The sequence below is a fragment of the Triticum aestivum genome, chromosome 1B (assembly GCF_018294505.1).
Source record: "Triticum aestivum cultivar Chinese Spring chromosome 1B, IWGSC CS RefSeq v2.1, whole genome shotgun sequence".
Lineage (NCBI taxonomy): Eukaryota > Viridiplantae > Streptophyta > Magnoliopsida > Poales > Poaceae > Triticum > Triticum aestivum.
The window spans coordinates 4,946,393-5,089,408 of record NC_057795.1 but is presented as its reverse complement, the minus strand read 5'-3'; the positions used below and the strand labels follow the sequence as shown (position 1 = coordinate 5,089,408).

The window sequence follows — 143,016 nt, the reverse complement described above, 5'->3', positions numbered from 1 at the left end:
TGCTACCAGCTGGACGAAAGGACATTAAGGACCTATTCTATTATGCGACCGCCATCCAAACCAGTTGAAGATAGCTCGTGCTATCATCTTCCATCAGTTGCACCCTGTAGCCAAATGCTCCCTGGAGCCCATAGGAGTGAGTAGCAACCACGTACGGATCCATGCCGTAACTCTGAAAATAACCTGCGAGAAGTTTAAAATAGAGTCATTTTACAGTGCATCCGGACGATACGGACCGTCCGTCGGAGCAAATTCGACGGTCCAGATCCGATGCAATACGCTGATGTCACGTGTATTATATCAGACCCCGAGGGGCATTTTCGGGAGAAAAAATATTTCAAACTGATCTGATTTTTCCTCCCAAATATTTCGAGGGTATTCTCTGTACAAATTTAGGGCTATTTTTGGTTCGATTTTTATCCCGTTCGCTAGGGTTTATTCCTCGCCGCCGCTAGGGTTTTAATCCTCGCCGGCAGGATCTAGCCGCTCGTCGCGGCCCCTCCCTCCCTCATCGCCGGCAGGATCTAGCCGCGCGTCGCGGCCCCTCCCTTTCTCGTCGCCGGCGGGATCTAGCCGCGTGCCGCGGCCCCTCCCTTCCTCCATCCCAATTCCCTCGCGATCTCGCACCACCTTTTCAACGAACACGAGAGAAGGCCCACTGCCCTCCCCGCGGCGGCCACCGGCGAAGAGTCGGTGCCATCCCACCTCCCAGTCCTCCATGCGGGTGCCTATAGCCACAAGGTTATAGGCAACCTCTTTCCCACACCCCAATTGGTTGTTTGCGTCCTCTAGATATCATTTCTCAGCCATGGCTGCAGCTTTGATCTGGCCATGCATCTCGTCCGATGGCAAGGTGGTTGGGTATGGATCATGTTCTGCGGGACTAGATGAAGCCGGCCGCCGGCCTCGACGGCCAGCCCCATTCGTCCAGCCCCGACTGCATGACCTACGAACGTTCAATCGTTGCGTTCAACATGTATTCTTTCAATTTGGCTGACAGGTGAGATTTGGAGATCAATGTAGATGATAAGCTATTAATTTTGGAATGTACTATAAACAATTCATAGCTTATGTTGCTCAATATTTATGATGCTTGCTTCTTCTTGTGCAATTGCTGGACTGGGATCAACAGACTTGGCATGTGCTTTATATGAAAAATTAGATTCACATGGGATATCCACCTTTTCAAGATTGTTGTTAATTATTATTATGATGTTTTAGCCTTGTTAAAGGGAGAGTAATGGTCCTCGCAAAAAGCAGAGAGAAAGGAATGAGCATTTGATTCTTCCGTATGTTGCATTTCATTCTTCCGTGTTTAGTTATGTCCAACATTTGTTACATGCACACACTTGACAAGGTTAGTACAAGTAGTAATTTTTCCTCTGTTTTGCAAGGCTATGACAGAACATGCTATGTGATTCCCTGAGGCAGGATGGATGTACCATGGCCACACCACTATGCTCCTGAAGGTGATCGCTTCAATTTAGCGTTGCAGCACCTGCATAGGCCCCCTATGGTACGTGCTTTACTCTTGTTATCGTATGCTCTATTTTTTGGCTTTGCGGCCTGCCTACGAGACATAGCTGGGATTGCGTGTTGAATCAGGCAGTATTTTTGACTTCTGTTGTGAGGCTATGCTCATGCTCGTACCTTTTTCTCTCGTATGAAAATAGACATATCATAATCCATTATTCTTCTAGGGTTTCCCCAAGCACCATTACTGTCACATGGTAGTAAAAAGCAAATATAGATTTCTACGAGATCTCGTAGAGACCAAATTTATTTCAAGCAAAATATAATAACCAATATTATTGAAGTTCTACAACTTGACTCATGTGCAATGGACTAAGAACACGGCTAGGAAACCTTCTTCGGGACTAAAACCCAACCACACCCTACTCTATCGCTTTATGGCCAAGTGTACACTCCACACTGCTGGACTAACTGCTTGCATCTTCGTCGTCTTCAACCACAGTTGCCTCCGATAGCCTAGCATGGTACTGCTTGAACCTATTCATGTATTTCATTTTGTTGTAGGGTGAATCGACAAGCACAACAGGTAGCTCTTTTCTGAATTTTTCGATGTAGGCCTGCATGCAAGGATATGTTAGTATCGTTCCATAAGTTTCAGAAAATGACATAATTTTAGGTGTTACTCTACGTACTTCGTCATATTGCTTCCTCAGTTTTAGTCCCGTAAATAATTCGATGTTCTTCAGCATGTACAGTGCACAACAAGAAGTGCAACATTTTATGTTGTTAGATCAGCATTTCAGATATTAACAATCTAAAACAAAAACAAAAGCTAATATTTTTTACTGACGTTTCATCGGATTTTGGCACATTAATGTTCCGTACTGGCCATTGCGTCACGTTAATGTCTTCCCATGCATTGTTTTCTATCCCATTGACTCACATCGTTGCTCTCAGATGTGCTTCCATCCCACGTACCTGCAAGCCCAATGGGATGAGAAGTTTCCTACGACTAATACTTACGTACGATGTCAAATCCTTTGTTATAATTAAATATGTTGAAATTCTCACCACGTTATGTACTTCTTTGGGTACCATACAGTGGAAAAATAAATCAAGAACCTGAATCTCCTTCCTTCTGGAGTTTACGACCACAAGTAACCAGTGGACGTTTTGGCTGTTCATAGGTAGGAAAACCTGGAGTGCACAAATAATTAGATCAACGTGTATTGTAATAAAAAAATCTGTTCAAAGTCAGGTTAAAATACCATATCATGTTTCAGGTAGCTGGTGCCTTGTGTTGTTCCAAGAATGCCTGCCAAAGCGTCCTCGTAGCACTCCTCTATCCTACCATCTCTTTCGAGCTTAGCGACGCCGACCACCCTCTCAATGTAAAACAGTTGGTTGTCCCTTGTGTCAATTGGGTCATCATGACGCATGAGCTGGATCGCAGCATCAATCACCTACAACAATAATCAAGTTAATTGTATTGTACAAAAATGAAACTTCATAAACTAATTTGTGAAATATTTTACTTCGTCACCCAACCATACGGCTTCTTCAGATCCATATTTTTGGGTGAGGCATTACAAATGCTTCGATAGCATGACAATGTCATCAACAAAGACCATTTGTTTTTCATGATTTGTACTATTGATCAGTGATGCCACGAAATCCTGTCGAACCACATCTAGCTGGTCCCTCTAGGTTTCAGTAACTTCTAACCTCTTTTTTAAGTTGCTAGAGTTGATTTTCCTCTTTTTATTGTTCATGTCCTTGGAATCATTTGTAGACTCTGATGGAGTCTTGTTTTTCCTTTTTTTTCTCAGTATCGTACGAAGCATACTCGTCATTCTTAAATAATTGCAATACCACATTTTTCTTTTCGCCCCCATGATTTGGTGGCGTCGATTCAAGCACACTTACTTCTTGCTGCTTTCGAAAGGATTCATCATGGCTGTCATCATCTGCGAAGATACGGAGCTCTTCAGGCTCTCGCGATCCCGTAGCCTTCATAGAGTGCTGCTTACTCCATCTGTTGAACGGAATCTGTCATACGAAATAAACCGCATGTTAGCCTTTAGCAGATTCTTGCTCAATTATAGGTAAAATGTGCATCACCTGAAAATCTTCAAGGCTTGTGGTGGCTTTGGAATGCATTTGCTTATCCAACCTAGGAGCACCCTGGATATCATCCACCTCTTTCAAAAGCTTATGAATACCATTGAGATCCTGTTTGAGTTTTCTTTCAGCTCTTTCTAATGCTTCATCTTGTACGTGGAAGATCACATGTTATTTCTGAAACGACAATGATTGTTTCATAATTAAGTTAACATGCGTACGTCAAACTCTTCATCAAGGTTTGTCATTGGGGGCTCCATGTCATCATTTTTTATTCCCTGCTTACAATGATACTTAGCAGTGACCTCCGTGGCATCATTTTGTTTCCCTTGTTCAGAAGCCTGCTCAGCATTCTCAACAGAGGCCTCCATTGGGTGTGAAGGTGCCCCGAGGTCAGAAAGATGTATGTCCTCCAGTCCTAGAAATATTCCGTTGCGTTTTGTCTTTAAAAATACATGTTAGTCTGGGGTGTTTTCATAGTAAATTAATTTAGAAAAAACCTTGTACACGTAAATTTCCAATTATATATACTAATCTCATAACTAGTAAGCTTGCACGTGCAATACACGTCTTAGCTAAAACTCCTTTTGAATATACATCTATTCTCAGTCAAAAACACTTTGTTTGTAGTTATATTTCTTCATGGCAGATGCTTGCACGTGCAACACTGTTATAAGCTTAGCAAGAGATTTTCTTGGTCCCCTCTTAAACATATGTGAACAAAATAAGCTACTAATCCCTTCTTAAGTCAGACCAATGCTCCCTTGATCAATAATAGGAGCAGTCCTGCACAACAACCTCAACGGAAATCTTACTACACCGGCTCTGGCAGTCATGAAGTTGATGGTAGATTCCGTGGGACTGTTGCGCATAGTACCAGGCCAAGCTGCTCACTCCAACCATGAAAGCGACAACCTGCAGCAAATATTGGATGGTCATTATGTGTTGCAAAGCAACTCGAGCACATATGTATTGGTTGGTTGAAGCTTCACGGCTGTAGTGGCGAAAAATAGACTTAATTGTTGCATAGAACAAGAAGGATCTAATGCTTCAATATCAAGCAAAATAGTGCACTATCCTCACCAGTATCGAGCAACATATTTTCTCTCACATTCTCGGTTGGTTTGAAAGGATGATTGGCTGAATACTCCTAAACCGGGGTTTGAAATATTCTACAAAGGTAGTTTTCAAGAATCTTGTAATGATGTGTGAAAACATCAGATTGTCAAAAATAATTACAGTAGACAATAAGTAGGCAGGGAACCATGCCATGATTTCTGATCTTCTGTATATACTTCCAATTTTGGACAAATGGTAGGCAATAATTACGTTCATTTTTTAAACCCATTTGTAAATCAAGGCAATACAATGTGGAATTCAAACTTTAGTCGTAACAGGTGAAGAATGATTACCAATATATCCACGTCTGAGGCCTATAATAAGAAACAATGAAACTGCCGCTAGGATGGTGAATGAGAAGTCAACATCCAACATGAATAGATAGACCCAGTAATGCGAACCAATGGCTTTGTTTTTTCACAAATGGATCCTTTTCCCTTAGTTCTTCTACCAAACAAACAACATTCCCCGGGATAACCACCATATGTCTGTATGATAACAACTTGCACCATCGACCTGGCATGGTTCTTAGTTGATTGCGTCTCTTCTTCTGCTCTCACAGGATACAAACCAGACAGTGTCATGTGTAATGCTCCAATAATGAGACAATCAAGATGCACAAACTTATATATAGACTCAATCTGCTTAGTGAAGACATCTTAACATGTGTTGACATTCACAAAAGTGTCAGTAATGCTTTCATAGATGACAAAAGCAGATTATACTATGCCAACAGAATTACTGGTACATATTTTTATTGAAGTACATATGTACATGTACATTCAGAAGTCTACCGGGTTTTATTCTTGTCAGAACACGCAGAAGATTTTAAAAGGTAAATAGACAAATACTAATCCAAGTAATATGAACATTGGGATGCTCTGGTTTATATATCCTTGCTCTGATTTCTTGTGCAATCTATTTTCCATGTAATACCAATCTGATATCTTGGTGATAACATGATCGAGTGAAAGAAAAAAATACAGAACAACATTGGGAAAATATATTGCTAATGAAAAACAATGTTCCTAGAAAAATATATTGCTTATATTAGAAACATGTTGTAGATAATGAATCTAACCTAGGAATATATAATATAATATAATAAATATCCTATATGCTTTTGTTTCTTCTATTTTGTTTACATATTTTCTCATTTATATTGAATAGGATTCTAAAATCATTTCTTAAAGTGGAAACGCGCAAAAAAGAGGACACCACTTATAGTTATAGACATTAAGGATATTATAGTATTAATTTAGCCTGACTCCACCCTCCTTAAAGTTTGACTAATTTGAATTACATAGGTGGTGGGGCATATTTATAACAAGTCATAAATAATACATCTGTATAAATGTTTTCTCTACATTCGCTCTATATTACAAGGCTAGCATCTTTTACTGTTGCACAGAATTGAAATCTAAAAGGAAGGTCACATTACCAAGAACTCAACTTCTGATAGATAAGCACTAAGTCTAGAGCCAGACAATATGCAAAAATGGGAACCATAATCTCAAAAATCTTTTACCACCCTCGTCCATGTCGATGAAAGATTAAATAACTACAGAAAATATAGATGGTACAAAATCTCGTACCATGACATCACAAGCTCAACGATGGTACAAACGAGCGACTAAACTGATGATAATTGTATACCATGCAGATTGTAGACTTTCGGAATTAACTCCACCAGCTGGTAACAAAACATAACATGTGTGTCCTAATTCCTAAATGGGCGTTGAAGTCCCACAATGATCATAGGACCAGTCCTCTTCTTATGGTTCTATCTACAGGGATCCCAGTGTGTTGGCAGAATCAACATGCATGTGGCCTCAAAACAGAAAGATAAATCATGCCAATATTTTGTATGGACAGGTTTGATAGCCATCAAAATGTACCCAATATGCATGACCTTTGGCCTGCGATCCAAACGCATCCAAACGCCTGAGCTCCCGCAGCTCCAAGCCGCCACGGCCCTCTAGGCTCGCGTCGGCGCCGCGCGCCGCCTCTCGCTGGACACCATCGCAACCGGAGGTTCACCGTCAAGGCTGCCACACCCCTGCCCTTCCTCCGCTTCCTTCCTGCTGTTCTTCTATATCTCCTCACCTTCGAAGCTCTCTCTCACTGAAACTGCAGTAGGCCATGGAGAAGCTCAGCCACTGCCCATCCGACTCGCCGGAGCGGCATGTCATACATACATCATTTAATGGCAACCGAGTCTGCATATAACCTTGCATGATTTACTACCTCAGCTATGCTCTATTATGATAGTTGTTTAGAGTGATTAAAACCCCAAGAGTATATGAAATGGGTATGACTGTACAAAATTTATAATAAGCTATACCCTGTTTCCGGAGTTGCAATCATTAGGTTGAGAAGGAACAAAACCAAATGAGATGCCTGCTGCATAATTTTCTAGCGGATAGCCAATCAGTATAGCATCTGCGTCTATGTTAGGATGTACAATCTGCAGTTTTATGCATGATTTGGACAATTAGCCTCACCAATTATGTTTTTTGTATCACTGAAGAGAAAAGAAGGCGAGACACAATGTTGAATGGATAGATAGTCATCCAGTATCAACCATCTAATAGGAATAATATGTGAAGATGGTACTAACATCCGGCATTCAACGCTGCTCCCATGTGATTGCAGAATGGGTAGGAAAAGACCATATCGAGTTTGTCCATCCGCTTCCTAGTGGGTGGCTTAGCGGCCGCCTTCCTCTTCCCCACAATTCAATTTCTCTTCTTCCTTGCAAAACCTACACAGAGCAGCGGTTAGAATCTACCAATCAAATGATGAGAAGATATTTAACACACTAATGGAGTTGCTAGCCGCGAAGAAGAGGACCATTGGGGCTATGACGGAGAAGAGGACCTGCAGGGCGGCGGCGGAGAAGAGGACCGACGGGCGGCATCCGAGAAGAGGAGGACTGGCGGGCGGCGGCGAAGAAGAGGACCGATGGGCGGCATCCGAGAAGAGGAGGACCGGCGAGCGGCGCCGAAGCAAAGGACCGGCGGTGGAGGGCGAGCGGAGCGGGAGCGGAGGACGACGAGGATGGGGGCGGCGGACGGTAGGCGCACGAGGCCCGGGGCACGGCGGCGCCTGCTTTCGTTGCAGTCGTTGTGCGCCTCGTCGGTGTCGCCCTTGTCCCCTGGCGAGCGGCAAACTGGAGGTCGTCCATCCCTGTCAGCCGGCATCGGTGGAGGGTGGTTCGGCGGGGCCGAGCGGCGGCTGCGCTTGGCAGCGAGAAGTGGCGGCGGGATCGAGCGGTGGGCGGCGGCGGTAGGCGCGGCGGCGGGACGGAGCAGGCGCGGCGGCTGGGCGGAGGGCAGGCGCGGTGGGCAGGCACAGAGCGTGAAGGGGCGGCGGCGGGGTCGAGCGGTTGGGGGAGAAGGGGCGTGCTGGATTGCGGGAGTGCGGGTGCATGCGGTTTTTCTTTTTGGGAGAGTTTCGTTAGCGATCGGGCTTAATTGTGTGGTTTGTTGCGTTAAACATCAAAGGATTAAGAGCCATTAGATCTCGTTGATGGACGGGTCTGATTGTTTGGTTCTCCGCCCTCTCTTCCTTTTATAGGGGTACACTACAAGAAATATGTCAAGTTATGACCTTCTGTTAGTAACCCTCGAAGAATTGGTCATAAAATTATGACCATTTTAGCCCAATTGGTCAAAAGCTGTTCAGGGGGCTTCAAACCCTAAACCATTGCGACCATTTTGGTCAGAAAGGTCGTAATTTCCTTACACGAAATGGTCACAAAGCAAACAGTGCTAGTCCGCTGCCTTATTTCTAGTTGTTAATGACCAATATAGATGGTCATAACCTTGTAGATTGTGGTGGGTTGTGATGACTAGGCGCCATCTCATCAGTTTTGCCTATGTGTCATGTTCATGTGGCAGTTTTTGCCCTAGGTTGTGAAGCAACCTATATTTCTATCATTCCCAAAATTCCCAAAAAAATCTCATAAATTCTTTGGGTCATATCTTCATCAAATATGTAAAAATCTTCCTTGCCTAGTTCAAAAATAATTCAAAAATATTCATTTTCCTATTCTGTTCAGAGTAACAGTTTGTGAAGGAAGTACCACTTTGGCATGTCCAAATAGTATCCATTTTCTACAGTGCTTTCCTATGACCAAATGACGATCCTCCTCCAAATGCCAGCTCAATCCATTCATTATTTTGAGCCGAGCTTCAACATTCGTATTTATGTCCAGTGTGGTGGTTTGCAAAGCAAGTACCACCTAGGCTCCTCCTTTTGAGCTGGAAATTTGTGAAGACGGTCTTCTTAGTAACTGATCATCCTCAGCCAAAACTCACGCCCATTAGCCATGTACATTTCCCGTACCGCTAATCAAACACTTGGCCGTTAATTCATGTTTGAGCATCGATCGGTCTCCTCGTGAGAATCTTATGTTGTGATTTTGTTCCTAGCACCTACTTGGGGAGTGCTCAACCCACTAGACATGCCTAGGCTGCTCAGAACACAAGGAAACGCCACGGTCACGCGGTGACCACGCGACGGGCATGCGAGTTTACGCGCTCTAGAGTTGGGGCCCTCGGCCACCGCCCAAACCTCGACGTATCACCACAAAACAATGTATTTATGATTAAATAGGTACTTATGTAACTAGAAATGATTTTTGGAAAAAATAAATAGCAAACTATGAGGCAGCTGCAGTTCAAATTTGACCCGCTTCCAACTGAATCGGCGGGAATTTGTCTTTTTCACCAGAGGTGGATCAAAACTTTTGACACCCAACCATTTTGTCAATTGTGCATTAAGTATGTCCTAATATTTTATAAAAATGATTTGGTACAATTTTGCAACAAATATATGGTAGGTCCTTCACAAAAAAACCTCATTTCGGGCACTCGAAAAATGGAAAATGAATTTTCCGTGCAAAGAAAATGAAAACTCCCTTTGGCAACATTGTTTGGAATTCCAAGATGCACCCTTGTGCACAATATGAGATCATTTGAACAAACTATGCCATGAATGTGACCATGAGATTGAGCGTTTGGGTTGAAATCCATGAATCTTCACACATGATAGCTCATTTATGAGAACAATTTTCTAAAATAATTTCTGTATTACAAGATTATTATTTTTCCTGGAAACTTGGTCACATATAATGACACAATGCGAAGGTTTTCCAATTTTTTGATTTTTTTGAATTTTTTATGTCGTTTGAAAATGCGGTCAAAACGGCGGGCTTGACCGTTCCTAGCTAGTGGTTGAATCTTGAAAAACTTTTGATGTTTCTCTGATTAAATAGATACTTATGTACCTAGAAATGATTTTTGGAAAAAATAAATAGCAAACTATGAGGCAGCTGCAGTTCAAATTTGACCCGCTTCTAGCTGAATCGGCGGGAATTTGTCTTTTTCACCAGAGGTGGATCAAAACTTTTGACACCCAACCATTTTGTCAATTGTGCATTAAATATGTCCTAATATTTTATAAAAATTATTTGGTACAATTTTGCAACAAATATATGGTAGGTCCTTCACAAAAATACCTCATTTCGGGCACTCAAAAAATGGAAAATGAATTTTCCGTGCAAAGAAAATGAAAACTCCCTTTGGCAACATTGTTTGGAATTCCAAGATGCACCCTTGTGCACAATGTGATATCATTTGAACAAACTATGCCATGAATGTGGCCATAAGATTGATCATTTGGCTTGAAAGCCATTGATCTCCACACATGATAGCTCGTTTCTGAGAACACTTTTTTAAAATAATTGTTGTATTACAAGTTTGTTATTTTTCCTGGGAACTTGGCCACATATGATGACACAATGCGAAGGTTTCCCAATTTTTTGATTTTTTTTTGAATTTTTTATGCCCGTTCCAAAATGCGGTCAAAACGGCGGGAATGACCGTTCCTAGCTAGTTGTTGAATCTTGGAATTTTCTTGGTGTTTCTCTGATTAAATAGATACTTATGTACCTAGAAATAATTTTTGGAAAAAATAAATAGCAAACTATGAGGCAGCTGCAGTTCAAATTTGACCCGCTTCTAGCTGAATCGGCGGGAATTTGTGTTTTTCACCAGAGGTGGATCAAAACTTTTGACACCCAACCATTTGGTCAATTGTGCATTAAATATGTCCTAGTATTTTAGAAAAATGATTTGGTCCAATTTTGCAACAATTGTTTGGTAGTTCCTTCACAAAAAAACCTCCTTTCGGGCACTCGAAAAATGAAAAATGGTTTTTTCGTCCAAAGAAAATGAAAACTTCCTTAGGCAACATTGATTGCCATTCCAATATGCACCCTTGTGCACAATATGAGATCATTTGAACAAACTATGCCACGAATGTGGCCATAAGTTTGATCATTTGCCTTGAAATCCATGAATCTTGAGAGATGATAGCTCATTTCTGAGAACACTTTTTAAAAATAATTGCCGTATTACAAGTTTGTTGTTTTTCCTGGGAACTTGGACACATATAATGACAAAATGCGAAGGTTTCCCAATTTTTTGATTTTTTTTGAATTTTTTATGCCCGTTTCAAAATGCGGCCAAAACGGCGGGAATGACCGTTCCTAGCTAGTTGTTGAATCTTGGAATTTTTTTGGTGTTTCTCTGATTAAATAGATACTTATGTACCTAGAAATGATTTTTGGAAAAAATAAATAGCAAACTATGAGGCAGCTGCAGTTCAAATTTGACCCGCTTCTAGCTGAATCGGCGGAAATTTGTCTTTTTCAGAGAGGTGGATCAAAACTTTTTTCACCCAACCATTTGGTCAATTGTGCATTAAATATGGCCTAGTATTTTATAAAAATGATTTGGTCCAATTTTGCAACAATTATTTGGTAGTTCCTTCACAAAAAAACCTCATTTGGGGCACTCGAAAAATGGAAAATGATTTTTTCGTCCAAGGAAAATGAAAACTTCCTTAGGCAACATTGTTTGGCATTCCAATATGCACCCTTGTGCACAATATGAGATCATTTGAACAAACTATGCCACGAATGTGGCCATAAGTTTGATCATTTGCCTTGAAATGAATCTTGAGAGATGATAGCTCATTTCTGAGAACACCTTTTTAAAATAATTGCCGTATTACAAGTTTGTTGTTTTTCCTGGGAACTTGGCCACATATAATGACACAATGCGAAGGTTTCCCAATTTTTTGATTTTTTTTGAATTTTTTATGCCCGTTTCCAAATGCGGCCAAAACGGCGGGAATGGCCGTTCCTAGCTAGTTGTTGAATCTTGGAATTTTTTTGGTGTTTCTCTGATTAAATAGATACTTATGTACCTAGAAATGATTTTTGGAAAAAATAAATAGAAAACTATGAGGCAGCTGCAGTTCAAATTTGACCCGCTTCCAACTGAATCGGCGGAAATTTGTCTTTTTCACGAGAGGTGGATCAAAACTTTTTTCACCCAACCATTGGGTCAATTGTGCATTAAATATGGCCTAGTATTTTATAAAAATGATTTGGTCCAATTTTGCAACAATTATTTGGTAGTTCCTTCACAAAAAACCTCATTTGGGGCACTCGAAAAATGGAAAATGATTTTTTGTCCAAAGAATGTAAAAAATCCCTTTGTCGATACTGTTTACTATTCCAAGATGTAAACTTTTGCAGAGTATAAAGAACTCATTTTGAACAAATATAAAGAATATAAAGAATATCATTTGAACAAATATTTGGTAGGTCTTTTACAAAAAAGAACTCATTTTGAGCACTAAAAAAGGAAAATGATTTTTTCATGACCTATTTAAAAGGTCATAAAGTCTTCAAATTGTTTGTTGCGTTCTGATTGGTCTATAGGCATATCACGCGGATCATGCATCCGACACCGTCGGATGCTCCGGGATCCAACGGCGGACCTCATCCCCTCACCCTCTCACCCACGTAGCCCTCTCACCCCCTCACCCACGCAGCCCCCACTCCCCACCATTCCAACCCTAGCCCCCACGCCCCCGCACCCGCACCCGCTCGCCAAACCCTAGCCGCCGCCACCGCCCCCGCACCATGGCCGTCAACGGCGAGGAGCCCGAATCCCCATGCCTCCCAAGCGCCCGAAACTCTAGCCCGCGGCGCAGCCATGGCGACCGAGCTCTGGATCCCATCGACTCCCCCCATCGCACCCCTCCTCTCTTCGCAGCCGCCGCCACCTCCTCCCTCGATCCAGTCCTCTCCCCAGCCTCCTTTCCCTGATCCAGTTCTCTCCCCACCGCTCCCACCCACCGCCGACCTTGTAGCCCTCCTCACCACCGTCGCCGACCTCGTCTCTCCCTCCCCTCACCATCTTTCCCTACCCTATACCCTAGATCGAGTCGAGCAGGTCGGCCGACGCGCTAGGGTTCCGTTTGGTCAGCTCCCCGCCGGCTCTCTGGTTGGACGCCTGCCCGATGATGGATCTCCCGCCGCTCTCCCACCAGGCGCTCTTTGCAGCCCTCCGATCCGCGGACACCGAGGCCGTGCGCCGCCTCCTGGCCGGCGCCGAGGAGTCCGCGCTCTATGTCCCGGCGGACGCCGAGGCCGTGCGCCTCCTCCTCCCGCTCTACGACCTCGAGGCCGCCAAGCTCCACTCCCGCCTCGACCTCGATGCCTTCCACGTCGCCGCCAAGCAAGGGCACACCGGTGAGCCCCTCTTCTCGCTCGATTAGTAGCTTCCGCTGGGTTTTTTAGAATGAGCCAAGTCCAGTGTGTTGCAGCAAGTTTAACCGATTCTCGTTGGGCTCAATTGCAGGGTTTGATGCTCCGAGGAACAGCATGGAGTTCGCCATGGAGGCGCCCCACACCTACGGCGTCTTCCAAGAGGACGTCCCGGTGAGTAGTACAATCCCCTTCCCTATTCTTTCTCTCTATCTGTCAAACTAATTCACTGCATCATTTTCTTCCCTGGCCCCTGTATGCATGCGTCTGGTAAATTATTTTGTTTCCAGAAAAAGGACCTGGAATTCCTTTTTTCTCCTTTCATTCCAGTCACATACTACTGTCCAATTTGACAGATGATATGCATTGTCCATCCGTCCTTGGCAGCTCTGCTGCTAGGTGTACTTGTACCTGACTGTTGTTGCCTGAGAAGACAGCATGAGACACCTATTAATAATGGTGTCAAACAAACAGTAGACCACCATCTACTGCTGCTGGGCACAATCAAGTTGCCCCTTAATTACCTGGCCATTCTCTGCATCATTGCTTACCATCCTTTGCCTACCAATAAGTAGGAGGCCATGTTGAGTTGCTGGCATTGTTCTTCAAACTAGATTAGCACTGCTGCTTTCCTCCGCCCCTCTTCTCCCTCGACGGTGTTCTCATCCGCCATAGCAGCTTACTGACACGGTCATTGGTTCTGTCTTTGTTTTGTTGGCAGCAGGGGAAGAAGGAGGAGGAGGAGTTTAGCATGGGGCCTCTCTCCATTCTCATGCTCAGCGTCGGCGTCTTCCCCGAAGGTGGCTATGGCGGGACCCTCGAGATCGTCGTCTTCCTGACCGGGACCCTTGGTTAGTGACAGCATTTGTTTTCCACGACATTCAGACTTTGCTATAGTTTACTGAAACTGTTGTGGTCTGAAGAACAGTTTACTGAAATTGTTCCAAGTCTGAAAAACAGTTGTCTGAATCTTTTGAAATCTGAAACTGTTAGTGTGAGGTGTCTGAAACTGTTCTAATCTTGTAGATAACCTGTGAACAAATTTACTTGTGTTGAATAACCTTGAACAAATTTAGGACTTTGGAGTTGTCTAAAACTGCTGTAGTCTTGTAGAAAAGTAAAAGTAGTTGGATGGAAATAGATTTCTTAGTCTGTGTAATAGATGGTCTGAAGCTAGTTGCAGATTTCTTTCCTTGATTCAGATAATTCAGTAAGTCCATTTCATAACATCTGCTGCTAGTAGAAATTATGGAAGCTAAAAAGCCAAATCAAGTTCAGTCATCTCATTTCACCTTTGCAAAGAAGATACTAATTTTCTAAACTGTGAATTTGATGTTAACGTCTTATATGTGCGTCTTATATGTCCATTTCATAACATGGTGCGTCTTATATGTGTGTTTGATGTTAACGTCGCTTGTGGTTTTGCAGGGTTCTGAGGCTGCAGCCTGGGCACCATCAGGGTATGCTGTTTCCCTGTCCTGTTTCTTCAGTGCTCAATAGTTGCTTGTGCGACTGCTACTAGTCTTTTATGTAATGCTAAACTAAAATGGGTCTAGTTATACTAATCATTCCATGAAACTTCAGTCTGATTTGCTGGTACTCTAATAGAATCATTGTTTGCTCATGCTCAGAATCATTGTTTGCTCATGCTCAGAAGGATTGTTTTACATATGTTACTTGTGATGTTCTGCTGGCTGAGATGTGCATGATCTGGGTGATGAAGAAAATCGTTCGGATTCCCACTGATTTTCATGATAATTACAACCAGATACTTCTGACGGATCATGCCATCTCTTGGACTACATATGTACTCCCTCCGTAAACTAATATAAGAGTGTTTAGAATACTAAACTAGTGATCTAAACACTCTTATATTAGTTTACAGAGGGAGTACTCCTTTATTATTGAGCAAATACTTTCCTTTGATTTTTTGCAAACCTCTTAGCAGTAATTTTTGTATCCTCTTTTTTGTGTTCTGCTGGCTGATGAGATGTGCATTACCTGGGTGATGAAGAAAATCGACGGGTCACACCATCTCCTGAAGTACATTTGCACATTTTTACTGCTTTAGACTGACTGTACATGCATTCCTTCATTGGTTATGAACCTTATTGCTCATTGTGTTCTGTTGGGTTGAACTGCATGATTCCGGGTGATGAAGAAAATCGTTCGGATTCCCACTGATATTTCATGATTAGTATAACTAGCTACTTCTGATGGATGATGGCATCTCCTGTATTACATTTGCACCACTTTATGACTGGACGTACATGCACTCCTTGTGTTGGTCGCAACCTTGTTGCTCTTTGTATTATATTGGGTCTTTTGCATGCTTCTGCGTGATGAAGAAAATCGTTCGGATTCCCACTGATACTTCATGATTATCACAACCAGCTACTTCTGACAGACCATGCCATTTTGTGCTCTTTAAGAGATTTTGCTCTGTTTTGGGTTTTAATTCATTCAATAGTTTGCTGGTGTTTATTTTCCTTTGAGCCTGTGATGTTATCAAAATATTTGCTACTCTTAATGGGTTTATCCCACTTGATGATCTTAACCACCAAGATCTCTGAGGCTCTTAGTTCTAGTCTAATGTTATCAGTACAGTACATCCGTTGTTGCCAGATTTTCCATGGACTCTGTTTGTTTACTCTGCTAGTGGTTCCAGCATAGCTCTAGAGTACATCTATTCACTCAGATTTATACATTGTTAAAATGGAGGCTTGGGAAGAACTATTTTATTTGTAGTAATAAGTCAGGAGTTGTTTGTTGCTTCAGTAGGGTGTCATACATTATAATCATCAGCTCATGTCGTCTGGGATCAAACATAGCTTTGAATTTACAAGAGTAAAGATTTATGTGAGAAGTACAAACCATGTTCACTTAGATTTCCTGCTAGTTGCATATCTGCACTTCATTGTACATACGTCGTGTTGGATCTTAGTCCAGAATCCAGATCCATAGTTTGTACTGCAACTAATGTGTCATGCGTTTTGTGGCAGCAACAGCAGCTAGCAAGAGCAATTCTCTTGCTGGTTTGCATTGAAGATATTGTATTCTGTTGCTATATCATTGTTTAATAAAACCACGGCATGATGCTCACATGAGATATCCACATGTTTCTGTGCTGTTTTGCTACAAGCTGTGTGTTGATTTAATAACAGGAGTTTCCTTGTCCTGGTCCTATACTGCATTTTGACTCCTATGTTTCTGTGCACGTGTGTTTAATTGATGTTGTTTCAACTTTGAACTTCTTCTGCATATACTGCAATTGAGATTTAAATTTGTGGTTGTTCCTCTTTTACAGATGCTCAAGTGTGAAGCCATGAAGTGTGAAGCCGTGAAGTATGAAGCAAGTGTGAAGCCATGAAGTGTGAAGCCGTCAAGTTCTACTTAGTGAAGAGTAGCATATTGTAGCATATATGTGTTGTAAAGATTGTAATAGATTTATTTAGTGGTATATTTGATGATTCTTTTTGATTATGTATGTGATCTGAAAACTTGTGAAATGGAAACTTGACCAATGGGTCCACTTATGAAAATAATCTGTCAATTTTGTACATTTCTGACATGTGGGACCAATTTGAGAGATGATCATGACAAGTGGGACCCATCTGACTAGTGGGACCAGCTTGAATATATAATGGCTGAAAATAGAAAAGCAATAAATAATAAAAGGCCACGGGCCAACAATAAAAAAGGCTACAATGTTGGGCTTGGCCCATGAAGCCGACCAGAATTAACAAGGAAAAAATAATAAAAGGCCGAATTAATGGGCTCGGCCCATGTAAAACGCTGAATTGGACCGGGCTGAATCTTGTGCCACATCAGATTGCCACGTTGGATGCCTACGTGGCCTGGGGAGGTTGCTAGTGACCAAAACGCCACAGTAGGAATATTTTGGTCGTAAACGTCTTTGACCATTCCAGAAGAAAGGTCGCTATAGTCAGTTTACGACGGCCAGCTTTTGACCTTCTGTTTTTGGTCACAAAAAGGTCATAAATGGAAATTTGTGACCTTTTAGTGACCAATAGTGGTGGTCATAAGTTGACATATTTCTTGTAGTGGTAGTAGATTCTAGGCTTACGTTCAATTCTTTGATGAGGTCCTCTGTGAGCTTGCCATTTGTATGGGTACGCCTAAGTTACTCATCCATTTTCTTTTCAAGGGTGCACATCCTATCAACTTGTTGTGCACCAGCTTCTCACATGAGGGAGGCAACTTCTTGCAAATCAGTCAATACATGTCCGACGAGTACCTTAATCTGAGACTTTGAAACAGTTAGAGTCATATAACTTCATACTAGTTGCAATGTTACAATATATATTGGGTGCCTGATGTAACTCATTTACTTGAGCGTCAGTCTTCGGTTTGGCCAGCGTACCATCTCGTGCTGGAATGAAAGGCCTCATCAGGTCCTCAACATACCGCAGTTTAGTGTCGTTAGTATGATTTAGAAAATATACATGTTACATAATCCAGGCAATGTGCTGACATTTTACCTCTCCAACTCCCAGATAATTATTTTGGATTATATTTTCAACCTTTTTTGCCTTCTCCTCGCTCCAGTTCTGGATCAGTGGCCTTAACCTTGATTCATACGAGATGCTAGAGTCCAATTGGTGCACTCTGAACTTCTCGTAGTACCATGTCTGCATGACAACAAAAGCAGTTTACAAATATGCTCATACATTATGTAATGTATGCTAGGTAAGTGATAATTGTACTACTACGAGTTACCTGCAGCAGTGGTAGATTCCCCTCCAGAATTGCCTCACCATTTACCAAATTCTTCACGCTATCCATAAGATAGTGAAGCATTAGCTGTCCAAGATTTATGCCCTTTATCGTCTCAATGTTTCTAACAATCCCAATATATTTGTTATCCACATACTCCTCTTTTGTTCGGCATACATATTTTCCTATGGTGTACAAGACAAATGGCCTGACAAAATTTGGTGTGTTGTCGCCTTTCATCTTGGCTAGCAATCCTTTGAAAGTTATTTTGGTGTCATTACGGTCTTTCAGTTTCTTCCACAACTCCATATTATCATCAAGATTTGAAGGGATGTGCTTCTTCCCATGGCAGGGCATGCCTGTTATATGCGCTACATCTTCTAGTGTGATCCTACATGGTCTCCCGTTGATGATAAAGGCATCCTGCTCTGCATCATATGAATTAGCGATGGCCATGCATAGTACACGTCTGATTTTGATGCTAGGTGTCTTGAGAAGTCTACCCAATCCTATCAACTGGATGTTCATCCTTTGCTGCGTGTTTAATCCCTTTATGAACTCCTCATATGGCAGCAAAGAAGCATCCTGGGTTCAATGGATGTGCAAGTGTGATTAGATTCAGCATGGTATACAATTTAAACACTCATACAGACGAATACAACTTATATATACCAACATAAAAATTGAGCTCTACGCTACTTCATGAGGTAATTTGTTTACAAGCAAGCTGAGTTCCATGAATGTGCAAATACTAGCATTATATTTAGCTTGGTTACGTTTGAACGGTCATATAAGGTAATCTCCATTGCAAGGCGCTTATCTGAAATAAAATCAAGATTCAAAAATAAAATATATCCAACCGTGGTCTCCTCAACTCTAGGCGCTAATCATGGTCAGTAGTATGGAACTAAAACATGGGCCATTGATGTCTTCCATAACTCGTGCGGAAGGAAAAAAGAAGGCAAGCACCCGCTGCACTAATTGGCATCGACAAGACCAAAAACTAAGATTTAGCCTCGAATTAATCAGTGAACTGCCAATCTGGTAGGAAACAAATCATAGCGCCCTCCTCTAACGCCCCCCAACTTAATTTGTTTAAAAACATGATGAGTTACATGAATATGCAAACGACGAGTGGGGTTGCAGCAAGAGATCATGGGATTAAGATCGTGGCACGAAAAATAGCAGCGGCTGCAGCAGGAGATCGTGGGGAGTTACCTGAAGATTCATGTTTGGCTCTGTCGTTCGGTCTTGCTGGATTCCTGGGTTGCTCCATTCTTCGGTCTTGCTGCTTTGGGCGGCGCAAAAGGACGAACTATGATCTATGAGATTTCGAAGGATCCCTATTTACAGGGATCGTAACAACCCGGGCATATATCCACGTATAGATTTCTTCGGTTGGGGAAATCAAGGGAGGGGACCCACCTGGTTGAATATTAGGAGGGAGTGGAGAGTTTAGCAAAGGTAAGTTATGGTGTAAAAAAAACTAAGGTAAGTTGTGTAACAACACTTAGGTCTCCTGAGAATCACGATCGTCAAAAAGATATAGTTCCCATTTCTTTGAAAATCAGCCAAAAGATCTGGACCGCTTTTATTATTGGTTATAAGTAAATCACTGGACCTCTTTTAGGATGAAAACTGGTGCTAAAGTCAACTAGGATTGAGTGTTCACACGTGAAGCTTTATCCTCTCTCTTGTGAAGCTATTTTATTGCCCATCCTTGCACATACCTTTTTTCCTCGTATATGTGAGACCAAATTTTGTTGATAATACTGAATAATGTCTGGTGCTACTCAAGATGGCACGACACCATGATTTTCGCTTCGGGAAGATTTCAATGAATAACTGAATTTCATTCATTTCAGCACTCACTGCAATATTTGCCTTTCGGCGAAAATGTTTCAGCCTCACTGAATTTCGGCCATATTTCAGCACTCGCTGAAATTTTTCTGGAACTTCTAACTAGCGATGTTAAAAAAATTCTGAAACTTCTAACTAGCGACGTAATTGTTCTGTATCTTGTCCAGACTCCGACGAAACTTAAATATAAATTTAAGAATTCAGTTAACCTTCCTAAACTTCAAATTTTCTGCTTGTAAAAAGCAAATATATGTTTCAGCGTCTCCCATGCATACCAAATTTATTTCAAGAGTAGTATTTGGAACCAGTACTGTGAAGTATTACAACTTGATTAATCCGCACTGGACTAAGAACATGGCTAGGAAACCTTCTTCGGGACTAAAACCAAACCACACCCTACTCTACCGCTTCATAACCAAATGTACACTCCATATCTAAGAATGGACCACTGCTGGACTAAATGCTTGCATCTTCATGATTTTCAATCGCAGCTGCATCCGATAGGCTAGCATTGTACGTCTTCAGCCTTCTCATGGACTTCAATTTGTTGTAGGGCAAATTAAGAAGGACAATAGGCAGCTCTCTTCTATAATTGTCGATGTATGCCTGCATGGGAGGATATGTTAGTATCGTTCCATATGTTTACAAAATTGACAGAATTTTAGGTGTTACTCTGCATACTTGGTCATAATGCAGTGTAAGATCTTCTCCCGTAAAGAATTCGATGTTCTTCAGCATGTAGAGTGCACAAGAAGAACTACAACAATTAATTCCGTAAGCAGCATTTCACGTATTAACAATGAAAAACATAATTAGAAGCTAATACTGTTGACTGACTTGTCATCTTGTCTTGGCACAGGCACATGCTTTACTATCCATTAGGTCACGTTAATGTCTTGCCATGCATGGCTTTGTGGTCCATTGATTCGCAGCGATGCTCTGAGATGTGCTTCTACCCCACATATCTGCCAAAGTCCATGGTACGAGAAGTTGCTCACGGTTCATGGCTAGGTATGATGCTAAATCCTATGTTATATTGAAAGACGTTTAAAATCTCACCACGTGAACCACTTGTGTGCGTTCTAGGTAGCCGAAAAGTGAATCAAGAATCTGAATCTCCCTCCTTCTGGGGTTTACGACCACAAGGAACCAGTGGGTGTTCGCCATGTTCGTAGGCAGAAAAACCTGGATAGCAAAGATGATTACATCAACATGCATAATAATTAGAAAAATAAATGTGTTTATGTCATGGTGAGATGGTACCAGATCATGTCTGAGGTAGTTGTCTCCTTTTGTTGTTCCATGACTGCCCGCCAAAGCGGCCTCGTGGCAGTTCTCTACCTTACCATCTCTTTCGAGCATAGCGACGCCGGCCACCCTTTCAATGTAAACCAGCTACCCATCCCTTATGTCATTAGGATTATCATGACACACGATCTGAATCACAGCATCAACCAACTAAAACAAAATTCAAGTTAATTGTGGCATTCAAAAAAAATTCAAGTTAATTGTATTGTGCAAAAGAAAATTTATAAACTAATTTGGGCAAATATCTTACTTCGTCACCTAACCATTTGTCATCTTTGCCTAAATCTGTCATGGTGAGGCATTGCAAATGCTTCTGTAGCAGAACAATGTCATCAATTACCACCAATTGTTTATCAAGATCTGAGGTGTTGATAATTTCGACCACATAACTCTGTCGAAACTTGTCAAGGTTGGTCTCCAGCGTCAAAGCACCTGTGTCTGTATCTTTTAAGTTGCTTGCACGGTTTTTCCTCTTTGTATTCTTTATGTCCTTGGAATCATTGGTAGACTCCGATGGAGTCCTGTTTGTCTTTCTCTTCTTATCACTATCATACAGAACAAAATCTTCATTGCACGATAATGAAGATGCCACTCTTTTCCGGCTGCTCGCATGAGTTGGTAGAATGGAATAAACTCCACTATCTTATCGTTGCTTTGCTAAAGAATCATCATAGTTATCCTCATCAACTGGGAAGACACGGGGCTCTTCCGGCTCCCTTATTCCCTTAGCCTTGGCAGACTGGTGGTTACTTTTGGTACCTGCCTCTCCACCCACCTCAATACTGATATCTTCATCATCTTGATTTCTTCTTTCTTCATCTTTTCACACATTCTCATTGTCCCTCAAATTCAGAGGATCCTGTGATTCGAAATGAAGCACTTGTTAGCTTGCAATCTGCGTGAAATAAAAAAACAAAACCAGTTAACTGTAAAATGTGCATAACCAGGAAAGCTTCAAGGCTTGTGGTGGCTTTGGAATGCTTTCGCGAATCCAGACTCGTAGCACCCTGCGATGCATCCACCTCTTTATAAAGCTGTGAAACATTCTTGAGACTCTCCTTGCAAGCTGCAGCAACAACTCTGTCTTCTTCATCCTGAACGTGGAAGATCATATGTTAACTACAAATCTGCGTTAACTTAAAACAAAATCAGTTAGATGTAAAATGTGTATCACCATAAGAGCTTCAAGGCTAATCTTGGCTTTTGAATGCTTTCGCGATTGCAAACTAGGAGCAGGCTGCAAATCTTCAGATACATTCTTCTTGGGGGCATCCATGTAATCTTTTTGTATTCCCTTAGCAGAAATGCCTTTGGCAATGACCTCTGTGTCATGTTTTTGTTTTTGCTGGTGAGTAGTATTCTCTCCTAGGACCTCCATTGGGACCGCAGGTACTCCCAGGTGTGATAGCTGTATGTCCTCGACTCCTGGGCGATCAGCATCAAATATTCCATAGCGGTGGTTCTTTAAAAATGTGTTAGTGTGGAGAGTATTGACAGTAAAATTATTTATAGAAACTCACAATGGTATACTTACACTGAATTCTGTGATGAGGTCGTCCTTGCGTCTGCCGTTCGCAAGGGTACGCCTAAGGCACTCGTCCATTTTTTTCGAGGGTGCACATCCTATCAAATTGTTGTGCACTGGCCTCCCGCACAATGGAGACAACTTCTTTCAAATCAGCCAATACACGGCCCATGAGTGCCTTATCCTGCAAATTACAAGCAGTTAGGAGCATATGACTTCGATTGTACTTGCAAAGTTACGATATATATTTGTGCGTGATGTTCATCATTTACCTGACCGTCATTCTTTGGTTTGACCGGCGTCCCAACTGGTGGCGGATTGAAAGGCCACAGCAGGTCATCGACATACTGCATATTAGTGTCGTTAGTATCATTGAAAACATATGGTACATAATCCAGGCACACAGTACTAACACTTTACCTCTCCAACCCCTATATATTTTTTGTTGATTATGTTGTCAACCTTTTGTGCCTTCTCGTCACTCCAGTTTTGGATCAGCGGCCTTAACCTTGATGCATACGAGATGGTAGAGTCCAATTGGTGCACCCTCTCCACTTCTCGTAGTACCACGTCTGCATTACAACAAAAACAGCTTAGACAATTTTCCATAAAATTAAATGTATGGTATGTTAATAATGATTGTATTACCTGCGGCAGTGGTAGGTTGCCCTCCAGATTTGCTCCACCATTTACAAATTTCCTGACGCTAGCCATAAGATGGTCAAGCATAAGCTGTTCAAAATTGGTGCTCTTTATTGTCTCAATGTTTCTAACAATCCCAAGGTATTTGTTGTCCACATATTGTTGTGTTGTCGGGCATACATATTTGCCTATGGTGTACAAGACAAATGGCCTGACAAAATTAGGTGTGTTGTCGCCTTTCATCTTGGCTAGCAATCCTTTCAAAGTTACTTTTGTGTCACTAGGGTCTTTCTGTTCCTTCCACAAATCCAAAGTATCGTTGTGATTTGAAAAGACGTGATTCTTCCCCATGCAGGGCAGGCCTGTTATATGCTCCACATCTTTTAGTGTGATCCTACATGGTCTCCCATTAATTATAAAGGCATCCTGCTCTGTATCATATGAATAAGCGATGGCCTGGCACAGTAGACGTCTCATTCTCATGCCAGGAGTCTCGAGAAGTTCACCTAGTCCAATCAACTTGATGTACGCCAGTTGCTGTGTGTTTAAATCTTTTATGAACTTCTCGTATTGCAGCAAAGAAGCAACCTGAGTTCCCTGAATGTACAAATAGTGTGATTAGATCTATATGGTATTCATTTGAACACACATTGAACCAACTAGATCTAATCTATGCCAATATCAAAATTGTGCTCTACAGTACTGCATCAAATCATAGAGCTTCTTGGCCATATAATGAACACCAGACATAGAAAAACAAGCTATCTCTGTCGGCAAATTGACTGATAATAGTATTGATTTTTAGTAGAAAGAGCAGACTTTGGTCTATGTACACTACTAAAGTTTCAGGCGTCACGCTTACGAAAATAATTGCATACATGATCAGAAGATCAATAGTTTATAGATAATCTCGAAAAAGGAATGTAGCAGTTCCATTGCAAGCATTCAAGAGCACATACTCCTTAGTTCCGATCAGATTAAAAAAGATCAATTAGTAAAGACCATGCAAAATTAAGGGGAATCACCAACAGTTTCAATCACTGGAGATTAAGAACTCATTTAGAAAGCCTATGCGAAAAAATTAGTAATTTCCAAATGTTAAGGCATATAAACAGAGACGATAACCCTGATTTTATTGCACATCTAAGTCCTATGTCATTGATTTTATGCTAAGATTGGTGCAAGCCTTTTTTGTCCTTTTTTCTTTTCTTTCTAGACACACCCATCTCCCTTCGGTAAAATAGGGTCAATTATGGGATTGCATGCAGACTTGGGAAGGAGGGAGTATGCATAATACAAGGATCACGATCGTTACTGGAGGATTCTCTCGATGGCGACCGGCTCCATTGCCGTTCGCTTTCATCTTTTGCTTTGCCAGCTTCTCCGACGTGTCATTCTCTTTCGTCTGCTTCTCTGACATGCCCTTCTCTTTCATCTCAGGATTCGCCGATGCAGGCTTCGAAGATGATAGCTCCGTCGGTTTCACCGACCTGGGAGCTACTTTGGGCGGCGTGGGGTGGTAATTCGGTGTAGTCATGGAAGGCTAGGTATGGGAGGCGTGGGGTGGGGAGGCGTGGGGTGGAGTATTTATAGGGGATTTGGGATGTCACGAAGAGGTAGTTTTAGATCACGTAATGTTTTTTTTGGGCGATGCTATTGCGTGCGCGCTCGCTCTGTCGAGCGATTTCCGACTAGACATGCTTTATTAGGTAACCACGTCCAAACAGGAATCCCTTTAAATTAGGAAGGAGAGAGATAACTGAAGAGATTTTACAGAGAATATCTTACCTGCCCATGTTGAGATCAGGGGGGCATAGAGATTAGAGGGGAGATCTCTTTAGGCCCACCTGAAAATCAGGGGGCAGAAAGATTAGAATCGTGGGGGGAGAGAGAGATTGGGATCGAGCGTTGCCAGGCTCGCTCGTCAAAGAGCGTTTCCGGTTGTTGTTTTTTAGCAAGTTTTTTTGAGACTTTTTTTATCAACTTAATCTCACCCGTAAAGCATTTGGGCTTCTTGTGCTTTCTTATACGGGACTATTACAATGGGATGAGCCCACTTTAAATGAGAACATGAGAAAGGAAAGCGAGGACTCTAAAAGAAATTGAGGAACATTTTTTTAAGTGTATATTTTGAAAAATTGAGAGCATTTTTAATTTGTGAACAAATGTTCAAATACAGGAAAGATTTTTTGAAAACTCAAAATAAATTTTAAAAGCACAGACATTCTTAGAATGTGCAAACAGTTTTTTTGAAGTGCAAACAAATTTGCCGAAGTTGTGAACATTTATGAAATTCCGAACAATTTGTGAAACAGTGAACATTTTTTGAATTTGTGAAAAAATAGAAAAGTGCAAAATGTTACAAATTACGAACAGTAATTTCAAACCGCGAACTGTTATGAAATTGCCTGAACATTTTCTATGTTTTTTTTTGTCTGTGTTGTTCATCATAAATAAAAAATATTTAGAAGGCCAAAAATAGCCCCCATGGGCCTGCAGACATTCCTGGTTGGGCCATGTGAGCGAGGCGGCGCTGCAGCCCACATCTTCGTCCGCTCCCATGCAAATTACAGAGACGAACGGAAAATCCTATTGGCCGCTCACTGCGGCAAATTGCCGGGAGCTCCTAGTCGGCATTTCCTATTTGGCGCCACAGGCGCCAGTTAACGTGCATTTTCGTTCACTAGTGCCTGTGGCATCCGTAATGGGCCGGCCCATCTAGGCGCCGGTTGACATTTTTAAAAATTTCAAAATTTTATTTTAGATTGATGAACTTTTTTGAAATTTGATGAACATATTTTTGAAAATGGATGAACTTTTTTTATTTATGAACTTTTTTATTTTTGAAAATGGATGAACTTATGGAGCAGTGGGCACACAGAGGCTACGACGGCGGAATGGACACGTACAACACCATCATAACCCATAGACGCGTACATACATCATGTCACAATGTTTTGAGATACGCAATGAATTCTTCACTTGAACTCTTCTATTGTAATCATCTTCTCAGGATCTTGATCCTCCATGACTTAACTCATGAGCTAGAGCAAGACAACCTTTGAGGCACCATGCAGTTTTCATTGTGTAACTTGCCATCTTCATATTGGAGGAAGAAGCTAGACATATTTTTTGGCAAAAATAAAAAGAAGCTAGGCATGACGACTGGGACCAACTTTGTGGTGGATGCTCAAGGAGAAGAGTGCGAGCCTCCAGTAGTGTGGTGTTTAGAAACTTCGTGGTTACCAACACCTCTCAAATGATGATCAGGTTTCTGATCAGGAAGTAGACATCGAGATAAATTTTCATCTCCTCATGTCTCGATTACCCAAGTAATTTACCCATTGGGCGGCATCACAACAAGCGATACCGTGGGAGAAAAAAATGTTAAAAAGTGTAGCGCTGGCGAGAAATCAACCTTGTAACGAGCTGCTGCTGATGAATGCGTGTACCTAGCCACCGGAGCTGGTTAGTGTTGTTGATTGTAAGTCAGCGCATACCTTATTGAACCAACCGGAGCCACATAACCGGACTGCTGCAGTATGGCAAACCGGAGTCAGTCGCTGTCGCAAATCAAACCATGCAAATGTAGCGAACCGGTATTAGTTACTGCGGTGGACATTTCTAAAACAAATTGAGGAACATTTTTCAAAAGTGTATTTTGCAAAATTGCTAATATTTTGAATTTGTGAACAAATGTTCAAAAACAAGAAACACTTTTTGAAAACTCAAAATAATTTTTTAAAGCACGGGCATTCTTTGAATGTGTGAACAATCTTTTTAGAAAATCGCAAACAAATATGTTGAAGTTGTGAGCATTTATGAAATTCTGAAGAAAAAAATTAAACAGTGAACTTTTTTTCAATTTGTGAAACAAAAATTGAAAAATGTTATGGAAGTCCGAGCAAAACAAATTCAACTGCGAAGATTTTTTAAAATTCCTGGATATTTTATATATTTGTCCCTATTGTTTTCTTACTTTTATTTTTTCTGTGTTTTTCATAAACAAAAAAGGTCTAGAAGGACAAAAATAGCGCCCGTCGGAAATTCAGAATAAAAGAGTGTGATTTTTTTGAATTTGTGAACAAATGTACAAAGACATGAAACATTTTTTGGAAACTCAAAATAAATTTTGAATGTGTGAACAATCTTTTTAAAAAAGCACAAACAAATTTGTTGAAGCTGTGAACATGTATGAAAGTCTAAACATTTTTTTGAGTATGTGAAACAAAAATTAAAAATTTATGAAATTACAAACATAAAAAATTCAACCGTGAACCTTTTTTAAATCCCTTGAATATTTTACATTTTCTCCATTGTTTTCTTATAGTTAGATTTTTTTTTTGAGAATTCTCGCCAGTCTTTATTTAAACCAACAAAAAAATTTGTGGGTACAAGGTTTGGGTCGTGAGGCATGCCCAGCCAGACATGACGACCAACCGAAAGACTACTAGAAAACATGGCGAGATCATGAGCCTCGAAATTAAAATTTCTACGTTCGAAAACAAAATTACAAGAAAGAAAAAAACTCTTCCGTTCTGATATTTCATGTAGAATCACTGCATGTGGTCCTCTGCTTCCGGCGTTGATGTCCGTGATCACTCCTTGGCAATCATTTGCAATACGTAGCCTGTGGATGTTGAGATCTTCTGCCAGGCACATTGCCTCTCTGCATGCATATACTTCCAGGAGCGAAGGATCCGTGATGCCACGAAACACAATAGCCGATGAACCAAGGTATTCTCCTGTGTGATCTCTACATATTGCAGCCGCCACACCTACATTACCATCACCAGAAACAGCACCGTCCGCATTGATCTTTGCAACCCCCTCCTCAGAAGGAAGCCATCGAGGAGCAACCGATGATTGTGAAACAATTATGCGCGCCTGTCTGGGCCGCTTAGGGATAGTTTGTAACTCCTGAAGAGAAGAGTTCACAAAAGCACTAGTTTGTTGCGGACTCTGAAAAGTGTTTTCATAGATCGCCTTTCGCGTTGCAAACCAAATGGCCCAAAGGGTCACCGCCATCTTAGTAAACTTGTCATGGTTCAAAATATCATAGAGATCAAACAGCCCATGCTTGGCACTTGACTGAACATTCTCCCTCATTCTGTCAACAATCTCCTCGTCTGATAACGCCCAAGTGCATCTAGCCATAGTGCAAGACACAAGAGCGTACTATATTTCTTGAGCAACTGTAGATTTTGGTTTTCTGTGTTTTTCATAAAGAAAAAAGAAGAAAGTATAGTTTTCCCCCTCAAATCTCTATAATTGGTTCAAATTCCCCCTCAAGTCCAAAACCGGATTAATCACCCCCTCAAATCTGTTATACCGGATCAATCAGGCCCCAAGGTGGTATTGGACATGATTTAAGGTGGTTTTGAGTTGTTGATGCTGACTGGACATATAAAAGTCAGCTGCGATGAGTCTCCCCCACCAATCGTCTTCCTCTCCGGCGGGGTCTGGCAGGTGAGCCCCAGGCCGCGTGACGCGGTGCCTGCGAGGTCGTCCATTTGCGGCCTCCAGTGGGTAGCAGAGCCGGCGGACGTGGCGCCAGTGCTCGCCGTGGTGCGCGAAGACGAGGCGAGGCCCTGGAGCGGCTCATGGAGAACCGGCGGTGCAACAGCCCGAGGAGATTGGAGGGGCGGTGATCATCTCATCGGGACCTGCGCTGCACGACGGCTGAGAAGTGCTCGAACAGGTCGGCGCCGGCACCATCCCGTCTGGGTCAAGCTCGAGGAGTTTGGTGGCCGCCTTGTCGTAGACTGTCTCCTGACACTTCTTGTCGGTCGTCCGGCCCACCTCATAATCTCCGATGACCGGCGGCCACAGTGGCAGTACTAACCTTGGACTACGAGGTCGGGGAGGAGATCACGAGCCGCGGTGCACGGACCCGCCTCTGCGTGCGTGCAGGAGTACAAGTGGTGCCCAAACGCCGGCAGCTTCCCGAGCGGGCGCACACCGCAGTCAAACGATCACATCGCGTTCCCGTCGGCAGCCCCGGGCAGTGCAGTACGAGTACCTCCCAGTCCGGGAGAAGCACGACCTCAGTCTCTAGCAGCAAAGATCGTGAATTTCGGCCGGCGGCTGGCATGGCGGACGCAGTAGTCCGTGGACGGCGAAGAGGCGGGTGTACAACTGACGTGGCGGGACGAGCTGCAGCACGCGGCCGCGACGAGCAGCCCCGCGGGGTCGAGGCGACTGAAGCAGAGGACCGCGGCGAGCGACATGGTGATGGCCACGGCCGGCAATGAGCACGCAAGGTGTCCCTGGCGTACAAGGCGCTTGAAAATGTCTTCGTCAAGAGAGTCAACTCGCGGCAAGGCGTGAACCGCGTGGCCTCGATGTGTAGTATGTACTACCGACGTGGCATGTAAGGAGAGAGAAAATAGGAGCAAAACCACCTTCAATTCTCTCCAAAACCACCTAGGGTGAGATTTATACGGTTTTGCAAAGCTTAGGGGGGGAAATAATCCGGTTTTGAAGTTCAGGGGGTTATTGATCCATTAGGAAGGACTAGCTGAGTGCCCGTGCGTTGCCACGGAATATAACTTTACACGTCTCTCACCATCGTTATTCGCCGCCAATGTTGACCCAGCCTTGCTAGTTGTTTCATTGTTATCGACGAACCCACGATAAGCCTTCTTGTGGTCCTAGTAAACCCTCAAAGCGCTCATCCCACAAAATAATATGACCTCTTTCTTACAAAGTACTACCAAACCATATACATGTGGCTCAAACTTGAATTCCAGATATAAATACTTATCGTCATGAGTGAAAAAAAAGGATGTCCATGTCTTAATCAAATCTCGTATAGCTTGAGGAACACTGGCCACCAAGTAAACCACTATGATTGTAATTCCAAAAGCTTTACTATTGATAAAACCATATGAAACAGCAAGCGCAGATGGCAAATGAGTCTATGGCTCCATGCTAACTACAAACATGTACTTACGTAATAGTATTCAAAATGAATCTCTGTTCATGCCAAAAGTAAAAAATAGAAAAGGCTCAACAATACTGGAATACATTTAGAAAAGGTCCTCTTGCCTTAAGAGTGATAGTAAGCAGAGGTGATGGAACATGATTCAACGACTTGCAAGACCATGTTGATGAACAATTTAAGTAACCGATCTTGTCCTGAGTGAATTATCCTCCTGCTGTTGTACGCCTGCTTCTCACCCACCAGGATGGTGATGCGTACACTCGGGCTCGCCATCGCACCACCTCTGCTAGCGAGGGCATCAAGCAATTTTCATTGCTAGGTCATTTCCATAGCCGCAAGTGGGTGAATTATAAATATTGTCCAACTCAAAGGATGCACCTCTGTACATTATCTACCTTGAATAATGCTTAATTTCACATAAGAGTCTCCCTATTAACCATTTACTCTTTCAGAAGGAGAGATAATCTTATGAGTAAATCAACATGCTACGACAAATTGGATGTGAACAAATTCCATATTATTCGAGCTTACTAAACAATATGAAGGATATAGGAATGTCGTCGAAGAACCAAATTTCTTGTCTCCCTACACAAAAATTCATGAGCAGCTTTACCGCTGTGTACGCCTGCTTCTCATCCACCGGGATGGTGATGTGTACACTCAGGCACACCGTCGCGACCACCTCTGCTGGCGAGGGCATCAAACCCTTTTCACTGCTAGGTCAAGGCCATAGCTGCAAGTGGGTGAATTGTAAATATTCTCCAATTCAAAAGGATGCACCTCCGTACATTCTCTACCCTGAATAATGCTTCATTTCAGAAAAAGATTCTCCCTTTCACCATTAGCTCATTAGGAAGGAGAGATAATCTTATAGTAAAGCAATATGCTAAGACAAAATAAATGTGATCGGGTTCGTTCAAACATATTAAACATTATGAAGTACATAGAAATGCCATCCACGATCAAACACATTTAATTGCACAATAAAACTAAAACTTTGTGGATGGAGACTCTGGCATGCATGTCAGTATGGAAACAATAACAAATAGGTGAACCTGGCGCACAATAACTTCGCCTGAGTGCTCATGGTGTGCATTATGTGATCCGGAACAATTTAGCAGAAAAATAAAGGTGGACCAATGTTTACGGAGTACCTTATGTAGTTACGTTACTAAACTGCAATATGATACATGTTGTGAGGCCGATCAGACCGGCGGGAGCAACAAAGGCGGACGGAGGAGTCAACAACCTCGATGGACACCAGCTGTGAGGACGATCATCCAGCTGGCGACGGCCGCCACGAACAGCCAAGCAATCCTTCATCTACACAATTAGCATGACCATGGAGCACAGATAATCACGAGCTACTCATGTAGAAAATGCACGGCCAGTATGGATGACTGCTTAATATGGTAACAGGTCAATATGAAACAATTTGAATCAAAATGAAACAATTTACTGATTTATAGGAAATTATCTGGACAAAATATTGGTAGAAAAGAATTGCACATAACTTTTAAGAAACAAAGTTCTAGGGACTGATAGTCCCCTGTAAAGCTATTGTAAGTAATCATGTAGTGAACCATAATAGTAAACTGGAGATGTTGGATATTAAGATCATACCTTCTAATCCAGCACAAGCCACTAATCACTGGAATCATCTATTACAGTCAATCTACCTATGACCATATTTATTGAAATTTCCTTCGACAGCCAAAGGAATTCTGTCACGGCAGATGCTGTCCTTATGGCCCCAATGCAAGTAAAGTAGCCGCGGTTTCATCAAGTCAGGATTCTAAACACAACTCAGTCACAAATCGCATGGAGCACAAACACGACCTGCTATATTTCTCTGATTTTCATCATCGCAGCAGTAAAAGATTTAAGTCTGATGCTTTCCCTATTTGCCCAAAGTAACTAATTCCTAAGATAACAAGCACAACACACTCACCAATCCCATGGACTAAAGAAACTGCAGACACTAATTTCCACACAAAAATCACAGGCAGTACTAAACCATTTACCTCTTTGGCCATCCCGATGTGTTCTTCCTTGGCCTCACCTCATCCCCACTTGGTGTCCCTCGGAGGAGGCTCTGCCCATGATGGTGGGGATCCTAGGCTGCTGGGTAGGTAGATGGTGCGAGTCGGGGCCTGCCAGCGAAGTCCCTCTCCATGTCATCCCTACCAACCTCCGTTTGACAGGGGCGCTGAACTGCATACATCGACAGTGGCCACATCTGCTTTTCCTGACGATCCGGATCCAGTGGAACGGGATCGACCAGCACCGCCGCTGCGCTCCTCCTCCCTCCCTCCCTTCCCCCCCCCTCTCTCTCTGCAGGCAAAAGGCCTCCAACACCGCCACTGCGCTCCTGCTCCTCCTCCCTCCCTCTGCCCTCTCTCTCTCTCTCTCTCTGCGGGCGAAAGGGCCCCAGCACCGGCGCTGCTCTCCTCTCTCTCTCTGTGTGTGTGTGGGTGGATCGCAAGGTGTCGTGCGTGGGTACGGGACGTCGAGCACAACCGGCGGCGGGAGAGAGATGGGATCGGGGGTGAGGGTTCGGGGAGAGCAACGTAATGTACTCGGGAGTCAGGGAGAGAGACGTGATCTGGGGCGAGGGGTGGGGAGAGTGGGACGTGGAACGTGTGTGCATCTGTGGCGATGTTTTTTTCTGTTCCGAGCGGGGACGGGAGGGCGTGGCGGTTTTTTTTCTGTTCCGAGCGAGGACGGGAGGAGGTCCATGGGCCGAATATCGGATGAGTTGCCGGCTTGCGGGCTGGATTTTGTGCGGGCGTGTGGGACACTGCGGGATGGCTGTCGTACGAGGCGGGGGATGGAACGAGGTGGTCGAACCATCACGACGTTCGATCCCCTTTAGTAGTAGAGATTTGAGGGGGAAAACTATACTTTCTTCAAGAAAAAAATGTCTAGAAGGCCCGTCGGGCCGCAGCACCGGTCCCTGGCTGGGCCATCTGAGCGTGGCGCCGCTGCAGCCCACATCTAAATGAAATTACAGAGACGAGCGAGAGACTAGCTAGCTAGGGTTTACACTCTGCTCTGCTCTCCTCTCCTCTCCTCCGTCGAGCGGCGGCGGCCGGTCGTGGTCAAGCCTCAAGGTACCACCGTTTTTCGATTCTCCTCTTCTCTCCTGAGAGACCCCCTCCCTCCCTCTTCGTTTGTTGCGGTGGTTCCCCGATTCCACATGTAGATGCGTTTTTTTTTTCTGATTCGATTTCTTGTTCTTGATAGATAGGGGAAACCAAACCCGGTAGTATCATCCCCATCCATAAACTTAGTTATTAGTTAATGCTGTAAACCCGGTAGTATCTTGTTCTTGATAGAGGTAGTAAGTAAGCTTTTTGCCTGTATCTTCTTCTTGAACAGATATTAGATTGAACCCAACTCATCGGCTGTGGCAGGCAAAATGATTGGTTTCCCTGCTTTCTTTCTTGCCCAAGCAAGAGCTGCAAGTACTAATTAATTTGCATATATGCTCTGGATTTCATGTTACTGTTAATTAGCATTTCTTTGCATTCAGATTCAGCACGTTTCTTTGCATATATACGTACATGTTACCGAATAAGTTGGTTCAGATTCAGCACGTTTCTTTGTATTCTCTTAGTTATTAGTTCATTATTCAGGCTCTGCTTGCTACTTAATTATGGTGGTACCTAATTTAATTTAATGATGTGGCCTGCCTGTAGTGTCATTTTTCTTTCTAATAACAATCTAGAGACAGGTAAGGTGCTACCTAGCTAGCTACTTTAATAAATCTCTATGCTTATAAAACAACACACAATTAAGTTTTGTGGCCCTGTGAACCCAACTCATCGGCTGTGGCTGGCAAAATGATTGATTTCCCTACTTTCTTTCTTGCCCAACCAAGACCTACACATACGTACTAACTAATTTGCATATATGCTCTGCTTTTCATGTTCGGATTCAGCAATTAGTAGTAATTCTGCTTGCCCTTATTCAGCCTATGCTACTTAATTATGGTTAATTTAACGATGTGGCCCACCTGTAGCATCATTTTTTCTTCCTAACAATCCAGAGACATATTAGGTGCTAGCTAGCTACTTCAATAAATCTCCATGCTTACGAACAACACACGATTAAGTTTTGGACAGAAAGTGCTCAAACTTCATCAGCAGTTGGAATTCTTCGTAATGAGTGTCTGTCGCCAGTGTTTCTCCATCTATCTTCACATGCATGCATTATCCTGATATTATATCATAGAAGTTTGAGTCCAGCTCTTTCGGTTGTTTTCTGAACCTTGATATATATTACCTGATGATTGGTACAGCTGAATTGAATTTGTTCCATGGAGGACCTACCGGAGGCTCTGCTGACAGAGATTCTCAAGAGGATCACCCGGACAAGTGATCTCAATTCTCTTTCCCTCGTGTCGAAGCAACTCTACAAGATAGAGGGGAATCAAAGGGGTGCTATCCGTGTTGGTTCCGGTCTTTGCACTGCTACAAAAGCACTGACATCATTGTGCGCCCGCTTCCCGAATTTGCGGAAAGTGGAAATCGATTACTCTGGTTGGATACCTGGACATGGAAAGCAGCTGGACAACAAAGGCCTTTCTGTGTTTTCATCTCACTGTTCCTCGCTGGTTGACCTCACCTTAAGCTTCTGCTCATGCATCGATGACTCTGGGCTTGGTTGCTTAGCGAATTGCAAGAAATTAGTGTCTCAGGCTGAACTCCACACCGCAAATAACTTTGATTGGGCTTTTTCTCGGTTGCAGTTGGTTGCACAAGTCTATCTGCTCTCCACCTTATTGGTTGCGAGAAAATTGACAGTGTAGAGTGGCTGGAATACCTTGGTAGGGATGGACCATTGGAAGAGCTTGTAGTGAAGAATTGCAAAGGAATCAATCATCATGACTTCCTAAAGTTTGGTTCAGGATGGATGAAGCTCCAGAAGTTTGAGTTTGAGGGCAAAAGAGGAAGATATGATAGTCTTACAGGTGATGTGGTCTATGACTCCTCGTACGATGCTCACAGCATGGATTTGTATGATTTCTGTTGTGAGAGTTTGAAGGATTTAAGGTTGGCGCGTATTAAAACTTGGCCGGAAATAGGACTTCGTGTTGTCCTAGGGAAATGTAAAGCATTGGAGACGCTTTGCCTTGAGTATGTTTGTGCCTAAATGACAATGACATGATTGCATTATCTCGGAGCTGCAACAATCTTAAAAGCATCTCACTTTGGCTCAACCTGCAGCTTTACTCTAGTGATGTCGGCTATTGTGAGACCAGGACGTCATTTACTGATAACAGCCTTTACGCTCTAGCCCTCAACTGCCGTATGCTTCAGACGGTAGACCTCAGCTTTACAGGATGTTCCCCTGACTGGCCATCAGAAATAGGATTCACACAAGAGGGTTTTCTGGCACTCATTCAGTCCTGCCCGATTCGTGTTCTTGTGCTAAATACCGCCAACTTCTTTGATGACGAGGGGATGAAGGGCCTCTCATCCTCACCACATCTGGAGACACTTCAGCTTATATTGTGTCACGCGGTAACTGATGCTGGGATGCGCTTCATTGCGCACACCCCAGGCTTGAGTAATCTCACACTTCAGTTGTGTCAATACATTACTGATGTTGGAGTGGCTGAACTGAGGCGTGCACATAAGTTAGAGTCTTTGGTCATTGAGTGTTGTGGTGAGGTCTCTCTGCAAGCTGCGCAGGGTGTCGCCAAGTCAGTTCACTACTCCAGCAACTATTCAGATGACCTTAGGAAGAGAATTGGCCTTGGCGGCTATTATTGAAGTGGTCTCCAAAATTTTCAGTATAAATTTGCTGCTGAAGACATTAAGTTGTTCCGTGTGCATCATTGGACAAGGTTGTGTGCATCATCCGACCTAGATTCACTTGTGTGGACTTTCTATTGCCTTCTACCTTTACTGTATAATTTTTCTGTATGACAGTCTAATGATGACCTTTGGATGGCATCTGGTGAATGAAACTTTAATACTGTAGTAGGCACCACTGGTGTATTACTGTCAACCGTAATTCTGGTTGCTTAATTTCTACTCTCTGTAACCGTTTTGAAACCGACATAAGTAGGCCCCAAGATTCCCTGTTTTTGCCGTGGAGGCACTATATGAGAGTTTGGTGTTACTTATTTGTATTATTTAAGCAAATGTCATGAACTATTTTTTCTCGCGGAAGTGATTTTGAAGACATATATATCTGCATGCTATGTTCGTGTGGCAATTTTTGTATGGATCGTTGTATTGATAATATTATGTCCAAGTTTTGATGGACACGTACAAAGGCGGCATGCTTGTTTTGATGATCTCAACTCTACTGGAGGATGTCTCAAAAGTATAGTGCTAGTTACTAGTATCATAAATGTGGATGTTTAGATTCCAAAATGACCTGAAGTTGTGGAACAACTGAAACTACTCAAGGTCTATAACATAACTGTGTGCTAATTACAGGTAGGTAGTAACATCATGTCTTTGCTCTGGACATCCAGCACAAAACAACATTTTGTTTTTACCTTTTTGAGGGGGTCACATCTCTTTATACCTATCATGTGTTTGCTTGGTACAAAGATTCATCTCTTTTTGAGGGGTTCTGATTTCTGAATCCTTTTATTTTAGTAACAAGACAGCACGTTGCATCAGTTCAGCTCGTAGGAAGAGCATTTGCCTTGTATTTGTAGCTCATCAAGATGCTACGTAATATGTGTTGTACTCCCTCTGTCCCATAATATAAGAACGTTTTTCAAACTGTTTTAGCTTAAAAAGTGTTCTTATATTATGGGACGGAGGGAGTACTTTATACTTGAGCTAAAATGAAACACGCGATTTTTACTGATTCCGTCAACCCACCTGAGGTTGCAACTTTTCTCCAGCTGTCTGTGTGACCATGATGCTGCTTGCTTCTAGATGCCTTGAATTCCACAAGAAGCAGCCAAACACACAAATTCCATCATGGCTAGCTTTATTGATTTAAAGAACAATTACATTCTTCACTAGTTGGCTAAGTAAAAAACCTAGAGGTTCATTGAGTACAAAAACTGAATTTTGCTAGCTCATGAGCTACAGAGTTTGCATCACTGTCTAAGGAATATTTCACAGGAGAATTAATCTGTCATTTTTTCCAAAGGAGAAAATAGAGGATAGATGGTGACACTGAAGAAGAAAATTTTGGCGTGTCGGATGTTAGACAGTACGCGGCCTGGTAGATGTATAGAAAGCGCTGGTAACCCACTTGAGTTTGTATTTTTCTTCAGTTTGTGTGGTCAAGATGCTGCTTGGCTGCACATGCTTTGAGTTCCAGAAGTTGCAGCCATGGCCTCATATTCCCTCGGACACATGACTTCCAGCAAGACTTTCGGTCCAGGATTTGTATTAAATAGAATTCAACAGTGAAACCTTTATTTCTACCACAGCTGGTGGATAGAATTGAAGCACGGAATTTTGCCGCAATTTGTAGTCGCGTTGCGCCACCAGTCATGAGTCGTTAACTCAAGTCCATTCAGTGCATGAGTTGCTGATGGAGAATTGGGAAATATATGAGCAGGCATGCGCCGTGGGTATTGCTTTCTAGGAATAAGTCCTGTGTCATTTTTTCATAGGAATGAGGACAGAAAATAGAGGAAGAGATGGCGACACACAAAATCACAACTAGCAAATTAGGTGCCAACTCAACAAAAAAAATCATCGAAAATCACCTCGGCTATTGCAATCACAGACATGCTAAGAACAGGACGTACAACCGTATCAAGAGCAGCTGCTTTTACCACTCGCCATCATTCCAAAACAATGGGAAGGGAAACGATGGCTGAGTCAAGGAACAGGTGGAAATACTGAAATAGAAGAAGCAAGAAGTTAACGTCTTGTCATCTTCTTCTTTTTCATACCAACGCACAAAGCACTTTGCTAGTACCAATAATGTGCACCGCCATGGTGATTTGTTCCACCGCGTATTTCAGAAAAATACGATCATAGACCCATGTTGTATTTCTTCAGAGATAAACTATGGAACACACACGGTTAATGGAAGGAAAGCGAAAATAGCATTGATGCGGATCAACTTAAGTGACTGTAGGTAAGAATCAACTGAACCGACAGTAGATAAGGTGGATGGGTCTGTTTTCCTATCCTGGACGATATAGAATCAACTTCAGTTAGAGTAGATAAGAATCCAAATACCCCGTAAAAGAAAAAAGATAAGAATACAAATAAAGCAAACTGAGCTGCATTATTATGGTTTTGTGTTCCATTTAGCAGAGTCTTGACCTGATTCTTGTGATTTTGTGATCCACATACAAATCGGAGCTAGCAGAAACGCAGAGGGCCCGAAGAAACTTGCTTCCCTTAGAGGCATCAACAACACAAGCATCGCAACTAACAGGGTACTCACCCATTCGGCTTTCGAGAGATCTGCTGTTGTGGCGAAATACCCATCTGCTCACAGGCCACACACTGTATTCATTTGGATTCCCAAGTTTCCTTTATTAGAAACACCAGTTTTCACTCTTCAGAGAGGTTCATTTACGTTGGGTAGTCCACATCTCTTCTACTACTATGATAATAAATACTACAGGAACCATTTCGACACCCTTCTGGTCCCGCACGCAAAAACCAGAAAAAACTCAGCGGCGAGAGAACCATAAGAAAATCATTGGCTGTTGTAAATAAATGGGCAGGAAGAAGCGCAGGTATGGCGGAAGCAGCTGGTTCAGGCTGCATTGCAAGGAACCAAAAAAGAAAACCCTAAACTCCATGGTAGTTCTGGTGATTTCGTCAATTTTGGCGTGAAAGGAACCGCAGGGTCTTCGACAAGACTTACACACCAATTCAAAGAGTCGTTGATCAATTAGAGCAGATGCAAAACACTTTGCTTGTCAAACTAAAACGATAAAGCATATCATAACAACTCAGTTAAGATCCCGGGGGGATACTGCGCCATTGGGACTTGGAATTAATGCAGCCATGAAGATCCCCAGACACCTAAAGATTTGTGATTAAATAGTTGGTTTTGTGGAGTATACATATTATATATATGATCTTTAACAGACCAAAGTGTCATTTTCAAAGTTATCAGCGAGCCATTGTGTTGGATGTTTACCGAAAGCACTAGTAGTAGAACCGAATCAACCCACTTGAGCTTCGACCTTTTCTTCAGTCAGTGTGCTCATGATGCTGCTTGGTTGTACATGCTTTGAATTCCACAGATTGCAGCCACTACCTCATTTTTTACTCAGACACATGGCTTCCAACAAGACTTAGAATCCACGATTGTATTAACCAAAACTGAACATAGAAACCTTTATCTTTTTATCATCAATGGAATTCCAGCATGAAATTTTCCCTGACAGTTAATCCTTTTTTTTCTATGTACGCAACTGAAAAGGGAAAAGGGAAAACGTTAGTACTGTAAGACAAGCTGCTTCTATTTCTTGATGGAATTGATACAATTGAAGCATTTACAAGTTGCATGGTAAGATAAACAAGAAATACTATGAAACCAATCAGAGGAGATACCATCAAATGAGAAGTCTGTGGCAATGTTTAACTCAAGTTCATCCACTGCATAAGTTGTAGCTGGAGGAGAATTGGTAGATATAAGTTGTAGCCTTCACCCTTCACTTGCTTAAAAAAAATAAGTCATGACTCGTGAGAAAGAAAAGGAGGAAGAGATGGCGAGACTGAAAAAAAAGGCAGCCCAACACTACCTACAAAGAGATAGCGACAGACACTGAAAAACAGTCATTCAGAAGCAGCTTCCACTCAGCTGCTATGCAGCTTCCACTCAACTCCTTTTCGAAAAGAAAAAGGCTTCCACTCAGCTGTTTTATGTTGAATGAGGACCTCATGAGAATGCACGACACACTGTTAAATACTCATCAACGGAGTTGCATTATGTATTGAATCATATCCCCCAACTAAACACATTACCGAAATTCCAGATGCAAAAACTAGGTAGCAAAATGAGACCTTTGTTGTACCTCTGCCTATCGCTGGTGCCGTGCCTTCTTCTCTTGGAAGAAGCACGTGCAACGCGCCATGGAGGGATCTTACTGAGGTCTCAACACATGGCCCTCCTCCACTGGAAAGCTACACTTGTGAGTCCACCGCTGCAGATGGGCTCCTGGCAGGAGAACACCAGCCCATGCAACTGGACGGGCATCATGTGCACGGCCATTCACCATGGCCGCCGCATGCCATGGATGGTGACCAACATCTCCCTGCCCGATGCTGGCATCCGTGGCCAGCTTGGTGAGCTCAACTTCTCAGCTCTTCCATTCCTCACATACATTGATCTTCAAAACAACAGTCTCCATGGTGCACTGCCCGCTAGTATCTGCTCCCTGTCAGCACTTTCGATACTTGACCTTACCTACAACCAGCTCACAGGAAAAAATCCCTATGAGATTGGTAACCTGCAAAGTCTCAGCTATCTTGGTCTCTCATTTAATAGACTCACAGGACATATCCCTGTGTCTCTGGGCAACCTAACAATGTTAAATGTACTTGTCATTCACCAAACCATGGTATCAGGTAGCATTCCTGAGGAGGTTGGAAGGCTTGTCAACCTACAAATTCTACAGCTAAGCAACAACACCTTAAGTGGTTTTATACCAAAAACCTTTGGAAATCTAACCCAACTAAGTGTTTTGCTCCTGTTTGGTAATCGACTTTCAGGGCCTATACCCCAAGAACTAGGCAAGCTAGTCCATTTGCAAGGTCTTTATCTTAATGCAAATGATTTTTCAGGTCCAATTCCAATCTCCATAACCAATGTCACTAAGCTGAACACACCTTTTCTCTTTGCAAATCAAATCACAGGTTCAATACCCCCAGAACTAGGCGACCTCAACATGCTAAACAAACTTGATCTCGATAGAAATGAAATAACAGGTTCAATACCACCAGATTAGGGAACCTCACTATGCTCAGTGAACTTTATCTCAATACAAATCAAATCACAGGCCCAATACCTTCAGAATTGGGCATCTTGCTGAATCTCCAGAGTTTAGACTTGTCCGGCAATCAAATTTCTGGCTCTATTCCTGGCGGCTTAGGAAATATAATCAAGCTAGTATTCCTCTCCCTCTCTGAAAATCGGATAACTGGTTCTATCCCCCAGGAAATTGGAAATCTGATAAACCTCCAGTATTTAATCTTGTCTCAAAATAAAATTTCGGGGTCAATACCAAAAACTTTTGGGAAGCTACAAAGCATCCAAGGCATGCTAATATTTGATAACAAATTATCAGGTTCTCTTCCTCAAGAATTTGGAGAACTCATCAGCGTCGTTGTACTTGAACTGTCTATCAACTCACTTTCAGGACCTTTACCAGCAAATATATGTTCAGGTGGCAGACTTCGATATTTCAATGTCCATTCTAATATGTTCAATGGCCCCAGTCCAAGTAGTTTAAAGACTTGTACAAGTTTGGTTCGACTTCTCCTTCAGGGGAACCAACTAATAGGCGATATATCTCAGCATTTTGGTGTGTACCCACAACTCATAAAGATGCACTTGGCATCGAATAGACTCTCGGGCCACATCTCACCAAATCTTGGTGCATGCACCCAACTAACAGTACTACATCTATCACAAAATATGATCAATGGTTCCATACCTCCAATCCTTTCTAAATTGTCCAACCTAGTAGAACTTAAACTTGATTCTAATAATCTTAGCGGTGAGATTCCACTAGAGATCTACACTTTGGCAAATCTATATAGCGTCAACTTATCATCAAACCAATTAACTGGATCCATACCTACACAGATAGAAAAGCTAAGCAATCTAGGAAACCTTGACATATCTGGGAACAGTCTAAATGGATTAATACCTGAGGAACTAGGGGCCTGCATGAACCTACGCTCCTTGAAGATCAACGGCAACCACTTTAGTGGGAGTTTGCCTGGTGCGATTGGAAATTTAGTAGGCCTGCAGACCATGTTAGATGTGAGCAACAATAACCTCAGTGGTGTCTTGCCGCAACAACTTGGAAAGTTGGAGATACTAGAATCTCTGAATTTGTCGCATAATCAGTTCAGTGGAAGCATCCCACCCTCCTTTGCAAGCATGGTGAGCCTGTCAACACTTGATGTGTCCTACAACGACTTAGAAGGACAAGTCCCAACAGCACGACTACTTCAAAATGCTTCAGAAAGTTGGTTTCTTCCCAATAAAGATTTGTGTGGTAACCTCTCTGGCCTGCCACCTTGTTATTCAACTCTAGTAGCTGGTCACCATAAACGGAAGACACTTGGTTTGCTTTTGCCAATTGTTCTTGTGGTGGGTTTCAGCATTGCTGCCACAACTATTGTCATAATAATGCTCAGTCACAACAGAAAACCACCAGAAACTGTTACTGCCGAAGCAAGGGACCTATTCTCAGTTTGGAATTTTGATGGAAGATTAGCATTTGACGATATTGTAAGGGCAACAGAAGACTTCGATGATAAGTATATCATTGGAACGGGAGGATATGGCCAAGTCTACAAGGCACAACTCCAAGACGGGCAGCTAGTTGCTGTAAAGAAGCTTTATCATACTGAAGAAGAGTTGGATGACGAAAGAAGGTTTCGCAGTGAAATGGAAATCTTATCACAGATCCGACAACGAAGTATTGTCAAAATGTATGGATTTTGCTCCCATCCAGCATATAAATTTCTTGTCTACGACTACATTCAGCAAGGAAGCCTCAACATGACATTGGTAAATGAGGAACTAGCAAAGGAACTGGATTGGCACAAGAGAATTGCTCTTGCAAATGATGTGGCTCAATATCTTATTTGCACCACGAATGCAGTCCACCTATAATCCATCGAGATATCACGAGCAACAACATCTTACTTGATACAACCTTCAAGGCTTTTGTCTCAGATTTCGGCACAGCAAGGATTCTTAAGCCTGATTCATCGAACTGGAGTGCACTTGCAGGAACGTATGGCTACATAGCTCCTGCTATGTACTGGTACTACTATAACCTTTCTTCTCACGTCAGAAGGACTCATCTGACGGAATTCTAATGTTTTTATTTTGTGCAGAATTGTCGTACACATATGTTGTGACAGAGAAATGTGACGTCTATAGCTTTGGAGTGGTTGTGCTAGAGCTAGTGATGGGGAAGCATCCAAGGGATCTATTAGATGGTACTTTGTCAAACGGAGAACAAGTCATACTGGTGAAAGATATTCTAGACCAACGACTGGCAACACCAACAACAGAAGAGAATAGGTTATCTCTGCTCATCAAGCTGGCCTTTTCTTGCTTGGAATCTTCTCCACAAGCAAGGCCAAGCATGCGGGAGGCATACCAAATGCTCATCAAGCGACCCTCCTCTAGTTCATGTTCCATGCCTTTCAGCGCACTTACGTTACAGCAAGTAAGGATGAGTTGATGACTCGTTGTATGTCTATGTATTTGCAGCCACTCTCCTGATAGACTAAAAGATCACCATCATGTGGCCGTGGTTTTTTCCCGCAAGGGTTTTACACGTAAAAATCGGTGTCCCGTGTTCTTGATATTTCTTTCTTTGCTCGCTTGCTGATTTCTAATAATGCACAAATATAATTTGTTTTGTGGGGTGCTTGTAAAATGTATGCAGTGTCTATGTTATATTTGTTTAGACATAATACCCACATACGACACGTTGTTTTGGCTGTTCTCTACATTCTACAAGGGTACTTGATATGGTGTATTAATATTTCTACATTTATCTACTAACTGGCGTGATATCAGCGGTCACGCTTTATTGTTCTCTAGGAATCAAGGTAAAATACATTGGACCAAGCAGGAAAAATCACAATGATCAAGTGGTCGATGTTTAAACAGGAAAAAAATGAATGCAAACACACAAAGCTAGGTGCGTAAAAAAGGAAAATTACCACAGTACTATGTAAAAGGACTTACAGAGGATTGTAGGGCAGGAGTATGAAGTTCTGGTCCTTGTGATAGAGCATTCTATCCAGGAGTATGTAGTCCTTGTCCCTAGGATGGAACAACAAATAATTAACTACTACACTTAAATTCAAGCATTAGTTGGCGAAATTGACATGGAACAAAGATACAACCTTCTTTTTCTTCATGTTGGAACTAATCTTGTTATTAGTGCTAGGATTAGATCATGTTTATTTTTGTCTGCATGGATGTGTTGGTTAGCAACGTGCATAGAGCTCTATAGAGTCTCGGCGACCAAGTTGCGTAGCAGATGTGTTGAAGAAAGGAGCGGATGCAGTTAGTTGTGGCCTGCACCGACCGCCCGAGCCCTTAGCCGTGATCTGTAGAAACTTGGAATAGACTCGAGCTTGTACGTGTGTTAGTTAGTTGAGCAATGAGCGGATCAAGCCGATAGGTGTGTCTTGACTCCACTGAATATATATAGACTATGTTCAAGATGCAACCAGTCTAATCTACACGGACACACAGCTGACCATGCACAGGCACCACTCGTAGCTACCAAAGTATGGAATCAATAGTAATAATTTGCACGATTTTGACTACTTGTAGATTACAAAGGGCATACCTGGCAATATTGGCGTTTTGGGTATTACATGGGAATCAACACGTAGGTGGGCTGGCAGACGTACAGAAAGCCCTTTAACTCACTTGTGCTTGGAATGTTTCTTCAGGTTGTGTGGTCATGGTGCTGCACAATTCAACACTGAAACCTTTGTTTTTACCACTTCTGGTGGCTAGAATTGCAGCACGGATTTTCCACAATTTATCGTTCCATTGCGTCACCATCATGGGTCCTTGGGCTACATATTTCGTTCCATGTACCAGCTGAAAAGCCAAAACGGAAACATTTCAGAGAATAGCTCAAGACAAGCTGCTCCAATTTCTTTATGGAATTCCCGGAACTGAAGCAGTTACAGGTTACATGATCAAATAAAACAAAGAAATATTATCGCACCAATCACAGAAGATATATCAAATAAACACTCTACTGCAATGTTAACTCAATTCCATTCAGTGCATAAGTTGTAGGCAGAGAAGAACTCAGAAAGATATGATCAGTAGGCGTACGCCGCGGGTATCCTTCTATCCCTGGCCCCTGCCTTAAATTTCTTTCCAAATAATTCCACAGCATGAGGAGAAAAAGAGGAAGAGATGGCGACGCCGAAGAAGAAAAACAGGCAGCCCAGCAGCATCTATAGATAGATGGTACAGTCACTGAAGAAGGAAAAACAAGCAACCCAGCAGAACCTAATAGCACCAATAAAGAGACAGTGACATACACTGAAGAACAGTCATCCAACAGCAACTTCCACTCAACTCAATAATGTGCTCCAACTGTGCACCACCATGATGGGACTTCTTCCACAATACTGTTGCCACCAGGAATATTGGCATGTTGGATGTCACACAGCCATCAATGTTGGATGTCGCACAGCAATCAACACGAACAGACTTCAGAAAGTGCTAGTAGTAGAAGTTTACCGAATCAACCCACTTGAGCTTGGAGCTTTCCTTCAGCTTGTGTGGTGAAGATGCTGTTGGAGTTGTGTCGAATATAGTGTACAAGGTAGGTTACAGTTGGACTTGTAGTTGTATTGTGTTTACATAGGATGTGGAGTCGTGTCCTAGTAGGACACTTGTATCCTAGGCCTCTCATATATAGCGGGGGTAAACACACGATGTAACCTATGCCAGCATAATAGCACAGGCGCGCAAGGGGGAGCCGGCGGCGTGTGCCGGCGCCCGGGTGGCCGGTGTGCGGTATTGCGACGGTGTCACGGGGAGGAGCGCCTGTAGTCAGGCCCCGGGATGTAGCATATCGGTGAACCTCGTTAACAAATCTCGGTGTCGTGCTCGTGTGATTGCTTGGTCCTCGGATGATCGACGGAGTGCCTCGAATTTATTCTAACAAGTGGTATCATGAGCTAGGTCGTTCGAAGGCTGTGGATCGTTGGTCTAGAGGATGAAGAAGCAATCGATGCCTAGGCGGTGGTGAGTTGCAGCAGTAGGTCGTGATCGGCGACTCGGCAAGATGCAGCGACGTGTCGCGCGCGGACAGGCAGGCAGCAGGTCAGGATGCTGGCTGCGAAGCGCAAGGCGCGTGGCGTCGGCCGCAGGAGGAGAAGCCGTACGAGTACGAGTGCAGGCAGGCAAGTCACAGGCCAAGCGGCCGCTGGTGCGCGTGTATGCGTGCGTACGGAGGCGTGCAAGACCAGGGTCGTGTACATCTAGGTACTGATTGAGATTTGTTTTGGACCAAAAGAGAGGACCGAGTCCTCATTGGCACGGGAAGAGGCAGATCGAATCAAAGGAAAGAATCCATCGTATATGCATCCATCGGAATTGGCAGAGGCGTTGGCAAAGCAATTACTAGCATTGGAAGTTATGCCTGTGAGCTAATACACGGTAAGTACAAGAAGGATTTTTTTTTGGTACGAATTTGCTACTGGTGCATCTTTTGTACTTGAGCACGTGTTGGAAGCTCGGTTTTTTTTCACAAGGTCAGCTGTACGAAGAATCATGATGTCATCGGACATCGAGTTTGAGGTGGAGAAGTTCGATTGGACTGAAAACCTTGGGTTATGGCAGACAATGGTGGAAGATTTGTTGGCACAACAGGAATGCTTGAGGGCGTTGCAGGAAGTCATGCCAGCTAATATGGAATTATGTGTGATGGATGGAAATTCGCGGAAGACGATTTGGGAGCCTCGAGCATGTCATGCAGTCGAATAAGGTCGGCTGGGTCAGACTTGGACAGTCTGACGGATCGACGTAAGTCGGTTGGTACAGAAGACGGTGGTGGGATCGGCGATGACGACATAGGAGCGTGATGCTGATGGTGACTGACTTCTGGGCGTGGAAACACGTGGCGCAGGCCCTGAGGGCTTGTGTGGCTTCGACAAGACTATGGCGCGGGGTTGATTCAAGACGGTGCACATGAGAGCTTGGAGTCGACGAGGCGCGGGGTGGCAAGTACAACCACCATGGAGTCATGTTGAAGGTGGAGCTGGATTGAGGGGCTACGGTGTAAGGATCCTGAGAATCGAAGCCTATTCAGCGGAAAAAAGCGAGTAACACGCAGTTCGGACTGGAGCCCAGTGGTCTGATGAAAGTGTGAAACTCGTCATCGGTCGGTGATGATCGGTGGTACTCTGCAGTGGGGGTTGAGTGGTGTGGTTTTGCGACCCTTAAGACTCGACCGGGACAGCGGAGGCTCGACGCGATAATAGCGGCGAGGCGTGCGGTATGCACGGGACATGGAGACAGGCCAGGGATCTGGTGGTCATACATGTGGTGAGACAACTGCGAATTTGACTCGGGATGACTACAAGCAACGGTGAAATTCCTTCATGTTTCAGATAGGCGGTTATGAAAGGAGCGGTGATGTTGAGTTCAGGTAACTCTTATGTGTAGCGCCCAGTATGTGAGTTGTTCACTTTCACGCAGGTCGGTGATCGGTGTCTGATGGCGTTGGACTGATACTCTGAAAGTTGGGAGCACAAACTAGAGTAACAAGGAACTTAATTTTGCTCAAGTGTTGACCGTGGTCAAGAGAAGAAGGAACTACAAGTTGCAGGTGGAGTCATATAGAGTCTTTGGAGGTAGCAGCGGTACTCATGGAATAAGCTCAAGTCCAATGTACATGGAAATTTGACGCATGTACAAATCCAGGGTGGTGGAGTATATTCGCCAAGGTGGAGTTTGTCCCACATCGGTTGTGGGGGGAGACATAACACGACTTATAAGGACGGGGGTGTCCCCTCCTAACAGGCTAGTCTTCTGGGGGGAGAGGGCCCAAGGCCTATCATAAGTCGGCGTTGCTCTCTGGTTGGGCCTGGTTGACGCATGTGGGTCGGAAACGCTGGTGATAGCGGACCCGGGATTGCGTAACAGATGCTGCTTGGCGGTACAGGCTTTGAATTCCACAAGTTGCGGCCACTGTCTCATTTTGCCACAGACATATGACTTCCAACAAGATTTGGGGTCCAGGATTCGTATTAACCAAAATTCAGCACTTAAGCCTTTATTTTTACCATCGAAAGGATTACAGCATGTAAATCTCCGACAGTTCATCATTGTGTTGCACCAATCACTGAGTCCTTGAGCTAAATCTTTTGTTCTATGTACCTGCTAAAAAGCTTTAAGGGAAACATTTTAATAGCTTAAGGCAAGTTGCTTCAATTTCTTTATGAAAGCATTTACATGTTACATGATCAAATGAACAGGAAATACTTTCAAACCAATCGCAGGAGATGCCATCAAATGAAAACTCTACTGCAATGTTAACCCAAATCCATTCAGTGCATAAGTTGTAGTTGGAGAACTGGGGAAGGTATGATCCTTAGGCGCAGTGGGTACCCTTCTATGCCTACCACCAATTCTTTTCATTTTCCCACAGGCATGACGAAAGATAGAGAGGAAGAAGTGTGCTTGCAGTGCAGGGTGAGGTGCACACCATCCTTCGTTCCTGCACAACAAGAGTCAGCCAGCACCACCTGCATCTCTCGTTTCACCTCAGGAAGGAGACGATGACGATAAAGAACTGTAGATACACCTCATCGCAGGAGATGCCTTTACATTTGCAGTGCTGCCTGAAACTAAACCACCAGGCTTAGAAATTTAGTGCTTGCTTTCGTTCCTACACAAGAGGAAGAAGTGTGCGCATTGCAGGGTGAGGTGCACTCGTTCCTACACAAACAGAGTCAGCCAGCACCACCTATGTCTCTCGTCTCAACCCAGCCAGGAGACCATGATGTTGAAGCACTGCAGATACTATATGCTGGTGTTTGCCATTGCAGTGCTACCTGAAACAACCCGGCTTGGGGATTCAATGCCTGAAACAACCACTCGAAGGAAATTTAGCAGCTAAACATAATAGTTGGATAATCAGAGACCTCTTTTACACGTCAAGTTTGGTTGACAGTTATGCAGGCAAGCAAACATTGGAAAATTTTAATCTGCTTTATGACAAGGTTCCATATGTGTATATACTTATACTCACTAGAGAATGACTGAATGAAAAAAAAACAAGTAATTTACTACTACCACACTGATGCCTTACTTTGTTTCAAGCATTGGTTGGCGAGATTGGCATGTACCATACAACCTTCTTTTTATTTTTATCAGAAAAATAGATACGCTTCTTATTCACCTCAAAACTCAACTCGGCTAGTGCAATCACAGACATGCTAAGAACATGTTGTACGGCCATATAGAGAACAGCTCCTTTCATCACTCGCTATCATTTTCAAACAAGCAATGGGAAGGCACTCGGGAAACGACGGCTGAGCCGAGGAGCAGGTGGAGAGAGGAAGCGAGAAGAAAGTTGATGCCTAGTTTTGGCATCTTTGGGGGTTTTTCGTAGCAAGGCACCAATAAGTGTGCTAGAACAAATCATTTTCTCCAACTGTGCACTGCCGGGGCGATTTGTTCCATGTTATTTCTTCAGAGATAACTGCAGGATAAACATACATAGCTAATATAAGGAAAGCAAAAATAGCATTGATGCAGATCATGGCTAAATTAATTCACATCAAACGGGTGTCTGAATCTATATTCATATCCTGGACGGTCGAGGCATAAAGCAACTGAAGTGACAGTAGTTAAGAATCCAAATAAGCAACTGAGCTGCATTACTGCGATTTTGGGTTCCATTTAGCAGCCTCTTGATCTGATTCTTGTGATTCTGTGTTTCATAACCCTCAGGTGTATTCTTTTCAAAGTTATCAAGGCGGTGTACTGAAGCAACCTTTGCATACATAACTGTAAATGTACTGCAGTTTTAACTGTTTACTACAGTTTCTGCTATGTTGTAGTGTGCAATAAAAAAAGTATGGAAGCAATAGTAATGCTTTGCACCCTTTTGATATCTCAGAAATTACAAAGGGCATACCTGGAAATATTGGCGTGTTGGATACTTGGATGTTGCAAGGCAACCAACACATATAGAAAGCACCAGTAACCCAGCTTGGACTTTTCTTTTTCTTGAGCTTGTGTGGTGAAGATGCTGCTTGGCTGTACAGGCTTTGAATCCTCAGGCTTTGACCGTGTTGTGCCACCAGTCACGAGTCCTGAGCTAAATCTTTTTGTTGTATGTACCAGCTGAAAAGTGAAAAGGGCAACATTTTAGAGAATAAATAAAGCGGGTACATGTTACACGATCAAATAGACAAAGAAATAATGTCAAACAAATCACAGGAGGTGCCATCGAATAAAAACTCTACAACAATGTAAAACTCAAGTCCATTCAGTGCATACCTTGTAGACGGGGCCGTGTGTAACCTTCTATCCATGTTTTCAATTGCTTTCTATGAATAATTCCTGTGTCATTTTTCCACAGGCATGAGGAAAGAAAAAAGAGGTCGAGACGGTGACAGTGAAGGGAAAAAAAACAGGCAGCCCAGCGGTAGCTGCCAGAGCAAAGAAAAAAGAGGCAGAGATGGAGACACTGAAGAATAGTCATCCAGAAGCATCTTCCACTCAACTGTTGTGTGTTGACCGACTAGGGACCTCATAACAATGGATGACACACTCTTGAATATTCACCAGCAGTTTGTCCACGGAATCACATCCCCTAACCAATACACAACAGGCAAACACTAGGCCGCAAAATGGGATCTTCCTCAACACCATTGTTGTACCTCTGCCTACTGCTCATGCCGTTCCTTCTTCTCTTGCAAGAAGCACATGCGGACTGCCGGGGCGACGTTACAAAGCCAATCCTCGTGTATTCTATATCGTGTTATTAGATGGCAGATCTTTCACTCTAGTGTAGACTCTGAAATTAACGTGCAGGTGAGGTGAAAACATGATATCATGTACTCTCTTGTAGTCTTGTGTGTGTGGAAAGGACGAAGACTTGAGCAGGATGCAAATTACAGGCCTGTACATCACCATTATTTGATTGGCCTGTGCACATGTACAGAACGCTCAACTGGCACTTGTGCTGCACAGCTAACGCGCACATGATAGAAGCACCAGCTTCGACTCAATTGGCTTGTCTGTTGACTAACTTAATTACGACCTCATAACAGTGGACAACATATGTTAATTATAAATAGGGCTGCTGTGCACTCACATCCCCCAACCAAACACAACATGGGAACACTAAGCAGCAAAATGCGAGCTTTGTTCTACCTCTGCTTCGTGCCGTGCCTTCTTCTCTTGCAAGAAGTGCATGCGGCACGTCATGGAGGGATCTCACTGAGCTCCCAACGCATGGCCCTTCTCCACTGGAAAGCTACACTTACAAACCCATCGTTGCAGATGAGCTCTTGGCAAAAAGACACCAGCCCCTGCAACTGGACGGGCATCGTGTGCACGGCTGTCCATCATGGCGGACGTGTGCCCTTGGTGGTCACCGACATCTCTCTGCCAGACACTGGCATCCATGGCCAGCTTGGTGAGCTCAACTTCTCAGCTCTTCCATTTCTCACATATATTGACCTCACCAACAACAGTCTCCATGGTGCGCTACCCGCTAGTATCAGCTCCCTGACAGCACTTTCAGTACTTGGCCTTCACCACAACCAGCTCATAGGGAAAATTCCTTATGAGATTGGTGGCATGCAAAGTCTAAGGTTGCTTGAGCTCTCATTTAACAAGCTCACAGGACATATCCCTGCATCTCTGGGTAACTTAACAATGTTAAATTATCTTGTCATTCACCAAAACATGGTGTCAGGTCCCATTCCAGAGGAGATTGGAAGGCTTGTCAGCCTACGACTTCTACAACTAAGCAACAACATCTTAAGAGGCATGATACCGAAAACCCTTGGAAATCTGACCAACCTAAATACTCTGTACCTATTTGGTAATCAATTTTCAGGGCCTATACCACAAGAACTAGGCAGGCTAGTCCATTTGCAAATTCTCCAGCTTGACTCAAATGATTTTTCAGGTCCAATTCCAATCTCCATAACCAATCTCACCAAGATGAACCAACTTTCTCTCTCTGAAAATCAAATCAATGGATCTATACCCCTAGAACTAGGCAGCCTCATTATGTTGAAAATACTTTTTCTCTACAGTAATCAGATAACAGGTTCAATACCTACAGAGCTAGGCAACCTCACTATGCTTAGTGAACTTTTTCTCTATAGAAATCAAATCACCGGTCCAATACCTTTAGAATTGGGCACCTTGCTGAATCTCCAAAATTTAGACTTGTCCTTCAACAAAATAACCGGTTCCATTCCCCAAGAGATTGGCAATCTAATTAACCTCGAATATTTAGACTTGTCTCAAAACCAAATTTCAGGATCCATACCAAAAACTTTTGGTAAGTTGCAAAGCATCCAAACAATACAAATATACGATAACAAGTTATCAGGTTCTCTTCCTCAAGAACTTGGAGATCTCACCAGCCTTGTTCGACTTGCGCTGTCTAACAACTCACTTTCGGGACATTTACCTGCAAATATATGTTTAGGCGGCAGACTTCAAAATCTCCATGCCTTTTCTAATATGTTAAGTGGCCCCATTCCAAGGAGTTTAAAGACATGTACGAGTTTGGTTCAAATTGACCTTGATTCGAACAAACTAACAGGAGATATATCTCAACATTTTGGTGCGTATCCACAACTCATATGGATGAGTGTGACGCCCGGGTAATTAAGCTACAGTGATCCTCTGCTAATGGTGCCACGTCACCTCGTTTATAGTTGCTAATCTCGAGTTAGTTCGAAACCGATTCAAATTCAAATTCAAAAATAGGCAAACAATAAAAGTTTTCAAATATTAAAACTAAAATGTTCGGAGTGAACCGAATAATGCATAGGTAATTATGGTGGAGAAACCACACCTTTATAAAATGTTTAAATAATCTAAAATGAATAAAACAGTAGCAAAACCGATATTTAAATGCTTTTATAAATAAATAAAATACTAAACTAAACTGTCTTGGGATAAAACCTTTTGTGGCAGTGGGTTTCATGGTATTACTAATTTAGGGATCATTTTAATATTAAGTAAAAAGTAAACTTAAAAGAAAAGAAAACACAAAAACAGAAAGGAAAACTAACAAAAAAAAGGAAAAGAACCCCCCCCCAGGCCAACTGGGCCTTGGCCCAACCAGCTGGCCACCAGGCCGACTAGGCCGGCCCGTCCCCACTCCCCCATAACCCCCTCCACACCTAGCCCAGCCGGCCCACCCCCGGCTATAACCCCCCCCCCACTACCAGAAACCCTAACCCCATTTCCCCACTCTCCCCACGATTCCTCCCCCCACGAAAATATCCCCCTCTCCCCCGACTAGATCGGGATCGAGGGAGGAGGACCTCGCCGCCGCCCGGAGCCACCCCTCCGTCGCTGCCGTCCTCCTCATCTCCGCCTCGGCCCCGCCGCCTCACCCCTGCGCCCGATGCAAGCCGGCGTCGGCGCCGCCCCTCCCGGACTCCTCGCCCCTCCTCTCCCTCACGCGGCGCCCAGGTGAAGCCGCGGCCTCGCCTCGTCGTCGACCCGACGCCATTTGCCGTCGCTGCCACCTCGCCCCCGTCGTCGATCTACCTCGTCGGACCGCCCCGAGCCCACTGCCCTAGTCCCTACTCCCCCACCGTGAGCTCCCCCCCTCTCCCTCGCGCTCACCTCGGCCGTCCCGACGCCCGCGCACGACCACCGCGCTCCGGCTGCGCACTGGGCTCGCCCGACCCGCGCCTGTTGCCCCCGACCACGTCGCCGTGCGTCCCCGCCACCGCAGCTTGCCGTCCCGGCCGCCTGGCCGGCGCCGTGGCCTCCGGCCCCGCCTTGCACCCCTCCGTGGCCTCGCCGTGGCCACGAACCACCACCGCATCCTGCTCCGGCCGGCGCCCCCTGGCCCCGTGCCCCGGCGGCCTCGTCCCGCCCTGCGGGCGAGTGCTCGCTCGGGTGCGCCCGCACCCGCTGGACCAAACTGCCAAGGCCATGACAGATGGGCCCCACGGCCCCACGCCCAGAACGGTTTAAAAAAAATAATAAAAAAAGTAAAATTAATTAAATAAAATTTATTAATAAAAATAAAAATGATTTAATAAAATTAATTATTAATCAATTAATTATCTAATGAATTAATTAAGTTAATTAATCCGGTTTAATTAATTTAGTTAACTAGTTAGGTTAATTAAATAGTAATTAAATTAACTAATCTATAATTAACCTAAACAGAGTATGACAGGTGGGTCCCATTGGACCCACGCGTCAGTTTGACCCAGTCAACCCCTGTTGACTACTGATGTCAGCATGACGTCATGCTGACGTCATAAATCCATTTTCCGAATTAATTAAATAATTAAATAAATTCCAGAAATTAATAAAATCTTTAGAAAATCATATCTTTTAATCCGTAACTCGGATTAAAATATTTTCAACATGAAAGTTGCTCAGAACGACGAGACGATTCCGGATACGCAACCCGTTCGTCCGCCACACCCCCCTAACCTATCGAACTCGCAACTTTCCCCCCCTCCGGCTCCTCTGCCCGAAAACACGGAACCCCGGGAATACTTCCCGGATGCTTCCCCCCCTTCACCGGTATCACCTCCTACCGCGTAGAACACGTCTAGCTCTGCCTGTTATCCTGTTATGCACTTGCTTGCTATGTATTTACTGTTTCTCCCCCCTCTTCTCTTCGGTAGACCCCGTGACGAGGCTGACGCCCCAGTTCGACTACGGAGTTGACGACCCCTCTCTCTTGCCAGAGCAACCAGGCAAGCCCCCCCCTTGATCACCAGATATCGCCTATTCTCCTCTATACTGCTTGCATTAGAGTAGTGTAGCATGTTACTGCTTTCGTTAATCCTATTCTGATGCATAGCCTGACATTGTCGCTACATCTGTTGATACCTTACCTGCAATCCTAAATGCTTAGTATAGGATGCTAGTGTTCCATCAGTGGCCCTACACTCTTGTCCGTCTGCCATGCTATACTACTGGGTTGTGATCACTTCGGGAGGTGATCACGGGCATATACTATATACTTTACACTGTTACATTACCTGTGATACTGTTCGGAGTTGGGGGCTGAAGGGGCAGGTGGCTCCATCCCGGTAGAGGTGGGCCTGGGTTCCCGACGGCCCCCGACTGTTACTTGGTGGCGGAGCGACAGGGCAGGTTGAGACCACCTAGGAGACAGGTGGGCCTGGCCCTGTTCGGCGTTCGCGGATATTTAACACGCTTAACGAGATCTTGGTATTTGATCTGAGTCGGCTACGAGCCTATACGCACTAACCATCTACGTGGGAGTAGTTATGGGTATCCCGACGTCGTGGTATCAGCCGAAGCACTTCGTGACGTCAGCGACGGAGCGGCGCGCGCCGGATTGGACTGCGTTAAGCCACTTCTTGTATGGAGGTGCTAGGTTCTGCTTCCGGCCGCCCTACGCAACGTGCAGGTGTGCTCAGGGCGATGGGCCCAGACCCCTGCGCGCTTAGGTTTAGACCGGCGTGCTGGCCTCTCTGTTTGCCTAGGTGGGGCTGCGACGTGTTGATCTTCCGAGGCCGGGCATGACCCAGGAAAGTGTGTCCGGCCAAATGGGATCGAGCGTGTTGGGCTATGTGGTGCACCCCTGCAGGGAAGTTAATCTATTCGAATAGCCGTGATCTTCGGTAACAGGACGACTTGGAGTTGTACCTTGACCTTATGACAACTAGAACCGGATACTTAATAAAACACACCCTTCCAAGTTCCACAGACAACCCGGTGATCGCTTTTCCACAGGGCAACGAGGGGAGGATCGCCGGGTAGGATTATGCTATGCGATGCTACTAGAGATGCTACTTGGAGATGCTATTTGGAGATGCTACTTGGAGGACTTCAGTCTACTCTCTTCTACATGCTGCAAGACGGAGGCTGCCAGAAGCGTAGTCTTCGATAGGACTAGTTATCCCCCTCTTATTCTGGCATTCTGCAGTTCAGTCCACTGATATGGCCTTCTTACACATATACCCATGCATATGTAGTTTAGTTCCTTGCTTGCGAGTACTTTGGATGAGTACTCACGGTTGCTTTCTCCCCCCTTTTTCCCCCTTTCCTTTCTTCTGGTTGTCGCAACCAGATGCTGGAGTCCAGGAGCCAGACGCCACCGTCGACGATGACCCCTACTACACCGGAGGTGCCTACTACTACGTGCAGCCCGCTGACGACGTCCAGGAGTAGTTAGGAGGATCCCAGGCAGGAGGCCTGCGCCTCTTTCGATCTGTATCCCAGTTTGTGCTAGCCTTCTTAAGGCAAACTTGTTTAACTTATGTCTGTACTCAGATATTGTTGCTTCCGCTGACTCGTCTATGATCGAGCACTTGTATTCGAGCCCTCGAGGCCCCTGGCTTGTATTATGATGCTTGTATGACTTATTTTATTTGTAGAGTTGTGTTGTGATATCTTCCCGTGAGTCCCTGATCTTGATCGTACACATTTGCGTGCATGATTAGTGTACGATTGAATCGGGGGCGTCACAAGTTGGTATCAGAGCCGACTGCCTGTAGGAATCCCCCTTCCAACTCCTTGGCCGAAGTCGAGTCTAGTCGTTGAAAAACTTTTACTAACATGGCTGTGTGGCCCATGGGCCCACGTCGCCATCGGGTGGTATTAGGATCTTTTATTCCTCGACCTTTACTCTGGGACTCTGAACTCTCTTCTATTCGGGTTAAACGAATTTTCTAAAATCTAACATTAGGTTCTCGAACCACTTCACCCGGAGAGCCCCTTATTACTGATGATCGTCTGCTGCACGTGAAGACCCTGAAGATACTTTCCGCTGTTAAGCCGAGAACTTGTGTTCATCGCGTTTGCAATTCCCCTTCCACCGTCAACCCTTATGGGTAACTACTTACAGTTGTTATTCTTATATCATCCCCAGTTGGTCTTGTTATTACAAGATACCCTGAAAAACTCGTCGTGGTTTCGATAATCCCTTGAGCTTACTGCCTTGCTGTTCCTTGTCACCTGAATACCCCTACGGTTAATTCTCGCACTTATCGAGTATCCGCTCATTCCCCAGTTGTTCATGTGTTTCACAAAAGTCTTCAAAATACTATTCGATCTTCCGAAAATCCTCTAGAGCCTTTGGCTCTTGAAATTCTTGCCTGCTTGCATTATGGTTAATCCCATAAGTCTCGTAGTCCTAATGACATTCCTTGTCATTATCATTTTGAGTCTGTTGACTCAATATGTTTGCGAATACACGCAGTCATCATTGATCCTTATAAATTACTTTTCCGGCTAAGCTGCCATTCTTTTAACTGGGACTGGTTCCCGACCAATCCAATTGTCATTGATTGTACCCTAAGGCTATTCAACTTATCCATCCCTACTCAGAGCATTGCTTCTGATCCTTTGTTTTGGAAATCGAAATTCCTTTATTATCTAAGCATCGAATCATTCCGATGTTCTATAATATGATGCCCGTGCATTCTTCTTCGTCTGGTTGAGTACCGATGCTCACGTCAGATCCCTTGTGGACCACCAGATCCTTTGTTGGATTTTATCTGACAACGCCCTTCATATTCAATAACCTTGTGAGCCTTTCCTCTGATACATAATGCCTTTGGTAAATTGTATCCTTTGCTTTCTCAACCATGCTCTGCCTTTGAGCTTGAGTTAATTACTTCTGAAGATTTGGTATATGATTCTAAGATGCCCCAATGGGTTGAACCTATGCCTTCCTTAATAGGTGTGAACTCGAAAGTTTTCACGAGTCGTACTCTTCTGGTATTTTGCCAGATAAAATTTCAAAACTACAACTTCATTGAGCGCGAGAAGTGAATGAAAGGTTGTGCATTGGAGAAGTGGGAGTCGACCTTGAACTTTGCGTTCATGCCCATGGACACGATGTACATCTTCTCATCGAAGTTTCTTTTAAAATCAATTATTCCCTTGGTATAAGTTCATCTTATATCTGAGATCTGGCCTTTTTGCAATCGTGGTTCTGACCATGTTCTCCTGTAAATACCTTTTCTCGGACAAGTTTAAGCACTTGTCTTCTACAAAGCAATACCCTATTCCAACCTCTACTTTGATCTATCGTCGAGTATTACCCCCCCTGGAATCTCGAGATTATCATGGAACTGCATAACTTCTTATGAGTTCTTCATCAAGTGCTACCTTCCCACTGATTCCAATTTTTCCACGGGCTCTGAGTTATTAGACACTCAAAGACACCGATAACTGAACCGAGTCCGCACTACGGTTCAACAACTCTCCAGTAAGCTTCTATAAGTACGAGTTTGTACCCGATCACGCCATTCCTAGCCTGTTTGGCTATATCATTATCTTGATGATTCCAAACTGTGCTACCTGATCCTTATTCTCGGAGCACCAATTTGCGACGATAGCTAAGCTTACGTCGATTTTCCTCGTCATACCCTTTCACCTTAAACAACCAGCTTGAGTTCGAGTTTGTGTCGTAACTGTGGTTCCAATAACCTCTTGCTTCATCATTCCTCTGACTTGATGTCGTCGCGGGTTGATTACATCTGCATGAAACCTCTCAACAAATGTGTCGTGATAATCATCAACCTTATGAGCTCTTCCAGGAATTCAATTGAATTCATGATGGGTAATACCATCCTTGCCCCTCGATGATTCCTGTTCTCATCGACCACTTTATTGCCTTCCGTTCAACACAACTTGTTCGTGTTTTGTGTAAACCTTGAGATCCCTGCTACCCAGCAGTTGATCTTCCTTACCTCGGAAGTATTACCATCTCTTTTTGTCAAGAATGTGGTGAGAATTTCACCACCTCTTGAGAATTCTTGACATAGAAATACTTCTCACCATCACCATTCTTTCTTGGTCCCCGTGTTAATTCCAACAAGTGAACGGTGTTGTTTGGATTCTTTCCTTCTAGCAACCCTATTGCTTTGAAGTGAATGGGCGATAGTTCATTCTAAGTCTTTCGATATTTGAATCACCATTCTAACATTGGCCGTGCAACCCAACCCATATTTCGGGTGCACCGTTCAACCAATGTTTAATTATGTATGTTTTCCTCGAGCATGTCCCATTATATCATTTGATCTAACAAATGTCATCCTCTTGTTCACATTATCGTGGAAATCCATCCATTTGGAATTCTCGATGAATTGCCGTTGAATTCACCAGACACCTCCTTGTCCTCTCCCTGGTTTAATGGTGAACTATTGCTTCAGAAACCCGCTCCCATAGTTCATTTCCCGAGAAGCTTGCAATGCCATTTCAACGATTTGTGTTGCACCTTTTCTTCTCGGACATCCTGAGTCTCAGGTATCCTGACACCAATCGGATCTGAATCTCGGTCAGATATGATGGTTGGGACAACTTTCCAAGAGTTATGACGTTGATCCTTTGATGACCCGGTAACATGATGTCATGCCTAGCACCCCCCCCCCCGGCTGGAGGACCTATCATTATAGATTCCTTTTCAGCAAGGTTATCCATTCATCCATGAGGAAATTGTAAGACTTATTCTACAAGTTATTCTTGATGGATCCTTCGTGTTTCCAAAGTCTGATCTTCACCTGAAGACCATGTCACTGCTATCTCGAAGCATGTCAATGGTACTCCGATTTTCAACAGGCACGTTTGAAGCACGATGCTATATTTTAATTATCAATTATCCTAACACCGTTGTATGAGTAATATCATGAGATTCCTCCCCCCCTTACCTAAATGGTTTTCTACTTTATATCCTGTCATGGATATCTTGCTCTGCTTGTCCTTGGGAAGGATATACCCTCGAAATATGTGTTTAAACATATTTTCCTTTCCATTGTTCTGTTTAATCTGATGATCATATTTCCTTCCATTTGTTTGTTTAAACCTTTTCTATGATCTATATGATATAAGCAGTAATAATCCACTGCTTGTGCAAACACCTCGATGTACAACTCTGTCAGTAAGACCTTGTTACCATTGATGATGACATTCCGGTAACCACCGATGGACGAGAACCTTGCCTATTGGTCCGCCTCGTTCGACGAGCAGGAAAATGGTTCTCTTCGTCCCTCGCCCTTGGTATCGATGTTGTTGCCGACATATCTGACAGGCTACCCTTTGACACACCTTACTATCATGACCGTGCAAAATGTCGGCCCCCTTCCTACTTTCAACCACATGGTGGGCCCATAACCCGCAGTTCCACAGGATCGAAACCTGACTCTCCTGTACCCCCCTGTTCCTAAAGTTATTCCTCGTGCGTGGCCTTGTATGTAGTTCACGGACCACCGTCCTAGTGATCTATTCTGGTAATAAACGCAATACTCAATCTCGTTGCTCTGGACCCCTTTCGCGTGTTGTTTCAGTCATCGAACGATTGCCTATCCATTTGAAACATCTCATGGTACCTCCGTACCTAACTCTTGATGTATTTTATATGTTCAACTCGAGAGATAATCTTATGTTCATTCATGGGTTATCCCCAGATTGTTTCCCTCATAAGCATTCTATCGTAGTCAAGCTGCCCCTTACCTATTCGTAATTACGTTGGAGTTCCCTAAGAAAAGGACGGTGACTTCATCATGACGACCTGAAGCAGAGGACCGAAGACATCAATGTAAGGGATCAACCTCTTCGAAAGGGAAGCCAAGACCGAGAAGACTCGTTAGGTTTTTTTTTCGCTACCAACACCTTCGCCCCTTACTCCAACGCTTAAATCTCGGGACGAGATTTCTTGTAGTGGAGGAGAATTGTGACGCCCGGGTAATTAAGCTACAGTGATCCTCTGCTAATGGTGCCACGTCACCTCGTTTATAGTTGCTAATCTCGAGTTAGTTCGAAACCGATTCAAATTCAAATTCAAAAATAGGCAAACAATAAAAGTTTTCAAATATTAAAACTAAAATGTTCAGAGTGAACCGAATAATGCATAGGTAATTATGGTGGAGAAACCACACCTTTATAAAATGTTTAAATAATCTAAAATGAATAAAACAGTAGCAAAACCGATATTTAAATGCTTTTATAAATAAATAAAATACTAAACTAAACTGTCTTGGGATAAAACCTTTTGTGGCAGTGGGTTTCATGGTATTACTAATTTAGGGATCATTTTAATATTAAGTAAAAAGTAAACTTAAAAGAAAAGAAAACACAAAAACAGAAAGGAAAACTAACAAAAAAAAAGGAAAAGAACCCCCCCCCAGGCCAACTGGGCCTTGGCCCAACCAGCTGGCCACCAGGCCGACTAGGCCGGCCCGTCCCCACTCCCCCATAACCCCCTCCACACCTAGCCCAGCCGGCCCACCCCCGGCTATAACCCCCCCCCCACTACCAGAAACCCTAACCCCATTTCCCCACTCTCCCCACGATTCCTCCCCCCCACGAAAATATCCCCCTCTCCCCCGACTAGATCGGGATCGAGGGAGGAGGACCTCGCCGCCGCCCGGAGCCACCCCTCCGTCGCTGCCGTCCTCCTCATCTCCGCCTCGGCCCCGCCGCCTCACCCCTGCGCCCGATGCAAGCCGGCGTCGGCGCCGCCCCTCCCGGACTCCTCGCCCCTCCTCTCCCTCACGCGGCGCCCAGGTGAAGCCGCGGCCTCGCCTCGTCGTCGACCCGACGCCATTTGCCGTCGCTGCCACCTCGCCCCCGTCGTCGATCTACCTCGTCGGACCGCCCCGAGCCCACTGCCCTAGTCCCTACTCCCCCACCGTGAGCTCCCCCCTCTCCCTCGCGCTCACCTCGGCCGTCCCGACGCCCGCGCACGACCACCGCGCTCCGGCTGCGCACTGGGCTCGCCCGACCCGCGCCTGTTGCCCCCGACCACGTCGCCGTGCGTCCCCGCCACCGCAGCTTGCCGTCCCGGCCGCCTGGCCGGCGCCGTGGCCTCCGGCCCCGCCTTGCGCCCCTCCGTGGCCTCGCCGTGGCCACGAACCACCACCGCATCCTGCTCCGGCCGGCGCCCCATGGCCCCGTGCCCCGGCGGCCTCGTCCCGCCCTGCGGGCGAGTGCTCGCTCGGGTGCGCCCGCACCCGCTGGACCAAACTGCCAAGGCCATGACAGATGGGCCCCACGGCCCCACGCCCAGAACGGTTTAAAAAAAGAGAGGGATTAAAAAATAAAATAAAAGTAAAATTAATTAAATAAATATAATTAATAAAATAAAATGATTTAATAAAATTAATTATTAATTAATTAATTATCTAATGAATTAATTAAGTTAATTAATCCGGTTTAATTAATTTAGTTAACTAGTTAGGTTAATTAAATAGTAATTAAATTAACTAATCTGTAATTAACCTAAACAGAGAATGACAGGTGGGTCCCACTGGACCCACATGTCAGTTTGACCAAGTCAACTCTATTGACTGCTGATGTCAGCATGACATCATGCTGATGTCATTAAATCCTGTTTTCGAATTAATTAAATAATTAAATTAAATTCCAGAAAATTAATAAAATCTTTGGAAAATCATATCTTTTAATCCGTAACTCGGATTAAATTATTTTCAACATGAAAGTTGCTCAAAACGACGAGACGATTTCGGATACGCAGTCCGTTCGTTCGCCACACACCCCTAACCTATCGAACTCGCAACTTTCCCCCTCCGGCTCCTCTGCCCGAAAACGCGAAACATCGGGAATACTTTCCCGGATGTTTTCCCCCTTCACCGGTACCACCTCATACCACGTTAGGGCACACGCTAGCACGCTCGTTGTCACGTCACGCATCGTCGTGTTTATGTTTGCATTGTATTCATTGTTTCTTCCCCCTCTTATCTCCGGTAGACTACGAGACTGACGTTGATGCCACCGAGTTCGACTACGTCACCGACGACCCCCTCCTTGTCTGAGCAACCAGGCAAGCCCCCCCCTTGATCACCAGATATCGCCTATTCTCCTCTATACTGCTTGCATTAGAGTAGTGTAGCATGTTACTGCTTTCGTTAATCCTATTCTGATGCATAGCCTGACATTGTCGCTACATTTGTTGATACCTTACCTGCAATCCTAAATGCTTAGTATAGGATGCTAGTTTATCATCATTGGCCCTACATTCTTGTTAGTCTGCCTTGCTATACTATCGGGCCGTGATCACTTGGGAGGTGATCACGGGTATATACTATACATACATACATACTATACAGATGGTGACTAAAGTCGGGTCAGCTCATTGAGTACCCGCAAGTGATTCTGACGAGGGGGCTGAAGGGGCAGGTGGCTCCATCCCGGTAGAGGTGGGCCTGGGTTCCCGACGGCCCCCGACTGTTACTTGGTGGCGGAGCGACAGGGCAGGTTGAGACCACCTAGGAGACAGGTGGGCCTGGCCCTGTTCGGCGTTCGCGGATATTTAACACGCTTAACGAGATCTTGGTATTTGATCTGAGTTGGCTACGAGCCTATACGCACTAACCATCTACGCGGGAGTAGTTATGGGTATCCCGACGTCGTGGTATCAGCCGAAGCACTTCGTGACGTCAGCGACTGAGCGGCGCGCGCCGGGTTGGACTGCGTTAACGCAACTTCCTTTGTAATGGAGGTTGCTAGGTCTGCTCACCGGCCGCGTACGCAACGTGCAGGTGTGCTCAGGGCGATGGGCCCAGACCCCTGCGCGCTTAGGTTTAGACCGGCATGCTGACCTCTCCGTTGAGCCTAGGTGGGGCTGCGACGTGTTGATCTTCCGAGGCCGGGCATGACCCAGGAAAGTGTGTCCGGCCAAATGGGATCGAGCGTGTTGGGCTATGTGGTGCACCCCTGCAGGGAAGTTAATCTATTCGAATAGCCGTGATCTTCGGTAACAGGACGACTTGGAGTTGTACCTTGACCTTATGACAACTAGAACCGGATACTTAATAAAACACACCCTTCCAAGTTCCACAGACAACCCGGTGATCGCTTTTCCACAGGGCAACGAGGGGAGGATCGCCGGGTAGGATTATGCTATGCGATGCTACTAGAGATGCTACTTGGAGATGCTATTTGGAGATGCTACTTGGAGATGCTACTTGGAGGACTTCAGTCTACTCTCTTCTACATGCTGCAAGACGGAGGCTGCCAGAAGCGTAGTCTTCGATAGGACTAGTTATCCCCCTCTTATTCTGGCATTCTGTAGTTCAGTCCACTGATATGGCCTTCTTACACATATACCCATGCATATGTAGTTTAGTTCCTTGCTTGCGAGTACTTTGGATGAGTACTCACGGTTGCTTTCTCCCCCCTTTTTCCCCCTTTCCTTTCTTCTGGTTGTCGCAACCAGATGCTGGAGTCCAGGAGCCAGACGCCACCGTCGACGATGACCCCTACTACACCGGAGGTGCCTACTACTACGTGCAGCCCGCTGACGACGTCCAGGAGTAGTTAGGAGGATCCCAGGCAGGAGGCCTGCGCCTCTTTCGATCTGTATCCCAGTTTGTGCTAGCCTTCTTAAGGCAAACTTGTTTAACTTATGTCTGTACTCAGATATTGTTGCTTCCGCTGACTCGTCTATGATCGAGCACTTGTATTCGAGCCCTCGAGGCCCCTGGCTTGTATTATGATGCTTGTATGACTTATTTTTATTCGTAGAGTTGTGTTGTGATATCTTCCCGTGAGTCCCTAATCTTGATCGTACACATTTGCGTGCATGATTAGTGTACGATTGAATCGGGGGCGTCACAATGAGCTTGTCATCAAATAGACTCACTGGGCAGATCTCAGCAAATCTATGTGCATGTAGTAAACTAGAAGTGTTACATCTAGCACAAAACATGATCACGGGTTCCATACCTCCGATCCTTTCCAAATTGTCCAATTTAGTAGAACTAACACTCAGTTCTAATCATCTCAACGGTGAGATTCCACCAGAAATCTGCACTTTGACTAATCTATATAAATTGAAATTGTCAACAAACCAATTATCTGGATCCCTACCTACACAGATAGAAAAGTTGGGCAATCTAGGATACCTTGATATATCTGGGAACAAACTGAGTGGATCAATACCTGAGGAACTAGGGGCATGCACGAAACTACAATCCATGAAGATCAACAACAACAACTTCAGTGGGAGTTTGCCTAGTGCAATTGGAAATTTAGCAGGCCTGCAGATCATGCTTGATGTGAGCATGAATGACCTCAGTGGTGTATTGCCACAACAACTTGGGAATTTGGAGATGCTAGAATTTCTGAATTTATCACATAATCAGTTCAACGGTAGCATTCCATCCTCCTTTGCAAGCATGGCAAGCCTTTCAACACTTGATTTGTCCTACAATGACTTGGAAGGGCCAGTCCCAATAGCACGACTACTTCAAAATGCTTCAGCAAGTTGGTTTCTTCCCAATAAAGGTCTGTGTGGTAACCTCTCAGGTCTGCCACCTTGTTATTCAACTCCAATAGTAGTTGGTCACCACAAATAGAAGATACTTAGTTTGCTTTTGCCAATTGTTCTCGTGGTGGGTTTCAGCATTTTGGCTGCAATTGTTGTCATAGCAATGCTTACTCGTAAGAAGAGAAAACCACAAGAAAGTGTTACCGCTGAAGCAAGGGACCTATTCTCCGTTTGGAATTTCGACGGAAGATTAGCATTTGATGATATTTTAAGGGCAACAGAAGACTTTGATGATAAGTACATCATTGGAACAGGGGGATACGACAAAGTCTACAAGGCACAACTCCAAGACGGGCAGCTGGTTGCTGTGAAGAAGCTTTATCAGACCGAAGAAGAGTTGGATGATGAAAGAAGATTTCGTAGTGAAATGGAAATCTTAACACAGATCCGACAACGAAGCATCGTCAAAATGTATGGATTCTGCTCCCATCCAACATATAAATTTCTCGTCTACGACTACATTCAGCAGGGAAGCCTCCACGGAATATTGGAAAATCAGGAGCTAGCAAAGGAATTTGATTGGAAGAAGAGAATTGCTCTTGCAACTGATGTGGCTCAAGCAATATCTTATTTGCACCACGAATGCAGTCCACCTATAATCCATCGAGATATCACAAGCAACAACATCTTACTTGATACATCCTTCAAGGCTTTTGTCTCGGATTTTGGCACGGCAAGGATTCTTAAACCCGATTCATCAAACTGGAGTGCACTAGCAGGAACATATGGCTACATAGCTCCTGGTATGTTCTAGCATAACCTTCTTCTCACCAGAAGCATTCATCTCAGTCATTTGTTCCTAATCCTAATGTTTTGATCAATGTTGTGCAGAACTGTCGTACACATCTGTTGTGACAGAGAAATGTGATGTCTATAGCTTTGGCGTGGTGGTGCTAGAGCTAGTGATAGGGAAGCATCCAAGGGATCTATTAGACGGTAGTTTGTCAAGCGGGAAACAAGCTATACTTGTGAAAGATATTCTGGACCAACGGTCGACAACACCAACAACAACAGAAGAGAAGAGCTTAGCTCTGCTCATCAAGCTGGCCTTCTCTTGCTTGGAATCTTCTCCACAAGCAAGGCCAACCATGCGGGCGGCATACCAAACGCTCATCCAGCAACCTTGTTCTAGTTCAAGTCCCGTGCCTTTCAGCGCACTTACATTACAGCAAGGGATGCATGTTGATGTATGATCCGAATTCTAGTGAGAAGCCAGGGTCTATCGTGGCGGAGGTCGATAAAATGTTTCCACTTTTGACTTGAGTCACTCATATTCCACCTATATATACCCCACGTATGCCAACATGGGATGAGTTGATGGTTTATTGTAAGTCTATGTATTTGTGGACACTCTCGTCATACAGTGAAAGATAACCGTCGTGTGCCTGTGGTTTTTCCGCAAGGGTTTTCCACATAAAAATTGGTGTCATGTGTTATTGATATTTCTCTTTTTGTTCGCTTGCCAGTTTCAAGAATGCATAAATATAATTTTATTGTGGGTTGCTTGTAAAATATATGTTGTTTATACTTATATTTGCTTGGACGTATTATCCACATGTGACCCTTCCTTTGGGTTGTTGTCTGCACAGGTGCTTGAAATGGTGTGCTAATATTTGTCTCTTTTTGTCTACTATTTCTCCCATGAACCTAATAAAAATGAAAAAAAAAGGCATCAAAAACTGGTGTGATATCATGTAGTCCCGTTTTATAGTTCTCTAGGAATCAAGATAAAAATACCTTGGACTAAGCAGGAACTATCACCATGATCAAGTGGTGAATGCATAAATGGGATCAAATGAATTAAACACATGGGGGTAGGTGCATAAAAAAGGAAAATTACCATAGTAGTGAGTAAAAAGAACTTACGGAGGTCTTTAGGGCTGAAGTATGAAGTCATTGTCCTTATGATGGAGCATTGTATCCAGGAGTATGTAGTCCTACTAAACTTAATTTCAAGCATTGGCTGGCGAGATTGATACGGAACAAAGATACAACCTTCTTTTCTTCACGCCTAATACAAACTTAACAAAGGACGAGATGAGATCATATGAAAAGCCCTGGATGACAGACAACACGAGAGCTAGAAATGCCCCATAATTTTTTTAATCAGAAAACTAAATATCAATTCAACTCAGCTAGTGCAATCAGACATTCTGGGATAACCTTTCTTATGGTGCGTTGTCAACGTTGCTGGGTGGCAGCGTGGACTGGCTCCTTGCCGGCGAGAGGGGAGAAGAAGACGTCGCTGCAGGTGTTGTGGGCACTTCGTCGAACATGTAGTGTGCAGGAACTAGTTCAAAGCGGGCCTCGAGGACACTGTCCGTGCCCCCTACATTCCGCGTGGCCTCGCGGCTTCCCTACCTTGCCGGATTCATCGGTCCGTGGTGCTCCCCACCGCCCCCACACTCTCAACCTTCCTACCCACCGGATCCATACGCCGGTGGTGCTCCACACCGAAGGGTGCTTCTGTATATTGCCTTAGGCTGCAGCTATTGGAGCTAACCATGAAGGAATCCATAATGGGCCGGTTACTGGCGCGGCCCATCAACAGATATACTTTTTCTTGTTAAATCTCAAAAATTATAAATTACCTGTGTAATGTGTTGGAATATTGGCCTACGCAGCAATCAACACGCCCTACATGGGCAGACGGTACAAAAGCGGACGGCCCACTTGAGCTTGGAAATTTTCTTCAGTTTGTGCGGCCAAGATGCTGCTTGATTCTACAGGCCTTGAATTCCACAAGATGCAGCCAAACACACGACTTCCACAAGACTTGCGGTCCTGGATTTGTGCTAACCAAAATTCGGCACAGTCGCCTTTATTTTTATTTTTACCATCGATATAATTCCAGCAAGGAATCTTTTGTTCTATGATGTAGCATCTGAAAAGCGAAAAGGGCAACATTAGTACTTTAGGGAATAGCTTTAGAGGAAATTTAGAGATAGCTTGGGAAGACAACGCTTGCTTTCCCGTGATTACTTCTTTAAGCTAGGTTATTAGGTGCCTGCCTACTTCTCTCTCTGCAAGAAATCTAGAAGCTAACACAGATTTGATAAGACGAGGTTGTCATCCTGTGCTTTCTTTCCGAGAAGTGGCCATTAACCTACACATTCCATCGAGATTCAACACATATAGTGTGATTGACATGCTAATAACAGGATGTACAATCACCGTACAGAGAGCAGCTCACATCATTCCAAACAAGTCTTCTTGTACCTTGCTGAGAACCTTCTCAGATGTTCGACGGAATATCGGAGGTTGACCAGTGGATTTGCACCCTTTTGATTACTCATAAATTACAAAGGGGCATACCTGGGAATATTGGCATGTCGGATGTTACACGGCAAAATCAACAGCGTACATGGGCCGGCAGACCTACCGAAAGCGCCAGTGACCCACTTGAGCTTGGATTTTTGCTTCAGCTTGTGTGGTCATGATGCTGCCTGGTTGTATAGGCTATGAATTCCACAGGACTTCCAACACAATATACTTGCATGGTTGTACAGCGCCACTCTGTCATTTTCCTCGTACACAGGATTTCCAACAAGACTTGGGGTCCAGCATTTAATTTATATTAACCACAATTCAGCACTGAAACCTTTAATTTTACCACCAGCACGGAATTTTCCCAAAATTTGGTGTTGTGTCGCGCCACCAGCCACGAGTCCTTGAGCTAAATCGTTTGTTCTATGTACCAGCTGAAAAGCGAAAAGGGAAATTAACATTGGTACCATGGAGAATAGCTTAACTGAAGCAGTTACAGATTACACGATCAAATAAACAAAGAGGATACTATCAAACCAACCACAGGAGATACAAAAAACTCTACTGCAGTGTTAACTCAAAGTCCATCAGCACATAAGTCGTAGACGGAGGAGATATGAGTAGGCATACGCTGCGTGTACCCTTCTATCCCTTCCTTCAATTGCTTTCTAGGAATAATTACTGTTTCATTCTTCCACTGGCACGAGCAAAGAAAAGAGGAATAGATGGCGACTCTCAAGAAGGAAAAACCGTCTGCCCAGCAGCAGCTGCCAAAGGGAAAGAAAAAGGGGCAGAGATGGCGACACACTGAAGAATAGTCATCCCGCAGCAGCTTCCACTCAACTGTTGTGTGTTGATTGATGACCTCACAACAACGGAAGACACACTAGTTAAATAATCATCAATAGTATGCACAGAATCATATCCCCCAAGCAAACAAAGCATGCAAACACTACGCAGCAAAATGCCATCATGCTCAACACCATTGTTGTACCTCTGCCTACTGCTGGTGCCGTGCCTTCTTCTCTTGGAAGAAGCACATGCGGTGCACCATGGAGGGATCTCTCTGAGGTCTCAACACATGGCCCTCCTCCACTGGAAAGCTACACTTGCGAGCCCACCACTGCAGATGAGCTCTTGGCAAGAAAACACAAGGCCCTGCAACTGGTCGGGCATCATGTGCACGGCTATCCGCCATGGCCGCCGCATGCCCTGGGTGGTAACCAACATATCCCTGCCGGGTGCTGGCATCCGTGGCCAGCTTGGTGAGCTCAACTTCTCGGCTCTTCCATTCCTCGCATATATTGACCTTCAAAACAACAGTCTCCACGGTGTACTGCCCGCTAGTATCAGCTCTCTATCATCACTATCTTATCTTGACCTTAGCTTCAACCATCTCAAAGGGCAAATTCCGTTTGAGTTTGGTAACCTGCAGAGTCTCATGCAGCTTGGTCTCTCATCTAACAAACTCACAGGACATATCCCTGCGTCTCTTGGTAACCTAACAATGTTAAATTATCTTGTCATTCACCAGAACATGGTATCAGGTCCCATTCCTAAGGAGATTGGAAACCTTGTCAACCTACAAGGCCTACAGCTAAGCAACAACCCCTTAACCGGCATGATACCAAAAACCCTTGGAAATCTGACCCAACTAAATGATTTGTACCTGTATGGTAATCAACTTTCAGGGCCTATACCCCAAGAGCTAGGCAGACTGGTCCATTTGCAAAGTCTTCAGCTTCAGTCAAATGATATTTCAGGTCCAATTCCAATCTCCATAACCAATCTCACTAAGATGAACACACTTTTTCTCTTTGAAAATCAAATCACAGGTTCAATACCCCCAGAAATAGGCAACCTCACTATGCTCAATGAACTTTCTCTCTATACAAATCAAATCACAGGCCCAATACCTTTTGAATTGGGCTATTTGCTGAACCTCCAAAATTTTGGGTTGTCCAACAACCAAATATCTGGCACTATTCCTGATAGCATAGGAAATAATACCAAGCTAGTAGTACTATCCCTAGATCAAAATCAGATAACCGGCTCCATCCCTAAAGGGATTGGCAATCTGCTGAACCTCAAATATTTAAACTTGTACCAGAACCAAATTTCGGGATCAATACCTAAAACTTTTGGGAAGCTGCAAAGCATCCAAGAACTGTACATCAACCATAACAAATTATCAGGTTCTCTTCCTCAAGAATTCGGAGACCTCATAAACCTTGTTGCACTTGGGCTGGCTAACAACTCACTTTCAGGACCTTTACCTACAAATATATGTTCAGGGGGCAGGCTTCAATATCTATATCTCTTTTCTAATATGTTCAATGGCCCCATTCCAAGGAGTTTAAAGACATGTACGAGTTTGGTTGAAATTAGCCTTCAGAGGAACCAACTCACAGGAGATATATCTCAGCACTTTGGTGTGTATCCACAACTCAAAAGGATGAGCTTTGCATCAAATAGATTCTATGGGCAGGTCCCACCAAATCTAGATGCATGTACCAAACTAACGATACTACGTCTAGCACAAAATATGATCACGGGTTCCATACCTCCAATCCTTTCTAAATTGTTGAACCTAGAAGAACTAAGTCTCAATTCTAATCGCCTCAGCGGTGAGATTCCACAAGAAATCTGTAGTTTTGCAAATTTATACAGACTGAACTTATCATCTAACCAATTATCTGGATCCATACCTACACACATAGAAAAGCTACGCAATCTAGCATACCTTGATATATCTGGAAACAGACTGAGCGGATCAGTACCTGAGGACCTAGGAGGCTGCATGAAACTACTTTCCTTGAAGATCAACAACAACAGCTTCAATGGGAGTTTGCCTGATGTGATTGGAAATTTAGCAAGTCTGCAGATCATGTTAGATGTAAGCAACAATAACCTCAGTGGCGCATTGCCGCAGCAACTTGGGAAGTTGGGGATGCTAGAATTTTGGAATTTATCCCATAATCAGTTCAGCAGCATCATTTTGTCCTCTTTTGCAAGCATGGTGAGCCTTTCAACACTCGATGTGTCCTACAACGACTTGGAAGGACCAATCCCAACAACACGGCTACTCCAAAATGTTTCAGCAAGTTGGTTTCTTCACAATAACGGTTTGTGTGGTAACCTATCTGGCCTGCCAACATGTTACTCAACTCCAGTAGCTGGTCACCATAAACGAAAGATAATTGGTTTGCTTTTGCCAATTGTTCTTGTGGTGCTTTTTGGAATTGTTGCTGCAGTTGTTGTCATAATAACGCTTAGTTGTAACAAGAGAAAACCACAAGAAAGTGTTACTGCTGAAGGAAGGGACCTATTCTCTGTTTGGAATTTTGATGGAAGATTAGCATTTGATGACATTGTAAGGGCAGCAGAAGACTTCGACGATAAGTACATCATTGGAACAGGGGGATACGGCAAAGTCTACAAGGCACAACTCCAAGACGGGCAGCTGGTTGCTGTTAAGAAGCTTCATCAGACCGAAGAAGAGTTGGATGATGAAAGAAGATTCCGTAGTGAAATGGAAATCTTAACGCAGATCCGACAACGAAGCATTGTCAAAATGTATGGATTTTGCTCCCATCCAGCATATAAATTTCTCATCTACGACTACATTCAGCAGGGAAGCCTCCATGGAATATTGGAAAATGAGGAGCTATCAAAGCAATTAGATTGGCAGAAGAGAATTGCCCTGACAACTGATGTGGCTCAAGCAATATCTTATTTGCACCACGAATGCAGTCCACCTATAATCCATCGAGATATCACAAGCAACAACATCTTACTTGATACATCCTTCAAGGCCTTTGTCTCGGATTTCGGCACGACAAGGATTCTTAAGCCCGATTCATCAAACTGGAGTGCACTAGCAGGAACGTATGGCTACATAGCTCCTGGTATGTACTAGAATAGCCTTGTTTCTCACATCAGAAGCATTCATCTCTATCCATTTATTCCCGATTCTAATATTGTCGACACTTTTGTGCAGAACTGTCATACACATCTGTTGCGATAGAGAAATGTGATGTTTATAGTTTTGGGGTGGTTGTGTTAGAGCTAGTGATGGGCAAGCATCCAAGGGATTTATTAGATGGTAGTCTTTCTAACGGCGAACAATCAATGATGGTGAAAGATATTCTGGACCAACGGCCAACAACACCAATATCAACTGAAGAGAATAGCTTAGCTCTGCTCATCAAGCTGGCCTTATCTTGTTTGGAATCTTCTCCCCAATCAAGGCCAACCATGCGGGAGGCATACCAAACACTCATCCAGCCATCTTCTGGTTCAACTACCATGCCTTTCAGTGCACTTACATTACAGCAAGGGATGCATGTTGACATAAGGTCTGGATCCTAGTGAGAAACCAGGGTCTACCGAAGGAGAGGCCGATTCAGATTTCTACTTTTTTTTTTACTTACGTCACTCATATATATACCACCTATATATACCCCTTGTATGCCATGCCATGCCACACAGGATGAGTTGACGACTCATTGCAAGTTTATGTATTTGTAGATTCTCCTGATGCAGCAAAAGATCACCGTTGTGTGCCCGTGGTTTTTCCCGCAAGGGTTTTCCACGTAAAAATGTGTGTCCAGTCCCATGTTCTTGATATTTCTCTGTTTATTTGCTTGCTGATTTCTAACAATGCATAAATATAATTTGGTTTGCGGGATGCTTATATTTGTTAAAGACTGTACTGTAGACATAGTATCCATATGTGGCACTTTCTTTCGGCTGGTGTCTGCAGGGTACTTAAAATGCGTCCTAATATTTGTCTCTTTTTATCTACTATTGCTCTCATAACCTAAAGATTGAAAAAAAACTGGCGCGGTACCATGTAGTCCTGCGTTGTTTATTCCATATATGGGAATCAAGATAAATTATCTTGGACCAAGCACGAACAATCACAATGCATACACGGAACCAAATGAATGTAAGCACATTGGAGATAGTGCATAATAAAAAAGAGAAGTACCGCAATATACCAAGTAAAAGGACTTACGGAGGGTTGTAGGGCAGGAGTATGTAGTCTTTTTCCTTATTATTATTGCTCCCATGAATCTGAAGGTGAAAAAATGGAATCCAAAACTGACACGTTATCATGTCATCCCACTTTATTGTTATCTGGGTATCAAAGTAAAATACTTTGTACCAAGCAGGAATGATCACAATGGTCAAGTGTTCGATGCGTAAACGGAACAAATGAATGTGAACACATGGATATAGGTGCATAAAACAAGAAAAGTACGACAGTACTAGGTAAAAGAGCTTACGGAGGATTGTAGGGCATGCATACATAGTCCTTCTCCTTAGGGATGGAGCATATGTGTTCCTTGTCCTTAGGATGGAGCAATAGGTAATTTACTACTACACTTAATTTCAAGGACTTGTAATGAGATTTTCATGGAATAAAGATAGAACCTTCTTTTTCTTCATGCCTAATACAAACTTAACGAAGGATGAGATGAGATGATAGGAAAAAGCCGTGACTGACAGCACAAGAGGCAGCAATGTCTCATAATTTCATTATCAGGAAATCAGATACCAATTCAACTCAACAGAGACATACTAGCAACAGGATGTACAACCATATAGAGAACACACCCTTTATCACTCACTATTATTCCAACACAATGGGAAAGAGACATTTCATCGTTCAATGAATTGCAGCGGTATATGATGCAAGATACAATGAATTTGTCCATGCATAAACAAAGTGCCGACCATTTACAACGAGATCAAACCTATAACATAGTTTTTTTGTTACTTTTCAGGTACAAATTGATGCGTGTGGCACTGTAGATAGTCCCAGTTCATCCTCCTGTGCCAACAGACAAAAGTAAGCACAGCAAATTAGTCTACTGGCTGACAAGTGTAGACATGTATGTGCCCCAGCAGAATAACAAGTATGAGATCGAGTAAATAAAAGTATGTTCCGTTTGAGATGTTCAACAGAGATTTCAAAGTTCAAGGTCAAATCCATTATACAACAGATGTTTGGCATGAAAATGGTTTTTATGTTCCCCCTTCTGTGTGTTTCTTTTACTAGTAAGATCAAGATAGGATAAGCTCAATTGTTCACACCAACAATGTACTCCCTCCGTTCGGAATTACTTGTCACAAAAATGGATGTATCTACAACTAAAATACATCTAGATACATCCATTTCCGTGACAAGTAATTCCGAACGGAGGGAGTAGATATGCAGCATGAAATTAAGACTGAACTTCATGATTTATGGGTTAAGAAATGCCTTTCAATTAGATCATGTGACAAGATAAAAGACACCAGCTTATAGCTTCAAGTACTCTGATTGCATGGGAAAATGACACGAGTCACCGATTTCTTCCTTGGGATATCATAGAAACTAGTCAGTCTCGCAATTGACATACCTGCTGCTGGTTTGCCGGGACTGCTGCATGACCACTTGGTGCAGCAGGATAGTTAAGCTCAGAATAAAGATCAGTCGCCTTGTGTGGTTGGAGGTACGATGGGACTGAGTTGATTCGAAGTCCATATCAGCTTCCAAAGCATCAAGCTCTGCATTTTTCAACCTAAAAACTGAGAACATCATACAGAGAACTGTCTTGTCTCTAAATTAACATGTGCGTGACACAAAACTAGCGAAGTTTTGCAAAAGTGCCAAAGAAATTTTCAGAAGAAATCTAAGACTGATATAAATTGGAGAGTTTGCTGGATCAGACTCGACTATGAAATTGAAATAGAAGTGGCAGCATGGGTCCATCCTCAGAATAAAGATCAGCTCTTTCTCGGATAACCTTTTAGTTTTAGATGGTGACTTTTCAACATCGATGGGTGGCTCCTTCCTGGGCATTTCATCGAACAGGTGCTGTGCGGGAACTTGTCTTTATGGCCCAGCTCGCCATCCTCCTCTGAATCCTCGTCCTGCCCCTGAAATCGGTGCAAAATCAGCAGCAGCCACCGAAGTCTCCTCATCCGTGTCCGTGGCGTCAATCAACATAAGTTGTAGGATCCATTAGATTGGGAGAGCACGAGGCAGCACCTACTAACAGACCTGAGGCACGGTGAGCAGTGTTAGTCGGGGGAGTTGGAGGTGGTGTGGCTACCCTCGATCAACGTAGAGCAGCGGGGAGAACGAGCACCGCCGAGAGGTCGGTCGGCGCGGCTTGGGCTTGGAGTTGGAGGCAGGCGACGGCGCCGATGGGGACGCGTCGGTGGCCGGAGCACGGAGGCCGGCGGTGGGACTAGAGTACCTGCCTGGAATGACATTGCTCACTCATGGGCCGCAATCCAATCAAGTGGTTTTTGTTCTGCTGGACCCAAAAAGAAAGCGCTCAAGTCGGCTGGAGTTTTTCTTTTCTTTTTTCTTTGTGTCCGTTCTTTTTTTCATTGTCAAATGCTCATAGTGTTTTTTTAATTCATCATGTGTTTTAGCAATTCATCATTTTCTTTCCTAAAAAAAAAGCAATCCATCCTTTTCTCAAAACTGTTTATCATGTACTCCCTCCGTTCCTAAATATTTGTCTTTCTAGAGATTTCATCAAGTGACTACATACAGAGCAAAATGAGTGAATCTACACTCTAAAATATGTCTATATACCTCCGTATGTGGTAGCCCATCTGAAATCTTAAAAAAATAAATATTTAGGAACGGAGAGAGTAGCATTTAAGAACTGGTTGCCATGTATCTAGAAATTGTTCATTCTATACAAAATACTCACAGTGTTTCTAAAAAAAGATTAACACGCTGACGTGGGCAGGCTGGTCAGGCGGATACCTCCTGCGCATAAATCTTGCCCGATTTGACAGCAGGTAAGCTAAAGGAAGATGTAGCACTCGGGATTTTTGTGATGTGCTTTCACTCTTAACAAAGTACTAAAAGCGGTCGCACGCTTTTGCCGCGCCGCTAGGGTTATACTTCCTTCGTTCGGAATTACTTGTCGAGGAAATGGATGTATCTAGATTGTATTAGATACATCCATTTCCTCGACAAGTAATTTCAAACGGAGGGAGTATCAATTAGCCGAGCTGTTAATCCTGTGTTTTCTATGTGTATTAAACAGATCACTCGATATAAAGAAGTAGCCGCGTTCACACATGTGAGCCGAAAAAACATAAGCAGCAGCTGGAGACCATCGGACAACGCCAATGCTACGACAAAGACGTCGCAGATGTGATCCACTCACTCAAAGACTATCCATGAATACAGGTACAACACGCCATGTCGAACATGGATAGCCAACACGATGTGGCGTACGTGTAGCATCACCCCCATGGTTGACAACAACAACTACTACTACTACTACAACTCAACAACAGGATGCTGCAAAAATGGTTCATGAGCATGACGTTGATGACGATGGAGACTCAACGGGGGCGCAAGCTACGGGGAGCAACACAGTGTGGCATCAACGCGGAGAAGTACGTAGTTTGGCAAGGAGCGGTGGGCACACAGTGAGGCTACGGCGATGGCGTGGCCGCATCGAGAAGCATTAACGTGCGCATCAAGAGCGCATCCTCGCGGTGTCCACGTCGGATCGCTAGAGACAAAAAAAAAGATCACTGGCAGAGCCAATTGGGCGAAGACTAAAATAACACCTCCCTCTGCTTTTTCTCACGAAGCAAACCCCAATCTCCATCTCTGCACGCAACTACTCCTCTGCCTCGCCGCTGCCGCCGCCATTGCCGCACCCCATCTCCATCCCATTGCAGCAACACACTGCGAGCCTACCTCGTCTCCCCTCCGCCGGTGCGGTACTAGCCGCCCCCACCGAGCCCTAGCAGCAGGAGGAGTTGTGAACATCGCAGATCAAGGGAGTGGTGGATGATTTAGGTCACGAGAGGTGAGGAGATTCGGGATGGGGGCGGTGGAAGGAGCAGGTCATCATGAGGGTGGCGGGGACCCGCTCGTCCCTCTTCCTCGGTCGATCGCGGCGTCTCCCGCCCGGGCTCATGCGCCCACGGTGGCAGCGGCTGCAGAGAAGGGCGAAGGGATCCCGCTCTCTCCTCTTGCGTGATGCGTCGCCTCTGCTCCTCCCATCCCTCGCTGCCATCTCCTGGCCTATGGCTTCCTCGGGGCGCCATCGACTCGATCTGTCATACCTAGGTCGCCGGCGCAGCGGCTGTCCATGGTCATGTCTGGAGGTCGTCTTGGGCACAGGGATGCAGTGTGGTTTGAGGATGAAGAATAACTGGTAAGGTCTTCTCACAATGTTTGGATAATTTTTTATTTCCAGTCCGTGCTCCTTATAACAATTATTTGTTCATCTTGTAGAAGTTCAAATATATACCTCAGGACAATCTGGTGGAACAAAAAAGAAATTTCATATTTATTCGAGACAAATAGAGATTACCTGGTAATGTATATGACAACCCCTTATTTTCTGTAAAATGTTAGCGCAAATGACCAATGTGGTGTGAATTCCACTACTGCAGATATCTTGTTGATGGCACTATTTTTTGTCACTATGAAAACATGGATTATTATCACACTATGGTTCCTACTAGTGGTTGGGGCGCACCCGTGGTGCGCCGCCTAAGAGGAAGTTGTGGCGGTGCCAGGTGGGATGCGCCCCTTTCACTGTCCTTTTCTATTCTTTGGGTTAGGCTTTGTTGGCCCAAAAGTAAGGAATCTAGATGTATCTAAATATCTGGATGTATGTCCTTTGCTAGACAAGCTATGCAAGGAGGCGGAGAGATTTATTCATCATTAGAGAGTAGTGCGCTAGTTTTTTATGGTGCGGACTTTGGCCCTATCAATCATCATGTGATGGTGCAACCTTGTAAACATAAGACAGTTTGCCTTCCTTCATGGTTAGCGTCATGGAAAATCTGTCCAGTTTGTGGCAATCATCGCCTGCTGCCAGTTGTTGTCATGATGCGAGCGATGTTGTGAATGCTCCTGCTTCTAAACTTAATTGACGGGCCATCCAGATCCGGGCCAATGCACTCGTGGAGGTACTCATCGGTGAAAATAATGGAGAAGTAGTGCAAATTGGAGAAAGATATGATTATGAAATTCAGCAGGATGTTATGTGATGTCAAACGGAAAGATCCAGATAGTCACCATCCACTTGTACGGTGTTGCAAATATGGAATGGTAGGTTCTTTTGCACTGATGAGGCGCTCTAGCTTGTCAATGTGTTGTTGATACAGCTTCACCTTGTCACCACAAATGAAGTAGTGGAGACGATGATCTGATTTTCGTTTCATGCCAAAGATTCTAGGTCCTTTAGGGCAAAAGCCGGAAGGAGAGGTTCGAGAGGCTCCTGGTTGTTGCGAGCGACTGCACGGCGTCACTGTACAGTGAAGTAGGTTTACCAGTTATTAGCGTAGAACGTATGCAGGGCATGTAGGTTGTTTGATGTGGGTTGCGTGCTCACCCTCGTTGTCACTATTGCAGATAACAACATCAACATGCTCTTGAGACGTGTCGATGAGCTCTGGCGACAGAAATGTCCTGGAAGGTTGCACCGCTAATCGGTAAACTTAAATTAACAAATTAGAAGCATATGCGATTCAGAAATACTCTAAGAACATGAGTGACCTTTTAGCATTTTCACCAGGCAGAGAACTTGCCTCAATGTCCTAGACAAGCTTGATATGCTTACTCGAGGGAAGCGTAGCTTGGTGTCATCGTATGCCACAACTCTTCAAAATTAACCATAGATATATACTGTTGTGTGTTTAAAAATATAATGTACATCCAAGGTTATATATCAAGGAAGGATCGCTAACAAACTCACAGACCCATGACAATTTAAAGAGAAAACACAATGTACTTACAACCTCTAAAGAGTTAGATTTGAATGCAGTAGTGCCACACACAAATAGAACTCGCAGAGGTCGGATATTTGCTTTGAATAAAGATGCGAGTTTCAGACAACATCATACACTGAATAGATTCATAATTACGTGACATTTGACTTGATATCTTTAATATCTCATCAGCTTGTTTCACCTGTTAGAATACATGAGAGGCAAAAACACAAACACATGGTGAACTAAAAAATTATTTTCGGCTCAAAAATGTAAATAACAAAAAAAAATGAGCTATAGCTAATTGAAGAATGACATCATATCTCTTAGGTTTAAACAAATTGAAGGATCTATATCCACTGATTTAAGATCAAAGGTAAACTTCAACATCATTCTTAATGACGTCTCCATTGCAAGCATTCATTATAGACATTTGTTGTCATGCAAACAAATATAGTCTGAATTCCACTTTTTTTGGTAATAATAATGGAAATACACAAATCTAATGACCAGAGAGCATGTAAGAAAACCGCAAAAGAAATATGTTCTTCTTGGGTAAGGAGAATATCATCTATGAATCGTGCTTCCCCTAGTTATGTTACTAAAAAGATGAAGTACACAAGCATATAAGAAAGCATGAGAACTATTCCTCCGTTCCAAAATAGATGACCCAACTTTATACTAACTTTAGTACAAAGTTGGGTCATCTATTTTGGAACGGAGGGAGTACATTCTAAACCAAGTAGGCACCCCAACTTGAAAAGATATTCTGATGTTTTTACATTGAAAACTTAATACACCTGGTGAAGACTAATTAGACTTTTTGCAAGGAATGGCATGGTGCAAATCAGTTCCTACCTCTTTATCGACCTTCTTGACATAATCTAAATGTTCCCTAAAAAGACAAAAGATAAAATGTTCTTAGGAACAAGCTAGCACATGATCTTGAAATAAAAATCCTTGCAAAAGGAGGGCAAAGCAAAACGAAATGCAGAGACAGATCAATTCTGTTTCAAATAAGCATTTCCGTTACAGGCATAATCAGAGGAAAAGAGGACAAAGAGTGGAGAGGATAAGATGATGTACATGAATGGCCTCACTATCCAGGTCGGCGTTGTCCGGTCAACCGCTGCAGAACCATCTTATCACCATCAATAATCAAACTACCAGATGCTTGCAAATGGAAAACTTCGCCCTACCACCCCTACTATTGTCAACTGCAGCTATCAGTGTTGTTCCATAGTGCGTCAGGCAAGCTGTGTATAAACTCCAATACAGAAATGGACGAGCACCGGCCTGATCCACCTTTCTGTCTGAACACAACTATTTTAGCAGCCACATATCTGATAGTTTTCTGAAGTAGTGCACGACAACTGCGGGAATTCAGAGAATGAACTCATTTCGTTGCAAAGTAGGAAGTAGCTCAACAGCAAACCCAACTGAATCCACATTCCCCAATAATAACCACTCCTATAAGAACACACTTATTCGAATGCCAAAAGCACAGTCAACATCTAGATGCAAAGCATCCAACCCAAGAAAAAGGCATCTCTTCACTAGCAATCCAAGCAGTGAGAACCATCTCAAACAACAGCACTATCCTGCTGGCAGCGGCGGTGGCGGCCCTACTGGTGGCGTATGGCGTCGGCACAGTCCAGGTGTACTGCGGCGCTTGTTGGGCTGTACTCGTGCATGAACTACATCAGCGGCAACGACACGGCACCCACCAAGTCCTGCTGCTCGCAGCACGGGTCTGTCATGCAGTCCCAGCCGCAGTGCCTCTGCAGCGCGCTCAGCGGTGCCTCCTCATCGCTCGGTGGCATGACCATTAACAAGAAGCGCACAATCGGTGGAATTCATGTCCCTTGTTTCTTGACGCGTAGCATAAACAATATCACAAATGGTGCAAGGAAAATATATGTGAACAAACATACACAATCCAAGAACAAGTAACAGAAGTCGCATGAAACAAAGTGCAAAGTGTACCTTAGTCGTAGAGCCGACTCGCTGAACAGATCAAACGACGAATCAAACTTGCAGATCAATTGATCTGCACAATTTCTGATAAAACAAATGAGACTGTAAGGCAACTAAGAGCAAACACATGATTAGAAGTTCAGAAACATTGAGATTCTTATCAGGTTTGTTATGATCATGTGATATTCATTATGAAGTTAGAGACTGTGTAATGAACCTGTTCTTACGGTCTACAGAATCTTTGAACTGTTTTACGTTGATACGTATGTACTTGTTTGTTCACCCCTATAACACCCTAACTGAAAAGCTGATGGATGGAAATGGAACGTGAAAACCCTTCCCAGAGTGGCAAGGAAAGTCCACCGGCGTGATGGATCCCTCTTTTGGGCCATTGTAGATTTGCAGTCGAGAAAAGGTGAAACATCTCTTCATCACACGGATCATGTCAGGTCAGAGGGTTTTGGATGCATGGAACCTAATTGGTAAGCAGGAAGGTTGCGGCGTGCAGGCATGCTCTGATGCTGAACTGACAGGGCACAATGGATCGCCAAATCGTGAGGATCAACAAAATTGGGCCACAATTGAAAGTTCAGCCAAAAACCTGAAATTCTGATCCTTACAAGCAGAGTTATTGCTCTGTTTCAAGTGACCACATGACACATGCGAGCAAAAGGAAAATTACTCACTCGTGTATAAGAGATCAAGAGGGGAGAAGAAAGATGGGGAACCATGGCTTACAGCAGGCCGAGGAAGAACTTGTAGTCTTTGCAGATGATATACAAGGAGATCCTGGACCTGTTTCATAAAACTTAAGTCATGGCGAAAATGGTGAAAAGAAAATCCCAACATGATCTTGCAAATGAGTTATTTCCCGGAGAGCTTGTTTTAGTTTTATGTTAATTATGTGCCTAGTATTACTATTTGTACAATAAAATTATGGGTCATAATTTGATCTTGTGCTCACAAGGGAAGATGAACTCAGTATATGATAAATTGATTGGCTATAAACATGATTATTTGATAAATACTGGTAGATGGCAACACAATGGATGCCATGAATGAATAATTAGGCGTGAAACATAGATAAATAAATATCAAAAGGAATTTCTGGACATGATTACTAAGCGTACCTTCTGACCAGATTGTTGGTGGTGGGATGGTCGAGACTGAAGAGCGTGATGGTGAGGTGCTCGGGGGAGATGAAGCTGCAGCCAATGTTCCTGGACAGTTCGACGGCCACCTCAAAGACGCACCTGCAGCTCCTGTCGAAGGGCATGTCTGTGTCGAGCCTGGACGCCTTCTGGGCGGCTGCGGCACTCCTCGCGCTCGGGCTCGACGGTGATCCTGGAGGAGAGGAACCCCCCATGGAGCGGTCCTCGGCGACGAGGCCGAGCAGCAGGTGGCGCGGCGCCACGTCGCCCTCCTCGAGCCCCTGTCCTCTTTCTGCGACAGCACCACCGTCTTGACGGCCCGCTTCGTGAAGCGCTCGAAGACGACCCTGTTGACCCCCCGGCGCGCGGGCCGAGAGGCCTCGCGCCGCGTCTCCTTCTTCTCACCTTCTCCGGCAGCCACTCCTCCACTCGCCGTCTCTCCATCTTCCCCACACTCACACCGCGCGGCCGGCCGACCCAGCAGAATCAGCGCCTCTCCTGCTGGAGACTCCATGCTCTGCTCGACCTCCTCCTGATGGTCGTGGATGGAGAGGACATGGACGTGCCGATCTTGGTCCGGTAACAAGCACAGCGCCTCTCCCCCGTGTGCTCCTGAGATGCAGATCGAAAGGCTCGAGGGAGGTGGAGCTCCGATGGCTAGGCGCGCGGTCGTGGCAGTGAGGGGAGGAGCAACGGGCAACGAGGTGCGGGTCGTAGCAAAGGGCGCGGAAGAGCGGCAGTGTGGCGTGAGCCGTGAGATTGGGGGATGCCGCCGGCGGAAGAGATGGAGGAGAGTAGAGGTCTCTTTCTTCTGGACGAAGGAAGCGACCAGTGGTGAGGGAGCACTCTTGATGCACACGTTAATGTGTTTAATTGGCGCCTATTGCTCGGAAGTGTGAGGTCGGACCTTTATATTTAAGTAACTCCTTAGTTTGCTTCTCTGGAAAAATAATAATTATTAGCATTATCAGACAGGGGAATAATACCTAATACTGAGGTACATGTAGCATTGGGCCAGTTTGAACATACATACCAATTTCTGTCTTGTCCAAGACAGGGGAATAAATACCTGTACTTTGCTTGGAAAAATAGAGTTTGAACATGCATACCAATTTCTGTCTTGTCCAAGACAGGGGAATAAATACCTGTACTTTGCTTGAAAAATAGAAACCGAGGTTTACTACCTTACTTAAACTGGTTTCCTATTCCATGTATAAACCTATAGTTTTACGACTCAACCACAGAACTCAAGTGCATGTAATCTTTCGGCAAATTTTTATGCCTGATGTATAGATTCTCTGTGTAGCAACGGTGCCACAGTTTCCATAGTACAATTAGCAAGCCTCACAATGTTCTATTTTGTGCTAGATTTCTGATTATTGACAGATATTTTTGTATACTGTCTGCCCAGATACTTGCGACGGGTTTCTTGATCATACTTTTTAGTCTTGGAAGAAGACAACAAGGTGATATTACGTATCTTATCTAGCTTTTCAGTATGTGATGGTGTGTTGTTTAGGGTGAAAAGTTGGCTTTCATAGTTCAGAACAAATAAAGCCTAGGAACATAATGGTCTTCAATGCCATTGGAATAGTTTTATTCTTACATTATTCATATTTGTTTGTACTCAGTGGTTTCAATTGTTGGAAAAAGGGGGGATGGATAGGGAAGAACAAAGGATGTCGTATACTCTCTTTGGATTTAAGGCTACCATTTTTTTGTTATTGAGTAGTGATACTACATAGAATCCTGTTTAATGCATTATAGTGTGTGTTCTTATGTGGTGTCTCCTTAATATAAAATGTATGTCATATTAGTATTGTGATGATCGTGAATTCTGGAAGAGAACTTGTCACCTGTACCTTTGGAATATTTACATGTCCAGCACTCATTTTATTATCTATTATATTAGGGGGCAGGCTATATATCCTTTAGATTTGTCGACCCATGAAATAATTAGCATAACCATCATTCTATCAGTGTAAATAGTATTGTGAGGTAGTTTAGTGGTCAACAAGGATTGTATAAGGATGGAAAACACACATTTAAGACAGTGTTCTTATTTTGTATTCTTCCTTAGCAAGCACTTCTTCTTGATCCTTCTCTGTTCTATTTCTCTCCCTTGTCATGATAATATCTTGAGTCATCTTTGCAAGAGCTGCTAGCAAAAAGTTGAACATCTTAACAGGCTCGTATACCCAAAGTGGAAACTTGTTCCAGTAAACAAGTTCTCTAAGTTGAATATCTATGCAGTTCTGATTCTGAATGAGCATTTCTGAATGTATTAATTAATCACTTCCGAATCCTTCACAAACACCACACTGTAATCCTTGAGGTCATGTTAACGTTACTTCTTCATACTGGATCTAAACTTTTGGCTTTAAACTTCAATAGATATTTATTCTTCATACATGCCCATCTCATTTTACGTGTACGGAGGCTAACCACTATTTTTGTACTCCCTCCGTTCGGAATTACTTGTCTCCGAAATGGATGTATCTAGAACTAAAATACATCTAGATACATCCATTTCTACGACAAGTAATTCCGAACGGAGGGAGTAATTCTGAATTGCAGGTCCATACTTGTGCTCTGTAAATGGTCATTCCATCAAAGTTAACATTATCGTGGTCATCATTGAGAAGCCGAACGGTACCACCAAAATATAAAGTGAAGAGACCCACTTACCCAGAACAAGGTAGATCATCATGCTGTCATACCATACATCAAATGGTATGCCGCAAATACAATCGCCAATCTTAGAAAACTCAACGAACGGTAAGGAGATTGGCTTGTATGGACTCACCATTCGCCCTCTCAGTACACAATCACCAATCTAAGTTGTTCGAATAAGAACTACTTCTTAGTTTCCATGTTCTGTTATAATGGTCCCTATTTTTTTTTTTTTCCAAATCTGCAGATTTTAATTATGAATCTAATTCAGATTTGTTCCATGTTTTTTTGCTTGCAGTAAAAATCTTACTAGAGGCAACTTGATATAGGAAACAAAGTGAACTACCAGTTTTCTGTTGAATAATCACTACTCTAGTTTTATTGTGATGTGTACCTAAATTTATTCTTAGAGAAAACTTGACATGCAGACTGCATGTTCTTATGTATTGTTTCAGTAACAATGATTGCATAGTAATTCAGTTATAACTATGTAACAGAAGATGGCAGGAACAATGGTACAAATTCAAGTATGTACATGCCAAAGTTGATAGGTTTAACTCTAGGCATTGCATTACTATGTCATGTTGTACTATTCTTTAAAGAATTTGTAGGGGGTACTAGAAAATATGACTCGATGAGGGATGCATTGATTTAAAAAAACGGCCTGAAAGTATTGAGTTTAGTAAAATATTGTATAGCCTTCTCCTAGAAGTTTGATACACTCTTCAAGAAAACAAACTTTTTTTAATCATTAATCTATAACTTTTCTCATATTTGAACAGTAGTGTTATTTGAGTTTGGTTACAAAAAGTGGCATGTTAAAAACTTAAAATAGGTGGCTTGATGCAACTTTTGCAAAGTTTGTCGAAAGAAACGCAATGACTGTGCATTTCATTCTCATATGTGTTCTTTTTACAGTCCAATGCATCCTTTGGAATGGGACTTGAGCAGGCATGGTTTCCCTCTACATCCAGCGTCCACATGGGCAAATCGACAGATCTCACTATGGTGGTGTATCATAAAGCTCCCCAAGCAATTCAATTGGATATTTTAGGGATCAATTCCGGGAAATCACATAGGTACCCTCAGTTTATCTCATTTTGCGGTTATTTGAATGACTATGTATTGTTGTATTGTCGTGCTCCGCGGGTTGGCGTTGGCCGCCAACAACGACGAGGCTGGCGGCTCGGGCGCGGGCGTCGTCAACCTTGATCGGTGTCCTGTTTTTTCTTTGGTTTTTAGTTGTTGTTATGATCAGTGCCCTGTTTTTTCTTTTATAAATTGCAATGAACGACCGAAGCTCGACGAAGATGTCCTAATCTCATTGTATTTGAGTGTCATTTATTTAGCTCTTCCAAAATTTATAGTGCGGCTTCTTGTAACATGCCATTTTCATGTGTTTATCAAGATTGTAAAAAAGCAACAGGAATGAGCGACTGCCAACTTGGCACCGCCCCAACTTCCTTTGAGGAGGCGCCACAAGGTGCCGCCCCAACCCCTAGTACAACACCATCGTCACCCATAGACGCGTACATACATCATATCACAATGTTTTGAGATACATAATGAATTCTTTACTTGAACTCTTCTCTTGTAATCATCTTCTTGGATCTTGATCCTCCATGATTAACTCACAAGCTTGGCGTGCTGGCGAGGAATTGACTTGGTAACGGGCCGTTGGTGAATGTGTGTTCCAGGCCATCGGAGCTGACTAGCGTTGTTGATTGTAAGGCGGTGCGTACCTTATTGTACCAACCGGAGCCACAGAACTGGGTTGTGTCACTATAATGAATCGGAATCAGTTAATGTAATGAATCAGAGCATGCCAATGTAGCGTTTCGGACTTAGTTACTATAGCGGACATTTTTAAAACAAATTGAGGAATTTTTTTGAAGTGTATATTTTGAAAAAAGTGCAACCATTTTTTGAATTTGTGAACAAATGTTCAAACACAGGAAACATTTTTTGGAAACTCAAAATATTTTTTGAAAACATGAACATTCTCTGAATGTGTGAACAATTTTTGTTTTTGAAAAGCGCAAACAAATTTGTTGAAGTTGTGAGCATTTATGAAATTCTGACAATTTTTGAAACCATGAACACTTTTTGGATTTTTGACAAAAGTGACAAATGGGAAATGTTATGAAATTCCAAACAAAAAATTCTATATTATTATTGTAGATTTGTTTTTCCTGTGTTTTTCATAAACAAAGAAGGTGTAGAAGGCCGAAAATAGCCCCCGTCGGCGCGCAGCACAAGGTTCCTGGGCTGGGCCATGTGAGCCCCCGTCGGCGCTGCAGCCCACATCTTCCTCCGCTCCGCTGGAAATTACTAGCTCTAGGGTTTACTACACTCTCCTCTCCTCTCCGGCGAGGTCGAGCGGCGGCGGCGGCGGCGGTCTATTCTCTATCTCCTCCGACCGAATCTACGGTCGTTCTCAAGGAAGGTACCGCCATTTCTTGCTTCTCCTCTCCTCTCCTCTCCTCTTCTCAAGGACTGATTCGCTTTCTTGTTCTTGATTGATAGGGGAAACCAAACCGGTAGTATCATCATCATCCATAAACTTAGTTAATTACTCCCCCTCACCTGTGAACTTTTTGCTAGGGTTGCACGGATATTAGAATGGCCCTGTGAACTCAACTCAACTCATCGGCTGTGGCTGGCAAAATGATTGATTTCCCTACCTTCTTTCTTGCCCAACCGAGAGCTGCAAGTAGTAATTTGCATATATGCTCTGGTTTTCATGTTCAGATTCAGCAATTGGTAGTAATTCTGCTTGCAGAATTGTTTGCGTCAATTCTAGCACATTATTAAGCCTCTGCTACGTAATCATGGCAGTAGCTAGTAACAAATATGCCTGGAGTGTCATTTTTTTCCTCCTAACAATCTAGACACAGATAAGGTGCTAGCTAGCTACTTTAATAAATCTTCATGCTTATGAACAACACACAATTAAAGTTTTGGACAGATACAGCAGAAAGTGCTCAAAGTTCGTTATTGTTGTAAAGCCATTCTCCTAGGTAGTACTAGTAGAAAGAAAGTAAGCTTTTTGCCTAGGGTTGCAGAAAATAGTATGAGTAGTATTTTCTACTTGAACAGATATTAGATTGGCCCTGTGAACTCATCGTCCGTGGCAGGCAAAATGATTGATTTCCTTGCTTTCTTTCTTGAACAACCAAAGAGCTACAAGTACTAGCAACTAATTTGCATATTTGCTCTGGTTTTTTTGTTATTAATTAGCCAGGTGCCTCCAAAGTCCAAGTAAGTTGGTTCGGATTCAGCACGTTTCTATGTATTCTCTTTCTTAGTTTATTATTATTCAGGCTCTGCTTGCTACTTTATTATGGTGGTAGCGCCATTTTTTCTTTCTAATAATCTAGACGCAGATAAGTTGCTAGCTAGCTACTTCAATGAATCTCCGTGCGTGCCTGGTTGGTTCAGATTCAGCACGTTTCTTTGCATTTTCTTTGCATTCTCTTAGTTAGATCATAAATAAAGTTAGTTAATGTTGTATAGCCATTCTCCTAGGTAGTACTAGTAGAAAGTAGTAAGCTTTTTGCCTATGGTTTCAGCAAATACTGAGTTGTATTTCTAGTCGAACAGATATTAGATTGGTTTTATCTATCAATAACTGCACCCTGTGAACTCAACTCATCGGCCGTGGCAAAATGATTGATTTCCCGACTTTCTTTCTTGCCCAAGCAAGAGCCACAAGCATTACTAGCTCATTTGCATATATGCTATGATTTTCATTTCATGTTATTAATTAGGTGCCTCCAAATAGGTTCTAAAAAAAAAGTTGGTTCGGATTCAGCCCGACATGACTGGATCGCATACACATGGTTCAGCCAGAACTGCTTTCTGTATATGATTCAGAATTAAAGTAAGCCCGACTGTCGGTATTCTTGAGGAATTGCTTGCATCAATTCTATCTCGTTTCTTTGTACTTATTCTCTTAGTTAGTTCATTACCAGGCTCTGCTTGCTACTTAATTATGGTGTCAGCTAGTTTAATTTAATGATGTAGCCTGCCTGTAGCGTCAATTTTTCTAACAATCTAGACACAGATAGGTGCCAGCTAGCTACTTTGATAAATCTCCATGCTTATGAACAAAACACAAGTTTTGGATGGATAAAATTGCTCAAAGTTCATCAGTATATTCTCCGTAATAAGTTTTTGTCGCCAGTGTGATCTCCATCTTCACATGCATTATTCTGATATATCATAATTTGAGTCCAGATCTTCGGATTTTTTCTGAACCTTGATATATATTACCTGATTGTCCAGCTGAATTTGGTCTGTTCGATGGAGGACCTACCAGAGGCTCTGGTGACAGAGATTGTCAAGAGGATCACCAGGACAAGTGATCTCAATTGTCTTTCCCTCGTGTCAAAGCAGCTCTACAAGATAGAGGGGAATCAAAGGGGTGCTATCCGTGTTGGTTCCGGTCTTTGCACTGCTACAGAAGCAGTGACATCATTGTGCGCCCGGTTCCCAAATCTGCAGAAAGTGGAAATCGATTACTCTGGTTGGATACCTGGACATGGAAAGCAGCTGGACAACAAAGGCCTTTCTGTGTTTTCATCTCACTGTTCCTCGCTGGTTGACCTCACCTTAAGCTTCTGCTCATGCATCGATGACTCTGGACTTGCTTGTTTAGCGAATTGCAAGAAATTGGTGTCTCTCAGGCTCAACTCCACACCACAAATAACTTCGATTGGGCTTTTCTCAGTTGCAGTTGGTTGCACAAGTCTATCTGCCCTCCACCTTATTGATTGCGAGGAAATCGACAATGTAGAGTGGCTGGAATACCTTGGTAGGGATGGACCATTGTACGCCCGCTTCCCAAATCTGCGGAAATTGGAAATTGATTACACTGGTTGGATTCCTGGACATGGAAAGCAGCTGGACAACAAAGGCCTTTCTGTGTTTTCATCTCACTGTTCCTTGCTGGTTGACCTCACCTTAAGCTTCTGTTCATGCATCGATGACTCTGGGCTTGCTTGTTTGGCTTATTGCAAAACATTGGTGTCTCTCAGGCTCAACTCCGCACCAAAAATAACGTCAGTTGGGCTTTTCTCGGTTGCAGTTGGCTGCACAAGTCTATCTGCTCTCCACCTTATTGGTTGCGAGAAAATTGACAGTGTAGAGTGGCTGGAATACCTTGGTAGGGATGGACCATTGGAAGAGCTTGTAGTGAAGAATTGCAAAGGAATCAATCATCATGACTTCCTAAAGTTTGGTTCAGGATGGATGAAGCTCCAGAAGTTTGAGTTTGAGGGCAAAAGAGGAAGATATGATAGTCTTACAGATGATGTGGTCTATGACTCCTCGTACGATGCTCACAGCATGGATTTGTATGATTTCTACTGTGAGAGTTTGAAGGATTTAAGGTTGGCACGTATTAAAACTTGGCCGGAAGTAGGACTTCGTGTTGTCCTAGGGAAATGTAAAGCATTGGAGAAGCTTTGCCTTGAGTATGTTTGTGCCTTAAATGACAATGACATGATTGCATTATCTCAGAGCTGCAGCAACCTTAAAAGCATCTCACTTTGGCTCAACCTGCAGCACTACTCTAGTGATGTCAGCTATTGTGAAACCAGGACATCATTTACTGATAACAGTCTTTACGCTCTAGCCCTAAACTGTCGTATGCTTCAGATGGTGGACCTCAGCTTTACAGGATGTGCTGCTGACTGGCCATCAGAAATAGGATTCACACAAGAGGGTTTTCTGGTGCTCATTCAGTCTTGCCCAATTCGTGTCCTCGTGCTCAACAACGCCAACTTCTTTGATGACGAGGGGATGAAGGCCCTCTCATCCTCACCTCATCTGGAGACACTCGAGCTTATATTGTGTCGTGCGGTAACTGATGTTGGGATGCGCTTCATTGCGCACACCCCATGCTTGAGTAATCTCACACTTCGGATGTGTCCTAACGTCACTGATGTGGGAGTGGCTGAACTGGAACATGCACAGAAGTTAGAGTCTTTGGTCGTCGAGTCTTGTGGTGAGGTCTCTCTGCAAGCTGCGCATTGTGTTGCCAAGTCAGTTCAGTACTCCAGCGAGTGTTCAAATGTCCTTATGAAGAAAATTGGTCTTGGCAGCTATTGATGAAGTGGTCTCCAAAAAATTTAGTATGGATTTGCTGCTGAAGCCATTAAGTTGTTTCCTATGCATCATTGCCTTCTACCTTTACTGTAGGATTTTTCTGTATGATAGTCTAATGATGATCGGCATCTAGTGGATGAAAGTTTAATAGTGGGCACCACTTGTGTATTACTATCAACCGTACGTAATTCTGGTTACTTTATTTCTACTCTCTGTAGCCGTTTCGTGACCGGCATAAGTAGGCCCCAAGATTTCCTGTATTTGCTGTGGAGGCACTATATGGCCGTTTGGTGTTATTTGTCTTATTTAAGCAAATGTCCTGGACCCCTTGTTTTATTGCACAAATGCCTGCTATGTTCGCGTGGCACTATGCGATTCATTGTAGTAATAATATTATGTCCAAGTTTCGCTGGACATGTACAAAGGCGACATGCTTGTTTTGTTGATATCGACTCCATCAGAAGATGCCTTTGATTGCTTCTCAAAAGAATGGTGTTATTTACTAGTAGCATAATTGTGGATGTTTAGATTCCAGAATGACCTGAAGTTGTGGAATAACTGAAGCTACAGGTATTGCTTTTCAACTGAACCTGAAGACCTATAACATAGTTGTGTGCTAATTACAGGTATGTAGTCACTCACAGCATGTCTTTGCTCTGGACGTCCAGCACTCAATAACATTGTGTTCTTACCTTTTTGAGGGGGTTTACCTATCAATAGAATATGAGCTGGTGAAGTGTATGAAAGTAGCAGAAATTAGGACACCATTTGAGCCATGAGATATCGAGATTCATGTGTTTGCTTGGTTCATCAGTCTAGTACAAAGATCCTGAAACTGTAAATCTTTATTTTAGTAACGAGACAGCTCGTTGCATCAGTTCAGCTCGTAGGAACAACATTTGCCTTGTATTTGTAGCACATCAAGATGCCAACTTTGCTGGTTATGTACTTTGTGTTGTACTACTCCTTCCGTCCGAAAATACTTGTCATCAAAATGGACAAAAAGGGATGTATCTAGAACTAAAATACATCTAGATACATTCCCTTTTATTCATTCTAATGACAAGTATTCCCTTTTATCTAGAATTTATCTGTCACTTTTAACACAGGAGAAAACAGAGGAATAGATGGCGACACTGAAGAAGAAAATTTTGGCGTGTCAGATGTTACACGGTACGCGGGTTGGTAGCGCCAGTAACCCACTAGAGTTTGTATTTTCTTCAGTTTCTGTGGTCAAGATGCTCCTTGGCTGCCATGGCCTCATATTCCCTCAGACACACGACTTCCAACAAGACTTACGGTCCAGGATTTGTATTAAACAGAATTCAACACTGAAACATTTATTTCTACCACAGCTGGTGGGTAGAATTCAAGCACGGAATTTTCCCACAATTTGTAGTTGTGTTGCGCCACCAGTCATGTGTCCTTGATCTAAATGTTTGATCCATGTACCAGCTGAAAAGCGAAAAGAGAAACATTTTTGAGGATAGCTTAAGACATATATACTGAAGCAGTTTTACATGATCAAATAAACAAGGAAATACTACCAAAAAATCACAGGGGATACCATCAAGGAAAAACCCTGCTGCAATGTTAACTCAAGTCCATTCAGTGCATGAGTTGTTGACGGAGGAGAATTGGGAAATATATGAGCAAACACAACATGCAAAGGCTAGGCAGAAATATGGGACCTTTGTTGTATCTCTGTCTGCTGCTCGTACCACTCGCCATTATACCAAAACAAATATTATTCTAGCTTGCTCAGTGCCTTCTCAGATTTTTGACGGAATATCAAAGGTCGACAAGTGGATTTAATCTGCACTCACTTGATTACTCATAAATTACAAAGGGGCATATCTGGGAATATTGGCGTGTTAGATGTTACAAGCAATCAACAATGTACACAGGCTGGCAGGCGTCGACCCACTTGAGCTTGGATTTTTGCTTCAGTTTGTGTGGTGAAGATTCTGTTTGCTGTACAGGCTATGAATTCCACATGACTTCCAACAGGACTTGTATGGTTGTACAGTGCCACACTTCCTCATTTTCCTCAGACACATCTTACAACATGACTTGGGGTCCAGCATTCGTATTAACCACAATTTAACACTCAAACCTTATTTTTACCACCAGGCACCATCACGGAATTTTCCCGCAATTTGTCCTTACGCTGCGCCACGAGTCCTTGAGCTAAATATTTTGTTCTATGTACCAGCTGAAACTTGAAAAGGGAAACATTTAGAGGATAGCTCAAGACAAGCTGCTCCAATTTATTTATGGAATTGCCATAACTGAAGCAGTGACAGGTTACATGATCAAATATAAACAAGGAAATATTGTCGAATAAATCAGAGGAGATAGCATCAAATAAAAACTCCACTGCGAGTGTTAACTCAAGCCCATTCTGCACATTAGAAAAAAGCGAGGCTGCGGCACTGAAGACAGAGGAGAATTGGGAAAGATCCTGTGTCATTTTCCTACAGGAATGAGAAAAGAAAATAGAGGAAGATGGCGACACTGAAGAGGGAAAATAGGGAGCCCAGCAACTGCTGCCAACAGGGTCTGCCAGTGCCAGCGTCCACACAAGAACTTGGAAATTCCAGTAGAGAGAGATGGCGACACTGAAGAATAGTCATCCAGCGGCAGCTTAAGACACTGAATACTTTATTTTTACCGTTGGTAGAATTCCAGCACTGAATATTTCCCACGTTGAATCGTTGCGTTGCACCACCAGTCACGGTTCTAAAAAGCGATTAAGGGAAACATTAGTACTGTACACAACAGCTTAAGACAAGCTGCTTCAATTTCTTTAGTGGAATTGCCATAACTGAAGTAGTTGCAAGTCACATGCATGTCTAAATAAACAAGAAATACTATCAAACCAGTGCGGAGGACTCGAATATTGCAGATAGAGCAACCGAGGGTCTTCTTCCCGGCAAGCCTCATTCGCAGGGCTCTTGATTTTATCTTTTAAGAGTTCGTCCAGACAATGTTGAGGTCTGAGACACCCTAAACGCCCAGACGAAGGGCAAGTTCTCTGTAGTGCCGAGGACGCAGGTTGAGCATGGCAAAAAAAAAGGGTTCAGATGTGAGGGGATTTGGTAATTCTCTGGACTTAAATCAAGAAGGGAGATGCAGAATTTTGGGCATCTACCAGGTTTAATTATTTTCATCACTGCTGCTCACACATCGGGACGAAGCAGCTCCATTGATGTGGCCGTGCTTATATTTTTCCTTTTTTGCCTCATTTCCAAACTTGTGCTTGCTTGATGTATGAACCCTGGTTTGTGCTTAATCTGTAAAGCCGAGAGAGAGCCTGTTTCGAGAGATTGGATAATTTGTGAAATAGGTGAAATAGGTCGGTTTTTCTGATTATTATTATTATCTAAATTATGGAAGCAATAGTAACAATTTCCACCCTTTTCTATATCTATATCTATATCTATATCTATACCTACTATTAAAAGGAGGTGATATTCTTGGTTTCGTCCCGCTTCATTTGGTCCCGCTTTAATCAATTTCACGTACGCTATTTGCTTTCGTTACTTGCCACCCGTTTTGGCCCAACAGAGGAAGCCCATCTGGCGGCGCACTGTGGCCCAGGTCCGGAGAGCTGGCAAACCTGCCAACCGGCCGCACACACTTTGTTCAATTGACCTAGCTAGAGATATGAGAGGATTTTTTTTTCTCCCGTTGCAACGCACGGGCCTTTTTGCTAGTGATTACTCATAAATTACAAAGGGCATACCTGAGAATATTGGTGTGTCGGATGTTACACGGCAACCAACACGTACGTGGGCCGGCAGACCTGCAGAAAGCGCCAGTGACCGACTTGAGCTTGGATTTTTGCTTCAGATTGTGTGGTCATGATACTGCTCGGTTGTACCGCCTTTGGATCCAATACAAGTTGCAGCCACAATTCAACAAGACTTGGGGTCCAGGATTTGTGTGAACCACAATTTAACACTGAAACCTTTATTTCACCACTACCGGTGAATAGAATTCCATCACCTAATTTGTCGTTGTGCTGCGCAACCAGCCACGAGTCCTTGAGCAAAATATTCTCTTCTTTTTTCGTTGCAATCAACATACATGGACCAACAGACGTACAGAAAGCGCTAGTAACCCACTTGAGCTAAGATTTTTACTTCAGCTTGTGTGGTGAAGATGCTGCTTGGTTGCACAGGCTTTAAGAACCTACAAGTTACAACCACTACCTCATTTCCCCTCGACACATGACTTCCATCAAGACTTGGGGTCCAGGATTTGTTTTAAACAAAATTCAGCACAGAAGCATTTGTTTTTACCATCGACATAATTCCAGCACGGAATTTCCCCTCAAATAATAGTTGTGTTGTGCTACCGGTCATGAGTCGTTGAGCTAAATCTTTTGCTCTATGTACTAGCTGAACAGCGAAAAGGGAAGCATTTTAGAAAATATAACACAAGCTGCTTCAGTTTCTTCATAATTGAAGCAGTTACCAAAGAAATACTGTCAAACAAATCACAGGAGAAACCATCAAATAAACAAAGAAATACTATCAAAAAATCACAGGAGATACCATCAAATGAAAACTCTAATGCATTATTGTTGTTAATTCAAGTCCATTGAGTGCATAAGTTGTCGACGGAGAATTGGGAAAGATATGCGTAGGCGTACGCCATAGGTATTGCTTTCTAAGAACAATTCATGTGTGTGTTCTCCACAGGAATGACGGAAGAAAATAGAGGAAGAGATGGCGACACTGAAGAAGGAAAATAGGCGGCCCAGTAGCAGCTGCCAAAAGGGTTTCCAAACAAGAGCTTGGAACTTCCAGCAAGGAGAGATGGCGACACTCAAGAATAGTCATCCACCAGCAGCTTCCACTCAACTGTTGTGTTCACTGAGGACCTCATAACACTATTTAAACATCAGTAGAGTTGCAATTTGTATTGAATCGCATCACCTAGCCAAACACATCATGCAAACACTAGGCAGCAAGCCATGTTGCTCAACACCTTTGTTCTACCTCTATTGCCTACTGCTAGTGTCATGCCTTCATCTCTTGGAAGAAGCACATGCGGCACGCCATGGAGGGATCTCACTGAGATCTCAACGCATGGCCCTCCTCCACTGGAAAGCTACACTTGTGAGTCCACCGCTGCAGATGAGCTCCTGGCAGGAAAACATCAGCCCGTGCAACTGGATGGGCATCATGTGCACGGCCATTCGCCATGGCCGCCGCATGCCTTGGGTGGTGACCAACATCTCCCTGCCGGATGCTGACATCGGTGGCCAGCTTGGTGAGCTCAACTTCTCGGCACTTCCATTCCTTACATATATTGGCCTTCGGAACAATAGTCTCCATGGTGTAGTACCAGCTAGTATCAGCTCCCTGTCAGCTCTTTCGGAACTTTATCTTCAAATCAACCAGCTCACAGGAAAAATTCCTTATGACATTGGTGCCCTGCAAAGTCTCAGGGTGCTTGGTCTCGCACATAACAAACTCACAGGGAAAATTCCTTATGAGATTGGTGCCCTGCAAAGTCTCAGATTGCTTGGTCTCTCATTTAACAGACTCACAGGACATATTCCGACATCTCTGGGTAACCTAACAATGTTAACTGCTCTTGACATTAGCCAAAACAAGGTATCAGGTCCTGTTCCTGAGGAGATTGGAAGGCTTGTCAGCCTACAATTTCTACAACTAAGCACCAACACATTAAGCGGCACAATACCAAAAACCCTTGGAAATTTGACCCAACTAAATACTTTGTTTCTCCATAGTAACCACCTTTCAGGAACTATACCCCAAGAACTAGGCAGGCTGGTCCATTTGCAAAAGCTTGCGCTTCATGTAAATGATTTTTCAGGTCCAATTCCAATCTCCATAACCAATCTTACTAAGATGAACACACTTATTCTCTCCGATAATCAAATCACAGGCCCAATACCTCCAGAACTAGGCAATCTCCCTATGCTAAACCAACTTATGCTCTACCAAAATCAAATCATAGGCTCAATACCCACAGAACTAGGCAACCTCACTATGCTCACTAACCTTGTTTTGTACCAAAACCAAATCACAGGCCCAATACCTTCAGAATTGGGCAAGCTGCTAAATCTCCAAGCATTAGAATTGTCAGTCAACCAAATATCTGGCTCTATTCCTGCCAGCTTAGGAAATATGACCAACCTAGTAGCACTATCCCTCTACCTAAATCAGATAAACGGTTCCATCCCCAAAGAGATTGGCAACCTGATGAAACTCAAAACTCTGTGGTTGCATCTAAACCAAATTTCAGGACCAATACCAAAAACTTTTGGGAAGCTGCAAAGAATCCATGATCTAAGAATCTTCACTAACAAATTATCAGGTTCTCTTCCTCAAGAGTTTGGAAACCTCACAAACCTTGTTAATCTCGTGATAACAAACAACTCACTTTCAGGACCTTTACCTGCAAATATTTGTTCAGGTGGAAAACTTCAAGATCTCCATGTTGCATTGAATATGTTCAATGGCCCCATTCCAAGGAGTTTAAAGACATGCGCGAGTTTGGTTACAATTGACATTCAGTCGAACCAACTAACAGGTGATATATCTCAGGATTTTGGTGCGTATCCAAATCTCACATGGATGAACCTGGCATCCAATAGAATCACTGGTCACATCTCACCAAATCTAGGAGCATCTACCCAGCTACAAGTACTAAAGCTAGCAGATAATATGATCATGGGTTCCATACCTAGTATCATTTCCAAATTGTCCAACCTAGTAGAACTAGGATTCGATTCTAATCATCTCAGTGGTGAGATTCCACCTGAAATCTTTAGTTTAGCAAATCTATATTACCTGAACTTATCATCGAACCAGTTATCTGGATCCATACCCACACATATAGAAAAGCTAAGCAGTCTAGGACTTCTTGATATATCTTGGAACAGACTGAGTGGATTAATACCTGAGGAACTAGGGGCCTGCATGAAACTATTGTCCCTAAAGATCAACAACAACAACTTCAGTGGGTGTTTGCCTGGTGCGATTGGAAATTTAGCAGGCCTGCAGATCCAGGTAGATGTGAGCAGCAATAACCTCAGTGGTGTGTTGCCACAACAACTTGGGAAGTTGGAGATGCTAGAATTTATGAATTTATCCCATAATCAGTTTGGTGGCAGCATTCCATCGTCCTTTGCAAGCATGGTGAGGCTTTCAACACTTGATGTGTCCTACAACAACTTGGAAGGACTGTTTGACTCCATTTTTTTCATCATGCAAGGCAAATATATATATTTAATAATTATCTGGTCTAGTCACGTTAATGCATATTCACTTGTACGGGTCAAATTGTTTATTGGATCAGCCAGTTTGCCAATAGAATAAATCATATGTGCATGCACGGACCCACTGATCAGCAGCTATCCCAACAATAACGTCTGGTGCGTATAACGTGAACGAAATCTTGTACGATGCCACCGGCTAGTTGGACGCGTATATATTTAAACGGGTACAAAGCAAGGTGTGTAGCGGCTGGAGATAAAGAAGCTAAATCAATTGGACTTGACTAGATCCACGAAGAGATAAGTATTGGCCAAGTGTTTGTTGTTTTTTTGGTTCAACAACACCGAGAGACTAGAGATAAGATATGGTTTGTTACTAAGTACTAACGGCAGCGGCGACGATGCTAATCTCTCGTACTTATCTTTTTATCTATTCGCATAGCTAGCCGGTGGAGACGATGCTATAAAAGGGCTGCTCCAGTGACTGCAAAGGAGGTTCAGCTCACTCACAACGCACGCACCATTTACACGCTCATCTCACCACCATTCAACACACAAACACACAAACACACACACACACACACACACACACACACACACACACACACTTCGTATCATCTCCATCCCAGCACTCACACATACACACATCTTCATTTCTCGTCTGGCACTTCCCTCCGTGTCCGGCGTCGATGGCACAGCCATATGGTGAGTAAATCATATGAAGGTTGCATATGATCACTTATTTCCTTTATTTATTTCTTGTCTTTGTTCATTTCATTTTTGCGGCATCTTGCGGCTCTACATGGCGATCCAATCGTCGCCGCGGATGTTCCATTGTTTGATCTAGGACGGCGTCCGGGGCTCTACATGGCGATCCAATCGTCGCCGCGGATGTTCCATTGCTTGATCTACAACAAAAATCGACGGCGTCCCGCGGCTCTACATGGCGATCTAATCGTCGCCGCGGGCATTTCATTGCTTGATCTATGAAAAGAATTCGGCGGCATCCCGCGGCTCTACATGGCGATCTAATCGTCGCCGCGGACGTTCTATGACCCAATCTACCGAAAAAAGTTTGCTAGCATCTAGAGGCTCTACATGGCGATTTAATCGTCGCCGCAAGTGCTTCGTGGTCCGGTACGAGAAAAAGAGGCCTTGCCTTCCGCGGCTCTATACGGCGATCTAATCGTCGCCGCGGATGTCTCAGTATCAGATCTGAAAATCAAAAGAAAGAAAAGTTTATAGCATCTCGCAGCTCTACATGGCGATCAAATCGTCACCGCGGACGCATCAAATTCATCAGCAAAATCTTCTGTAACATTACATTTGGGGTGGCATACAAAGTTAGGCCCTAGGGGACAGCAGCGCAGCCACACACATACTCAAAATCAGCATCATAAGTCATCACATGCGAAGCATCAGAGGTCACTAATAAAGTGAAGTAGATTGTATGATGTAAAGGGTGATGAGAATAATAAAGACACAACCATCTACTCCGGAATAAACAAGACGCCATTGACAAAATTTTGCAGAAGCATGTTTCTCAATCAAATGAGGGTTCATCTTCAAGTCCATGTTCAGAACACCCTTTTCCGCGACCGACGAGGCCGGAACTCACATACATTTCCTGACCGACGAGGCAGGATGCATGATGTTCGTGACCGACGAGGCCGAACTATCCATTTTATTTTCTTCTTGAGACTTGATCACATCTCATGCTTGATTGGTGCATGAATCCATAAATTTTTGGCATGGCGAGATTATTGTTTTGCTCAGAGTGTTTGCATATTCTTTTTGCCTTGGAGACAGAAGCCATGAGTTTGATAATGATGATGACCGTTTGAGGCAGCTTAATCGGAGGTCGTTCATAGATATGAATCTATGAATGTAATTAACTAGAGGTCCTTTCGAGGCCCTAGGAGTCGAGAATTATGCAATTGTCTTTTGTATGTCAGATGCTATACCAAAAGCATGTAAAATGAGATTTGTATATCCTTAGCAATAAAGATCTACAAATTTTCTCCGCATCATTCTGTGTGCTTGTTTTATTTTGTATTTGTATACACTCGTATACTGGCATGCCCGCACCTAAAACGCCAACGCGGATAGATTTAAAATTTATCTTGCGAAAACAAGGACCAGTCCCAACAACATGGCATCTCCGAAATGCTTCAACAAGTTGGTTTCTTCCCAATAAAGGTCTGTGTGGTAACCTCTCTAGCCTGACTCCTTGTTATTCAACTCTAGTACTTGGTCACCATAAACAGAAGACACTTGGTTTGCATTTGCCAATTGTTCTTGTGGTGAGTTTCACCATTGTTGCCGCAATTATTGTCTTAATTATTCTCAGTCGTAAAAAGAGAAAACCACAAGAAGGTGTAACTACTGAAGCAAGATACCTATTTTCTGTTTGGAATTTTGATGGAAGAATGGCATTTGATGATATTATAAGGGCAACAAAAGACTTCGACGACGAGTACATCATTGGAACAGGAGGATACGGCAAAGTATACAAATCACAACTTCAAAACGGGCAGCTAGTTGCTGTGAAGAAGCTTCATCAGACCGGGGAAGAGTTGGATGATGAAAGAAGATTTCGCAGAGAAATGGAAATCTTATCACAGATCCGACAACGAAGCATTGTCAAAATGTATGGATTCTGCTCCCATCCAGCATATAAATTTCTTGTCTATGACTACATTGAGCAAGGCAGCCTCCACAGGACATTGGAAAATGAGGAGCTAGCAAAGGAATTAGATTGGAAGAAGAGAATTGCTCTTGCAACTGATGTGGCTCAAGCACTATCTTATTTGCACCACGAATGTAGTCCACCTATAATCCATCGAGATATCACAAGCAACAACATCTTACTTGATACAACCTTCAAGGCTTTTGTCTCGGATTTTGGCACAGCAAGGATTCTTAAGCCAGATTCATCAAACTGGAGTGCACTTGCAGGAACATACGGCTACATAGCTCCAGGTACGTACTTGTATAACCTTTCTTCTTACATCAAGTATTCATCTCTTATCGACTTGTTCCAGATTCTAATGTTTTAATTTGTGCAGAACTCTCATACACATCTGTTGTGACGGAGAAATGTGATGTCTATAGCTTTGGTGTGGTTGTGCTAGAGCTATTGATGGGGAAGCATCCAATGGATCTATTAGACGGTAGTTTGTCGAGTGGGGAACAACATATACTGGTAAAAGATATTCTAGACCAACGGCCGACAACACCAACAACAGAACAGAATAGCTTACTTCTGCTCATCAAGCTGGCCTTTTCTTGCTTGGAATCTTCTCCACAAGCAAGGCCAACCATGCGGGAGGCATACCAAACACTCATCCAACAACCTTCTTCTAGTTCCTGCCCCGTGCCTTTCAGTGCACTTACATTGCAGCAAGGGAGTGATGCATGTTGATATATGATCTGAATTCTAGTGAGAAGCCAAGGTCTATCATTGCGGAAGACGATTTAGGTCTATGTTTTGCCTCGAGTCACTCATATACCATCTATACATGTTGAAGTCTGTAATCATCCCGTGTCATCTCGTAGGTTTTATTTCTAGCAAAAATAATAACCGGTCCATGCAGCGTGAGCCTGTTCACGACATGGCCGGATCAGTAGTTGCATGCTATTACGATCGCCTCGTGGGATGGCATGAGTACTGGCTGTAGCGACTTAGAACTTGAGGCATGGTCACGGGACGTGGGATGGCATGTCCGTGAAACTTGGTCATGGCGCAAGATTAGGATCTTTATGTTAGCTATTAAGTTGAGCTAATGAGCTGTTTAAATAAAGAGGAGAACAAAGCAGAAAAGCTGCAACGGTTTACGCAGCGGAAATATCCTGAGTGTCCACTGATTCTTCTCCCTTCCTATGCCTCGGGATGAGTTCATGACTCATTGTAAGTGGTCGATGCATAAACAAGAACAGTTAAATATAAACGCACGAAGCTAGGTGCATAAAAAAGGAAAATTACCATAGGACCAAGCAAAAGAACTTACACGGGGCTGTAGGGCAAGAGTATGAGGTCCTTATCCTTATGATGGAGCATTGCATCCAGGAGTATGTAGTCCTCGTCCTTCAGATGAAATAACAAATAATTTACTACTATACTAAATTTCAAACATTGATTGGTGAGATTGAAATGGAACAAAGATACAACATTATTTTTTCTTCATGCCTAATAAAAACTTAACAAAGGATGAGATGATATGATATGCAAAGTCTCAGGTGACAGACAACAGTGAGAGCTAAGCTACTGCACTCATAGACATGAAGAGTTTGGTATGACATATCCCATGATCTTTTTACAAGAAAAGTAGGTACTGATTCACCTAAAAATTCAACTCACCTAGCTAGTGTAATCACAGACATACTTTTTTTTGCGAGAAATTAGAGATACTAAGAACAAGATGTACAACCGTATAGAGAACAACTCCATTTACCATTGTTCATCAACTGGTAGTGATATACTATGAGGAAAAATACAATGAATTTGTCCATGCACAAACAAAGCTCCGACCATTTACATCAAGATCAAACCTACGCCGTAGCTTTTTTTGTTAGTTTCAGACACGAATTGACTAAGAGAAAAGGATACGAATTGACGTAAGCGGCACTGTAGGCAGTCCTAGTTCATCCTCCTGCACAAGCAGAGGAAAGCAAGCACAGCAAATTAGTATACTGGTTGAGACACAAGCATAGACATTCACTGAAACTGAAATGATGCAAAGTATGTGCTGTTGTATGATAGGACCGAGACAACGATAATTGTTCCAAAAGCTCAGTTTCAAATCCATCATATAGCACATGTTTGCATGTCCTCCCGTGAGTTGTTTTTGCTAATAATATCAAGCTAGGATAAGCTCAGTAGTTCACGCCAACAATATAGGTACTTGCCATGAAATTAAACCCGAAATACACAATTTATAGGTTAGGAAATACTTCCATAATGATCGCAGATATCTAGCCTGTCATTTAGATCATGTGACGAGATAAAGAAACCCTTTTACAACTTCACGCACAGTGATTGCATGGGAAATGACATGAACCATCATTTTTTTCTCAGGAAATCAACACCATAATCAACATCACAGAAACTAGTCAGTCTCGCAATTGGCATACCTAGCTACCTGCTGCCAGTTTGCCATGACTGCTGCATGACCACTTGGTGCAGCAGGTAAGTTAAGCTCAAAATCGAGATCCGTCTCCTTGTTTGGTTAGAGGTACGATGGGACTAAATTTTTGTGACATTTAAAAATGTTCACACGTTCAAAAAAAATATGTTAATGAAAAATTGGAAAACAAGTTTTTCCATGCTTAACATGTATCAAAAAAATGTTCGCATGTATATGCAAAATGTACAACGTGTATTGAAAAAAAACTTAAGTGTGTATTTATAAAATATTCATCATGTATTTAAAAAATTATCAAGGTGCATCATAAAAATGTTAAACATGGTAAAAAGATTCTGACATGTATTTGAAAAAATAAAATGAAAACTGAACGGAAAAGCAAAAGAACCATACAACACCCGCAAAGGAAAAATTAGTAAAAGACAAGAAAAAACTACATGGAACCTTCCAAAAACCGGTGGAAGGTTCCACGAACTGTTGTAGAAACTTCACAACACCGCACGTGTACACGTTAATTAGACCAGCTCGACCTACTGCTCATCTATGTATTTGGTATTGCAGTAGGCGAGATATTGGTCTGGCGCTGCTATCCATCGCTTTGAGCGAGCGCTAACGTACGAGTCCCTCACGGGTCACCCCTAAATAGGTCTGACCCGTCAGCGGGAGCAGGCACCTGCGAGCGAGCGCTGTGGCGCCAGCGAGCCAACGCGAGCAAGTGTTGGCCGTTTTCTTTTTGTCCAATAATCGCAATTTTTTAATGTTTGCAAATTCAAAATTCTGAACATTTTTGGAAACGAAAAATTCTTTAAGAAACTTTGAATATTTTTTAAAAAGTGAACTCTTTTCAAACACGAACAAATGTTGAAAACACAAAAAAATCGAAATTCTAAAAAAAATTCTTTTTAAAAATGCACACTTAGCAATAAATTATGTATTATGATGAACATTTGATTTATATAAAATGAACATTTTTAATATATGGTGAACAACTTTACAAAATACACACTGAAGAATTATTGAATATGCAATGAACATTTTATTTGTGTACGATGAACTTTTCTTAATAGTGAATAATTTTTAACTACATTGATCATTTTATGTTATGTGGTGAACAATATTTGAAAATCGCAAACAATTTTCGATGTCTCGAACAATTTTCTAGAAATGTGAAAACCTTTCAAAAACTTCTTGAAATTGTGATCAGAATTTGAAATTCTGAACATATTTTGGTAAAACAAAATATTATTTCAAAAACGTGAATTTTTTTCATAAAAACATGAACAATTTCAAAATTAAAATTTATTGAAAATTTTTAAATTAAAAAAATAAAAGAGAAGAAAAGAAAATTAAACATAAAAGGTAAAAAACCTGGAAGGAAAAATAGTAAAAAAAAACTATTATGTTGGTGTCATATATCTAAAAAGGAAAAAGTGAAAGAGGAGAGAGGAAAACGAAAAAAAAATAGAAGAAATAGAAACCTGGTAAAAAAACAAACAAAAAACACAGAGATGGAAAAACATCTTAAAGCTTCCCAAAACCGTTGGGAATGCTTCTGCTCAATGGACTGGCCGCTGGACGCGCCTGTAGGCGATTGACGTCGTAACACTCGCAACGAACGACATATATCATTTGTGATATAGCTCTCGTGCTTGGCGAAGGCAATTTCAGTCAACTGTGTGTGTGTGCCAGGCTTTTTGCGATATGGCGCCCATGACGGACCTCACAATTACGATGGGCTCAAGTAGTCCACACCACACAAAATGATGGCCCGGAAACGGCTCAAGGTCTAGACGGGATACCTGAAATGGCCCAAAGAAACATATGTAGGATGAGTAAAAAAGGCCTATTAAACGGGTCGGGTCGTGCCTTGTCAATGATTGCCTGGAAGCCCTTCACGCCAGGCATGGGCCCAAAGTTGTTACAACGGATCCTTAAAGTTTTTTTACAGCAAAAAGCATGCCCTTGTTTCTCATGCTAGAACTCCACGCATCACCCTGTTATCGACGCAATTCTCGAGGGATGTGCCGCTGTTTTGCCCTCCACACATGCATTTATAAGACCATAGGCCAAACTGTATGTTGTGCAGCTTCTTCCCTTGATTCCCCTGCAACTCATCTATCGTCGTCGACAGGGAAGCACATATCTAGAGTCACACGCGACCGTGATGGCAAGTAGGAGTGACGCAACTGTTGACCTCGAGGGTCGGAACGCCACAACAGAAGGTACCATGATTTGCCATTCTTCTTGCTCCGCTAGAACGGCCGCAAAGCCCAAAGTCCCTGGCAGCTAGTTAGTCTCCATGACACTTTCGACCACCTACAAGATATGGTCGCTCCAAGTTTTCTGCCTGACCGGCGTGTCCTCATGTGCCTCCATGTACTTTCTACATCTAAAGAAACACATGGAATTTTCCTTAATCACAAGTATTAGTAGATTAATATATTTTTAATAAACACAATTAAACTTCAAAATGGATAGATATGTTTTCACTGATGTTTGCCTCTAAAGTTGGAGATGTTCTATTCGCAATATATTAGCAAATCTTTGGAAGCATTTGGGCTTGGTGTTGTCGTTGTGAGATGTAAGGATCATCTTGGTGTCGTGGCCCTAGATTGTAGTCAATGAATGGCGAATGATAAAATTTGTGAGTCATTCCAACAAATGGGTATTGTCAACGGGGTACATATAGTATATTTTTGTAGCCAGGTCAGCCAATGATCCCATGTCTGTAGGTGTTGTAATATTAACATTAGCCCCCACAATTAACATGTAAACTCTCTTTAACTTAGCTGGTATATGGATTAAATGGAGGAAGCGTCAATCAAGTCCATTAAGAAATAAAATTTGATGAAAAATCTATCTATATTCATATCCAAACATTCATTAGACGTAAATCAGCTCCACACTTAAGGAACATTGACACAATGCCTATTTTTTCATATAAGAAAATATAGATCATGAGCATGTACGATGGTTGGTAAGATTGTTTTATCTTATGTCCCCCATGTAATCTAGAGAAGACACAAAAAATGATGTACAATGTATTACTCTTAGTCTTATCTCTAATAACAAGATATTCCTGATTATGTGGTGAGAGAAATATTGCTAAGAGATCATCTCTTAATGAAGAGAAGGCAAGCCTTTTCTTATGGTTTCTCTCTCCTCCACCTCTGCAATTATCCTATGTGGCACTTCTAAGATAAGACCATTGTATATGCCCTCATACATCCATTCTTTGGATGTAAATCAAGTCCATTTTTAATTATTATTGGCATAAATTGATCTATATTCATATAAAAAGATAGGCCATCAAGCAATCATTAATTGGATGTAAACCAAGTCCATATTTACTGAAAATTAATTAAACAATAGATTTATACCCAACTCTAGAAAGATAAGTTCACCGGATGACTACCCATCAAATGTTCAGTGCATGATCAGTACACTGCAATATAAACCTTTCTAAAGAAAGAACCTGGCTCAATTCTATTTAAGTTGTGTTCTATAAAGAAGATACAAGTACGTCAGGAATCACATAGTTACTATTTCGTTGAAAATAACACAATTACCTATGCAAATGGGAGGTGATTATGTTGTCATATCGGTCTTACTATGCTTTTTGTGTATAACTTTCCACCTCGCCTTTGTTGAATCGATAGGCGTAGATGTCAATCTCCAGACGAATGAGAAGGTAACCAATATTTTACTTTTAGATTTTGATATATACAACTTTATATCAATTGGTTTATGTATATTATCCCATTGTTGAATCTACTTGACCACTTAATCTTGATAATTACTATTGGTGTTTATCATTCATAACTACTTTATGTTACTTATATACCCAACTAAAATGTAGGACACACATGTGAAACGAATACTTATCTTTCAAAGACTCTGTACATCAATTATATATGCTAACTACTCATGAACTATTATTTCCCTCTACAGAACACCACTCTTTTAAGACCTAAACCTTTCCATTTTCCTTGGAGAGCTAATATCATGGATAAAGGAAGCGGCATTATTTCTCATGTACACACACTCTCCCCCCATTCTCTGTATATATATCTCTTTACCTTTTCATGTGTTAGATTTGGGATGTTTTGTTTAGTTCTTGGTGAGTGTTGATCACAAGAGGCAAAGTCAAAGTATTTTCAATATAAGCATCGCATATTTAAACCACGGAGAAAAATACTACATTCATTAATGATGTACCTATATCATAGTTGGTCAAGCTAAATTCTTGTCAATGGCCCAAGAGACAAGGTCGTACATAAATACCAAATAAAAGACATACACCTAAATGAACTAAGCTTGATGCCCTATATACTGCGAAAGCTATGATCATTACATACAAAGCATGCTACCAAAATAACGTGAACAACATATTCACAAAGGCATTTAAGACATACTCTATTGGAGACTTATACTAACATACCAACTTTATCGGCAATACGCTTCACACCTATCAGAGAGAGAATCAAATCTTGTTTCACCCCTGCCACAAGGAGGAGATAAGATGTGAGCCCATGCACCTAAGTAAGACTGTAGAAAATGCACATGAACTAAAGCATTGCATGCATCACCACAAAAGGTATAATTGTGTTGGAAAGACACCACACACCGTGGAGGAAGCTAAATCCAGTATGATATACTCAACAAGGCCTACGAAAACAAATCTAGACTAACTCCAAAATAGCATGAAAAATTCCCCATTGTAAATGTCTGGTAGGTGAACCTCATACGAAGGCCAAGAATGCACACCCTCACTTCTTTATTATGTCGTTCTTTATAGATTTTTATGGTTATTTACTAATTTGAGCTATAATTATCTATCACTAGTATGCAATGTGGCACACAGAGCCAGGACAATTCTACGGCCTTCGAGCTGACATGAGTATATGGGCTTCACCAAATCAAGAAACTTCTCAAGAATCTGGAGCATCCTTACAGATATATTGTCAAGATGGAGGAAACTACAACTTAATTCAAGTTGGAATTCATGTATAGACATATCACCCATTATGGTAAACTCAAATGCTTTTGAATAAAGTACAATTTGATAATCAAGTTTTGCTTGCAGATTTCCCCCTCTTTGTACCATAACAGAGATATTCGCTTCTTTACATATTGGACCGTAAGTATAACAATGTCATTTTAACAAGTTATATATTATTGTGGTTCCCATATAGTTTTCTGTATTTTATAGGAGTTAGAGGCATTATTGGACTAAGTAGAAGTCTCTTTACATCCACAATAATGCATGTTTTCTTTTTTTTTAATTGCTCAGAAGGACTTGAAATCAAAGGGGTGCTACAACTTGCAGTGCCCAGGATTTGTTTCTGCAAGTCGAGCTAATCTGGTGCCTGGACAAGCCATTGCTCCTCCATCAATTTATGGCGAACAAGACCACTACATTAGGCTTAGCCTCAACAAGGTGCACCATTTATCCCATTCTGGAGATTACTATATATATTAACAAAGATAGGAAAAATAGGTAGTGAATTTATACCCATGTCAGTACGTTAGGCTTACCTATTTTTCCTATTCACAAATGTGCTGCTATTTCTACAATAACTAGATGATACATGTGTGTTCCTGCAGCAACCTCATCGAATGAAACACGTAAACTAGATGCTATAAGAGCAACTACAAAAGAGAATAAGTTGGATTGTACTTAATAGACTATCAATTTTCTAACAAAAATGTGAAAAATGAACTACATAGGTATCCTCAGATTGTCCAACACATGATCCATTCACGACAACAAAAATTAAATGCAAAAACAGTAATTTATGAGGGGCATGCATGACTTGCTGGCATGCTAGGACTGCATGGATAGGAAAAACAAGCACATATGAAAAATATAACTTACGAGGAACATGCATGACTTGTTGATGTGGTATGGATGCACACATAGAAAGAAAAGTAAACTTATAACTAACATGTATGACTTGTTGATGTGGCATGGCTGCTTGAATAGGAAAAATAGGTAGTGGATTGCAATTATTTAATAATAGGGGATTAAAATTAACAAAGATAGATTTTATGAATATTAAAATTGTTAGGCATAAATTCACATGGTTACTGAGTACCATGCTTTGTATTTTATTAAGAAAATATGGAACACTGGAATCTTGGAAATTGTACGCCATCCAAGATTCTTGCTAATGACAACATGTTTTCTACTCTTGTGCATGAAATTTATTGTTCATGGATATCATCAATCCCTTGTTGACTACAAGATCCAAATTCCGGAGATTGGGTGGTGTACTGTCACGATTTACAAAAGCCATCATTCTTGGGACATTTTCCAAATAAGCTTTGCCCCGGAACACGACGTATACAAGCTTGAAAATCAATAAAAGAAAATGTCTAAAAATAGAATAAAAACTTTTCAAATACAGTAAAAAAATGTCATTTCAAACCAAAATGTGAAGGATTACTAACATGAATATATGATGTGGTAGCATGACATACATAGACTAATGCAAAAATAATTGTAAATGCAAGACTCGCTTATGTGGCAGATTTTGCATGGCTTAGTGGGAGAGAATACTTCAATGCATTGCTTAGTGGGATGTTGAGGTGGACACCTTACATGTTGAGAGAATTGGTATCAACTTCTTAGAAATGTAAGATATAGAGTAATTAGGGAAAAAGTTGCCAGTGCAGTATTTTCTTAATACTGTCAACATTTACTAATGGCGTGGTCGAAAAGTGTCATGTCAGTAGTATATTATTTACTAACCGCGAGTATGGTGGGCAACGCCACTAATTCGGAACGTATCTCTTGCATTTAGTTATCTGTGACGTTTGGGCGCGATGCCACTAACGTATCCTTCCGAAATACTCATATGGATGTACATGAGCATTATTTATTTATACATACAAGTGCATTTATGAGAATACATGTCCAGTTTTTCATAAGCACATACATTTATTTTATTTTGATACATGTGAACATTTCGCGTCACACATGAATATTTCTTTTTTGCATACAGGAACATTTAAAAAAAATTGCTAGACAATTTAATAAGTAGATGAAAATTTGTTTCAGTGGACATGGGCATATTTTACAATGCCTTACAATTTTACTCATTTACTGAAATGATGATATGAGCATTCTATATTTTTTATTACTTTTAGATTTTCCTGTGTTTATGAAGAAAAAAAATGTGTTTTTTAGGCATTAATGTGTTTTTTTAGTGGTAAAAAAGTGTAGAAGGCCCGCAGCTCATTCCGGGTGTGGAAAGCCCATGTGAGCCCACATCTTCCTCCGCTACGCTGGATTACAGAGACTAGGGTTTACACTCTGCTCTCTTCCTCCGAATCAAAGAAGTTAGCGGCGGCACTCTCATCCGCCTCTCCGGCGAGGTCGACCGGCGGCGGCGATGTCCTCCTCTCCCGGTGGGTCGTGCTCAAAGAAGGTACCGCCATTTTTCTCTTCTCCCCTCCTGAGAGACCCCTCCCTCCCTGTTCGTTGCGTTGGTTCCCCGACTTGACATGTACATGACCGCCGTTTTTCGATTCGCTTTCTTGTTCTTGAAAACCCGGTAGTATCATCCCCATCCATAAACTTAGTTAATCTTGTAAAGCCTTTCTCCTAGGTACTACTAGTAGAAAGTAAGCATTTTGCCTAGGGTTGCAGCAAATATTAGTATTATTTCTAGTTGATGAACAGATATTAGATTGGCCCTGTGAACTCATCGACTGTGGCTGGCAAAATGATTGATTTCCCTACTTTCTTTCTTCCTTGCCCAACCAAGAGCTGCAAGTACGTACTAACTAATTTGCATATATGCTCTGCTTTTCGTGTTCAGATTCAGCAATTAGTAGTAGTAATTCTTCTTGCAAAATTGCTTGCCTCAATTCCAGAACGTTTCTTTGTATTCTCTTACTTAGTTCATTGTTCAGGCTCTGCTTGCTTCTTAATTATGGTGGTAGCTAGTTTAATTTTATGATGTGGCACGCCTGTAGCGTCATTTTTTTTTTCCTAACAATCCAGACACATATAAGGTGCTATCTACTTTAATAAATCTCCCTGCGTGCCTGGTTGGACCTAAAGCTTGTTAATGTTGTAAAGCCATTCTCCTAGGTACTACTAGTAGAAAGTAAGCTTTTTTGCAACTGATCGAGTACTTGCCTAGGATTGCAGAAAATATCAGTATTTCTATTTTGAACAATTGGCGTTATCTATTAATAATAACTGCACCCTGTGAACTCATCGGCCGTGACAAAATGATGTCTCTGCTTTCTTTCTTGCCCAGGCAAGAGCTACAAGTACTAATTTCAATTTGCATGCTCTGCTTTTCATGTTACTGTTAATTAGATACGTGCCTCCAAATAAGTTGGTTCAGATTCAGCACATGGGTCTTCTTGCAGAATTGCTTGCATCAGATCTAGCTAGTTTCTTTGTATTCTCTTAGTTAGTTCATTATTCAGGCTCTGCTACTTTATGGTGGTATCTAGTTTAATTTAATGATGTGGCCCGCCTGTAGCGTCACCATTTCTTTCTAACAATCTGGACTCAGATAAGGTGCTAGCTATTTTAATAATTCTCCATGCTTGTGAAGAACAAACAGGTTTTGGACGGATACAGAAAATGCCCAAACTTCGTCAGCAATATATTCTTCGTAATGAGTGTCTGTCACCATTCTGATCTCCATCTATCTTCACATGCATTATTCCGATGTACCGTAAGTTTTAGTCCAGCTCTTTCCGTTGTTTTCTGAACCTTGATATGTGTTTACCTGATTGGTACAGCTGAATTGTTCGATGGAGGACCTACCGGAGGCTCTACTGACAGAGATTCTCAACAGGATCACCAGGACAGGTGATCTGAATTCTCTTTCCCTTGTGTCAAAGCAGCTCTACAAGATAGAGGGGAACCAAAGGGATGCTATCCGTGTTGGTTCCGGTCTTTGCACGGCTACAGAAGCACTGACATCATTCTGCGCCCGGTTCCCAAATCTGCGGAAAGTGGAAATCAATTACTCTGGTTGGATACCTGGACATGGAAATCAGTTGGACAACAAAGGCCTTTCTGTGTTTTCATCTCACTGTTCCTCGCTGATTGACCTCACCTTAAGCTTCTGCTCATGCATCGATGACTCTGGGCTTGCTTGTTTAGCTTATTGCAAGACATTGGTGTCTCTCAGGCTCAACTCCGCACCAAAAATAACGTCAGTTGGGCTTTTCTCGGTTGCAGTTGGCTGCACAAATCTTTCTGCTCTTCACCTTACTGATTGCGATGAAATCGACAATGTAGAGTGGATGGAATACCTTGGTAGGGATGGATCGCTGGAAGAGCTTGTAGTGAAGAATTGCAAAGGAATCAATCATCATGACTTCCTAAAGTTTGGTCCAGGATGGATGAAGCTCCGGAAGTTTGAGTTTGAGAGGAAAAGAGGAAGATATGATCTTCTTGATCCAGGTAATGTGGTCTATGACTCCTCGTACGATGCTCACAGCATGGATGTATACGATTTCTTCTGTGAGAGTTTGAAGGATTTAAGGTTGGCGCATATTGAAACTTGGCCAGAAGTAGGACTTCGTGTTGTCCTAGGGAAGCGTAAAGCATTGGAGAAGCTTTGCCTTCAGTATGTTCGTGCCCTAAATGACAATGACATGATTGCATTATCTCGGAGCTGCAGCAACCTTAAAAGCATCTCACTTTGGCTCAACCTGCAGCGCTACTCGAGTGATGTCAACTATTGTGAGACCAGGACGTCATTTACTGATAACAGCCTTTACGCTCTAGCCCTCAACTGTCGTATGCTTCAGATGATAGACCTCGGCTTTATAGGATGTGATGCTGACTGGCCATCAGAAATAGGATTCACACAAGAGGGTTTTCTGGTGCTCATCCAGTCCTGCCCAATTTGTGTTCTTGTACTCAACAACGCCAACTTCTTTGATGACGAGGGGATGAAGGCCCTCTCATCCTCGCCTCATCTGGAGACACTCGAGCTTATATTGTGTCATGCGGTAACTGATGCCAGGATGCGCTTCATTGCGCACACCCCATGCTTGAGTAATCTCACACTTCGGATGTGTCATAACATTACTGATGTTGGAGTGGCTGAACTGGAAGATGCACAGAAGTTAGAGTCTTTGGTCATCGAGTCTTGTGGTGAGGTCTCTCTGCAAGCTGCGCAGCGTGTTGCCAAGTCAGTTCAGTACTCCAGCGAGTGTTCAAATGCCCTTATGAAGAAAATTGGTCTTGGCGGCTATTGATGAATTGGTCTCCAAAAAAATTAGTATGAATTTGCTGCTGAAGCCATTAAGTTGTTCAGTGTGCATCATTGGACAAGGTTGTGCGTCATCCGACCTAGATTCACTTGTCTGGACTTTTTGTTGCCCTCTACCTTTATGACAATGATTTTCCTTTATGATGAATTCCGGATGGCAACTAATTAATGAAACTTTAATAGTAGGCACCACTTGTGTATTATTATCAACCGTAATTCTGGTTGCTTAATTTCTACCCTCTGTAGCCGTTTCGAAACCGGCATAAGTAGGCCACAAGATTCCCTGTTTCTCCTGCGGAGGCACTATATGACCTTTTGGTGTTATTTGTATTATTTAAGCAATTGTCTTGAACCCTCTTTTTATTGTGTAAGTGATTTTGAAGACATATATCTGCCTGCTATGTTCGCGTGCCAATTTTGGTATGGATGGATGTAGTAATAAGTCAAGTTTTGATGTTTGTTTTGTTGATATTGACTCCATCGGAAGATGTCTTTGATTGCTTCTCAAAAGAATAGTGCTAGTTGCTACTCCCTCTGTAAACTAATGTAAGACGTTTTTGTAGTTGAATTGAACTTCAAAAACGTCTTGTATTAGTGTACAGAGGTAGTAGCATAATTGTGGATGTTTAGATTCCAAAATGACGTGAAGTTGAGGAACAACTGAGACTTGAGCGACTACTGAAGGCATATAACATAGACGTCACATCATGTCTTTGCTCTGGACATCCAGTACCCAACAACATTTTCTTCTTACCTTTTTGAGGGGGTCACATCTCTTTTTGCCTGTCAAGAGTATATATGAAGAGTGCATGAAAATAGCAGGAATTAAGACACCATTTGAGGGATTCACGTGTTTGCTTGGTACAAAGATCCTGAAATTGTAAAACAGCTCAAAGGGTTCTGATTTTCAGAATCCTTTTTATTTTAGTAATAAGACAGCTTGTTGCATCAGTTCTGCTTGCTTCTAGATGCCTTGAATTCCACAAGATGCATCCAAACACACAAATTCCATCATGGCTAGCTTTATTGAATTAAAGAATAATTACATCCCTGGAGGTTCATTAGTCCAACTATCGTCACACTTGATATAAAAACTGGATTTCGCTAGCTCATGAGCTATAGAGTTTGCATCATTGTCTAGGAAAATTTTCACAGGAGAAAATTAATCTGTCATTTTTTCCACAGGAGAAAATAGAGGATATATGGCGACACTGAAGAAGAAATTTTTGGCATGTCGGACGTTACACGGCAACCAACACATACGCGTGCTGGTAGACGTACAGAAAACCCACTTGAGTTTGTATTTTCTTCAGTTTGTGTGGTCAAGATGTTGCTTGGCTGCATAGGCTTTGAGTCCAGAAGTTGCAGCATGGCCAGACGACTTCCAACAAGACTTATGGTCCAGGATTTGTATTAAACAGAGTTCAACAATGAAACCTTTATTTCTACCACAGCCGGTGCCCTGAAACATTTCTTCAGATTGTGTGGCCAAGATGCTGCTGCTTGCTTCTGCAGGCCTTGAATTCTGCACGATGCAGCCAAACGCACGACTTCCAACAAGACTTGCGGTCCTGGATTTGCGCCAACCAAAATTCTGCACAGAAACCTTTTATCCTTGCCATCGACAGAATTTCCAGCACGGAATTTTTCACACAATGATATTTTGTACTACTACTATGTAGCATCTGAAAAGCGAAAAGGGGAACATTGATACTGCAGAGAATATCTTAAGGCAAAACGTACTTTCAAAACGTAATGTCAGCTAGGTTAGGTGCCTGCCAACTTCTCTCTTCAGGAAATTTAGCAGCAAACATACCAATCTGAACAATTGTCGAAGTTCAGAGAACAGCTCCCTTTATCCCTTTCTAATAGAGAAGGAGATAAGAGAAGTGGATTTATACCAGCTCTGAGTTCAGAGTTCAGAAACCATTTCTAACAAGTTGAGAGTTCAGAGAACAACTTCCAACATAAGACAACCATGTACATCTCTACTATTAAAGCAGAATCGAATGTCGTGATGGTTCGACCTCATTTTCTCCCCCCTCGAGAGATCCTGCACCGAGAAAATCGCTAGGAAAACCATGTGCTGCTTGGTTTGTTTGGAACAACATCTGTTCGTCCCGGGGGTCATATCTTCAATCTTTGGTCGTTGGTTCAATTGAGTTGATTATGTACATGGATAAATACTTTGGTAGTGTACAGTACAAAACTATGTGGTTATCCACCCTGACCGTGAATCTATCCTAATCGTGTTAGTCTGAATTGTTAGTAGACCAGTTGGAGGATTAGTTGTCCGGCTGCGCAAAGGAGACCATCAATTGCTACAAACAAAAAACATTCGGCAAGAGGTAAGGTATACAGTCACGCATATTTTCCTTCACATACACCCGATCTCTTTGGCAGCCCGCCAGCACTGGAGACCAATCAGGCGATGTACAAGGAATATAACCACATCATCAAGTGATGTACAAGGAATACGACCACATAATCAGGCGAAGTACAAGGAATACGGCTACGTAATCAAGAGATGAACCTTTAAATGCTCATAATACAGAGAAAAAGGTTGGACCTTCATCTGGTTGGTGTTCCAGTTTCACGTAATCACGAGGTGCACCTTTTAATGCTCTATTTCTTCTGTAGCACGTGTTTCTCGTGTGATTATTCTTCTGTTGCACGTGTTTTTCTTGTGATTATAGCACGAGTTTTATCTCAATAGTGTCATATTGTGCAGGTGCCAGTTCAATTAATTAGTGTGATGTGCTAGCTATCGTCTCTTGGGATATTTTTGGTCTCAAAGCAACGCCATTCATTAGTCATTACCTTAGAGGGCATGCTGCCGAAGGCGATGACGACAACATGTAGCGGCGATCCAGGTGACCACATGGTTAAATTCTTGAGTTAACCCTCAGAACACCTATCTAGATTAAAAAAATCACGTGATAACGTACTATCTTAGTTTTTTTTCTGTGGGTGCGGAGAAACAAACATGGTGATTGCTGTGGATGGAAAAAGACATCGGAGTTTGTGAACGAGTTTTCAAAATTTGAAGGAAAGAGAAATTAGTTTAATGCATGGTAGGAAGCTTCAATCTATGTTTGTAAATAAACAAGCTAAGTATGCACTTAGATAAAAAAGACAAGGAAGAATAACTTTGTCTTATTATTAGTGGGGTATATGAGAAATAAGATGCGTGTCAAGAAAAAAATAAAACCAATAGAGGAGGAAAAATGAAACAAAACAATAGGACTAGAGCGATATTGTTATCTAATCCCGTAACAACGTACGGGCATTCAACTAGTACTCATAAGAGAGCGGATACCAATTCAACCTCGAAAGTCCATCATAATTCAACTCAGCTAGTGAGGATGTACAACTAACTACCGTATGGCGAGCAGCTCCCATTATCACTCACCATTATTCCAAAACAAGTCTTCTTCTACCTTGCTCAGTGCCTTCTCAGATTTTCGACGGAATATCAGAGGTCGACAAGTGGATTTAATTTGCACTCATTTGATTACTCATAAATTATGAAGGGGCATGCCTGGGAATATCGCCGTGTTAGATGCTACAAGCAATCGACAACGTACGTGGGCCGGCAGGCGTCGACCAAGTTGAGCTTGGATTTTTGCTTCAGTTTTGTGTGGTGAAGATACTGCTTGCTGTACAAGCTTTGAATTCCACATGACTTCCAACAAGACTTGTATGGTTGTACAGTGCCATTTCATCGTTTTCCTCGGACAAATGACTTCCAACAAGACTTGAGGTCCAGCATTTGCATTAACCACAATTTGTCCTTACGCTGTGCCACCAGCCACGAGTCCTTGAGCTAAATATTTTGTTCTACATACTGAAAAGGGAAACATTTAGAGGATAGCTCAAGACAAACTGCTCCAATTTATTTACGGAATTGCCATAACTGAAGCAGTAACAGGTTACATGATCAAATATAAACAAGGAAATACCATCGAACCAATCACAGGAGATACCCTCAAATAAAAACTCCACTGCAAGTGTTAACTCAAGCCCACTCTGCACATTAGGAGAAAGCGAGGCTGCGGCACTGAAGACAGAGGAGAATCTGGAAAGATCTTGTGTCATTTTTCTGCATGGATGAGAAAAGAAAATAAAGGAAGCGATGGCGACACTTAAGAAGGAAAACAGGCAGCCCAGCAACAGCTGCCAAAGGGATGTGCTAGCGTCCAAACAAGAGCTTGGAACTTCCAGTAGAGAGAGATGGCGACACTGAAGAATAGTCATCCCTCTCCCCTCTCGCAACCGCGTCACCCCGGACACATGAGCTTAGATTTTTTCTTTCTTCAGCTTGTGTGGTGAAGATGCTGCTCGGTTGTACTGCCTCATATTCCCTCGGACACAGGACTTGGGGTCAAGGATTTTGTTAACCACAATTCAACATTAAAACCTTTATTTGCCACCACCAATGGTGAAATTTCAACACAATTTGTCGTCACCAGTCGTGAGTCCTTGAGCTAAATATTTTGTTCTATGTACATAACTGAACATAGCTTAAGACATTTTGTTATATGAAAAGCGAAAAGGGAAACAATAGCATTTACAAATTACGTGATCAAATAAACAGGGAAATACTGAAAGCATATGCATATGCCATGATTGCTCTTGTGGCCTGCTGATGCATAAGATTTTGTTTAGTAGACATACAGATGTATGTGCAGAAGCAGAGTGAGGCATCTCTCGTCTCAACCCAGCCAGGAGATGGTGACGGTGGCAAAGCACTGTGTAGATACGATTGCAATGCTTGGGAATACAACGCTTGATCTCTCCCTGTAGCTTGACATAATACTCTGAACAACCATCGAGTGTTACACAAGAAGTTTGGTCAACAGGCAAATGTTCCATATGTGTATATACTCATAAGAGATTCACATGGAACAACAAATGTTGTACTCATAAGAGTTTCAAGCATTGGTTAGTGAGGACGGGATGAGATGATACAGTATGAAAAGCCCCAGGTACAGCCGACAGGAATCCCTCTTTCAGAAAAAGTAGATACCGACACTCCTCTAAATTGAACAGGTCATTTTATCACTCGCCATCGTTCCAAAATAAAAAATGTGAACAGTATAGACAATAGTGCCTTTCCTGCTATGTTGTATTGTACTTCCCTATGCACTGCTATGACCTACCAAACTCCTCACAAAAACAGTAATAATTTGCACACTTTTGATTACTGGGAAATTACAAAGGGCACACCTGGGAATACTGGCATGTCGGCAATCAACACGCACGCGGGACAGTAACCCACTAGAGCTTGGATTTTTCTCTTCAGCTTGTGTGGTCATGATCCTGCTCAGTTGTACCGGCTTTGAATTCAACACAAATTGCAGCTACCGCCTCATATTCCCTTGGACACAGAATATTCAACAAGACTTGGGGCCCAGGATTTGTATCCACCACAATTCAACACTAAAACCTTTTGTTTTCACCACCGCCTGTGAAATGATTTCCAGCACGTAATTTGTCGTTGCCTTGCGCCACCAGTCACGAGTCCTCGAGCCAAATATTCTGTTCTAATTTGTCGTTGCAATCAACACGTATATGGGCTGGCAGACGTACAGAAAACACTAGTAACCCACTTGAGCTTAGATTTTTGCATCAGCTTGTGTGGTGAAGATGCTGCATGGTTGTACAGACCTTGAAATTCCACAGGTTACAGTCACTACCTCCATTTCCCTCAGACACATGACTTCAAACAAGACTTGGGGTCCAGGATTTGTATTAAACAAAATTCAGTAGAGAAACTTTTAATTTTAACATCGACAAAATTGCAGCATGGAATTTCCCCACAAATAATTGTTTTGTTGCGCAACCAGTCACGAGTCCTTGAGCTAAATCTCTTGTTCTATGTACCAGGGGAACAGCACAAAGGGAAACATTTTAGAAACTGCTTTACACAAGCTGCTTAAATTTCTTCATAATTGAAGCAGTTACCAAAGAAAAACTATCAAACAAATCACAGGAGATACTATCAAATAAAAATTCTACCGCAATGTTAACTCAAGTCCATTCAGCGCGCGAGTTTTTTACATAGGAGAATTGGAAAAGATATGAGTAGGCCTATGCTGTGGGTAATGCTTTCTAGGAATAATTCATGTCTCATTTTCCCCCGAGAATGAGGAAAGAAAATAGAGGCAGAGATGGCGACACTGAAGATGCAAAACAGGCAGCCCTGCAGCAGCTGCCAAAGGAATGTGATAGCGTCCGAACAAGACCTTGGAATAGTCATCCAGGGAACTGGTGTGAGTTCACTGAGGACCTCATAACACTATTTAAATATCAGTAGAGTTGCAGTGTATAGTGAATCCCACCACCAGCCAACACAACTTGCAAATACTAGGCATTAAAATGGAAACCTTGTTCTACATGTGCCTGCTGCAGGTGTTGTGCCTTCTTCTCTTGCAAGAAGCACAGGCGGCGCGCCATGGTGGGATCTCATTGAGGTCTCAACACATGGCCCTCCTCCACTGGAAAGCTACAATTCCAAGTCCACCGCTGCAGATGAGCTCTTGGAAGGAAAACACCAGCCCCTGCAACTGGACGGGCATCATGTGCACGGCTGTTCACCATGGACACCGCATGCCCTGGGTGGTGACCAACATCTCCCTGCCAGATGCTGGCATCCGTGCCCAGCTTGGTGAGCTCAACTTCTCGGCTCTTCCATTCCTCACACATATTGATCTCCATAACAACAGTCTCCAGGGTGAACTACCCACTAGTATCAGTTCCCCGTCAGCACTTTCAGGACTTGACCTTACCTACAACCAGCTCACAGGGAAAATTCCTTATGAGATTGGTAGCCTGCAAAGTCTCAAGGTGCTTAGCCTCTCATTTAACAAATTCACAGGACATATCCCCGTGTCTCTGGGTAACCTAACAATATTAACCGATCTTGTCATCCACCAAAACATGCTATCAGGTCCTATTCCTGAGGAGATTGGAAGGCTTGTTAACCTAGAACTTCTACAGCTAAGCAACAACACCTTAAGAGGCACAATACCAAAATTCTTTGGAAATCTTACCCAATTGAATATTTTGAACCTGTTTGGTAATCAACTTTCAGGGCCTATACCCCAAGAGCTAGGCATGCTAGTCCATCTGCAAAGTTTTGATCTTAGTTCAAATGATTTTTCAGGTTCAATTCCGATCTCCATAACCAATCTCACTAAAATGAACCGACTTTTTATCTTTGAAAATCAAATCACAGGTCCAATACCCCCAGAGCTAGGCAACCTTGCTATGCTAAACGAACTTGCTCTCTACACAAATCAAATAACAGGTTCAGTACCCCCAGAACTAGGGAACCTCACTATGCTCAATGTACTTGTTCTCTATGAAAATCAAATCACAGGCCCAATACCTTTAGAATTGGGCTACTTGCTGAATCTCCAAAATTTAGAATTGGATAACAACCAAATATATGGCTCTATTCCTGGCACCTTAGGAAATAAAACCAAGCTAGTACAACTTACCATCTCTACAAATCAGATAAGCGGGTCCATCCCCCAGGAAATTGGCAATCTGATGAACCTCGAATATTTAGACTTGTCTCAGAACCAAATTTCAGGATCAATACCAAAAACTTTTGGGAACTTGCAAAGCATCCAAGGAATACGTATCTTTGATAACAAATTATCAGGTTCTCTTCCTAAAGAATTTGGAAATCTCATCAGCCTTGTTGAACTTTCGTTGTCTAGCAACTCACTTTCAGGACCTTTACCCACAAATATATGTTCAGGTGGCAAACTTCAATATCTCCGTGTCTTTTCTAATATGTTCAATGGATTTATTCCAAGCAGTTTAAAGACATGTACGAGTTTGGTTCGACTTCGCCTTGAGTCGAACCAACTAACAGGAGATCTGTCTCAGCATTTTGGTGTCTATCCACAACTTGTACAGATGCGGTTAGCATCGAATAGACTGTCTGGGCAGATCTCACCAAATCTAGGTGCATGTACCCAGCTAACGGTACTAAATCTAGCACAAAATAAGATCACAGGTTCCATACCTCCAATCCTTTCTAAATTGTCCAACCTAGAAGAACTAACACTCGATTCTAATCATCTGAGTGGTGAGATTTCACCAGAAATCTGCACTTTAGCAAACCTATCTAGCCTGAACTTGTCATCAAACCAATTATCTGGATCCATACCTACACACATAAAAAAGCTACGCAATCTTGCATACCTTGATATATCTGGGAACAGACTGAGTGGATTGATACCTGAGGAACTAGGGGCGTGCACAAAACTGCTATCCTTGAAGATCAACAACAACAACTTCAGTGGAAGTTTGCCCGGTGCCATTGGAAACTTAGCAGGCTTGCAGATCATGTTAGATGTGAGCAACAATAGCCTCGGTGGTGTGTTGCCGCAGCAACTTGGAAAGTTGCAAATGCTAGAATTTCTGAATTTATCACATAATCAGTTCAGTGGCAGTATTCCATCCTCCTTTGCAAGCATGGTGAGCCTTTCAACACTCGATGTATCCTACAACGACTTGGAAGGACCGGTCCCAACAACACGCCTACTCCAAAATGCTTCAGCAAGTTGCTTTCTTTCCAATAAAGGTCTGTGTGGTAACATCTCTGGCCTGCCACCTTGTAATTCAACCGCAGTAGCTGCTCACCAAAAAGGGAAGATACTTGGTTTGTTTTTGCCACTTATTCTTGTGCTTGGTTTTGGAACTGTTGTTGCGGCTGCTGTCATAATAATACTTACTCATAAGAAGAGAAAACCACAAGAAAGTATTACTGCTCAAGCAAGGGACCTATTCTCGGTTTGGAATTTTGATGGAAGATTGGCATTTGACGATATTGTAAGGGCAACGGAAGACTTCAATGATAAGTACATCATTGGAAGAGGAGGGTATGGCAAAGTCTACAAGGCACAACTTCAAGACGGGCAGCTAGTTGCTGTGAAGAAGCTTCATCAGACCGAAGAGGAGTTGGATGACGAAAGAAGATTTTGCAGTGAAATGGAAATCTTATCACAAATCAGACAACGAAGCATTGTCAAAATGTATGGATTCTGCTCCCATCCAACATATAAATTTCTTGTCTACGACTACATTCAGCAGGGCAGCCTCCACATGACATTGGAAAATCAAGAGCTAGCAAAGGAATTAGATTGGAAGAAGGGAATTGCTCTTGCAACTGATGTAGCTCAAGCAATATCTTATTTGCACCACGAATGCAGTCCGCCTATAATCCATCGAGATATCACGAGCAACAACATCTTACTTGATACAACCTTCAAGGCTTTTGTCTCGGATTTCGGCACGGCAAGGGTTCTTAGGCCTGATTCATCAAACTGGAGTGCACTAGCAGGAACGTATGGCTACATAGCTCCTGGTATGTGCTAGTAAACCTTTCTTATCACACCAGAAGCATTCGCCTCGATCCATTTGTTCCTAATTCTAATGTTTTGATTTGGTGCAGAGCTATTATACACATCTGTTGTGACAGAGAAATGTGACGTCTATAGCTTTGGCGTGGTTGTGTTGGAGCTAGTCATGGGGAAGCATCCAATGGATCTATTGGACGGTAGTTTACCAAGCGAGGAACAAACTATATTGGTGAATGATATTCTGGACCAACGGCCGACAACACCAACAACAATGGAAGAGAATAGCTTAGCTCTGCTCATCAAGCTGGCCTTCTCTTGCTTGGAATCTTCTCCACAAGCAAGGCCAACCATGCGGGAGGCATACCACACACTCATCCAGCGACCCTCTTCTAATCCATATCCCGTGCCTTTCAGCGCACTTGCATTATGGCAAGTAATGAATGCGTGCTGATATATGATCCGAGTTCTAGTGAGAAGCCAGTGTCTATTGTAGCGGAGGCCGCTTTAGGTTTTGGTTTTGCCTCGAGTCATTCATATGCCAACTATATATGTTGAAGTCTGTAATCCTATCATGTCATGTCGTAGGTTTTATTTCTAGCAAAAATAATGACCAATCCATGCAGCGTGAGCCTGTTCACGACATGGCTGGATCAGTAGCTGCATGCTGTTACGGCCATAGCAGCTTAGAACTGAGGCATGGTCAAGGAACGTGGGATGGCACGTCCATGAAGCTTGGCATGGCGCAAGATTAGTATCTTTCTGTTAGTTAGTTAGTTGAGCGCGAAAATTTTAGGTAAACCTCTTAAGAAGTTGGAGGGCCTAGTATACGGCGATTTCTCTTTTGCTGGGCCCAGCACTAAAAAACCCACTTTTTTACGATTATGTTTAGATAAAGAGGAGAACAAAGCAGAAAAACTACAAAGTTTTACGCAGCGCAAATATCCTAAGTGTTCACTGATTCTTCTCCCACCCGTTTCCTCCAACCATTGGCAGAACCAGCGGGTGTGCCGTGGCACACCCAGAAATTCTGAGATTTTTTTTATATACATATAAATCACACCATCATTGACTAATTCTTTGACTATTGAGCCCACTGCCCAGGCCCACCTCATCCTCTCGGGCTCCACTGTGAGCGAGCGAGACGAGAGGCAGAGCCGCATCGCGCTCAGCCGCCGCCGCTCCCTGCTCGCGCTCCACCCCGCCGCTCCACACTCGCGCTCGGCCGCCGCCGCTTCCCGCTCGCGCTCGGCCGCCGCCGCTCGGCTCTCGCGCTTGGAGGCCGCCCCTGGAGACCTGGAGTTTGTTGACACCAGATTTTGGCATGGTCAAAAACGTAATTAAAAAGGTCTTAAATGGAAAAATGATCAAAGCCATATCGTCAAAAGGAGAAATTTTGATATTTGGGCCATAGCCATCCGATCTCATCTCTAAGGCCTAAGTTGTATTCGAAGTATTGAGATTTTGTGTTCAGAACAGTATTTGGCTGATCACGCCCCCAAGATGGCCTTTGATGGAAAAAGTTACAACTGCAAAGTTCTTCGTCTCGTCGAAACGGACGATTTTGATATAAGAATCGTCCTCATCCGAGTTCGTATGCAAAAGTTATAGCCAAAACTGTGCGCTGCAGCACTGTATGGCTGGATCATCCGGACCGGGGTCCAGATCATCCGGCCGAGGGCCGAAAAATTGACCAAAACAATAGAAGCTAAAAGTTGAAGCCGGATGATCTGGATCAACTCCCGGATGATCCGGGTAAAGGCCGAACAATCCGGGCAATCGTCCGGATGTCCGGACACGTTTTTCTGCTGCAGACTTTAGAAAACGGCCCGAAACACCCTCAAGATGGCCTCGGATGAAAAAGTGTTCAACATGAAAGTTGTGTGTATCGTCGAGACGGTTGATTTGGATATAAAAAACGTCCAAATCCGTGGTCGTATGAGGATTCTAGAGCCAAAACAGTGAGCTGCTGTCAAAAAACTGGGCTAGGCCGGATCATCCGGGCCTTGAGCCGGACATCCGGGCCGGGGGTCGTGAATAGTCCGTGTTTTATTAGGTTTTGATGATTTGGACGGCTAGGCAAGTCCTTTTCTTGTACGGGAAGTCCACCCACCTTTTATATAGACAAGAGGTGACGGCCGATTGAACAACAACACACAATCGATCAAATCTATCTACACTTTTACCTTTACTTTTCCTTCTCCCTTGTTCTTCTTCTTCCTCGTTCTTCGTTCGTTCTTCTTCATTGCAGGGCGGCGAACCTCGAGGCCCTAGGGGCGATCAGGTCGACCTAGGGCAGCCCATAGCCGCCGCGCGCCCAGACGGGGTCCCTCCCGGGCGTGTGGGGTTTCGGGTCTACAAAAGCGCCCGCCGGATTGTCTTGCGTACCGCGCTTCCGGCGGGTCTCCTTCGACGTGAGCTGCGGTGCATCACCCCCGGTGTCGACGGTACACGGTGACGTGTTCGTGTGCGAACACACTTTTTGGCGACTCCGCTGGGGACGAAGCTTTGAACGGTCTCCGGCCCGTTCTTGCTACGAAGAGATCGTCATCTAGGGTTTGCAATCTACAAAGGTAACATGAATACCCAATTCACTTATGTAGATGCAAATAATGCATATGTTGTTGCTAGATCGTCTAATGAGCATATTGTATCGGCTAGCCCTAGTTTTATCAATCATGCATCTAATTATGTGCAACAGCCGATTCAGAATAATCTTCATGCTTCAACTTCATATAATTTTAGCAACATGCAACATATGTATCCGAACTCCCATGCATCGGCAACCCCACAAATCTATATGCCGATGAACAACATGATGAGTTCGGTTAATCATGTTGATACACCCCATGTAGGAACTTCCAATAGTATGCAACAAAGTGTTTCAACTTTTTATTCATCGGCAAATAACTTGCAGTATGTTAATCCAAACGTGCCGGTGGATAGGGGAATTGGTCATGCTACTACTAGTTATTCGGCCAATTACCCTCAAACATCATATGCTACACCTCATGCTATGAATTTTTCGGCACCATACGCAATTGTAGATATTCGTGATTCGGCTCCGCACCTTCATGCTCATGGCCGAATAAGTGAGAATTCTACCAGAGCGCATGTGTCTTTACCTAGTAATGTAGCATATCATGTTGCCCCTGCACAATTACAAAATTTCGGCAACACACCATTGCCGAAAGCGTCTCAAAGTATTGGGGGGCAATCCGATGAAGATTGGGCTGAAATTGGTCGAAAAAAGCTTAAAGATAGACTAGCTGCAATGTTTGCTGAATTTAGACAAGAACAAGCAACCTTGCGAATCAAAGAAAGAAAGAGTGGTGATTCGGATAACAAAGTTAATTCGGTTATTAAAAAAGCCGAATCAAATAGTATGTGTACCGAATCTATCAAAGAAAAAAAGAATGCCAAGGCATTGGAGAGTCATTCAAAAATGGAACAAAGTATTATTCAAGTGATACAACCATCATGCTCTCCCAACGTAATTGAAGAGGTATGTCTAGCAAGTGACTTGCCTATCTTCCGATTTGGTCGCAACTTTATTGTCGATGCTTCTATAAGAAAAATTCTCATAAGTAATTTTGAAAGACCAATGAAGAAGGGTAATTTACTTGTTAGCAACAAAATTGTTATAGACTATATCGGTCAACCCATTGCACCATTTATAAAGACCGATAATGACTTATTGTTGTGGCCAAAGCTTTCCCCGTTGCTTTATCTAAAGTTCATATCTAGTTGGGTAGCTTTGCTTATTTCTTACTTGGCTTGCACTTTGTCTCAATTGAGACATGTGTGTTCTAAATATTTTCGAATCAGAAGTTTAAAGTCAAGGTTAATTTCTTTTGAGAAATCCGATGCTAATATAATATCTTATCCAAAGACACCGGAGATAGAGTGGAAAACACAATGTATAGCCGAATGGGAAGATTCCAAATCTGAACCATTCGTTTGCTTATCTTCAAAGCCGTTCACACAGCAAGATCGGCTAGAAAGCAAGAAGTTTACCTTCAATTCAAGCATGTGTGACCAAATATTTGATTTTTTGCTGAAAAATAATTACATAAGAATTCTTGATCACCATGTCAAGCCATCAATTCAAGGACGAATGTATTGTAGGTTGCATCATTCGTTCAAACATAATTTTGAGGATTGCAATATGTTTCGTCAAATAGTTAAATCGGCCATTGATAAAGGACGGTTGAAATTTGTTGAGACACCAAGAGATGACCAGTCTATTCCGATTGGTCTAGATGGCAGAAAGTTTTTGCATCGGCTGCTTCAAGCCGATCCATTTAAAGAGGAGGTAAAAACTGCAGGTGATGGGGTCAAGCTTTCAAGTAAAAAAGTTGTTGAAGAGCATAATGAACATAATTTTGAGGGCGAGAATTCCATCGAAGATAAAATGGAGACGCCAAGGACTGGGGGGCAACAAGCAAATTCAATGATTGGTGCAAGCACAACCAAAGGAAACAAAGGCCGAAATAAGCGCAAGTATAAGAGATCAAAAATCACCTTTCCTGAACTACTGGATAAATATCAAAAGAAGAGTGAAGAGAAAAATACTTATCGGCCAAATCATGAAAGAAACCAAGATCACCCCCAAGGCGCAAATATGAGGATCGGTATTGGCAAAGTGCGAATTTTAATGCAACATATTCATATCCTTATTTTGGGCCGCCAATGCCAATGCCGTGGATGCCTCCCTATGCTCATATAGATACATATTCATCATGGGACAGGTATGATACAAGGGCACATTCTCCATCTTATTCTAGACCATCTCACCAATACTATGCAGCTCCAAGAAGATCAGCATTTGAACAATCACATGCTAAAGACCGTTTCGATCATAAGGAATCGGTCCAGTGCTCAAGGAATAGAAAGAAGGTGGTCAAGCAAGTTTACCGCGTTAAAAGAGATGGTCGTAAGAGTGCTACTTCAGATTTGATCTCAAAAGAAAAAGAGCCAACTAAAATGTTGACATTGGCTACTAAAGGCAATGAGATGAAGCAATCAATTGTTGAGAGTCAATCAAGTGCCAAATCTGAAGGGAGGAAGTTGAGAGTGCCCAAGATAAAACAAGAATTGCCATTACTTCAAAGAAAATCGCAGCCGGGGTGCCCACTCGGCTTACCGTATTGGCAAAAGAAGAAAGTACAAAAGCTTAGTGCACAAGAACTTGAAAAGATGAACATGGCATGGGTTCCCAAAGGAAGTACTAAAAACAAGAATAATATGTAATATTCCGTTGCAATAAGTGCGACAAAGATGAAGAAAGAGAAGAGTGCAAGCTTCGAACAACCAAGTCGAGGGTTTGCACATCAGAATCTTCGGTTCAAACAACATTCATATTCTTCAACTATGTCATTAATGCATATGCCATGGAATTCATCCTCAGGTATGACTGGTTACCCTCCGTGGACTTATTTTGACCCATGGATGCAATATAATTTCTTACATCATGAAAGGGTATTACCATATCATTATATGTTCGATTAGCTTCATTTTTGTTGCTAATCTAAATGGCCGATATATACTTATCGTCCAAAGCACGTACAAAACGGCCGATGGAGTGTTGACATCGTGCTTAGAACAAACTTCGTGCAAGTTATTTTTCGGCACACAAGTTTACCGAAAAACATGGGGGCATGTGTTGACACCAGATTTTGGCATGGTCAAAAACGTAATTAAAAAGGTCTTAAATGGAAAAATGATCAAAGCCATATCTTCAAAAGGAGAAATTTTGATTTTTGGGCCATAGCCATCCGATCTCATCTCTAAGGCCGAAGTTGTATTCGAAGTATTGAGATTTTGTGTTCAGAACAGTATTCGGCTGATTACGCCCCAAAATGGCCTTTGATGGAAAAAGTTACAACTGCAAAGTTCTTCGTCTCATCGAAACGGACGATTTTGATATAAGAATCGTCCTCATCCGAGTTCGTATGCAAAAGTTATAGCCAAAACTGTGTGCTGCAGCACTGTATGGCCGGATCATCCGGACCAGGGTCCAGATCATCCGGCCGAGGGCCGAAAAATTGACCAAAACAACAGAAGCTAAAAGTTGAAGCCGGATGATCTGGATCAACTCCCGGATAATCCGGGTAAAGGCCGAACAATCCGGGCAATCGTCCGGATGTCCGGACACGTTTTTCTGCTGCAGACTTTAGAAAACGGCCCGAAATACCCTCAAGATGGCCTCGGATGAAAAAGTGTTCAACATGAAAGTTGTGCGTCTCGTCGAGACGGTTGATTTGGATATAAAAAACGTCCAAATCCGTGGTCGTATGAGGATTCTAGAGCCAAAACAGTGAGCTGCTGTCAAAAAACTGGGCTAGGCCGGATCATCCGGGCCTTGAGCCGGACATCCGGGCCGGGGGTCGTGAATAGTCCGTGTTTTATTAGGTTTTGATGATTTGGACGGCTAGGCAAGTCCTTTTCTTGTACGGGAAGTCCACCCGCCTTTTATATAGACAAGAGGTGACGGCCGATTGAACAACAACACACAATCGATCAAATCTATCTACACTTTTACCTTTACTTTTCCTTCTCCCTTGTTCTTCTTCTTCCTCGTTCTTCGTTCGTTCTTCTTCATTGCAGGGCGGCGAACCTCGAGGCCCTAGGGGCGATCAGGTCGACCTAGGGCAGCCCATAGCCGCCGCGCGCCCAGACGGGGTCCCTCCCGGGCGTGTGGGGTTTCGGGTCTACAAAAGCGCCTGCCGGATTGTCTTGCGTACCGCGCTTCCGACGGGTCTTCTTCGACGTGAGCTGCGGTGCATCACCCCCGGTGTCGACGGTACACGATGACGTGTTCGTGTGCGAACAGAGTTCCTTCCCGTCGCGGCCATCGCCCGTCCCGCCTCCCCTGCCGAGGCGCCGTCGGCGTCGAGCCGACCTGGACCAGACGGTCGCCGCTCCGTTATCCGGAGGATCTGATCCCATCTCCCGATGGCCGACGCCCGTTCTCCTCCGGTGATCCGTTCCTGCCCGTTCCGGTGCTCTCCACCCCGGTCGTGGGTTAGTGGGTGTGTTTTTGACCAGATGCTAGATCCCATTTGTTATACTGCAGCTTTGCCTCTGTAGTGTTGTTTCTAAATTTGTACAAAATATAGTTAGGCTGTTAGCAGAAGTGCAGAACATCAGTAGGGTGTGTTTTCTTAGTAATTGTTGTTTTGTGAACAAAAAAAGCTCCAGAGGACTAGGGATGTGCCATTTTTTGTTCTAGTCTTACTGTCTTGCTGACATTATGTTCTAAATATAGAACCGAAGATGAAAAGGAATGGTGACATCAAGTCTTTTTTCGGAATTATGAGGCAAAATCAAGAAAGGTTGCAGCCGAAGAGCAACCGGAACCTGATATTGGTCCACCTTCAGTCCTTTTGGATGCAAAGATTGACATTGATGTTGATCCACCTCCTGTCCATTCCGATGCAGAGATTGACATTGATATTGATCCACCTCCAGTCCATTCCGATGCAGAGATTGACATTGATATTGATGATGAAGCACCACGGCAACCATCACCCCAACATCCACATGCAAGGTCATATAATATTCAAAGGCTTCCACCTGATCCAGGGGAAAGGATTCCTATTTCGGAGTACAATGTTGATGATCAAGATGAAGTTCGGAGACGGTACATTGCAAAGAATGCAGTCCAACCATATGCACACAACTTTGAAGTCAAGAAAATGTATGGTAAAAATCGACACTTCAACTTTGTTTGGTTTGAGAACTATAAATGGCTAGAATATAGTGTCAAATATGAGGCTACATTTTGCTTTGTGTGTTATTTGTTCAAAGGCAAATCGAATGGGGGGGGCTAAGGGTGATGCCTTTGTTAAAGATGGTTGGAAAAATTGGTATAGGCCTGATGCATTAGACAAACATGTGGGTGGTATTAACAGCATTCACAACAAAGCTCAAGAGAAGTACAATTTATTTGTGGCACCCCAACCATCAATTGATAACATTATGGTGAGGGTGTGTAAAGAGGATTTACGTATGTACAAGGCTAGGCTGACTTATTCACTTAGATGCTTGAGGTTTCTTTTGAACCAAGGATTGGCATTTCGTGGACATGATGAGAGTGAAGAATCTAGCAATAGGGGGAACTTTCTTGAACTTCTTAAATGGCTTTCGGAAAATGACGAAGAAGTTAATAAACATGTATTGAACAATGCTCCTAGGAATTGCATCTTGACTAGTCCAAAGATACAAAATCAAATAATTGAATGTTGTGCGGCGCAAACAACTAAAAGAATTATTGAAGATATTGGTGATGACCACTATGCAATCCTAGCTGATGAGTCTAGTGATGCATCTCATAAAGAACAACTTGCTCTCTGCATACGATTTGTTGACAAATCAGGAAGAGGATGTGAGAGGTTCCTTGGAGTTGTTCATGTTGCCAATACAACTTCATTGTCACTTAATGTCAGCAAGGGTAATGTGTCTATGCGTTTATACCTCGGGATGTCACGTAAAAATTAGTGGCCCATGTTCTTGATATTTCTCTATTTGTTTAGTTCCTGATTTCTAACAAGGCATAAATATAATTTGTTTTGCCGGTTGCTTGTAAAATGTAATTTGTCTATGTGTATATTTGTCATTTTCTTTCGGTTGTTGTCTGCAAGGGTACTTGGAATGGTGTAAAAATATTTGTCTCTTTTTATCTACTTCTGCTCCCATGAACCTGAAGATGAATTTGGAGTCCAAAACTAACGTGGTATCAGGCGGTCACAATGATCAGGTTAAAATACCTTGGACCAAGCAGGGACGATCACAATGATCAAGTGGGCGATGCGTAAACAGGAACAAATAATGTTAGCACGCAGAGCTAGGTGCATACAAAAAGGAAAATTACCACAGTACTAAGTAAAAGAACTTAGAGAGGGTTGTAGGGCATAAAAAGGGTAAATTACCACTGTACTAAATATGAAGTTTTGATCGGTTGATGCATAAGCATAAACAAATGAAGGTAAACTTATGGATCTAGGTGCATAAAAAGGGAAAATTACCACTGTACTAAGTAAAAGGACTTACAGAGGATTGTACTCCTTTTCCTTGGAGTCCTTGTCCTTAGGATGGAACAACAAATAATTTACTACTACAATTAATTTCAAGCATTGGTTGGTGAGATTGACATGGAACAAAGATACAACCTTCTTTCTTCTTCATGCCTAATAAAAACTTAAGAAAGGATGAGATGAGATGATATGAAAAGCCCCAGGTGACAGACAACAGTGAGAACTAAGCTAGTGCAATCATAGACATGAAGAGTCTGGTATGAAAATATCCCATAATCTTTTTAATAGAAAATTAGGTATGATTCACCTCAAAATTCAACTCACCTAGTTGAATCACAGACATACTAAGAACAAGATGTACAACCGTATAGAGAACAGCTCCATTTACCATTGCTCAACGACTGGCAGTGAAATATGAGGAAAAATACAACGAATTTTCCCATGCACAAACGAAGCACCGACCATTTACATCAAGATCAAACCTACACCATAGCTTTTTTTTGTTAGTTTCAGATACGAATTGACGTGTGTGGCACTGCAGGCAGTCCTAGTTCATCCTCCTGCACAAGCAGAGGAAAGCAAGCACAACAAATTAGTCTACTGGTTGAGACACAAGCATAGACGTTCACTGAAACTGAAATGAAGCAGAGTATGTGTTGTGGTATGATAGGACCGAGACAACGGTAATTGTTCCAAAAGCTCAGGGTCAAATCCATCATATAGAACATGTTTGGCATTAAAGTGGTTTGCATGTCCTCCCATGAGTTGATTTTGCTAATAATATCAAGCTAGGATAAGCTCACTTGTTCACACCAACAATATAGGTACTTGTCATGAAATTAAACCTGAAATACACAATTTATAGGTTAGGAAATACTTCCATATATAATGATCACAGGTATCTAGCCTGTCATTTAGATCATGTGACGAGATAAAGAAACCCTTTTACAACTTCACGCACAGTGATTGCATGGGAAATGACATGAACCATTGATTTCTTTCTCATGAAATCAACACCATAATCAACATCACAGAAACTAGTCAGTCTCGCAATTGGCATACTAGCTACCTGCTGCCAATTTGCCATGGCTGCTAGCCGCATGACAACTTGGTGCAGCAGGTAACTTAAGCTCAAAATCAAGATATGTTTCCTTATTTGGTTAGAGGTACGATGGGACTGAATTTGATTTGAAGTCCATCAGCTTCCAAAGCATCGAGCTCTTCATTTTTCAACATACAAAATGAGCGCAGCAAACAAAGAACTGTCTTGTATGTACATTAATAAATAGTGCAGGGATTATGACAAAGTGCCAAAGAAACGTTTTAGGTAAAATCATGGACCTAAGAACTGATAAAAACAGAGAGTTTGCCGGATTGAATTCAACTACAGAATTTAAATTGATGGGTGGTTCCTGGCTGGTTACCATTGTAAGGGAAACTATTTGATTCAGTAACTTTAAGGTGATAATACCTGGTGTTTGAGTCATCTATGAATAGCCAACTACAAATAAGTTCCTCCTCATCAATGTCATCTGGGACATAGTAGCTTCTACCAAGAGTTCCTTGTATTTCACTACTTACATCCATAACATCCATCGTCTCTGTTAAACATATTTGACGCATACACGTGACAGAGGAGATCTTTAGAGATAGTTCAGGAGGTAGTTTAGCCGGCATATCTATTCTGTTGTAACCAAGTCTATCTCCTCCTTTCTTCCTCATCAAGTTGTATCTCCAATTCTCTCTTATCTTCTCAACCAACTTATGTATGCGCCTCAGGGTTATTGCGCCCCTGCTATATAACACGTAGCACGTCGCCCGAGCTAGGGTAAGACGTTTCCGCCTAACGCACATGATAATCAGAGCCTTCCTACTTCCCATCTAGACTCTCTACGATTCCACCCATGCCTAGCTATGTCTTCATCCTCCGGCGCCTTCCAGCCTAGTCTCAATGGCGAGGTCACCGAGAAGCTCTCCCACACGAACTACGTGCTATGGCACACGCAGATCACGCCACAGCTGCGTGGTGCCGGTGTCTTCGGCTACGTCGACGGCACCTCGCCGGAGCCGGCCAAGCTCCTCTCCGCCATGGACAAGGACGGCAAGGAGACCTTCGAGCCCAACCCTCTCCACCACATCTGGATCCGAGAGGACCAGCGGGTTCTTGGCTACCTGTTGGCCAACCTCTCCAAAGAGGTGCTCATCACGGTCACCACGGCACAGACACTCTGGACGACCTTGGCGGGCATATACTCGTCGCAGTCGCTGAGCCGCGTCAACAACATCCGCACCTCCCTCATCAATGCGCAGAAGGGCAACCAGTCTGTTGCCTCCTACTTCGCCTCCATGCACGGCCTCGCTGATGAGCTGGCTGCGGCCGGCAAGCTGATCCAAGATGACGAACTCATCTCCTACATCCTTCATGGGCTGGATCAGGACTATCAGCCCCTGGTCTTGGCCCTCGACGTCACTCCAGCCTCCCTCGACGAGCTCTTCGCCATGCTCAGCATCTTCGACCAATGCATGGCGCAGTTCCATGGCGGCGGCGGCAGCTTCAAGTCCTCTGCAAACGTTGCATCCCGCGGCCGCGGCGGCAGTTCTGGCCGGCGTGGTTCTTCCCATGGCAAGGGGAGGACAGGAGGAGGCAGGCACAGCAGTGGTGGCGCGGGTGTTCTGGCAACAGGGGGCGTCGTGGTGGTGACTCTGGCCGGGCTCGTCCAGATACCCCGTGTTGCCAGATCTGTGGCAAGCCCGGGCACACGGCCAAGGACTGCTGGTACCGTTACGAGGAGGACGACGATGACTCCCAAGATGAGGACAAGATCGCCGCAGCTGCTGATGGCTCCTATGGGGTCGATACAAATTGGTATGTTGCCAGCGGCGCCACCAACCATATTACCAGTGAACTTGAGAAGGTCACAATGAAGGAAAAGTACCACGGCAACGATTAGATCCACACTACAAGTGGAGAAGGTATAAGGATACGTCACGTTGGTCATTCAATATTTAGTACCCCGCGACGTAAAATTTATCTTAAGAAAATTTTGCATGTCCCTAGTGCCAACAAGAATCTTCTTTCTGTTCATAGAATTGCCATTGTAATCATGTCTTCCTCGAATTTCATCCTTACTTCTTTTTTATCAAGGATCAGGCAACGAAGAACTCTATCAAGGTAGATGTCTTCGAGGGCTTTACCCGTTGATTCCGGAGCGTAGAAGATTCAATAAAGAAGTCCATGGTGTTTTCAAACTTTCATCAACACGATGGCATGATCGATTAGGACATGCTTCTTTTTCTTTAGTTGAGAGATTGCTTAGGAAAAATAAGCTCCCGTATGTTGGTGAGCATCATCTTGATACAATTTGTGATTCATGTCAATGAGCTAAAAGTCATCAGTTACCTTATCCTATATCCACTAGTGTCTCCACAAAACCATTGTAATTAATCTTTTCTGATGTTTGGGGTCCTGCCCCTAGTTCTGTTGGTAGACACACCTACTATGTGAGTTTCATCGATGACTACGGTAAATGCTCGTGGATTTATCTTCTTAAAGAAAGATCTGATGTTTTTCAAGTTTTTCAAAAATTTCAAGCTCTTGTTGAACGCAAGTTTGACTGCAAGATTATTGATGTCCAATCCGATTGGGGAGGGTAATAGAGAAGTTAAACTCGTTCTTCCAAACCCTTGGCATCTCGCACCATGTGTCATGCCCTCACGCTCACCAACAAAACGGCTCTGCCGAACGGAAGCACCTTCACATTGTTGAAGTTGGGCTTGCCCTCCTCGCAGGAGCTTCTATGCCTCTCAAATTTTGGGACGAAGCTTTTCTCACTGCCGTTCACATTATTAATATGCTTCCTAGCCGTGTTATAAACAATGAAACTCCGGTTGAAAGACTTCTTCACACCAACCAGACTACAAGTCTCTTCGTGTGTTTGGATGTGCATGCTGGCCCAATCTTCGTCCATATAATCCTCACAAACTCATGTTCCGTTCTACACAATGCGTGTTCATTGGTTATAGTGCTCAACACAAAGGTGTAAAATGCCTATGTCTCCACCGGCCATGTCTATATCTCTAGGGATGTCGTTTTCGATGAAACAAAATTTCCCTTCGCCGTGTCTATATCTCTAGAGGTGGCGCACAACAGTGCCCACCAACGGGAGACAGCCAAGGGGTGTAGAGGCATGCCGACGGGGCTAGGCCGGTTGGCGGCGCGTGGAGGAGGAATGAGGGCAGGAAGAAGATAAATAATACATGATATGTTTCCGGTCATTGGATGAAGATCTAGTGGTCCTCGTGGAAAATGATTACGCAGAAGGTTTTCTCATGTGACTTGGTAATAGGCAGCCCCATAGTCACCACTATATAAAATGTGTTCGAGCATCTCAGATGTTCTCATGTACTAGCCTACAAAAACATCTTATATTTAGGTACGGAGGGGGAATACCTATCTAATTAATTAAGAGATTACCTTGGTGTTTCTACACATACGAACGATTACGGAGGGCTGAGGGGGTCTACACAGGTCCACCCTAATAATAGGGGAGGGATTTTTCATAGGATATGTAGAAAGTCTTGGTAGGTATTTTTACTCCTAATATTTTGTTTCTTCCTTTGGTCTGCAGTACATGAATGAGTTCGGTGGTAAGTACTGTGAAATTTTGTTTGAGCAGTTTGTTAAACACAAGTTGTAGCGTGGCAGGAGGATTGCATTACTTGCGCATATGTGTTAGGTAGTTAGGAAGGAGGTTTATCTTAACTAGAGTCCTTATCTCTACCTCTTTCTTTCTTCTCAAGATTGTAATCTAGACTGCTGTATGCGCTATCCAGGGAGGTGTGCCCCTGGCCTATATAACACGCAACAGCGCCCCCACGATGGGTAAGACGCTTTCGCCTATTCGCACATGGTATACAGAGCCTCCTCTTCCAAACCCTAGCTTCTCCATAGTCCCAAGCCATGTCTTCCTCCAGCGCCGCCCCAAGCAATCTCGGTCAGGTCACGGAGAAGCTCTCCCGGACGAACTACGTCCTGTGGCGAACTCAAGTTATGCCGCAGCTAAGGGGAGCTGGGCTCTTCGGCTACGTCGACGGAACAATGCCGGAACCCACCCGCCTCCTCGTCACCAAGGACAAGGACGACAAGGAGTCGTCGACGCTCAACCCTCTCCATCCCATCTGGGTGAGGGAAGATCAACAAGTGCTTGGCTACCTCCTCAACAACCTCTCCAAGGAAGTGTTGATCGCGGTGACCACGGTCACCATCGTGCACGCCCTCTGGGTGGCGCTTGCAGGCATGTTTTCTTCTCAATCTTTGAGCCGTGTAAACAATATTCGCACTGCCTTGATCAATGCATGGAAGGGCACCCAATCAGTTGTTGCATACTACGCTCATATGCGTGGCCTTGCGGATGAACTCGCCGCGGCCGGCAAGCCCATCCAGGACGATGAGCTCATCTCCTACCTGCTGCATGGGCTGGACATGGACTACCAGCCTCTCGTCTCCGCCCTCGATGCCCGTGTCACGCCGGTCTCCATCGACGAGCTGTACTCCATGCTGAGCAACTTTGATCAGCGTGTGATGCGGAGCATCCTACGGTCATCACCATGTCAAGAGTCCGTTTGGCAAGTGACACGTGCAACCTCTACTTCACATACACAAAGGTGAATCTTCTCCTTTACACGTGCTCACTTGACCCCTTCGAGGATGGTATACTACTTGACACTTCTCCCGTGTGCATGCATAGGTATTGTCGGAGCTTCACGGATGTCAAGGAGGAGTGCAAGCGCCAAGGAACAACTACACCATCCGCGAGGGAAGCATGGAAGAGAAGACAAAAGAAGAAGGAGCTGCGGAGTCTACAGCGACCGGACGACCGGAAGCCACCGGACGTCCGACACACCTACAGCGCCCGGACGACCGGACTACACCGGACGTCCGACACCTGGAGCTCCAGCCAGCCCAAGAGACCTGTCAACGAAAGCTACAGCGGCCGGACGACCGACGAACGCCGGACGTCCGACAAGTCCCAGCGCACGGACCACCGACACCGATCGGACGACCGGTGCTACGGCGACAGAGAAGAATTTACGGAAGTCCGAAGTCTTCTGGACGTCCGATGCCTGTGTGCGCAGCCGCGGGCCTTTGGCCTTGTATCCCTCTTCCACTTACCCCTTCGTGGCTTAGACTATAAATAGACCACCTCCACCTCCTTTTTAAGGTTAGCAATTATGATAGCTCATTCTTAGGTGAGCTTTTCTCCTACCTCTACTCTTGAGAGAGAGAGACTACCACTCCCATGGAGTTCAAGACCTCCATGTGAGAAGATCCTGCGGGATATCATCAAGACCCCCTTGTGGGAAGATCCATCTAGGATATCATCAAGACCTCCTCTTGGAGATCAACCTTACGTTGTATCTTTCCCTTTGTTGTTCATGTACCTTGTGGATCTTGTGTGTTTGATTGTCTAGTGGATGTGTGATTAGACTAGTTCTTGAGTGTTTCCCCTTGTGTTTTCTCTCCGTTCTTCCCCGCGTCCATCGTGTTCTTCGAGGGATCCCACTCCAAACGTGAAAGATCGGCCTACACCGGGTTAGCCCCGTATCAGCGTGTGGCACAGTTTCACAACACCGGCGGTGGCTTCAAGTCTTCGGCCAACGCCGCCACTCGCGAGCGCGGCGGGTACTCCTCGCGCTCTCGCGGTCCTCCCCGATACAAGGGCAAGCAAGGTGGTGGCAGCTCCAGCAACTCCTCTCGCGGCGGACATCCCAACTTCGTCAACAACAGGGGCCATCGCGGCGGGGGTGGCAGTGGTGGCGGCTCGGGCAGATCACGTCCTGATGTCGTACGTTGCCAGATTTGCGGCAAGCTGGGCCACACGGCCAAGGACTGCTGGTATCGTTTCGATGAAAACGATGCCTCCTCTGATGAAGATGACAAGGTAGCTGCCGCCGCTGATGGGTCATATGGTGTTGATACTAATTGGTATATTGACAGTGGTGCTACCAACCACCTCATGGGAGAACTTGAGAAGGTGACTCTTCGTGAGAAATATCATGGCAAAGACCAAATTCACACGGCAAGTGGTGCAGGTATGAGGATAAGTCACATAGGTCATTCGGTTATACATACCCCTTCTCCCAAGATTCATCTTAGAAATTTTTTGCATGTTCCTAGTGCCAACAAAAATCTTCTCTCCGTTCATCGCATTACCATTGATAATCATGTATTCATTGAATTCCATCCTTTCTTCTTTTTGATCAAGGATCAGGCCACGAGGAAAGTTCTCTATCGAGGTAGATGTGTTCGAGGGCTTTACCCGTTGATTCCAGAGTTTAGAAGATCAAATAAACAAGCTTGTGGTGCTATCAAGCTTTCGTCCACACGATGGCATGATCGTTTAGGACATGCATCTTTTTCTTTGGTTGAACGTTTGCTTAGAAAAAATAAGCTCACGTTTGTTGGTGAGCACAATATTGAAACTATTTGTGATTCTTGCCAACGAGCAAAATGTCATCAATTACCTTACCCTATATCTACTAGTGTTTCCACTCAACCGTTGCAATTGATATTCTCTGATGTTTGGGGTCCTGCTCCCACCTCGGTTGGTCGACACACATACTATGTTAGCTTTATTGATGACTATAGCAAATTTTCTTGGATTTACCTTCTCAAGAAAAGATCCGATGTTTTTCAAGTGTTCAAAAATTTTCAAGCACTTGTAGAACGCAAGTTTGACAGCAAAATTATTGTTGTCCAATCCGACTAGGGGGGGAGTATGAGAAGCTCAACTCCTTCTTTCAAACCCTCGGCATATCTCATCATGTGTCATGCCCTCACGCTCACCAACAAAACGGATCGGACGAACGCAAACATAGGCACATAGTTGAGGTTGGTCTAGCTCTTCTTGCCGGCGCTTCTATGCCCCTTAAATTTTGGGACGAAGCTTTTCTCACGGCCGTTCACATTATCAACATGCTTCCTTGTCGAGTTATCAACAATGACACACCCACGAGCGACTTCTTCATGTCAAACTCGACTACACATCACTTCGTGTTTTTGGGTGTGCCTATTGGCCTAATCTTCGACCCTACAATTCTCGCAAGCTCATGTTTCACTCAAAACAGTGTGTTTTTCTCGAATATAGCTCTCAACACAAGGGGGTAAAATGTCTAGATGTCTCTACTAGTCGAGTTTACATATCCCATGATGTTGTATTCGATGAAACCAAGTTTCCCTTCGCTGATTTACACCCAAATGCCGGCGCTTTACTTCGGAAAGAAATTCTTCTTTTGCCTCCAAATCTAACCGGCTTTGCTAATGGGGAGTCTAATTCTGATGACACTACTGTGACTAACCCTCTCACCACGTTGCATGAGTTGTGTGATACAGGAAGCTACGCTGAAGAAAACGGAGTCGAAAATAATGAAGAAAATCGCCCAACAGGGCCATATTTCATGTGCCAGGACTTGGGGAGCAAATCTCCCTCGGGATTGGGGCCTGCAGGCGTGGTAGACCTGCCAGCGGGATCCGCTCCGGGATCGCCGCCCGCAGCTCGGTCAGGCGGATCTCCCTCAGATTCCGTGCCCGAGCCCTCCGCTTCTCCCCCTGCGCCCGACCGCGCACCAGTAGGCGGCCCCGCCTGCGCCGCACGGCAGCCAGCGGTTGGAGGCGCCGGCCCGCACTCGCCAGGGCCCACGAGCGGTCGTTTTCCGGCTCAGCCTGTCTGCTACAAGCGGCGGGATCTGCGTCGGCCAACTGGCTCGGGCCCAACGGGCCCCACACCTGGCGCACGCGGGGGACCAGCGTCATCATTGCTGCGGGACGAACCCTGTCTGGCCGGATCTTCTGTGGCGCGTGTGTCTTCGCCCCCTGACGCTGCCTCGCCTCCACGCACAGAAGATCCGGCCTCTGTTTCTGGTGCGGCTGCGGTGGATCCCACCGAATCCACTTCGGGATCAGCATCTGCAACACCCACGGGATCTTCTGCGCTGGAGCCAACCACGTCACGACGTACTCGTCTCCAACAGGGGGTAATACATCCAGTAAATTACAAACGCATGACAAAATTTGGCATGATCTGCTCTACAGGTGAACGGTGAACCGTATTCACTTGAGGAAGCTCTTGGTGATGAAAATTGGAAACAAGCAATGAAAGAAGAGTACATGGCCTTAAAGAGGAACAACACATGGCACTTGGTTCCTCCACGGCAAGGTAAAAACCTTATTGACTGCAAGTGGGTTTTTAGGATTAAGAGAAAATATGATGGCACTATTGATCGTTACAAAGCAAGACTTGTAGCAAAAGGTTTTAAACAACGATATGGCATAGACTATGAGTATACGTTTACTCCAGTTGTAAAAGCTGCCACTATCCGTCTTGTGTTATCCATTGCTGTTTCTAGGGGATGGAGCCTTAGACAACTAGACGTTCAGAACGCGTTTTTGCATGGTGTTCTGGAAGAGTAAGTGTACATGAAACAACCTCCTGGGTTTGAAAACAAGAATGCACCTTCTCATGTATGTAAACTTGACAAAGCCTTATATGGATTGAAGCTGGCTCCTCGAGCATGGTACTCACGGTTGAGTCACAAAATGCAAGCACTTGGTTTCATACCTTCAAAGTCGGATACCTCTTTGTTCATTTACAACAAATGCAACACTCATATATTTGTTCTCATCTATGTTGATGGTATTATTGTCACAAGTTCATCTGATGAGGCTATCACAGGCTTATTGAAGGATCTAAGTGCAGAATTTGCTCTCAAGGACCTTGGAGACTTACATTATTTCCTAGGGATAGAAGTGAAGAAACATGATAATGGTCTTCACCTCTCTCAGGAAAAGTATGCAACAGATCTGGTAAAAAAAGGCTGGTTTGCAAGGGTGTAAACCCTCACCGACTCCACTATCAAGCATAGAAAAATTATCCCTTACAGAAGGGCAGCTTTTGGGTCAAGATGACAGCACAAGATACAGGAGTCTGGTAGGTGCGCTTCAATATTTGACACTTACACGGCCTGATATCTATTTTGTTGTTAATAAGGTCTGTCAGTTTCTTCATGCACCCACCACAGTTCACTGGACTGCTGCAAAGCGTATAGTTCGATCTGTCAAGAATACTCTCAATATTGGTTTGAATTTCAGTAAGTCATCATCTACACTTTTGAGTGCTTTCTCAGATTCTGACTGGGCAGGCTGCCTGGATGACAGGCGGTCCACTGGTGGCTTTGCAGTATTTTTTGGTCCCAATTTAATTTCATGGAGTGCAAGAAAGCAGGCAACTGTTTCTCGATCCAGTACTGAGGCAGAATATAAAGCATTGGCAAATGCAACAGCTGAGATCATATGGATGCAATCACTTCTGAAGGAACTTGGTGTAAAAAGTACTCAAGTTCCATGTTTATGGTGTGATAATCTGGGTGCCACATACCTATCTGCCA

General features: G+C 43.3%; 6 protein-coding genes, 2 long non-coding RNA genes, 1 other non-coding gene and 6 pseudogenes across 10 annotated transcripts; 12 read left to right on the top strand and 3 right to left on the bottom strand.

The window, feature by feature from the left end:
- The first annotated feature begins 15,050 nt into the window (after positions 1-15,050).
- LOC123151171 (uncharacterized) lies at positions 15,051-15,125 on the top strand (annotated as a pseudogene).
- Positions 15,126-15,488: 363 nt separating this feature from the next.
- LOC123151186 (uncharacterized) lies at positions 15,489-15,564 on the top strand (annotated as a pseudogene).
- A 111-nt stretch (positions 15,565-15,675) lies between these two features.
- On the top strand, positions 15,676-15,751 carry LOC123151179 (uncharacterized; annotated as a pseudogene).
- An 85-nt stretch (positions 15,752-15,836) lies between these two features.
- On the top strand, positions 15,837-15,919 carry LOC123150814 (small nucleolar RNA SNORD24). The gene has a single exon (XR_006475364.1). It is a non-coding gene; the product is annotated as a small nucleolar RNA SNORD24 (small nucleolar RNA).
- Positions 15,920-33,334: 17,415 nt separating this feature from the next.
- LOC123102910 (F-box/LRR-repeat protein 14-like) lies at positions 33,335-36,588 on the top strand (annotated as a pseudogene).
- Positions 36,589-37,466: 878 nt separating this feature from the next.
- LOC123102905 (uncharacterized) lies at positions 37,467-40,275 on the bottom strand. The gene is made up of 3 exons (XR_006449469.1): positions 39,873-40,275; positions 38,057-39,733; positions 37,467-37,941 (listed from the first exon to the last, which is right to left on the bottom strand). It is a non-coding gene; the product is annotated as an uncharacterized lncRNA (long non-coding RNA).
- Positions 40,276-40,297: 22 nt separating this feature from the next.
- LOC123102899 (probable leucine-rich repeat receptor-like protein kinase At1g35710) lies at positions 40,298-43,902 on the top strand (annotated as a pseudogene).
- A 7,019-nt stretch (positions 43,903-50,921) lies between these two features.
- LOC123083492 (probable leucine-rich repeat receptor-like protein kinase At1g35710) lies at positions 50,922-66,756 on the top strand (annotated as a pseudogene).
- Positions 66,757-69,794: 3,038 nt separating this feature from the next.
- On the top strand, positions 69,795-73,365 carry LOC123083480 (probable leucine-rich repeat receptor-like protein kinase At1g35710). The gene is made up of 5 exons (XM_044505518.1): positions 69,795-70,506; positions 70,594-71,262; positions 71,551-72,296; positions 72,465-72,738; positions 72,831-73,365. The coding sequence occupies exons 1-5, from the start codon at positions 69,795-69,797 to the stop codon at positions 73,199-73,201; spliced, it is 2,772 nt and encodes a 923-aa protein (XP_044361453.1). The 3' UTR covers positions 73,202-73,365.
- A 1,102-nt stretch (positions 73,366-74,467) lies between these two features.
- On the bottom strand, positions 74,468-76,096 carry LOC123102894 (uncharacterized). Its single transcript, XR_006449462.1, has 4 exons — positions 75,885-76,096; positions 75,628-75,760; positions 75,241-75,388; positions 74,468-74,669 (listed from the first exon to the last, which is right to left on the bottom strand). It is a non-coding gene; the product is annotated as an uncharacterized lncRNA (long non-coding RNA).
- Positions 76,097-80,341: 4,245 nt separating this feature from the next.
- Positions 80,342-83,535, bottom strand: LOC123102884 (chaperone protein ClpD1, chloroplastic-like). Its single transcript, XM_044524345.1, has 2 exons — positions 82,696-83,535; positions 80,342-82,360 (listed from the first exon to the last, which is right to left on the bottom strand). Exons 1-2 carry the CDS (start codon positions 82,929-82,931, stop codon positions 82,300-82,302), a joined length of 297 nt encoding a protein of 98 aa, XP_044380280.1. The 5' UTR covers positions 82,932-83,535; the 3' UTR covers positions 80,342-82,299.
- A 4,153-nt stretch (positions 83,536-87,688) lies between these two features.
- LOC123102854 (F-box/LRR-repeat protein 14) lies at positions 87,689-91,946 on the top strand. Of its 2 annotated transcripts, XM_044524308.1 has the most exons (3): positions 87,692-87,835; positions 89,174-89,272; positions 89,677-91,946. In XM_044524308.1, the coding sequence occupies exon 3, from the start codon at positions 89,695-89,697 to the stop codon at positions 91,501-91,503; it is 1,809 nt and encodes a 602-aa protein (XP_044380243.1). In that variant the 5' UTR covers positions 87,692-87,835; positions 89,174-89,272; positions 89,677-89,694; the 3' UTR covers positions 91,504-91,946. The 2 variants fall into 2 exon arrangements, with proteins under 2 accessions (XP_044380232.1, XP_044380243.1); XM_044524297.1 differs by lacking the exon at positions 89,174-89,272 and having other exon boundaries at positions 87,689-87,835.
- A 15,533-nt stretch (positions 91,947-107,479) lies between these two features.
- LOC123102873 (uncharacterized) lies at positions 107,480-110,260 on the top strand. The gene is made up of 6 exons (XM_044524336.1): positions 107,480-107,593; positions 107,854-107,937; positions 108,748-108,909; positions 108,989-109,042; positions 109,196-109,340; positions 110,148-110,260. Exons 1-6 carry the CDS (start codon positions 107,480-107,482, stop codon positions 110,258-110,260), a joined length of 672 nt encoding a protein of 223 aa, XP_044380271.1.
- A 916-nt stretch (positions 110,261-111,176) lies between these two features.
- On the top strand, positions 111,177-114,515 carry LOC123102858 (F-box/LRR-repeat protein 14). Its single transcript, XM_044524320.1, has 2 exons — positions 111,177-111,335; positions 112,672-114,515. Exons 1-2 carry the CDS (start codon positions 111,300-111,302, stop codon positions 114,142-114,144), a joined length of 1,509 nt encoding a protein of 502 aa, XP_044380255.1. The 5' UTR covers positions 111,177-111,299; the 3' UTR covers positions 114,145-114,515.
- Positions 114,516-120,557: 6,042 nt separating this feature from the next.
- On the top strand, positions 120,558-124,115 carry LOC123102851 (probable leucine-rich repeat receptor-like protein kinase At1g35710). The gene is made up of 6 exons (XM_044524286.1): positions 120,558-121,239; positions 121,327-121,591; positions 121,664-122,069; positions 122,361-123,101; positions 123,270-123,543; positions 123,631-124,115. Exons 1-6 carry the CDS (start codon positions 120,558-120,560, stop codon positions 123,987-123,989), a joined length of 2,727 nt encoding a protein of 908 aa, XP_044380221.1. The 3' UTR covers positions 123,990-124,115.
- Positions 124,116-143,016: the final 18,901 nt, after the last annotated feature.

Excerpts from the sequence above, each read along its gene's own strand:
- LOC123083480 (XM_044505518.1), top strand. The coding sequence starts at position 69,795 with ATGCCATCATGCTCAACACCATTGTTGTACCTCTGCCTACTGCTGGTG. Across the intron at positions 71,263-71,550 it reads AGATATATCTCAGCACTTTG|AAAAGCTACGCAATCTAGCA; the intron begins GTGTGTATCCAC and ends CTACACACATAG. Across the intron at positions 72,739-72,830 it reads GTATGGCTACATAGCTCCTG|AACTGTCATACACATCTGTT; the intron begins GTATGTACTAGA and ends ACTTTTGTGCAG.
- LOC123102884 (XM_044524345.1), bottom strand. The coding sequence starts at position 82,931 with ATGGGGGGTTCCTCTCCTCCAGGATCACCGTCGAGCCCGAGCGCGAGG. Across the intron at positions 82,361-82,695 it reads ACCAACAATCTGGTCAGAAG|GTCCAGGATCTCCTTGTATA; the intron begins GTACGCTTAGTA and ends TTTATGAAACAG.
- LOC123102854 (XM_044524297.1), top strand. The coding sequence starts at position 89,695 with ATGGAGGACCTACCAGAGGCTCTGGTGACAGAGATTGTCAAGAGGATC.
- LOC123102873 (XM_044524336.1), top strand. The coding sequence starts at position 107,480 with ATGGGAGGTGATTATGTTGTCATATCGGTCTTACTATGCTTTTTGTGT. Across the intron at positions 109,043-109,195 it reads GCTTCTTTACATATTGGACC|AAGGACTTGAAATCAAAGGG; the intron begins GTAAGTATAACA and ends TTAATTGCTCAG. Across the intron at positions 109,341-110,147 it reads CATTAGGCTTAGCCTCAACA|AAGATCCAAATTCCGGAGAT; the intron begins AGGTGCACCATT and ends CTTGTTGACTAC.
- LOC123102858 (XM_044524320.1), top strand. The coding sequence starts at position 111,300 with ATGTCCTCCTCTCCCGGTGGGTCGTGCTCAAAGAAG. Across the intron at positions 111,336-112,671 it reads GTGGGTCGTGCTCAAAGAAG|CTGAATTGTTCGATGGAGGA; the intron begins GTACCGCCATTT and ends TGATTGGTACAG.
- LOC123102851 (XM_044524286.1), top strand. The coding sequence starts at position 120,558 with ATGTGCCTGCTGCAGGTGTTGTGCCTTCTTCTCTTGCAAGAAGCACAG. Across the intron at positions 121,592-121,663 it reads CTGAATCTCCAAAATTTAGA|CATCTCTACAAATCAGATAA; the intron begins ATTGGATAACAA and ends AGTACAACTTAC. Across the intron at positions 123,102-123,269 it reads AACTTCAAGACGGGCAGCTA|GGCAGCCTCCACATGACATT; the intron begins GTTGCTGTGAAG and ends TACATTCAGCAG.